The sequence below is a fragment of the Sycon ciliatum genome, chromosome 8 (genome assembly GCF_964019385.1).
Source record: "Sycon ciliatum chromosome 8, ocSycCili1.1, whole genome shotgun sequence".
In the NCBI taxonomy this organism is placed as follows: domain Eukaryota; kingdom Metazoa; phylum Porifera; class Calcarea; order Leucosolenida; family Sycettidae; genus Sycon; species Sycon ciliatum.
Genome location: NC_088650.1, coordinates 8,120,132 through 8,246,090, shown reverse-complemented (window position 1 = coordinate 8,246,090; position 125,959 = coordinate 8,120,132). Strand labels below are relative to the sequence as shown.

The window sequence follows — 125,959 nt, the reverse complement described above, 5'->3', positions numbered from 1 at the left end:
TCTCTTTTCATTGTCATTTCTTTAGTTCATTATGCAATGATGAGGATGACCTGCTGAAACAGGCACTGAAATGTGCCGGCACACATTCATGACTGGTCTGTGCGCTACTCTTCTTCCGGTGTGTATGATATTATTTGTATTGCCTCACTGTGCACATGTCTTGAATTTGTATTTTTACAGTGATATGTATTGTTCCAACTCCAGTCAACCTTTCCATCTATGGGTCACATGATGTCGGCCATGTTGGTTCCACTGTCCGCATGCCATGATCACTTTCTGCACTAATTTAGTCACATGACAAACTGATCTCGAGCCACTCTATTGTTCAATGTTCAATGTTGTCTGATCTTATGCACACGGTGTAGGGTGGACCAGGTCAGCAAGGATCACAGGGAAAGCAAGGAATCGCAGGCCATACCGTAAGCATGTTGTGCTCTTTGGATGTTAATTGATGTATCCCCGGGCATTGTCCTATTGAATGATGTCACGTATTGACGTAGGGTGGTGTTTTGTATTTACTGTGTCTTTACACTCTGAAAACTCTTCGGTCAAGCGTGAAACCTAACGTTTTCCCACCATGTATTCTCCTGAAAACGTTGATGCACGTCAAGCCTGCATTCCTTCGCTGCATGGCAACTTGTACATTGCTGGTAAAGCGACGTTTATTGAGGAGTCGTCTATCATTTGTTCACACACAGTTTGTTCTGTCTGTGTTTGCTCATTGTTTCTGCAGGGAATACCAGGAAACATTGGTGACAAGGGACCTCAGGGCGTGAAGGGAGACCGAGTAAGTGCAAGAAGTAATGCTGGTCCTCTTCGTAGACTGTGCACTCTGGGAGCAAGCTGGCAGTCTTAGTGGCGAAACTACGGACTCGGGTGTTGCCGAGAAGTGCTTGAAGCATGTAATGTAATGTGTCATACGTGTGTGTGTGTGTGTGTGTCATTCTGTTTGCTTGGTTGGATTCTGATTTGTATGTTACACTCCAGTAGTCCCTGTTCTACGGTTGCTTCTCCGACATGACTGCCTCATGTGCTGATTAATGCAGGAGAAAATGAAATCTGATATGAACCGTTTGTAGTGCTCATCACCTATTGTGGAGTTTGTTCCATGGCAACATTTCCACCGATGATGTGGCATTGACCCTCACTCATGACATCTGTTACTGGGATCTAAGTTGTGCATTCTGCAGTCTTGGGCTCCTGCTTGCGCCGGCTAGTGTCGGCCATAACGACCAGCACACGTCTGTTGCAGTTCTGATCAACTGCTTTGTGTTTCTGTGTGTGCGTGTGTGTACGTGTGTACATGTGTACGTGTGTGTGTGTACATGTGTACGTGTGTGTGTGTACGTGTGTTCATGTGTATAGGGAGTGCCCGGTGCACCTGGAATAAGAGGACCAACAGGCCCCACTGGCCCCAACGTAAGTGCTCCTACTGTACCTCTTCTGTGCCCGCTTCTCCGGAGTGTTGAGCTGATACTGATGCACCTGTTGTAACTGACTTTCTTCACCTGCTCCCAGCCCCGTGTCATCTCCACACTTATACAATGGACAACAAGATAACTACATTCCAAAGGCTATATTTGTGACAAGACGACGGAAACACAACTAGACATGACGAACTCAGGACGAAAACTGCTTTTCACACCACAGCAACACTTGCAAACACAGCATGTTTCTTCTGAACTACTCAATGTTCTGCAAGGTATATGTATAGTGCTGTTGCCGTCTCCAGTGTCGATCAAGAGCAGCTACTCAGCTGTAGTTTTGTTGGTGGGTTGTACCACTCCTTGCTGGCTGCCCATCAATCTGATTCCTGCATGTGTATTGTTTGCAACGACAGTGTGTTAGAAACAATGCTGTTATTTTCGCCACCGGGTATACTGCACAGCGCTGGGTTGTCACCATGCATGTCACTATGCCAGGATTGTCACCATGGTGTGGATGTATGTGTATTCTCTGTACAGGGTGCTGATGGCCGTGTGGGCACCAAGGGTGAGCTCGGCGAACCCGGAGACATGGTTAGTTAACACTAGTAATGACATTGGTATTTCAATGTGCCCAGAAGTTTTATTAACCTTTTGAGCACACATGACGTTCTGACACGTCATGACCACTGCCACTGTGACACGCGTGACGTTCTAGAACGTCACGAGTCAGTGCGGAACTACATCGATACCGCGTTTTTTCCGTGGCGTGGCGTCGAGCTGTGCCGCTGCACAGAGGACTCCTAGGATGTACGAGTACAGTAACAAAAAAATGCGAGTCGCTCTGTACGTTTGAACTGGAATTACATGCGCGTGCATACATTTCAAAATACCAATTTCGCGTAAAACTACCTTTATGAAAACGGTCATACCTTTTGTAATCTTTGTTGTATTTCCAAAACAAAAACAGTCCTGTGCTCAGGATACATGAAAGAATCGTTGGAAATCAAGTTTGCTCACATAGAGTGAATTTAAATTTTTTACTGCGTTGCAGAGGTTTTCAATGGGCCCGGGCTCAAAAGGTTAAAAAGGTTATGTGTGAGTGTTAGGGTGTGTGTGTTTTTAAGTATTACTCAAAGACAAGTATGTGTTTTTTGTGCTTTGAGTTGTTACACAGGAATTGTTATTGTCTCATGCATGTAGTTGCCTTCAAACACCTGGTTGACATTGCACCAACGATGTACATGATGTCTCAGTTGACGTTGTTAAGTCGGGTGAAGTTCAACTTTGCAACCATCCTGCACGTGCACCGCTGAGATTTCCTTTCAGTCCACTCTGTACTGAATGGCGTTGGGCCCTTTGTGTGGCTCAGCGACCTGCAGGCTTGTCTGTGTGGTGTTTTGTACATGCCGGTGTTGCTGGCAAACTTGACTCACTACATGGTGTGCCACTGTTCTGTGACTGTGTTGGTGCTCAGGGTGGACAAGGAACACCTGGCCAACCTGGATCACCTGGAGATCTCGGACCACCCGTAAGTGCCCGGCTGACACAGCCGGCTTGACTATGGTGCATCTATATCTGTATCTCAAGACCCATTTGAGTACAAATTTGAAGTCACTGCTGTTTAGCTCAACCCCTTCATTCACCAGCTGTTTCTCCTCTCTTGAGTTCCCGTCATCTTATGGCAAGACTTGCCAGGAGTAACTACTTGCTGTCCTCTCTTGCACCTGACACTAGAATAGGTGATGCACATGTCTTCAGAGGTGTGTGCCAAATGGTTCATTTCGTTTACCGGTACCCGGCGTTCAAAGATAGCCGGGAACTGCTTTAAATGCACCTCGGGCTATGTCGTCGTGTCAAGTTATATCTTGATGTCTCAGTGCAGCACGAATGATGCTCTCTTGATGCTTTGTCTTATCATTCCAGGGACTTGAAGGCCCTGCTGGAGATACCGGTGCACAAGGCAGACGTGGCATCCGTGTAAGTTAGGCTGCTCTGTAACCTCTCAATGCAGCATGCACCAGGGACTCCAGCTGCCAAGCATGCTATTCTCAGCAGTATTACTTGTTTGCACATGTGTACTCATGTACTTGTGTATTCATGTACTTGTGCTGTAGTACGGGTATTTGGTGTGTGCGTGCCACATGCAGTCCTGTATGTATGCAACAAGAATTGGTATGGTACATTGAGCTAGGGACTGTAAGGGGTAAAAAGAAGCTTCAGTCCTGCTCTCGTGTATGAGTTTGCATGTGTTCTGTCTTGTTGTGTGTCTGGCTGGCAGGGTGAAACTGGACCTCCTGGTGAAGACGGCGCTCCTGGCACTGTTGGACAACAGGTACGTATTGTAACAGTGTGCATGATGGCATTTGACTGCAGTAGCCTTTAAGCCGGCATGGTTTAGTATGGAAGATGGCATGCTCTGGGACTGTCCTGCCACCCAATCCTTCATGGCATTTCTGGGCTTCATTCCATCGCTTACATTGTGAACTTGATCAACATGCTGTCTAGTGTGTTTGATCACATTGTGAACTTGCTGTGGGTGTGGTGTGCCGATTGCAGGGAGAACGCGGACCAATCGGTGATACTGGCGATGTTGGAGACCAAGGCCAGAAGGTAAGCTGTTGAAGAAGGGAAGATGTTGACGAAGGGAGCATGTTGAAGCAAGAAAGATATTGAAGCAGGGAGTATGTTGAAGCAGGGAGCATTTTGAAGCAGGGAAGATGTCTGACTGCTAATACAGTCAACCTCTTAAACAACGACCTCAGGTACCAATGTTTTGAATGCCACATGTCTGCCAGTGAATGGCGTAGCTCAGAGCGGCTGCAAGGAATGGCCAATATTACAAACAACTGATTGGTGGGTGTGTTGCTATGCATGCTCTGTTGCAGGGTCTTCAAGGACCAGGTGGCGCTGATGGAATGCCCGGCACTGGTGGAAGTGCGGTAAGTAAAAAACCCACTACATTGCATTCTGCCAAACACACACACGCACACGCACACACACACACACACACACACACACACACACACACACACACACACACACACACACACATACACATGGGTGCACTCCTTGATACCTCACGCTGTGCAGAATCAGCACCATGGTTGCATGGAATTAGGAGCACGCTTCAAATATCTCTAGCAATATCGGTTAACACATTCTTGAAGTTCTTGTCCATGTTCCCTCTTGCAGTGTGATGCTGTGACGATGGGTTTGTTGACAGACTCAGTGCTTGGCATTCACACTGTGACTCTTCTACGTTGATTGGCTATTTCCTAGCACGGAATGAACAAGAAACATAGAAGCACTCTCCTGCGCCCTGTACAATGGTGTTGTGCTGGCTTTAATCTCTGACCGAATGCGTTCTCGGGTCTCTCTCCTCGTTTCTGTTGTCACGGGCATTAAACTGTGTTGGTGCATGGTGTTTCGTTCCGTTCTTAGGGACAACCCGGTCAAGTTGGAGACCCAGGACCGAAGGGTGTTGCTGGAGAGCCCGTAAGTGATTCTGTAGAGCGTTTGGCGTTGTCTCCGCTGTCGATATCTACCCTACTGTTACTCTTTACTCTTTACTCTTGGCAGTCTTTACTCATGCAGTAGTGTAGTGTTCACGTCTACGTACGCGCTGTGGCATTCCTTGGCCACCCCAGGCATTCATGATGGTAATACGTTGTGTTATGTTATGCATCTAACATGTGCCGTTTCACGTGTGCGCGTGAAACAGACTTAGCGGCTTTTAGTTGCTGTGCATTAGTTGAGTCTGGACACTTACTGTGTTTTGGACTGGAGAAATAGAGAATATTACAAGTAGCTGTAGAGGAGCTGGATCTGTACCTTGATACTTAGTAAAGGGGTGGTGGTGTTCCTACGCATGTGGAAAACCCAGTCTGACTGGGTCTCACCCGAAGCGTGTGAAATTTAAATTTGTTACCTTTAGTCATGTCCTTCCCACGGTGCTTTGGCATCATCATTGAAGTACAGATATTATGCATCAACCGTACAACCCGGTGGCAAGAGACACACTACTCAATTGGTAACGAATCCTCTGTGTGTGTTTCCAACTTTCCATCTGTGTGTGTGTGTGTGTGTGTGTGTGTGTGTGTGTGTGTGTGTGTGTCTGTGTGTGTGTGTTTCCTCGGTGTGTGCATGTGTGTTTCTCTGTATAAGGGTGTAAATGGCGCTACTGGTGACACTGGAGCCTCAGGCCCACGCGGACAAGTTGTAAGAACTACTTACATACTCGCAGTGTACTATTATGTTCTGGCGTGGCACTACTATGTGTTTTAGTGTGCCTTGTGTATACAGTTGGGCGTGTGTGCAGGCATTATATATCTTTAGAATACAACATTACACAATTGCACACGTCTTGTTAATTACATCTTTGATACTTTACTTTGTTTTCTTTTTTGCAGGGTTCTCGTGGTGCTGACGGTCCTCCTGGCCCAGTTGGAGCTGCAGGAGAAAAGGTAGAGATGTCTTGCAAAGGCATGTGTTAACTCTCTCTCTTTTTCTGTCTGTCCGTCTCTTTCCTCCTCCTCCTCCTCCTTCTCCTACTCCTCCATCTCTCCTGTTTCTCTCTGTGTGTCTCTGTGTTTGTGTGTGTTTCCCTATCTATCTATGGCCCATCTATGTCTATCACTCTTTCTCAGCAGCTTTTCTTTTTGCTATTACTCGCTACTGCACACTCTGGGGAAGTCACCAAAAACCCAGCGATTCCACCCGCTCTGTATCTGCAGACTGTGTCCTGCAATGCTGGATGGAACAATTGTGCGGGTTTTGACCACTAATGTATATTTGTCTTCTGTTTGGTGTATTTGTATGCAGGGCTTCCTCGGAAAGCGTGGTCCAGAGGGTCCCGCAGGTCCCAAGGGTCAACTGGTAAGTCGGCAGTTCTACTGGACTTTGTTATTTTAGGCAAAGTCTTGCCTTTTTAATTTTGTGCCAATATGATGTTTTCGCATCCAGCACATACAGCACAATAATACAGGTGTGTAAATTTGTGTTTGAAATCAGATGTTGTAACACAGTTTTCTCTTTGCAATCCATTGTCTCTGCTGTTGCACTTTCAAGCCACTTTTTATGTCTTGAATATTGTGCACTGAATGACGATTCTGTCTGTCTGTTGCCCTCTCTCTCTCTCTCTTTCTCTTTCTCTCTCTCTCTCTCTCTCTCTCTCTCTCTCTCTCTCTCTCTCTCTCTCTCTCTCTCTCTCTCTCTCTCTCTCTTTCTCTCCCCCTCTCTCTCTCTCCTTCTCTCCCCTCGCACAAATTCTCTCTTTCTCTGTGTGTGCCGTGTGCCAACAGGGTGAAGAAGGATTCCAGGTAAGAGACAGCAGCCTTGGTGTTGGTTGGTTGGTATAATTATGTCAGTTTTACTTCACCAGAATGAGCAGGCATTGCTGCCTTCTTGCATGGACAATTGGATTCATTTCAGGTTCCCAATGAAAACTTCGCTTCAACACCTGTGCTTTGCCGTGCTATATTGACTGCCTGTTTGGAAGTTTGTCCTTCTGTTTGCCTTTCAATGTGCGCATGACCTGCCATTCTCTCCTGCTTGCCTGGATCACTTTACGCTATGTTTGTCTCACCCCACTTTTTTTAGTTGCAAATGGCATTGTTGATTCTGTCCTGCTGTTGTTTCTTGCCTTTGCCTGCCGTGTGTCTGATTGCAGGGAGCTAAAGGCGCTGCTGTAAGTATAGCCATTGGTCTGTGTAACAATTTGCAATCCTTGGGATGACTTACATCTATATGAATGTTGGGGGGGGGGGTGCGGGGTGTAGCGGCAATCCTTGCACATTGCACGACTACTGGCTGTGTTGGGGTGCACTGTTTATCAAGCAGACAGACATGCTGGAACCATCATGCAATCCCATTCTGTGGCATGTCACATGCCTCTTCTGCGTACAGTTGCCATGGTTTTAGGCTTATGTAAGCGGCTCAGAGTGGCCAGGCCTTTCACAACACCCCAAGCGCAAAACACACCAGTATTGATAACACTCTAGGAGGTGTTTCGAGTTGATAACGATACATGACTTGAGACCAGATTGGATATTTCTCAAGGACGACTTAAGGTGGATGGTGGTCAGGCTAATGTCTTTCAAGCCTGGCCCTGCCTGACCCAGCCCTAACCAACCTGACCCAGCCCTAATCGACCTGACCCAGCCCTAACCAACCTGACCCAGCCCTAATCGACCTGACCCAGCCCTAACCGACCTGGCCCAGCCCTAACCGACCTGATCCTGCCCTAATCGACCTGACCCAGCCCTAACCTAGCCCTAACCGGACTGACCCAGCCCTGACCCAGCCCTAACCGGACTGATCCTGCCCTAATTGACCTGACCCAGCCCTAACCTAGCCCTAACCGGACTGATCCAGCCCTGACCCAGCCCTGACCCAGCCCTAACCGGACTGACCCAGCCATGGGTAGCCTAGTCCACACCACGATGACATGTTGGTTGACCTAGCCCGGCCTCTTGCTGATTGGCCTGTGTGTGATTGTTTTTGATCTACTTCAGGGTCCACCCGGCCTTCAAGGTGAAATGGGACCCAAGGGTCCTGTTGGTCCCAAGGTAAATTTCTTACTCATACTCACTCACACCTCAGTAGCAATGTCGTACATGACAGAATCTCCCTACTAGATATCTTTCAGCTGCCCGACTCGAGAATGAGCCCCTACACTTTTCCGGCAGTTGTTATTTTAACCTTTCACGATTTGGACAGCATTTTGTTAGTTGTAACTGATTGATGTACATCCGTGTGTGAATGCATGCGTGCACTTAGGTCATCTTCCTATTGGGCAGATAGTCATGTGTCAAGCTGGTCCCTCTCAGGCCTATTCTCCCCCTCCCAAACTCTGGGGCAAGTGGTTGTCCTGCATATGTGTGATTGTGACGCTTGGCATCGAACAGTAGCTATGTGCCAAGAAATCTGCCTATGCAAGTGATGTACGTTTGTATTCAATGGGAGCTGCAACTGTTAGTTTCAGCTCTTTCATCAAGTCTCTTTTATTGTCTTGCAATATGGCTGTCCGCAGCCAACCCTGCACTCGTTATGGCTGATGTGAGGTGTGAGAAAGAAATGTACGCTTCTCGTTGGCTGAATATTTCAAATAAACAAGAAGTTGAATTTAGGACTATTCTCTGACGGCGATCTTGACTACTATTATGTGTTTGTGTTGCTCTTCTTGTCGCTATAGGGACCACCAGGAGCAGCAGGCGTAAGTGTTTCTCATTATGCTGTACTCTGCATAGTGCTACTGCTGTCTCCGTATCACCACTGTATTGTCCCTGGCTGATGTGTAGTTGGCACTTGTCTACTTCCTTCTGCTGTATGATAGGACTGTTCGATATTCACGTGGGCTTGCCGCACCAGTCTTTCTCAACCCTTTCCCAATGGTCAATTACAGCCTGCAGCAGCAGCCTGTTGCCCACAAGTTGTGCCAGTAGCCCATGTTTGGAATCTGGTTGGGCTGCAATCTTCAGTCGTTCCACACATTGTGTAACTTGAAGTTGCCACTCACTGCCTGCCGATGCTTTTTGAAGTGTGGACTGTATGACTGAGAGAGAGAGAGAGAGAGAGAGAGAGAGAGAGAGAGAGAGAGAGAGAGAGAGAGAGAGAGAGAGAGAGAGAGAGAGAGAGAGAGAGAGTGAGAGAGAGAGAGAGAGTGAGAGTGAGAGTGAGTGAGAGAAAGAGAGATATATCGAGAGAGGTTTTGATGATGCTAACCCCCTGTGCCTTGTCCATGTGTTCTGCAGAAAACCACCCCTGACTTCCGTCGTCGCCGCAGATCTGCCTGTGAGTAAAGCATTCCATCTGCTGTTATTGATAGTTCTACTATCTGACGATCACTTTTGTGTGAAACTCCAAGTTGCAACCAAACCTCATTCTGCCTCTAGAGTTCCTCAGTTATGCCTCCCGAGTATTGAGCACTCCGTGAACAGAGGAAGATCTCTGCTGTGTGTTAGCTTGCTTGAAGTGTTCACTGCATGCTACAAGAAATTCAATTGCCTGAGTTTGTGAAAGTTGACGTCACAGAGTTACTTATGTCTTCCTTTCCCTGCAACATGGGGTTTCTCGGCACTTATGCCAGTGATTGTGAGACTTATCCCCTCACCCCCACCGTTAGGCGCTGCATCTGCCGCTAGGGTTTACCGGGTGTTAGTGGCCACCATGAGTTCCCTTTGGGAACCGACACGATGATTTACTTTTTTTCCTGTGACATGTGCTGTCTGATTTCTTAGCTGAGGAAAGCGAGACATCGGATGACTTCCTCTCCAACGTCGCAGAACAGCTCCATGACAGCGTGAAGATGATCCGCGAGCCGCTTGGCACCACCGATTTCCCCGCACGCACATGCCAGGACCTGGCCCTCACCAGCCACAAGTTCAAGAACGGTAAGGCATTCATAGCATTCTTGTGGGGCCTGGGCCTGGGAAAGTGCATGGTGTTCCAAGCTGCCATCACAACTCTGCCAAGACAGCAGCATGTGCAGTGCTGTAGAATCGAATACCACGTATAGCAGCCAAACGTCACCACCCACGCTTGCATGGCTTATGCAGCACCTAACACTGACCACAGGTAACTGTTGTTGTCGGCTGAATTGCACTGTTCGACAATGCGGCTGCACATATATTTGTGCGAGTACCCGTGTTGAAGAGCAGCGTTCTTGTGGACAGGGCAGGTCGATTAGTGAAGTGAAATCTAGAAGCAAGTACATCTGGAGATGTTGTGATCCTACATGAACAATAATCCCCTGTTGGTTTTTGGAATGGACGTCTGATAGGTAGGTATGTTTACAGCTTCCCCTGTTGCTTGAGGTACCTTGCTGTCCAACGGTATGAATCCAGGTACAGTGAAACCTGTCTAAGCCGGCAGCTCAAGGGACCTTCAACATGTAGTCACCGTGTACAGGTGGTCTTCTTATCCAGTGTCATTTGACTGGAAATAGCATCCCTTGGTCCTGGTTGTAGGGGTCTTCTGGAGCAGGTGGTCGCCTTATCCGAGTGGTCGCCTTGACAGATTTTACTGTATGTTCTTTGTGTGTTCTTGTTGACTACAGGCTATTACTGGATCGATCCCAACCAGGGTGGCTCCCATGATGCCATGTCGGCATTCTGCAACTTTGACGGCGTGGAGGCGCAGACCTGTGTCAACACCAAATCAGTAAGCATATCGGAAGTATAGTGTACATAAGTAGTGCTACCCGCTGATTAGGGGTTTTCCCTGCGCTTGTTGTGCTACCCGGTGATTCGGGGTTTTCTCTGCGCTTGTTCCATGTGCCTTGCATTAGCGCATGAACAGCACACAGCTTGCACGTGCAATGACTGCTGGCTAGACTGTATGACCCTTATTATAGTGCTCAGATTGCATCCTGTTGCTCTATGCACATGTGTGGGACTGAACGGCGCTGCACTTTTGCACATGTGTGGGACTGGACGGCGCTGCACTTTTGCACATGTGTGGGACTGGACGGCGCTGCACTTTTGCACATGTGTGGGACTGGACGATGTTGCTTTCTTGTATGTCATGGGGCCAATGAAATGGGGTGTGCTTTCGTGTTCGGGTTACACTATAAGGGTGGTACGATCTTGTAGGGCTGCATGAATATAAAAATTATGCTCCCACATGGGAACGTTGTGAGGGCAAAGGTTAACCGTTATCCTCCCGACGAGTTGGATCAGGTTTCACAAACGCCGCCATATTTTTTGTTTGTGCTTACTCACAGCTGTCGGCTGGCTCATCTCAGCTGAGATTCCTCTCCCTGCTGCACACCTCATCCAAGCAGCAGCTGACGTTCACATGCCCACCCAACGTGGAGTGCGACTGTGGCTCCACACGCCTGCACACGTCCGACCAGGACAAGCTGGACTTGCAGAGCGACGAGGTCTACTCACTGAACAACGGCTGCAAGGTCAGTGACAAGGGGGTAGTGAAGTGAAGCGCTCAGTGTTATTGTAAACACTGAGTGCCTGCCCATTGAACGCCTTTCTCTTTGCACCGGTTGCAAAGCTGATCTCTGAATATTCCTACACGCGCTTCCTCACTGAATCCTCAGACATGTGGTGTCCCCGAGTCATGTGATGTCCCTGAATCATGTGACCTTCCCTCAATCGTGTGACCTTCCCTGAGTCATGTGACCTTCCCCAGTCATGTGACCTTCCCCAATCACGTGACATTTATACATTAAATACAGAATACAATACCGAATAACTACTGTGCTCTGGTTGTTGATCTGCCTGGTCTGCTTTCTTTAATTCATTGATTCAGGAGAACAAGTCCAGCACCGTGGAGGTGCAGACAGCGTGGATGAACCGTCTGCCCATCACAAAGGTGTCGGACGCCAAGGACAACCAGTTCTCCGTGAAATCAACAGACGTCTGCTTCTATTGAGTCGAGTAAACTGGTCGTCTTCTATCACTCTCTCTCTCATCCCAGTCTCCCAGTGAGGAGGCTGGAGCGTGAAACAACCTGGACCGCCCAGTGACCAGCAATTTCCCTTATTGGATACAGTGCGGACATCGAAAGCACATCCGGTGTTTTCGGATTCACACAACTAGCAAACAGTCCACACACACGCACACACACCACCACCACTGCCGCCATGCGCGGTTTTCACTAACAACCGAGCATGCACATGCACACACGCACGCACACACATGCGCACACTCGCACGCCAAACTCATTCACTACTAGTTCGGGGCAGACTACGTGGCCGTTCAGCCTCCGTCTTCTGCTCGGCATCTTTTCACGCCTAGCTGCTGGGTCAGCATCGCACTCAGCTCTCTCTCTCTCTCTGTCTTCCCGCTGTTGCCCTTTGTAAATCTCCAACCCTATTTGCATGCTGTTCAGTCTCAGCTTTGGCTTGCTAACGATTTATTTTTTCATGAGTTGACCACCTAAATTGTCTTTCAATCTTACAGCCACAAACACCATACGATACTCGACTCTGAACTGCAGTTATCATTATCACTATGCCTGCAGACTAAAACTCGTAATGGCCGTCTTTCTGACTTGCGCTACAAGCTTATCAGTGTTTATAACGTTCTCTGCTATGATTGCCTGGACCGCCGCCGTGTTGTCCGGCGCTTGTTGGTCTTGTCGTTTTTTGATCAGCTGCTACCAGCTCGTTCCACATGTTGCAATGTCTACAGTTTCTGCAATGTGAAGTAGACCTGATGAATGGTATGGAGCCATGGCAACTGAGCGGATGGTTAGCTTAGGGGCAAGATGGTGGTCGTGGTAGTGCCGGGTGGGTACATTGGTCACCGCCGACCCAGTGGAAGTACTCCGCCGGATTTCTAGGCCCTATTGAACCTTCCTGGCGGCAGGAGTCGAAGAACAAACAGGCAGTGTTGCCTTATTACATGAGATCGACTGCAGGCACGTCAGCGCACCGTTACTTATCACGCGAAGTTGAGCAGCGGACCCCAGCTGATGTATGTGCTTTGGAGGGCCGGGGCCGGGGGGGGGGGGGGGTAGGGCACTGAGCAAACACTGGGAATGGAGCTCACGTGTCACGATCCACACCGTAGTGGCTGGTCTACTCGTTGCGCCCAGGTCAGATCATACTGACTGTACAGGCCGCATTCAATGCGGCACCGTGATCGGTCCCGGTCCGGCGGTGCAACACTGGTACACTGCAGCCCCTCCCCACCCCCCACCCTTCCCCCTGGGTTGTGTGTCCCATACTACCCTTAGCATTAGCAAGAGTACGTAAGCTCCCTGTGATCTTTAGCTCCTTGCCCTTGGACTTAAGTTAGGATCGGGAGGACTCCGCTCAAGTTCTTCTTTGAAATCGGCTTGTCACGGTTTTTGCTATCAAGGACTCAGTGCCGGAGCTTTTACTAGACCATGGAGTAGTAATTTACCGGTACTTTACTACCCCCTAACCTCCAAGATCAAAGAGGACGCGCCGCAGCCAGGGCCGCACCCCCGCGGCCCGTTTTGCACAGCTGCTTGTGAACTTTTTGAAATGAATTTATTTTGTACACGTATTGTTGTAAAGAGTTCGTAACTCATTCACCGAGCGTAATTATTGGTTCCAGTCCACCCTTCAATGCACCTTCTTGGATGATGATCTACAACTGTTGAAAGGCAAGTGATTTGTGGCATCAGCGAACGGAGCATGGTAAGTGGAGAATCAGTCTGGGTGAACTTGGAGATTTTTTTGCGATTCAACGCTTCTTGCTGGTCGATCGTCTTCTGCAGGCTTTACTCGGCTTTCATCTTACTGCGTCCGTAATTGCAACTCTGTTCCTGCATAGGGTGTTAGTGTATATGCCCGTTGTGAACTGGCTGCTGTCAGGGTAAGGACTTAGGACGTAGAAGAAATGTGCAGACACGTTTGTAGTTGCTAGTTTGGAACTTGTAAACATCTCGTAGAGAAGACAGTACTGTTATGATTTGCTGCATGTATAAATTATATGCAAGACATATTTATTAATCCTTCAGGAGCAAATGGATGCCTGTCTAGGATGTTTCAACTTTCAAACGAAATGAACTGCAGTGGACTGAATGCAGAGGGATAGATAGGACAGTAAAGAGAACTAGACTCATACCTCGTTTCTCCGGGCGGTCTGGGACCGGACACTGCCCGTAACTTTGAAATGTCCGTAACTCCGAATCACACACCTTGTGATGGGGAAATGCCATAGATATGGCATATGACGTCACTATTTCCACAGAAAATGCCAAAAGAGTAGTAATATTTCCACTGTAACTCACCCAAAGGGTGCCCGGTAGACCGAAGTGCCCGTAACTTCACACACACACACACACACACGCACACGCACACACACACACACACACACACACACACACACGCGCAGGTAGAGGGAGAGGGAATCAATTGGTATTCAGATAAGGACGGCAAACAGACCGACATCTGAAACGGCAGTGTGCATCGCGAATGGTAACAAGCAGGTCGGGGGGCTAACTGCGTGAAGCAGTTGAGAATTGAAAGTCAGTACCTACTGCATTATTGCTACTAGCACTGGCTATCACCGCTTTGAAACCATCACAATCTACAGTGTACTGTGATCAAATGATCTAGGCAGCCAGCCAGTCTACACTGTTCACACATGAATCTGCTTCAGACTACAGTGTGTAGTGTGATCATAAAGGGCATACACAGTGCTATACTATAGCCACATACTGTGTACTACATACTGCACCATTATGTTGTATTCTTTGTTTAACGTCTACACCAGATTTCAGTGCCAGTCGCGGCATAGTGGTGTACACTAGCGTGACTTGCTGCTCTGTATGGCTGGCTGTATATAGCTGCTCATTTGCCTAGCTTGCACATTGGACGATGGCAAAATTGCCAAGTGTTGTTAAAGGGGAAGTACATGTATACCCTAAAGTCAAATTTTCACCAGTTGTAGTCTTCGGGGTGCTGAGTCGAATGGTCTTGGTCCGAGGACGCTGAGACGCTCCCTTCCTCCTTTATTCCCAATCGAACTCGCGCACTTCCACCGAAACTGGGTGACTGCGCCCTACTAGATAGGGATTTGTATGGGGAAAGTCACAAAAAACGCCGTTTCGTTCTTATAAAAGCGCGGATGACTGCGATTGGTCCATATGTTGTAGTCTTTTCGCCGCTGAGTCGACTGGTTTTGGTCCGAAAAGGCTGCGATGCAGCATTCGGCCCTTATTTCCAATCGAACACGGTTGAGTAAGGGGTCACGTGCTCATTTACAGCCTGTTTGGGCCCGTTTATGTCACTCGAGTTGAACCTTTGAACCAGGGAGTCATAAAAGCCTCTTACGACTCCCTGCTTTGAACCTTTGAGTTGAATCTTGATGTGAAAATTGTACTCTGCAGGCACGGTGACCAGCGACTGGTGTACGCATGAGCACGTGACCGCTCACTCAACCGTGTTCGATTGGGAATAAGGGCCGAACGCTGCATCGCAGCCTTTTCGGACCAAAACCAGTCGACTCAGCGGCCACAAGACTACAACATATGGACCAATCGCGGTCATCCGTGCTTTTATAAGAACGAAACGGCGTTTTTAGAGACTTTTTCCATACAAATCCCTATCTAGTAGGGCGCAGTCACCCAGTTTCGGTGGAAGTGCGCGAGTTCGATTGGGAATAAAGGAGGAAGGGAACGTCTCAGCGTCCTCGGACCAAGACCATTCGACTCGGCACCCCGAAGACTACAACTGGTGAAAAATTGATTTTTAGGGTACAGTCAACTTCGCCAATAACGACATTCGGCGGGGCATCAGAAAAGTGTCCTTATTCGCGAAGTGTCCTTATAACCGAAGTCCCATTTGAATGTATGTGAACCCATATTTTGTATAGTATGACATGCATATCAAAATCAAACTCTTTTCTTGCTTTATGTCAATGTGTACTTTATTTTCATATTGCAGTTGAAAGGAACTAAAAATTCAATATGCAAGGGAAATCAATTGAAAAATATGCCTTTTTGAGGCATCTACAGGGCGAGAGACATGTACATGTACATGTACATGTATGATGATTACTGTACAATCATGTACAACTACATGTACATTGTATACATAATAGGTGTGCTGGTAAATCCAACAATTTTGAAGCCTGGCAATATGGCGGTAAACACACGCCTGCCCACACACGCTCTCTAGGCTGCAAAGTTCTGGCACAGAGCTCTCCTTCTCACCACCACCACCATCAGTTCGCGCCTGGCGCCTGGTCGATGCATGGCTGGCGGTATCCGGCATAGCAGGCTGGTACATCAAGTAGCGCATGGCACATAGATGATGACACAGCAACTACATAGCTCGATTGCGACGTACGTTTCGTCCCCGCTGGACTCATCAGGCTATCTTCTTCTTGGATGTCTTCATACGAGCTTGACTCGGGAGAATGAAGTCGAAGACACCACTGCAGCTGTACTTATGGTTGATAAATATGGTGGTAAAGACGGTGGTAAAGACACATTGCCAGGTGTGTCTTTACCACCATATTTATCAACCATAAGTACAGCTGCAGTGGTGTCTTCGACTTTATTCTCCCGAATTTTGAAGCCAACATAAAAAGGAAGAAAAAGCCCCCCCCCCCCCCCCCGGCCCCTTGGCTGCATTTTCTTGCATGTGTGCCTTTATAATAATATCCATCACCATAGGTTCTCGTACTTCTGCATGATAGGTACCTGTACTTGACTGACAGGTACTTGAAATAGCTGTCAAAAGCCCAGAAAGTCGTTATTCAAGCAGTGAATATGACCTCGGGGCACTAAAAGCATGTCGCTATACGCGAATTGTCGTTATTCAGATAGTCGTTATACCCGAAGTAAAATGTATACAGTTAGATGGGACTTTGCTCTGGGCATGGAAATTCGGTCGTTATTCACGAATTGTCGTTATATCCGCAGTCGTTATTAGCCAAGTTGACTGTATACTTCCCCTTTAAAATTGATATGAAGCCGCCAGTGTTTTGCAGAGTGATGGGAATCAGCTTGAATCCGGAATACCTTCCTATTAGAAGTACAGTAAAACCTGCAACTAAAGACCACCGTGACTAGCGACCAGCCTGGTACTACAGACCACTTCGCCAGGCACGGACGCTCTCACATTCATATACGGTTGTGTGGTGCAAACCTCTAACTAAGGACCACCTGCCACTAAACTAAAGACCACTTTCTCTGGCCCCAGGGGGTGGTCGTTAGTCACGGGTTTTCCTGTAGATGTAATCTATCACAACTAAGCTGTCTGTGCGATTCGTCGGAACAAGAGAACACATTGTATCCTGGGAAAAATGGGCTAGATTGAGGATTTTTGTAGATCTCTTGGCTTCCGTCTCGCAGGGAGAGAGCTGTATTTCCTTTCTTGACCTGTGCTTTGTAGTTTACTAGTTTGGACGGTGCCTGGCAAGGCATACCTCAGTGAATATGTGCAACTTGCTGAGAAGACATCTAACGGTACTGGGGCCAAGTCCAAATCGCTGCGCAAGAATGCGGCTGAGAAGCGGTAAGGAGGCCTGCTGCTGCTGTCGCTGTGACCTTTGTTGTTTGTTTGTTGCTGCTGCTGCTGCTGCTGCTGCTGCTGTGTTGTTGTTGTTGTTGTTGTTGTTGTTGTTGTTGTTGTTGTTGTTGTTGTTGTTGTTGTTGTTGGTGGTGGTGGTGGTGGTGGTGGTGGTGGTGGTGGTGGTGGTGGTGTTGTTGTTGTTGTTGTCGTCGTTGTTGCTGCTGCTGCTGCTGCTGCTGCTGCTGCTGTTGTTGTTGTTGTTGTTGTTGTTGTTGTTGTTGTTATTGTCTTTGAGTATCCTTTAGACCGGTGACAAGTAGGCATGGTGTGTCGTTTGTGGTCCGTGGCTGCTCTGCGGACTTTTGCTATTGTTGCGACTTGACGTTCATCTGCCGCTTCTACAATTTGCTGGCCGAGTGTTTGAGCTCGGCACATTGTTATGTTGTGCTTTGAAGCTACCCATGTAGCTACAGTGCTTGGATTGTTTTGTCTGATATAAAATTGAAAGCAGACAGATTAAAAGTTCGTGCACGCTCTTGTGCAGTTTGCCCTGTGTTGTGTGTTTAGTGGTGATCCATGCTTGACAGACGCTGGTATTCTTTATCACACTGTCCTGAGTGCTGTAATGTGTGAGGTGTAGCTATGGCTCCACCTCCTCTTGCATGTTACTAGCACATGAGCTTGTTCACCAGGCATGGCGTCTCTTTTGTTTGAGCTTCCTTTGTTTTTCCTTTCGTGTGCTGCGTACCTTTTCATCTCAGCAAGAACCAGCAGCCTTCATCCGCGGCGGAGAAGGACATCGACTTGCCGAAGGATCTTCCTCTGCCACTGCTGCCTGTGAAGGTATAGCCACCTTGGCCATCGCTTTTCACTTATAGAGAGTAAATTTTGAACACCAAAACCATCACTGCGTTGTTGTCTTGGCCGGCCAACAGGTCTTGTAACTTTCACACTGCCAGCTCATAGCAAGGACACACTTTTGTTGACGATACCGGTTAGTTATTCCAGCCTCCAAACCGGTTTAGTGCTCCTCAGTTGATGTTAATGAGGTGTTGAATGAATGAAGCACCGCACAAATGCTGCTTTGTAGGCTTTCTCGGCTCCATTGTCCGCTTGATGCATACAAATGTGGCTAGAGAAATGTGACGTGCAGGGGCTTGCGAAAGTGATAACAGCAGCTTCCTTGTGCCTCTTTGGTGTGTTCTTTTGCAGCTGAAATCTCAAGATTCAGGTGTCTTGCTTTACTATGATGAGCTCTTCACCATTCTCAACATGGCGTTGGTTGCAGGTCTTGTGTTCCTAGCGTCCGAAGTGTTCCAGTCGCTCTATCCGGCCAAGTGGCTGGCTGACGTGAACCTGACTGTCGTCTGGCTGTGCCTGGTGCTCGTGTACTGCCTGTATCCACCTGCCATGCCGTGCGTGCGTATATGTGTGCAGGTATGCACAGCACTGCTCAATGAAATCCAGTCGCGTCGCTCAAGTACACGCCGGGTGCTGTGCAGCCCTAGACCTGCGAACACCGGGCTGCGGAATCATCGGATGCAAGGCCCAAACTTGAGTGACGCGACTGGATTTCATTGAGCAGCACTGTATGCATGCATCATGTGTGATTGAGAGAGTATGGCCTAGTGCGGAGCTCACCTGCTTCAAAAAAAGAAGTAGTACGTACTCTGATAAGACATACTCGTGCTTAGTGCGGACAGTGTTCGGAGCACGGGTGTATTGGTAGGATACGACGCAACTCAGATACTAAGAACACATGCCTGTTGCCCACGGGGGTACATCTTTTCAGAGTTGCACTGTATGTGAATAGTTCAGTTCTGCATGCCTCTACTGCTACTAAGTGTATCGAGTTTCCTCGCTCGATATTGGCCATGTTACTGTAGCGGGTATTGGATGTGCAGCAATAGACATAGAGTAGTTTTCACTGTGTGCCGTGTTGCAGCTAAATTGCAGTGTCCCCCCCCCCCCCTCTCTCTCTCTCTCCCTCTCCTCTCTCTCCTCTCTCTATCTGTCACGGGGATATGGTGTTCATGCGGAATGCATGCCATGACTTCTTTAACATGATAGTACGTCCTTGACTGTTAACACACCATTCCGCAGGAAAATGCTGACTCAGCTCACATGGCTGGTTGTGAAGGCTAACCGCCTTCAGTCGGGCGAGCGTACCCTTATCCTCCTGACGGGTGTCTGCTTCTTCCTTCTGGCCATACTAACGATGGTCTTGGATGGCAGCTGGCTGGACCTGAAGCTGGATCGTGGTATGTCAACTTGTTTTGTATTCACAGTGGTTTGAATAGCGCTACAAGCCGTACACTTGCAGGAGGTATGAAAGGCAAAGCCTGAACATTCGACTACATTGAGTTGAGAGACGCAGGTTTTATGGCACAAATCCACAGCATTGCTAGCTTCGTTACAGTGAAGCTAGACTTTCTGGAAGCTAGATGTAGCTGTTCAATGTTCATCCACACCTTTCTTGTCTGTGCTTTGAAGTACAAGAATTGTGCAGCGTGGACTGGAGTGTGTCTGCGGTAGAATAGAAATGTCTTCCTGGTGCTGATTTCTCCAAATGCGAAGACTCCACTATGCCCATACATCTTCACGGCACTCTCCAAACGGTCTCTGGCCTATACTAATCGCTAAAAGAAAAAAGAGATAATCATTCCTAGTGCTGTGCAGAGTAAATCCCTGCTTTCTCTCTCTCTCTTCTCTCTCTCTCTCTCTCTCTCTCTCTCTCTCTTTCTGTGTTCTGCTTTGCAGGCCTAGCCCAGCTAGTCAGCGTTGTGAAGAATGATGGGAAAGTGCAGCAGAAGAGAGTGTAAGTGGGTCTTTCCACTCTACATCCTCACCTTTTTTTCCTGGATGAACCGATGTTGCGAATATAAATCCATTTAGCCCCCAATGAAATTAGTGAGATTTTGCCTTCCGAATTTCAGTTTTGACGTTCTTCGATCATTTGTCGAACATCAAATGTCGAATTTTCGCACCAACGTTTGTTTTTGCAAGTTGAACATGATGTGTTTTCATTTCGTGAGCTCCAGCATCAGCAACGTCCTGTCCCGTGCTCCTTTTCTTGCTGATTCCAACGAACTTTGATCGCCGAAAGAGTCGAGGCCGAAACCTGCCTCCTCAGTCGCCTCAGAAAAACCAACTCCATGGCCAAGTCAAATTTTATGCGTATCGCCATAGTCCTTTCAGCCACACAGATGACGGTGAGGACACTCCAGGTGAAAGGGAGTAGACAGGCAGTGGAGAGGAGCAATCGGAGGTAGCTGACGATGCTGATTTTGCCGAAGACGCCTGCGAAGCCATGCCGAGATAAGAAACCTCTTTGAATAAATCACGCGCTAGCACTCTTCTACAAGAAAATTCATCTTAAAAATATTTTTGGCAAAGGAGCTTTTTCCGAAGAAACATGCCGAATCTTCGTGTGCATTTTCGACCTCGCTCCTGCGTGCCGAATTTTTTGCCGAATTTCGGAATGCAAAACCTCACTAATGATGATGGTGATGTCATGCTCATTTGTGCATGGTCTCGGTGCTTTCTGATAAGCTCATGCACACACCCACACACACCCATGCGCACGCACACGCACACACACACACACACACACACATATGCCCACATATGCACACGCACACACACATATGCACACACACACACACACACACACACACACACACACACACACACACACACACACACACACACACACACACACACATACACATATGCACACATATGCACACGCACACACACATATGCACACACACACACACACACACACACACACACACACACAGATGCATGTAAGGTCACTTCCTTCTTGGTATTTGCTTTATTCTACAGCTCCAATTTATTCTACTTGTTGAAAGCGCTGGTGGCGATCTCTGCTGCACTGTTCGCCTCAACTCTCGCCTTTCCTGCTCTGCGACTGGCACGTTCATACTTGGGAGCGCTGAAGAGAAGCAGCCTGCTCGGCCGGTCAGTCCGAACTCAGGTTGTGTGTGTGTGCGTGTGTGTGTTCGTGTGTGTGTATGTGTGCGCGTGAGTGTGTGTGTATGTATGTACACAGCATGTACGTATGTGGACATGTGCTGGATGTGTGGGTGGGTAGCCATGTGTGTGACGGTGACAGTGAGTGGAACGTCTGTGCTATTGTCTGTACGAGAGTACTAGTACGGGCCATCCAGAGTGCAGAAGCACTGTGATAGATTTGATCAGACATTACAGTTTGTTGGTTGAGTTGGCATTGGTTACAACTTACCACCAAAAAAAGCACTGCGTCGTGTTGAACCTTGATTGCAAGAACACTGTACGGACTCTCGCATCCACGACGCTGCAGTAATGTTTTATTCGTCTCTCTATATCAGTGGTAATTGTATGGTATGACACACTGATAAGGATTCATGTTCTGAGTTCTGACGAACTGACTTGCTACTGCCCTACTTACCCGGACAGGATTTGACTTGAGCTTGTGTGCATTTTCTGTGTGTGTTCAGGCTTCTCTGCCAGGCGGTGTTTGTCAGTCCTCTGCTGCTGCTGTTGCTGTGGGTGCCGCCTCTGACAACCGGTGTCCTGTTTCCCGACGGTCATGATCCGCTGATTCCCGGGTACGCGATCTAATGTACTATCCCAATCCCGATGAACTGGCGTGGAGCGAATTTCATGATGAAGCGAACCATTGTCCATGTCCCTTTTTGAATCCATACCAAATTCACCCTTTGTAGCAAACAATTTTCGTTTATAATGAACCTTATACCTCACTCCATATACACCCACAGTCTTAGGCATGCCCTCCCTTAGTAGTGTATACATGTGTATCTCCATATACACCACTAAGGGAAATTAGCAGTAGTTGTCGGCGAGGAACAAGCCATTAGGAGGCCACACACGGTGAATATGGAGAGGTATAAATATATTATAACAAAGGGACCTCGTGTATATCGAGATGTACACTCGGTCCCTTATTGTAATCTACAGGGTTCGCAGCGAAGTTTGGAAGTCTGGAAAAAGTTTGGATTTTATAATTCAATTTTCCAGGTCTGGAAAAAGTTTTGAAAAGGCGCCCCTTTTGGAATAGTTTGGAAAAAGTTTTGAATTTCGAGTTTTTGGCCGTGGATGTGCTGCACTCCTGCAAGTGGCCGTTTTGACTACCGCGATAGAAGACGCGCTGGCGATGTGTGGTGTTCACTGATGTACGAGTCTCGTACAGTCATTTCAGTGCAGCTCAAGCGCGGCCGGTGATGACTAATATGGCCGTTTTTCGTTACTGGCGCTCGCGCTCGACTTTGATTCTTTGAAGTCGGGACAGCAGGATGGCGAGGTCCTTTCGCACTCAGATGAGTTTGCTGGCGAGGATGAAGCCGTCTTTTGCGCTGAGACGAACACCAGCTATGTAAATGTTTCATTGGAACCCCTTCTGGAGGCGGATTTGAACTTACGGAGGGGAACTCTCGTCGTATGAATTCCCTTGCTATTTTCGGGGGCTCTAGCTGCTGAAGGCGATGCCATTGCAATGTACCTTGGTGAATTTGTTGATGGTAGTGGTACCAGGGAGGATTTTACTACTCCCTGGTTGTACTCGTAGTGGAGAAGACAGTTATGCAGAAAAGATTCATATTATTTATTTTTCCCGCACGAGTGGGTTTGGAAATTCTTGAAATTGGTTTGGAAAAAGTTTGGAATTTTGTGTGCTTGGTTGGCTGCGAACCCTGAATCTATACATATCGTGAACATGTGGGCGAGCATGTACATGTAAACCAAGTGCACTCATACAGTCATGCGCCACATACCAGTCATGACATGTTGGTTGCATGGTGTGAATGTGTTTCTGTTACAAAGAACTTTGGCTATAAAGGACCAATTCTCCTGCACAACGGTGTTTGTTGTATCAGGAGTTGACTGTATAGTGTGAAGAGCTCTGCTTTCCTAATAGGGTTGAGGCACCCTGCAGCTTCATAACTCAAAGAGAAGCGGCGAGCACACATGCGTTTTCCCTGGGCACTGTACGCGTATTAGTTCACAACTCAGTTCACTGTATCATCATGGGTGTTTCAGCTAATTGCATGCATCAGGATGCATCTGCTTTGTTGAGTTACTATAGTCATGCCATTGTTGTCCTGTTGCTGCTGCTGGTGCTGCTGTGTTGTTGTTGTTGTTGTTGTTGTTGTTGTTGTTGTTGTTGTTGTTGTTGTTGTTGTTTGAAATCTTTTATTCTCACGATGGCCTGTGGCCAATAAGAGAATGTTGTTGTTGTTGTTGTTGTTGTTGTTGTTGTTGTTGTTGTTGTTGTTGTTGTTGTTGTCGCACTGCAGCCTGACACTGGCACAGTACGAGCACTTGCGTCTGTTGCTGGTTCTGCACTACTGTGCGATGCGCCTGCTGATGTCACGCTGGCACTTGCAGATGTACCTAGACGGCGCGCATCGGCACGTGGAGGCGCGCCGCCAGGCCACGACGCGCTTCACCGCGTCCAAGTTCGACACTGCGGTGAGTGGTGGCGTGTGCTGGCATGATGCAAGCAATGCCATGACCCTCATAAAGGCTTCATATCAATACAAGTTAGACACAGTGGAACGAGGCTAAAATGTGTTGCTGTTGCTGTTGTTGTTGTTGTTGTTGTTGTTGTTGTTGTTGTTGTTGTTGTTGTTGTTGTTGTTGTTGTTGTTGTTGTTGTTGTTGTTGTTGTTGTTGTTGTTGTTCAATAAAGCCAATCATCAGACAACAATGATTAACTTGATTTCAAGAATGATCTGAGCCCAATTCATGCTTCGCGTGCTGGAAACGTGGCGTAATGCCTGTTGCTGCAAAAACGTGACCTCGAGCTCAACCTGTTTGTGTGGGTGTACCTGTGGGCGTGTCCGTGTTTGTGAATGTGTGGATATGTATGGGTGTGCGAATGCGTGTGTGTGTGTGTGTGTGTGTGTGTGTGTGTGTGTGTGTGTGTGTGCAACTTGGTTACGTTGCCCCGCTTCTGTGCATGCGCTGTGTGTGTGTCCTGTACAGATGCGCACGATGAACAGCAGTCTGGCTGTCGTGGCCCTGCAGATTGTCTGCCCCGTCATTGTCTTGCTAACATGCGTCGCCATCTTGCACAGTGCTGGTAAGAAAGACACCATGTACATGTGTGTTACTGCATACACCAGCTGCCCTTTCAGTACACAGTCGAATGGCGCTAATCCCTTAGATGTCCCTGTTCCAACCAATTCAAGATGGGGGCTGGTTGGGCCACTGAATTCGATGAATAACTGGTACCATTTCTAACAGAGTAGTTGGAACGGTTGGTTGTGAGTCTGGGTCTTCACGCTGAGCGATCATCAGGCAACACTTGCTGGTGGTACACCATATGTAAAAGTATAGTGCTGGCAGCTGAAATCCGACCCCTGAGCTCACATCGCAAAGACCCAACACGGGATTGTGAAACTACGACATAGAGACCGCTAGAATGTGCACCACACCGCTCAGGGGGTCGGATTTCTGTTGCCAGTACTGTAGCTTTACTGGCCGCTGTACATCAAGTGGGTAACAGTGGTGATGCTTTCTGCAGTAGAGTCTACTCTCGATAAATCTTGGAGGCGAAAATGCTTGACTCATCACGAGTGCGCGACTTACATATTATACTGTGTGTGCACATCTTTATGAAGCCTGATGATGTCATAGCATGAAACTCAGAGTGGCAGCAAACTAGCCTTGTGCCTTGTTCCGTCTTCATGTACACATACAAAGGCAATATACCCTGTGACTGTACTGGCCCTGGTATGATTGCCTAATATCACATATCAGACCATCGGTTCCGCCCGGGTGGCTTTGACATTGCCATGCTGACAGGATCAATGGGCGCGTTCGATTACACACATTTTGGTCGGTTCTAGAATTAGTTATGGTGGATGCACCGTTCAGTTACACAAAATTCCGTCGTCAGAATCGACGGAATCCAATTCCGTCTATTCTGAAGAGAGGGCGGGGCGGGAATTGCTAATTCTCTCGCCAGATTTGACGCACTCGACGTACACGCCATGCTAGGTCCACGGGCGTGTACGGGATCCCACGTGATCCCCTCTCACGATTTTTACGTGTAGTCGTTCGTTTACATGGCCACAATCTGTTTATTCTGTTCATTCGTGAATTATAAAACCTGCTTCCAGAATGTGTAATCGAAAGCGCCCAATGTTTCTCAACTGGTAGTGATCCATCCTCGGCCCGGAAGTGAAATTTTCGTGTTCTGGCAGATTGGTGTGGCTAGTGGAGCAGCGGCTAGTTGTGTTCGAGACGTGTCCAACTCAAAATAGCTGTCATAGAGCTGCTGGAGAGAAGACATGTTAACTTGAGCGGAGGGAGTTATTTTAGTACCCTGGTTTGTCGGTCTCAGGCGTGCTAGGCTAACTGGCAACCGGGAAAGTGACATTAAACAGTGTACGTTTGCTTTGCCATCACCATGGATCCCCCCACCTGCATTGCATATTCGGTAGTTGTGTTGTTGGTCCTCACAGTCACTCCTTTTTGCGAGTTGGGCATGTAAATCTGCCAGAAAATAAACTGAGATTTGCTTGATGGTCATGCCGACTTGTCCACTATGCCATCTCTCCTCATCATCTTACACCTGTTTACCTATGCTGATCTCCTTGCTTCTGTCCAGGGAACTTCTCCTGGACTGGTGAATATCACGTTGCCCCGCCAGCAGCACCAATCAATCACACAGAGAGCACGGGCAACAGCTTCCGACTGGTGTCGAGATTGCCGTCACTGATCCAGCTGCTGGTACCGATGGACTTCTTCGCTGCCGTTGTCTCATTCTACACGGTGTGGACACTGATAGCTATCTCTGTCACCACCTTTCTCGGGTTTCTCTACGCCAACTTTGTAGAGAAGGACATAAGTAGCAGCACACTGGTCAGGACTGGGGCGTGATGTCGTCGCAGTGGCTGGCAGCCAGGACTGGGGCGTGATGCCGTCGCAGTGCCTGGCAGCCAGGACTGGGGCGTGATGCCGTCGCAGTGCCTGGCATCAGCCTCAGCACGCTGTGAAGGTGTATTACTCCTCTGCTGGACTACATGCCTACTGTTGCCAGCTTGGCTGGTGTGGTGCGTATACAAGCTTGCGATTCCCTGTGCTGCAGTGCCATGAAGATGTTCTATTGTGGGACGCTATTGAGCCAAATTTGATACTGGATGGCCGTGCCGGTGCAGGTGGATGCCAATGCGTGCAGTGCACCTCAACACACTGTCCATCTCCTACTTCAACGACCAGCGCTTCAAAACGAGCGTGTTTTGCCACCCAAGGTATGACCGAGTGACCGGGTTGCTACGTATTGGCTGGCACACGTAATGGATCCACCACGTATACTGTCACTGCCTCGAGCAAACTGGTGGTCATCGAGGGTACATTGTAATTGTGTCAATGTCAGTGTTTCGGCAGGTCGTATGCTAGGCCTCATACTTTGGCTTGATTTGACTTGATGGTGTCCGGTGCTGGAAGTCGCCGCCGCTCTCGCTTTTGCCGCATCTTGTCAGGTAGGACGATGCCCTGTGCTGACAGTCGCATGTCTTGAGAGTGCTCGTGTGTGTGTGTGTGTGTGTGTGTGTGTGTTTGTGTGTGCGCATGTGCACGTGTGTGCGTGCATTTCAGTATGCTTGCTGCCAAACGAAACACTCGCGGTTTTTTTCTTTCTTTTTAAATTATTCAGCCCGGAATTACTTTATAGTGGTTAGTTTTTGTGCAAGTCTCGAAGTGATGCCGCTAGCGTGTCTTGTCTACTTTCCCTTTACCACAGTCTTGGATACGTTCAGCTGCTCTTGCTCTGTGGGTGTGATGGATTTTTTCCCCCGGTATGCTATCTGTTATCAGCCTAAGCTCTAAGAATCTTGCTGCCACTGCGGCAGGTGGAAAAGAGTGTTTTAAAACAGCATACCGGTATGCCAATAACATCGTGCAGTGTCGAGTGGAGTCTGTTGTACTTTTAGTGTAGCGGTTACCGAAGGGTTTCACATCTTTGTTATGTGACTACATGTGTGTAGAAAGGGATCATGGCATGTAGACACTGGAACCAACATGGTCAACATCATACAACCAAGAGTATTATAAGCCCCCAAGAGCGTGCAACTTCTGATATAACACCCTTTCTATGGGGTTCCTTCCTTTGTACGTACAAAAAGAAACGTACCCGAGACATTCTGGCATTATAGTGACTGGACATCAGTGTCTTAGTGGTCAATGCACCCTGGTATAAATGTCTGGCCTCGTGGCCTAATGGATAAGGCGCCAGCCTCCGGAGCTGGAGATTGTGGGTTCGAGTCCCATCGAGGTCGATAATTTTTTTCTTTTTTCTTTGCTGCATCTGCAATTCTGCACACATTCAGTGTACGACAAGGAGTTTTTCTTGTCTACAGTCCATTTCAAAACTATAGACGCGCGTACCTACAGTCCATTTCAAAACTATAGACGCGTACCTAGGCAAAAACCGTTATGCCAGCATCTATACCACATAAAATCTGTGATCACTTTGTGCATAAAATTTTCCAAATTGGGCGTCTGTTATCCAATCCTTTAGAAACTATATGAGAGTAATTGTGGAGCGATCCTGAGCAATATTCCGAAAACTATTCTCAAAAAGTTCCAGCCAAATTTGAAATATTTCTAAAACCCTACGCGTCTATAGTTTTGAAATGCACTGTAGGCAAAAACCGTTACGCCAGCATCTATACCACATAAAATCTGTGATCACTTTGTGCATAAATTTTTCCAAATTGGGCGTCTGTTATCCAATCCTTTAGAAACTATATGAGAGTAATTGTGGAGCGATCCTGAGCAATATTCCGAAAACTATTCTCAAAAAGTTCCAGCCAAATTTGAAATATTTCTAAAACCCTACGCGTCTATAGTTTTGAAATGGACTGTAGGTCGTAGTGACTCCCTTTGCTGCTTTTCGAACCGGCTCACATTACCATTTTACCGTATCACTGAGGTAATTTCTCTTGTGCATTGCTGCTTGCCGTACAGCAGGTGAAAATGCACATAAGTTTCCTGTTATCACCACCTTACGGCACGGTGATTTAGCACTGAACCTATGGTATGACCGGTTTTCTATGATTCATGATGACCTAAACAAAAAAACTTCGCCGTACATAGTACAGTAACAGCCTTTTTTACGGGCAAAATAAACACGAAGAATATTTTTTCCCAAGTGCTAGCATGCTCCACATAATTATGTAACTTCAACTCAAAGTTCTAGAAAAAAACACGAAAAACACACACACACGTACATGCTGCAGTGGTGTCAACTGAAATTCGCTCCCTGGCCGAATGTTTACGTTCGAATGCTGCAGAGTTTCAACGAATCCTAGCGAGAAGCGTGCATGCCCTTGGCGTACTAGCAACGTGCGTTTGGCATTCATGCCGCACTCTCTGCTATTGCATTTGTGTGTGTGCACTACTGCATACACTTGTACCGTTCTGTAACCCTCCCCATCTTGATGTTCATGATCATGTGTTAGGGGCCATCTGTAATTATCGATCTTTTTCACCAAGAGAAAAAGTTCCGTTCATGGGTGGGTGGGTTGAGGAGAGTTTCGTTATGAAAAATATTGATAGCTGAAACATCAGTCCATTCTATATGATCTAGCTGTCAAGTCGATATATTTTTCGTTCATGGGGGAGGGTCGTAACTAAACTTAATCGATAATTCCTGATGGCCCCTTATGGTGTGACTGTGAAATACAGCAAGCGTTAACTACGTAGCCGCCTGGTAGTACCAGGCGCGTAGCCTGCATGGGGCACGGGGGGGGGGGGGGGGTTCTTGGCATCTCTGTTTTACATTCTCTTACTTGTGCGTGTGTGTGTGTTTGCTTGAGTATTTCTGCTTTTCATCTATTGTGTTTCATGTCAACTCTTCATAATACAATCATAGTGGGTAAAATTTGTGGTAACGACTTCGATGATGATAGTGATAAGAAAGTTGGTTGCTCGAAGTTAACGTTTGAGCTCGCTCTTTCCCACCAAGAGCGTGCAGGGAGCCGATTGAGCCTTTGACTGGGCAACCTGCAATCAAGCACATGTTCAGCTCTATACACAATGTTTCGGGGAAGTTTAATGTTACCTGCATAACTTGTGTTGATCACTGCAAGTTACGGAGCACAGGATCAATGCGCCCACTTCTGGCCGATTTAGGGTCTGTGTTTTTGCCAGCTTTGCCTATGAGTATAGGTAGCAACTTAGCAAAGCATACCACTGCAATAGCCAATGTGCTTTTCCTCTATCATTAGTATGCAGCGATAATGTGACACGTTGGTGGAGAACGATCTCAAGGTGTGTCCATATAGCAAAACATGCACTGTGTACAGACGTGTGAACATCAAGTGGGAAAGAGTTTGCTAAAACAAAAGAGGAGAGAGCCTCATCACTCCGTGTGTTTGTAGATAGGGGAGGGGGGGGGGGGGGAGCAAATATGAATATACAACATCACACCATGTAAAGGATCATGGAGGGTGAAGGGGGGGGGGAGGGGGGGAGGTAATCAAGCCAGGATATTGGGAAAAACTCAACCAGATATATTGCTTGTGTAAGATTAGTGTGGCCAATACAACCAGCAAATACCAAACTGCACTGGTCAATCTATAAACTTGGTCACATACGGTGTAATGTAGTGCAGAATATAGAGAGCCGGTCCACGGCTGTGGAGAAGCGCACTCAAACGGGGAGAAACGAAACGCGGGTGTTGACCAACAGAGGAACATGCTCAACGGTTCGAAATGCACACGTCTCTCTCTCACTCACTCTCTCTCTCACACACACACGCATGCATGCATGCACGCACACACACCACACACACCACACACACACACACACACACACACACACACACACACACACACACACACCTGGTATTGTGAGGCAGGTCCTTGTTCAGTCGTGACTCAGCAAGTGATGGGTTATCTGTGTCCTTTGCTGAACTTCATACCTCTGGATAGGTAAGTAGCACACACTGGCACTTAAATTTCACCATCTACACTATACGCATGTTGATCAAATTCAGAATTTCTTTTTACATGGCATTTTCACACAGTTAGCAGCTTGGTCTGGAAGTGAGCGAACGCGTTCTTGCCGCTCAGTCGGCGACTGCTCTGGCGTTTCAAGCGTGCCTGGTGCTTGCTTAGCTGGCTCCATCGCACGGCGAGCAGCACGACGATGGTGACGGACACGACGATGAGACAGACCGAGAGGGCCATGACCAGCACCATGGCCGGGTTCTTCCACCAGGCGGCAAAGCCGTGCTCCACAACGGTGACGGCGGCAGCGGAACTGGTGGGCTGCCCGGACGGTCCGTCACCGCGGCACAGGATGATACCGCTGTCGATCAAACACCTGACGTCGGTCACGTGACATCGCTGCCCGTGCCGCTGAGCAAAGTCCTCGTCGTCCATGATGGCGTCTCCAGCCACTCCATCACCGCTGGCGCCCGATGCCGAGAAGTCGTCAAGGAGGTCCACGCACAGTGGTAGATCATCGGTACGCGTGTTTTCCACAGCCACTGCCACAGCCAGAAAGACAAGATCAGAGAGAAACACAGCAAACACCCTGCTTCAGTGGAACAGTGCAGTAAAGTGATCATGCTCCTAGGCTGAGGGGCGGTAACAGGCTGCACTTTTCAGCCAAGACACTGTATTACCGAGCCGGTCGAATTATAGAGAACCCTCCGGAATAGAACTCCATATCCCATAGTACGTTATGGCTACAGTACAGACAATACAGAGATGGCTACGGTACTGTACAGTCAGTGTCCCTGCTGTTCTTTGCCAATACGCTAATGGTTTCTGTTCCTTCTGCTGTTGCTGTTGTTGTTGTTGCTGTTGTTGCTGTTGTTGTTGTTGTTGTTGTTGTTGTTGTTGTTGTTGTTGTTGTTGTTGTTGTTGTTGTTGTTGTTGTTGTTTGAAATCGTTGATTCTCACGATGGCCTGTGGCCAATAAGCGAAGTTGTTGTTGTTGTTGTTTGTTGTTTGTTGTTGTTGTTGTTGTTGTTTATTCTCACGATGGCCTGTGGCCAATAAGCAAAGTTGTTGTTGTTGTTGTTGTTTGTTTGTTGTTGTTGTTGTTGTTGTTGTTGTTGTTGATTTTATTTTAATTCGCAGTGACCTAAAAGTATGGTCCGAGACGGACAATGAAAGAACTTTCTAGGAGACAGGAAGCTTATCAAGGAAAAAACACTACAAATGTCAAGCTCTTCATTACATTGTACCACCAGCAAGGACTCAGGCATTCATGAACCAGTTTTCGGGCATTCTCTTCAAGTGAAATACAAGCAACTAGGACCAGGGAAAGGTATGGTCCGTGATGGATAAAATACTAATAGCATCAGAACTTGACAAAAGGGTGGTAACCATTTTTTAAACTAAATGATCAATTTAGCTAAGAATAGCATTGTACATGTACGAGGAGAGACGTAAAGGAAAGAGAAAAAAGAGGTGAGAAGTGAGAAACCTACAACACAATGTGCAAAGACAAACACCCTGGCCTAGGACAATACTATCACACTAGCCCTTCATTATGACTGAGTCAGTGACAGGGCCACGTATAGTGTGACTGTGAAACTGTCACCAGAGGAACAGACAGATCCGCATTGAAGTGGCATGGCAGCAGGGGAGCAGTTTCTGACGAACATTTTTGTGGTGTGACTGACACAGACTGACAGGTTGCGCGCAGCTGATTGTTCTTGTCCAGTCACAGCCACCCTTCTCCGCCTCGATCTTCACAAGGCGTCAAGGGGCAAGCAACCAGTGAACCATTATTTACATGGTCCATGGTGGTTGCATTACAATCATGTAGCCATGCCAGGGACTCGACTGTCAGAGTAGCCAAACGCATGATACTATGACTCTGAGTATGAGTATTGATAGGACCGGCCAGTCAAATGGTCGGTCAATCTGCACTGAGTAGATCTACCGACCGTCTACCATCTCATGAGACACTTGACGACGGGAATGTACTTGGCTGCTTCACACTTCGTCAGCCAACACAAATATTCCAGGGTTGGGCCAGCTACTAAAGTAAGTAAGTTAGGAGTAGACTCTACGAGCAGTTATCATGGTCATACAGATGCCCTTGACACGTCTCGGATCGCCGACTCCAGTCCAATGCTAGGGCACGCACAGCAGCGACACTCTTTAGTCTTTCTATTTTCCTACTCATCTTCTCTACACCAAGGCACTTGGCCGGATTTCCGTTTCTCAGATTGACAGTTCTTTTGCTTCGCTCCAGCCAGCTGCTTCCACAGGCCTCAGGCACTCCACACAGGCTACAGCTGCTGGCGCTACAGCTCAGAGATGATACACCGCTACGAAACCAAGCTGTCTATTGAGTTACCTTGGGGGAATAAAGTAGAGCCGAGGGGAAACGGAACAAGCACAGTGAGTGATCCATGGTGTTCCGGCGAAACGCTCGCGCAGGGCCCCACGGAGAGTATTTTGAATCAGGCAGTCTGCATCTCTTGCTGGCTTTGGGCTGACTGAAAAAAAGCCTTTAGAGTACTGCTTTGTTCGTGTGAGATCAGGGTCAATATGACGGCAGGCGACGTTACATGTCCGGACGCGGTGCACAGTTCTGCAAGCGGTGTTGATGTAGGGTGTGGTGTGGCTGGGAGGAGGTCTCATTGTCACTAGCACGCGATATGATCCGTCACCTTTGCTTGGCTTGAGGCTGTGGTGTCGCAAACTGTAAACACTACAAACACTGCGAGTTGGAGTACAGTGTGCGTTGAGGTTGAACCAACGTCAATGTGTCTCCCTACTACTACTAGTCCCTAGCCACCACATAATCATTGAATACTGAACCCGCGTCATGTAACTACTTATTGTAACGTAATGTTGTCTGCCTATCTTAGTATCCATGGGCAGTCCTCCAGTTTCCACTTGGTGTCGATGTCTAGCTGGTGAATGACATTATTTTTGTAACCCACCTTGAATGTAATCCATCTTACTATTTTATCGGAAAGAACCATTGGAAAGAAGAACCATTCGGCCTCCATTCTATGTACGCACCACTGCCATCGATGTTATTTCCTTGGCTTTAATAGTGACTAGAAGTAGAACTGTTGTGTATTACAGCGTAGTGGCATCATCTGAAAGCCTGGAACAGAGCCGGCCCAGGCGTTACAGATAGTTCACCTTTACACACCAACAAGTATTTGACCATAATAAGTATTACTTTAAAATCTTGTAGGACGCATCACGCAGCTTCATAAGTAAAAATTTGGTTTGTGAGCAACACTGGCTCACACTCAGTCACTGCTTTTCACCAGAAAAATATTTTAATTCAACGTTTCGCTTTAATATGAAATAACCATCATCAGGAATGAAGTATTACTTATTACTACTGAAGTAGTAGATCTACCACAAGGCATCTCTCACCATGTACACACACTGCACGACTGTGAAGTGTGGATGATTTAGCGAGGAATAACTACTGTATACATACAGCATTCATACATGCAAGTCTAAATCGTATCTACAATCCATGGACCGGTGTTGCCTGATGATTGCCAGAGCATGAAACTTGAAGTAGCAGCAAACACGCCTTGATTGTCCTTGTTGTTTTGTTTGGAGTTGATATAGAATGATACATCACATGGACTTGGCACATATCCTACTCTGACTGAGTGTGAAGCTATTCGAAATCATTGCCTCAGAAATAGACGCCATCTGAGCACGTCAATTGGCAACATCCAGATTTCCCGTTCAGGCGGTAACTACTATTTGAACCTAATGGTTTGTTTGTATAACGACACAGTGGTCATACATGTACTTGTATGCACTGCTTATTACGGTTATTGTGTGCTCTCATACTCATAGGTCGAAATGCGACATTTATGAACAACTAGTATAAATATTGGAGACCAGTCAGTTCATGTCATCAGTGATTGTGCTACACAACTTCACAAGTACAATTATGTAGCGTTAGTGCCAATCCCGGGAAGTCACCCTGGGCAGGAAAGCAGGGTCTTTATCTGTTTATATTGGAGTGATGTACCTAGTCCTTACTTCACTGTTCCACTGCTTGAGCTCTTGGTGCGGACTGCCATCTCTGAACCTACTCCCTGCTCCTAACCGTGCCGCGAACACAACAATAGGGACTTCCACTTCCCCTAGACCAAGAGAAAGTGAATGGTTTCTGACTCGTCCTAGATCCTGTAGCGTAGAGTCAGTGAACATATCGACGTACACATGTCCCAATGTCTTACATACACCGATACAGGGACTGCAGTACAGTACAGTCATGTACTGACTGGGCATCCGGTACAAGACGAAAACAAAATGGCGTCGACAGTTTCAATGGCGGACGCATTCCATTGCGGAAGACCGACTCGCTACAGGCGCTCGCCAGAAACTGACCGTTGGGACTGAGAGGTTATTGCTTAGTTTGAGTCCTTCAGTCAGCGTGGCACTAATATGTCGAGACTGCTCAATCCCAGGGCACAGGTTGTGAAGAATCGCGCTGCATTGTCCGGTGGGAGATTCGCCATGCACAAGCACTCCATTGCCCCATTTCACGATGATCTTCGTGCCCCACACAGGAAGTCGAAGATCAGTAGACCGCGACAATCCGGCTCCATCTGGAGAAGGCAATGGTCGTCGAATCAAGATCACATGGAGCGGTTTGTTTACGACCACCAGCAAGGAGCTACAGCTACAGATAGGATAATGTAGCTGCTCTCTTCCTTCAAGTGTTTTCAGTAGAGTTCTACTTGGCTTCCATGCCACCTGCAGGCGTGCCCAGTGCATGCAACAGGTGTTTATGACCTGAACAAATGGGCTGAAACTGACCAACAACAGTGCACGCCAGCAAACACTCACCTGGAGAAGATTGAACAGGTCTCGTCCCTCCCATAACTAACAGCAGAAGCAGGGCATAATGACCCGCAATCAACATCGCCGTGCCCATCCCTCTCCGACTGGACGCCAAGGAAGAGCCCATCTCCGCGCGGACAGCGATCCAGAGGATGTGGCCCGCACAGCCTTGCAGTTACCAGCAAGCAGTTGACGACAGAGTCGGCACAGCCGGATGCCAAGCAATGGCGAGTACTCCTCCACGACAGTGCCAGCTAGTCCTTGGCCAAGCCACAGTAGCTGCCCTGAGAGTGCGTGCTCCAATCCTGTGTTGCAAAGCAAGCGAACGGCAAGCTTCATACTCGTAGTTCATACCTTCACCTCTGCCTCTGTATGAATGTAGTGTTCGGTTGACCGGATGGCGTGCTCTTTGTTCCCACATACATGTACACGTAGTCCATCATGGCTCTCAACTGATCGTCCCCATCAGGTCTGTGCAGACTGTGGATCTAGATTCTAAATGCCTAGAACTGACCCAAACTCCTGACCGCTACCGCACACCGGCGTTCCTATCTGCCGCATGCCTACACCGACCCCGAGGGCGAGTACTCACGCAAAGCAAGGCGAAACTCGTTACCGCGTTTTGCATACTCATCCCAACGACGTGGTTTTCTGTGACTTGTGTGTACGTGTACATCCGATGCAATATGCCTGTGTAAACACCACTGCCACTGGTACATGGTGCATGTTGCTGATATCTAGTACTACAGACTACAGACTACAGTACAATCATGTACATCCTTGGCCATTGGCATTGGGCGTAGTACATGATGTGCTTGCTTGCTGCACTGCCGGAGTTTCTCCTGAAATCGGATCGCCACCCGACACCGTCCAGCACGCGCGCCAGGCTTTTCACGACCGATCACGCGCCACGTCGATGTCGTCTTGCATGCGTGCGCCGTACCTAGCACCTGTGGTCCTTTTGACCTAATGCTGCTGTGTACGTGTATGACTATGTGTGTTCCCCCTCCCCCTCCAGCTAGCTCCCCTCAACTGGCTCCATCGATCCATGGCAGTCAATGCACTCATGTCGACCATGCTTTGTTCGAAGCCGGAGACTCTCGAAGTCTCGTGTACGGACAAGCGACATTGCAGTCCGGGTTCGAGGGTGATGTCGCTTGCTGGGCTCATTACTCCGATATTGACATACATGGTACTAGTAGTAGTAGTACACTAGACTACTGTCTGACTGACTGGCATAGCAGTCTTCACTTGAACAGTATACTGAGTACTGTATTTACAATAGTACAAGTCATGTAGCTACTAATACTGAGTACTAAGTAAGTTGAAGCTCACAGCATGTACTGTACATGACATTGTGCAAACTGCAAAGTCAATGACTTTGTACAATGTACAATGACTAAATGTAGTTGTAGTCAAGAAGGAGGTGAGCAAGCCGCCAAAGCATTGTTCTCGCGTCCACATTCCACACCTAGAAAACCGCACAACTACAAACAATTCATTTGTAGCGTTTCTACCAGGGCTGTGTGCGCAGGTACTAGGTCTGACAGTACATGTACTGACGAATTACTGATAGACATGCGCATATGCCAGGCAGCGCAGGTACATACATGTACATACAATGTACAATGTCAATGTACGTTTCTACAAAGAGTGAAAGACGTCGTTCGTTCCCGGTCCCTTCCTTGACTTTGATCAGCCACAAGCTGTAGCCTGCTGCAGTACTACTGTAAAACAATCCGGCCAATGCTGCACATGGACATGGTACTACTAGTACTAGTGCTAGGCAGGATGTTTTTGGCGAACATGGTTTGTCATGCTGGTTCGAATCGAATCCCTGATTGGTCGTACGTCGGATGTAGATCTACATGACATTCTGTACATACCTGTTTTTACTACCTCACCTGAATTCAGAATCAGCTCAGGTGTGCCGCAAGGGAGCATATGGGGCTCCAATTATGTTTTCCTCCTAAATAATGATTGTCAATGACATGGAGGACCACCTCCCAGTCACAACCCAGCTCGCCATATATGCAGATGACACTAGTACGCTATATCAGTGCATCCCGTCCCTGACCGCTCTCCCGGTTGGCCTAGCGAAGCTCCAGACTGCTGTGGATGCCCTAGCAGAATGGGGTCAGAGCTGGAAGATCACATTCTAGCCCACAAAGTCCCAAGTCTTGACGATTTCCCATCACCGTCAACCCTGGCCGATTCCTCCAGCCACTTGCAATGAGGCGGGCATAGAGGAAGTGGACGAGCTGAAGTTGCTTGGAGTGCTCTTAGATCGGAGCCTCTCCTTCCGCTCCCACATTCGACAAGTAAGTTACATGTAGTTGCAGTCCGTGGTCTTGGCTTCATGAGGAAGGCTCTGACAATTCTCGACAACAAAGCCAAGTATGCCGTGTACCGCGGCTTCGTCCACCCCGTACTTGAATACTGCCCACTGTCATGGTTGGGAGCGTCCCAGTCTACCCTGAACCAGCTGGACCAGGTACAGCACGGAGCCCTAAAGCTCATCGGCCCGGGGTCGTATCTCCCAAGCCTCACTGTTCGGCGTCAAGTCGCAGCACTCACATGCCTGTACAAGCTGCACTGGATTGATGGTCCCCCAATCTTGACCACCCTGATACATGTACCCCCGAAGGCAGTTGCTAATCAGCACCGGCGCTCCGCTCGCCACCAGAAAGAGGAGCGGCACCAGCACCGACTAGCACCGACACTGCCCGCCGGAGCCCGTGATAGTGCTCTCCGATCGTTCCCCCACGCCACGATCCAAGACTGGAATCGTCTCCCATCTGCCCTGCTACGCAACCTTCCCACGAAGAAGGGAATGCCGGCGGCATTCAAAGAAGGCGGCTACAAGTCTCTCCGCAGTCGAGACTGCCACTCAGCCACAGGTGCCCTCTGAACCCAATTCTGAACACCCTCTCCGCTTGCACCCTCTCGGCTTGCACCCTGACTCCCCCCCCCCCCTAATACTACAGTCGTCCCTCTCTAATCCGGCACTTTATAAACCAGCACCCTCTATAAACCAGCACAATTTTCAGTAGCCAAATGTCCTCTTCATGTACATTGCAGCAGTAGATCAGATTTGTTAATCCAGCACCCTCCCTAATCCAGCAGATTTCCCGTGGCACAAATAGTGCCGGATTATAGAGGGACCACTGTAGTACATATATCATCTTTCCGTTTTTCACCCTCTATACAATAGAGAGGTTAAGATGCACGTTATTTCCGACGTGACGCGCAATTTCACGTCAAATTTGGCGTAAAACTCCAAATTTCGACGTGAGCAGCAGGTCACTCGCGTTGATTTTTCGACGTGCGAGCAAATAACGCGAGCTGAACTTTCGCGTCACGTCAGAAATAACGTGCATCTTAACATCTCTATTGTACTCCCCCCCCCCCCACCCGCCCCCTGTGTCTACTCTTCCCCATTTTCCCGACCCCTGTGTCTACTCCTCCCCACTGTTCGGTGCACTAAAGTGTCGCTGAAGCCGAGACCTCAGGTCGTCGGAGATGCTCCAGTTTCACCACCACAGCTGTGGCTGTAGCCACCTCTATCACGCAGTATTCTATTCTCGAGTTTCGTAGTTTCTCATTTAACCCTTTGAGGTGCCACTGAACGCGTGAAAATAAAAAGAATACTCCTACAGTCCTAGCTACCATCCCCTCCTTATCTCACTATCGTCTACAGGCTTGTGTAGATTTCTACCGGCGCAGGAAGTTATCCCAGGTGTCCAGGGTAACAGAGACTACCCAGATGTCCAGGGTAACAGAGACTACCCAGATGTCCAGGGTAACAGAGACTACCCAGATGTCCAGGGTAACAGAGACTACCCAGATGTCCAGGGTACCGGAGACTACCCAGATGTCCAGGGTAACGGAGACTACCCAGATGTCCAGGGTAACAGAGACTACCCAGATGTCCAGGGTAACAGAGACTACCCAGATGTCCAGGGTAACGGAGACTACCCAGATGTCCAGGGTAACGGAGACTACCCAGATGTCCAGGGTAACAGAGACTACCCAGATGTCCAGGGTAAAAGAGACTACCCAGATGTCCAGGGTAACAGAGACTACCCAGATGTCCAGGGTAACAGAGACTACCCAGATGCTTCCAATGGAGCAACGCCCTAGCAGTACCGGGCTACCACGGTTCAATACATGTATGTACATGACTGTACATGTACATGTAGTTGCAGTCAGGAGCCGCCAGCAGACAAGCCCTCAATACGATGTACCAGTAGTCACACCACCACTCCGCAATGCGCTAAGTTACTGCCTGAGGCTCTCGGCCGACCAATTCCGCATGCACATCACGACCATAGCGAGGACAAATTCCATCGAGACTAGTAAAAGATGACAGCTACACAAGGCATAGCTCATTGGTTAGAGCATCCCTGGCCTCGAGCGAAGGTCCCTGGTTCGATTCCTGGTGATGAGAGTCAATTTTTTCTTTGGACCTTTCCCTTTTCCTCACCAACTATTCCATCAACTAGTGAAGGGATAATACTGATAATTGATATTGCAGACCCGATTCTGACCCGTTTCCAGACAGGTGTTTCCGACTTTCGCTCCAACACTGCTACAGAGCCCATCAGTGGATATCGAACGATTGGGGTGAATGATAAGAATGATGTCGGCAAAAAGGGCACCCTTTCTTCTACATGACGTACATGTACATGTTACTAGTTACTTTGTAAGTGAGTTTGGCATGCCCACAAACAACGGATTGCTGGTGAATGTAGAGCAAGGCGTGCGACAGCCCAGCTTTCCCTACATGTACATGTACATGTACATGACTGTACTAGTCAGGCACCAAGCACGAACAGATGGTGGGGCCGGGGCCCGGGGGCGAGAGAAGGAGTGATCTTTGCCAGAACTTTGCACCTTATTAGAGAGAGCGTTGTGCATGCTGGCGTGTTTTTTATTTTATTTATTTACGTACTTCGTAGTCAAGTGGTTTGCTTCACTATCCGAAGAGTGCTCAGTACCCATGTAGGGCAGAGTCTTGTACACAGGAGAGAGATTGGAAGCTTTGTTACAACTCTGAGTTTCACGTATTACTACGATCATCAGGCAAGGCAGGTTGAATCTCTCTCTCTCTCTTGTGTATTTATTTATTTCTTTATTATTGGGAACACAGCCCTACAAGTACAAAGAGACATGTAGAGACAAACACAAAACAAAACACAGGGGATGTAGGGACGACGTGCCGATGTACAGGGAGCAACTCGACCGACCAGGGGTCTCGGCGTTAGCGTTGCAACCTGGCATCGAAAAAAGGGGGGGGGGTTGCATGGTCAAGTTGCAAAAATAATACTTTGGTGCGAGAAAGGGGCGCTAGTATTGCACCAAATAATATACATGTAAATGCGTGTAATAACTAAACCGGAAGGGAAAAAGAAAAAAAAAGAAAACAATAATCATAACAAGCAAAGTACTAGTAGAAAGGTAAATGGGTCTCCATATCATCATCACAGGTACTGGGTGGACCACAGCCATCTCTTTCGGATTAGATCCTTACATACATGTACGTTGACCTTGAAGGTTTGGAAGCACCTTGAATGAGGTTCGTGAAGCAGGAGGTCCGCAGGCAGGTTGTTCCAGGGTGTGATGGCGAAGAAGGGGAAGGATCGCAGGAGGTAGTCAGGGGCTGTGCGAGGGGGTGTCCACTTCAGCTGGAAGCCATGGTGCGTCTGACGTTTTGCCGTGTGCACATGCTAGCGACGGCAGGGCCCTTGGTTGGTGGCAGCATGGCCTTTACCTGGGGAGGCCCTGGAATGTAGTGCAGCTTGTACAAGTACATGTATGACAGGACTGCCACCATCCGGCGGAGCTGAAGACTTTGGAGGATGGTTCCAGATCCCATGAAATGTAGGGCACGTTGCTGTACCTTATCCAGCTGGGCCATGTTAGTTGTGGCTGCGCTCGACCAGGCCAGTGGGGCATATTCAAATAGGGGTCGCACGAATCCCTTGTAGACTGCCACTCGACCATGGTCGTCCAGGATGGGTGCTGCCTTTCGTAGAAAACCCAGCCTTTGGGAGGCGCGCAGTGCCACACTGCGAGTGTGCGCTCTGTAGGAGAGAGTAGGGTCGAGCATGCCTCCCTCTCTCTTTGCATTGGCCGGTGTTCTCACTGTGCTATGAGATGCTGTAATAAATAAATAAATAAATGACTCCCAGCAGCTTCAGGGTATCTGTCTCCTGGAGCGCTTCACTTCCAAAGGTGACTGGTGGAGTGCAAGGGGGAACGTGCTTGCGATGTAGAGTCATGAGCTGCGTCTTGGCTGGCTCAAAGCAGATACACCACTTGCGGTCCCACTCCTCAAGACTGTTGAGGAACCCTTGGAGGGAGGCAGTGGACTGTTGGAGATCGTCAGTTGGCTGTACTAAGCTGTAGAGTGTGGTGTCGTCTGCAAAGCTGCTCAACTGCGTTCCTGGAGTTAAACATTGCTCAATGTCACAGGTGTCTAGAAGGAAGAGGCTGGGTCCTAGGATGCTGCCTTGGGGGACACCAGCCTGGATAGGTTGAGCATCTGACGTCTGGCCTCCAACCACAACGCGGAATCGGGATGTTTCGGTTGGTGAGGTAGGCCTGTAGCCATACAAGCAGGCGTCCGTCGACGCCGGCCTGCTTCGCTTTGTACAGCACTCCTGTGTGCGATACCCGGTCAAACGCACCGGCAACATCCACAGGCGTGCAGTCACATCTACCGTCATTTCACCACATGTGTTTCTACGACCATTTCTCTAGGTTCCTTCAGCTATCACTTCAGGATATACACACGAGATGTCCCTTTGGTTTCTTCACCTGTGCCAAGTGTACAATTTGCAGATGACATAGCCCTGTACCCAAGTATCAGTATAGTTTAGTTTAAATATCTCTTATTATTATTTTTTCTCACCCCACACCCCTCTACTCTGTTATCGGCCCTCTTAAGAGTTGTGTTCATCACTGTTGAGTAGGCACCGGTGGATTATGCTCGCGAAATCGAGGAATTATGCTTTCATGGATTCTCGCATTATGCTCGTAAAATCCTCATACAGTCGTCCCTCTCTAATCCGGCACCTTTTGCTACGGCATTTTCTGCTGGATTAACGAGGGTGCTAGATTAGGAAATCCTGCCCTCTGACTAGGCCTTGACGGATTATGCTAGCATAATATTTCGCATAATTCCTTCCAAAATCGAATAATCGCATAATTCGAGGCAAATTGCATACGAATCGCATAAAATTGGAATAATCCGCCTGTTCGCATCAAATTCCATACAGTTGTACATGTTCTACAAGTACAAGTACAAGTAGATGCACTAGGAAGTTATAGGTTTACGACTCCCTTGATAACATGTCCTGTCCACTACAATCAGTGATGGTCGTAGCTAGGTCGGACGGTGCGTTGACCCCGTTGAACTTTTGCTACTACAGTACAACGCCCTCTACAAAAAAATTCCCCTGTTATTTTGCACAGAACCATTATGCATTAGCAGCATATGTGAGCATAATGCAGCATAATGATAACTTTTAGCATAAAAAATAGCATAATTCTGCAATTTTTTCAGCAATGCGAAAAGCATAATTTCACGAAAATATTAGCATAATCCGTCAAGGCCTACCTCTGACCCGGCCCTACCCAATTGCATGCATGTAGCATACGTCAAAACGCAGGGTTTTTCCGTGTCGACCCCAGTATTTGGTGCACGGCTTTATATTCTCAACTTTTCTCCCGGAATATACACAGTGATAAAGTAAAACAGAGAACATGTTCACCTGTATACGTACTCTTGCACACACACGCACAGTCGATTTACGACTGCCGGATTAGGAAATCAAACTACATGTACGTGCAGTTTGAGCGATTCGTTTCAAAAAGTCACTGCCGGAGGCGGAATTCAAGTGCCGGATTAAGATGTAGGAATTGAACGAAAAAATCGGTTTCGTCAGAAAGTGCGCCGGTTGGCAAGGGTTCCGGATAAACAAGTGCAGGATTAGAGAGGGACGACTGTATTATCCTTTGGCACCCGGGGATATATATTCACTTTGTTGTACTTATGGAGCCTCAAAGTTAGGGAAATTGTGCCTTTTTCCGTACTTGCAAGTTGCAAGTGGCCATAAGTACAAGAAAATACATGTACATGAGTATCCCCATACCAAGGTGTCCATGCATGTAAGAGGTCAACATGGAAAAGAGAAAACAATACTTCTTCTATTCATTACTTGATTTCTTTTGTACTTCAGTAAAAATATTATTTCATTGCCAAATTAGTTTGAGTTACCTTTGACAATTATCATGTTCAACTGTCTTCGTAATCATCATACTCGTCCATCCGATGTCACCCTGGGCCTCACCCTGCGAATAATCAGCTCATCTCTCCCTAGCTCCACGTCTCCTTCCATCATGACCGAACATCAACTATACATCAATTTAGAGCAATATCCGTAGCCTGCAGTCAAATCATGGCTGCTAAAATCCAGACTGGTCATGACTTCGTAACATTCATAATGTACATGTACATGTACATGTAAACGGAGTTTTGCGGACTACCCGCCACTACATGTATCTCGTCCGCCCCGGGATACCTGATGAAGGCTGATTCACTCGCATCTTCTGCTACATCATGTAGACTACTGCGTCAGTGTGAGGAAGAACTTTGAAGAAGACGAGTTCGAGCATACAATAATGTATTGCCATGATTTCTACCCTGCTTTTCATTGAAAACACTATCTGCATGACCTCCAAACCCTTTGCCATGCAGACCACCAGCACTGATCAGGTGCAGTGTACACAATTGTATAGCCTACATACTAGAACTGTGGTATAATCGTGTAGTTATGCTCCTACCTCCGAGAGGATGCCAAATTATGCACCAAATTTTCAACCATCAAATTATGCCAATAATTATGCAGGCATAATCCGCCGATGCCTACTGTTGAGGCTTCCGATGGAAAATACAAGAATACTACTACTACTACTACGACTCCCAGGCCTCAGCGGCGGAAGCGTCCAGAACCCTCATCACAGTGGCAACTGCTCTGGCCGGTTGGCTGAAGTCCCGAGGCCTCATCTTGAACGCCACCAAGAGCCAGGTTCTGACTATCTTTCCCCAGCAGCATGTACAGGAAGTAACAGTCAAAAGCGGCGACTGTCTCCTCCCCTCAGCGTCTTCTGCGCGCTACCTCGGCGTTCACCTTGACAATCGCCTAGATTGGGACACCCATGTAAACTATGTGGTCACCAAGGTTGCCAAGAAAATTGGCGCCTTGTGGCGGGCACGCCGAAGCCTATCAAGACGCTCTCGTCAGGTGTATGTGAAGGCGGTCATAATGCCCGACCTGCTTTTTTAAATTATGGCTCCTGCTGCTTTTCAGCCGCAATGCGAGAGGGTCAACTGAAACGACTGCAAACCGCGCAAAACAGAGCCATCCGCTGTATCGATCGCAACCCGCCCCGGACAGCCATGCAGCCGCTGCTCACTGCTCACTCCCTGTACCGTGTCAGCGAGCTCTACAGGCAGAACATATTGATCACCATCTGGCGGTGCATCCACGCGCGCCCGCACCAGCCCTGTGCTCGCCCAGCTTCTGACCCCGGCACAAGGCACCCCTACCCGCCATCAGCAGTCAAAATGGCCTACTAAGCCAGGCAAACCGTAGCCGCCGCGGTCAGCGGAGATTTTCTGTTGCTGGTGCTCTGCTGTGGAACGCTCTCCCTGGTGAGGTCCGCACAATTACCCGGCTACCTGAGTTTAAGCATGCATGCATGTGTACCATACGCCTGTAGGGAGTAGTTCGAGTTGCTGCTGATCGCTCTGCTCTCCCTCCCCGTGCAGTTCAGTAATCCTCACGTAGTATCACAGATACATCGTATTCTCTCTCTCCCCCCGTTTACTCGCAGTTATTAGTATCCTATTCTCTTACTATGTGCTTCCATAGCTTTTACTATGTTCTTCCATAGCCACTTCTAGGCTAAGCCTTCGCCGTCATTTTATTGGGTCGTCATCCCGTTTGAATGTGCGAAGTGAAATAAAAAACCAACCAACCAACCAACTCATGTCAATCAATACTTATCATTCTAATCTTTCATTTGGCTCCAGTCCTCCACTGCCCGATAGGGTCCGGCGGATTCTGCCGGCAGAACATTTGGCAGAATTCGGTACTTTTTCTGGTAAGGTTCATGCATGTTTGGTATGTGGATAAAGAAGTGGAGCAGAATTCGAGGAATTGCCCGCCATAAAGTTTGTACATGTATGGTTCTGCCAATTTCACTGCTTTTCGAGCAGAATCCGCCGGTCCCTACTGCCCGATGTCAACAACGAGCTCTGTGGGACCGAAACTAAACAGCTGTCTGGAAGAGTGGAAGGTACAGCTTATCAAAATCTCAAAGGATTTCTTCTCGTGTTGACGTACAAGACCCCTTGCTGAGAGCGCATGGCGGAGTGGAGTGGTAGTGCCATTAGCGAACAGACTGATATCTTGGTCATGGTCCCCATACCCCCGACCATAGATACTGGTAATGGTATGTGCAACATGCGTCATCATTATTCAGAATACAGCTGATGGAGATGATGGCGGCTACGGAAGTAATGGAACTCCCATGGAAGAGGAACGGCCGCCAGTAACGGCTAAGACCGCCGCGTCTCGCAGACGTCCAGCCCTGCAAAAACAAACGCGCCCAACAATCCCTGGGCCTTGCTTCCAGCTGTATATCCTTTCATGTTGTACAAAGACGGCGATTTCTCACCACTCGAAGACCGTTTATGGTCGCGATTATTATCTGATACACGCATGCTCTCATCATGCGACGTCGTTCAGCAGATACCAGACAAGTACGTGGTTACAGTACATATCCCTCCTACGGAGACGTGAATCAGCATCCGCACACGCAAAGACAAACAAGGAAGAAAAAACCGTCTGCAAGCCTGCGGAAAGCTGGGGTCGAATGACAGTTCCGCTCGCGTCATGTCACGTCAAGCTAGCTTCGAAGAGACGGACCAGACGGTAGACCGGTGTAAAAGTCTCAAGTCGTAGCTCTACGAGTAAAAAAGTCGTTCATGAAAACCAGCACTGACTCAGTGACTGTGCACGGCCGGCCACAGTTACAGGTAGGTCTACAGCCAGGTGCTGCTATGGTCCGGATCATAATCAGAGTGCTGGGTGGAGTAACTGTTGCGTGATCATGCAGCGCATCATGTCGTGTGTTGCTGTACTGCATGCACTGCACTGCAGGATCGATAGCGGGAGTCCGCGGGACATAATAATAATGATTGTAGATATGATCTACCAGACAGCAGACGCGGGGTGCAACCGGTGTCACGCATGTCACATGTGGTGGTGTGAACTGTGACGACCTCTCTGTCGAGTCCTGACGCTTGTTCCGACGGAATGGATATCGTCGCATATCGCTTGTCACACAAAACTGACCTGCAACTCACTCACTCACTGCCAGTGCTAGCGAAAAAGTGCTTGGCGAGTTTTGCTGCATACCGCTGATATGGAAACGGAAGAAAGCGGAGCGAGAAGGACGCTCAGGAAAGAGGCCAGGTGCAGTGTTTGTAGTTGAGCTGCTGCTATCTGATCTCCATCACCGGCCAAATGGTCAACGCATAGTCTGTGGAATGCTTCCGTCTAGCTTGAACTGATAGCAGTATCTGACATATTCACCGTGCCTGATTTTGTCACTGCAGCGCACATTTCCCGCGAAGGACTACGTTTTTGACGTATACCCTGACTGCCCGCTAGTGGCTTGTGCTTTGAGTTTGTGAGCCGCAAACCTCTCGGGACGGCTGAACACTTCGCGCGCCACTGGGCGGTTGGCGCAGCGACATGGCCACGGTCACTCGCCGAGTGGTGGAGAGCGACGGGCACCGAAAGGTTGAAGAGGTGCCGGCTGATAACCTTGTGAGCCGCATGGCGAAAAGCTGGCCACCCAAGTCTCCGTCAGGACAGCGTAAGAACGCAGTGATGCCCAAAGCCAAGCCTTTGGTGGCCGTGAAGTCCGAGCTCGTGAAGAAGATGTCGGTAAGGCAACGGTTATTTTAGTCGGGGTTGTCGGACACACGCGGAGACTCGGGGAATAATCTTGCGTCCGTGTCTAGGTATTTCAGTTCCACTGTGTAAGTGTGTTTAGCTTTGCTTCTCACGCGGCAGTTGCTGCACTGCATTGTGTGTTCACATGTTTGCGGATTTTCCTGCCTGCATACATGTACGGAAGGGTGCATGTCGCCGCTACATCAGTAGTGACTGCAAGAAGCAGAAAAATCCTTGAAAAAGCAAGTACTAGTCCACATGTAGCTGCAAAATGTCCGTAGTGAAAATAGCCCTATGCATATTATTGCGTGCACATTTCAGCAGGCATGATGTCACACCGTGGAAAATTGGAAATGTAAACATATCTAGTGACAGGGTAAACCTCTCTGCACTCTGCACTCTGCACTCTTGATTCTTGACTCATTGGCATTAGTAAAGAAGTAAGTTAGTTCGCTTTCCTTTCCAAAGCTGCTCCGGGCGTGGTGCAATAGCATAGATAAATATAACAGTCAATTAGAAGTTGAACAAAATACGCGAGGCAGTGAGGACAGGGATGTACAGATTGAAACATCAACGCCTTGTTTCGGAGAGGTTTCATTCCATTCGGAAGTCTGAGCCTATAAACGTCGCTTGTGCTCAACTTGTGAGGGCAACTTTAGTGTCAAGTTGCCGGCCACATGGCTAGCTTGCTTCAGAGCAGAGAGCATTGAACCATGGATACACCTGTAATATGCATATGCCCCTGTGTTTGACAGCTACGGTCTTGGGCACTGGAACGTCTGACCTTGCTCACCAGTGATATGGTGTATTGCAGTGCAGTAGTATTGCGATACAAATTGCCGGTACGCTAAAATTCCTTGAAACTGTCCCCGTAGAGTAGGAGCAAAGAGAATAACAACCTCACCCAACCGTCCCGCACCATACAGGAGGAATGTCCTTACTGTAATTCACACAAATTTTTGGCCCATTCAAATTTCGGCCTCTCGGGGCTAAAACCCATTTCGGCCGCATCAAATTTTCGGCATGTACTGCTACCGCCTGTATACACTGTCACACTGAGCCTTGCAAAACCAAAATCTCGACCGCAACACATTTTCTGCCAAACATAACCAGGCCGAAAATAAATGTGCACCGAATATTTGTTGACTTACGGTATTATAATGATCTAAATTTGTTAGAGGCACAGAAATGTGTTTCACTTTCACCTCGCCGTGAGCTTCGCCGAAAACGGGGGACCAGAGTTTGGTCACAGGCAATGCTGTTAGATTGTTCTACAATGCTGCGCAATTTTTACGGGAATCATGAGTTTCGAAGTCTGGGAAAGATTTTGAACCGTCACTGTTTGGATGACAGCTACACCATAGCTCAGTGGTTAGAGCTTCGCTGGCCTGTAGCAAAGGTCCCTGATTTGAGTTCAGGTGGTGACAGTTTTCTTTAGACGTTTCCCTTTTCAGTCCCTCAGACTTATGAATACCGGAAAATGAAATCTGACTTCATGAATACGTGATAGGGCAGTGCTCCGGTGTACATGTATAGCCCATTCTAACACTGGAGTTGAGCTCCTCGCTGAACCAACTTCCAAGGCTGGATTTCAGTGAGCAATACTGCACTGTGTGCAGCGGGTCCAGGTGAAATCCAGCCCTTGTGCATGCCATGACCCAGCGCCAGGGGTTGGATTTCAACTTGCACAGGTGAAATCCAACCCCTTGTGAAATCCAACCCCTTGTGCATAGCTCGAACCAGTTGCAGTAGTTGGATTTCACCCGCCGCATGTAGCACATACTATGCGGTGTTACCAGGTGAAATCCAACCCTGTGCATGGCCCCACCCAGGGCCAAGGGTTGGATTTCAACTTGCACGTACTATGCGGTATCTCCAGGTGAAATCCATCCCCTTTGTATGGCCCGACCCAGAGCCAGGTGTTGGATTTCATCGGGAAAGCACCGTGCTGTAGTAATGGGTAAAATTCGCTCCAGCGGCTTGGCACCTGCTCAGTTCCTGAAGTTGGATTTCATCTCGCATCACCGTACATGTATATTCCTTCAAGAAGCAGCTTGCCAGTGGTACTTTACTACTTGCATGTTGATTCAACTTGACTGCACAGTACCTCCTCAGGGATGTAGGAAGTACCTGTGCATGCATGTCCACACACCTGGGACCATTACTTGAACAACAAGGACAATAATTACGCATCTTGCACCACTTTTTGAAATGTGGTGCAGCTCTTTGACCATGCAAGATGGCCAAGATAGCCCCAAGACACTAGATAGCGGCATCATACATGTAGCTGTTTGCTAATGTGGTGTGGTGTCCGTCAGTGTTGGACCTCCTCTGGCCAAACCAGGTGGGGTCAAGACGGCTGTCATTAGTGCAGACACACATTGAGTATCAAGAGCATTCCGTATGTTAGCCCTGGACCGTGGATGTATCATGCACAGGGAGTGCTGGTGGATAAGAGCTGGCTGATTGTTTCTTGAACAAGAGGAATGGTGCAGAACTGAAACTGAAAAATGCATTTAAACAATACAATTCCAGTCAGACCTCGCTCATCCGGTCCTCTTTTAACCGGATCCCTCGCAATCCGGAAGAAAACAGCTGGTTACAGATTTACAACATGCGTAATGCATACAACATAAACGGTGTTCGGTTATCCGGTTCCCTCGCCTATCCGGATATTTGTTGTGGAAAACGGATGTGTGCGGTTAAGCGAAGTCTGACTGTATTGAGTTAGGAGCTGGTGTAGTAAGGAGTGTGTCTTTACCTCTGCACTGTTCTACTTTAAAATGCAGCTACAGTGGAATTGAAATATAACCAGTTGCCTGAATTAACATAGAACTGATCTCAGCCATGCATGCATCTGGAGAAATGCGTGTGTGTGTGTGTGTGTGTGTGTGTTTGTGAGTGTTTGTGGTTTTGTGTATGTGTGTATGTGTGGTGTTAGGGGTGTCGGACATGGTACGGTCACTACGCGTATCCGGTATTGACCACACCAATATTTGCCCCAAGTACCCTGTGAATCGATAAAATGCACTGATTTGGGCTCTAAATCTCTACCCTCCCTCCCCCCCCCCCCCCCCTGAGTAAATTGTACTTCAGATGGCTGACCGTACCACACTAAATTACCTTCCGACACCCCTGGGTGTGTACAGTATGTATGTGAGTGTGTGACGATACTATAGCAATTTACAAAATAGCAACTGGTCAATTTGAAACGGGCATACATGCACAGCAGACATACATGTATGTGTTCTTAACACTGCATAGCCAAGCTAGCGCAAGTGGACAAATACATACACACATCCTATGTATGCGAACAATACTACATTTCCCCAGAACATGTAGATGCCAGAAATTAATAGCGGTAGGCTTTGGAGTGAAATTGGCCCATAAAGCCATCACCAACTGATCTCCAGCTGTCTAGCCACTGCAGGCGACATCATGTATGTGGATGATCTGTGCAATGTCATGTTGTCACAGGGTGAGATTGGGACTCGCAACACTGAACAGCCGCGTGCAAGAGCCAAGACGTCCGTCGAGAAACCATCAAGGATCTCCCACTTAGATAAACCTGCCCGCACCACCCAGCCTGAGATTGAAGAGCCAGCGAGGAAACCCACGTTGCCTAAGAAACCAGCGGCAGCCTCTGAAAGTCCCGACATGCCAGCAAAGCAACCAGACACCAGCAGTCCGCCGCCTCGGCTCACTATCGACCCGGAGCAAGTAGCGCGCGCTGCCCGTGAGCGCATACACCGCCGCTCCACCGAACCAAACGACACACTCGCCAAGAAAGTTTCCGCCCTTGCGGACCCATCCGGTGAACTTGGAGCAAACACCCCGCCGCGCTCTACAGGCAATAGTCCCAGGGCTCCTTTGGGCCACTCTTCGTCAATGATCAGCAGCTCATCAGGGGACAGCAAGTCCAACGCACCATCACCCTTGCCGGGTCACCGTAGCCTGGTCGGTCGCTTTCGCCGCTGTCCCGTTCTGGACGTGGATCTGGGCTCACCGCCAGCGGTTCCAAGACAGTCCAAGCCTAGCCTACCCGATCCACCAGCACAGTAAGTACAAGTTACTGTACTGTTGTGTGTGTGCTATGCATTGTGCACAGCTTCCATTGGTTACCTTCAGTAGTTAGTTGTAGCACCTAGGGAAAAAGCACCATACCATAGGTTAGTACCGGAAACAATGTCTGTTTGGAATCGGTATTTCTAAGCTCTCCGTCATCCGTGGTCTATGCAACATGCAATCTCGACCCGATGTCCCTAACGCAACATGCAATCTTGACCCGATGTCCCCAACGCAACATGCAATCTTGACCCGATGTTCCCAACGCAACATGCAATCTTGACCCGATGTCCCCAACGCAACATGCAATCTTGACCCGATGTTCCCAACGCAACATGCAATCTCGACTCGATGTCCCTAACGCAGCCCAGACCCACTATGCCATACATGTGTGCATGTACAAATTGGCTCTGGCCCAAGCTCTACTGAAACGGGTGGCCCGGGAGTGAAACCCACATTGCGTCACATTCCACTCGCCCATTATGATGTCGTCTTCCAAGATCCTACATCTAGTCTCCCGGATTACCCTCATTACAGTTCATTCTCCACCACCCATTCAGACATGTATTGAGAGAGACCACCTGTATTGAGAGACATCCTGTCTTGTGAGACCAGTCTGTTCAGGTGCCTAATAATGCTGCAGCACACATTTGAACCTACTGTAGCGGACAAGGAAATCCAGTCGATTGACGGGGGCCGGCGCCCTCAGCGCGTACAGAACGCTGTATGCAACTAACTTACTTACTTGTTGATCCGATGCGACCAGCGGGCAGCAGCGCATAAATACATGTGTGTACTGCATGGCCAGGGCTACATGGCCAGCGCCCTGGGGCGGCTAGACGAGCGACCGGATTTTTATGTCTACAACAGTACATGAGAGACCACCACCTGTTTTGAGAGACCAGTCTGTTCAGGTGCCTGATAATACTTCAGCGCACATTTGAACCTACATGAGAGACCACCACCAGTTTTGAGAGACCACCACCTGTCTCGAGAGACCGCTTGAAAGACAGTGCAACTGTATTGCACAAGGCCTGTCCTACTTGGCATACATTCATGCTTAGCACATGGTGGTGTACAATGTCATGTAGGCAAGTAGGCAAGGTGACTGTATAAAATTCACCCTGACCTCCTGTGCATTGGCGATAAGTATAACAGTTCACTGTGTTCTTGGCCTGCCCTGTGCATGTGCAGTCTTCATGTCATTGTGCCTTGCTCAAGCAGTGTTGGTGCCATGTCATTCTGTGTCCTGTGCCTGCGCAGTCTTCATGTGGTTGTGCCTTGCCCAAGCAGCAGTATTGGTGCCATGTCATCGGCCGCAGAGGATGTCGAGATCTACGAGGACCTGGAGGTGGTGACCGCTGGAATGGCTAATCTCCAGAATGACTACGTGTGAGAACTATGGCTGTTGTGCTCTTGCGGGTTATTTTTGGCATATCCGCCCATGCCAATTGTTCGTCAGGGGCGGATCCGGAGGGGGGGGGGGGGGGATCCAGGGGGAATTCCGGGGGTTCCGCGGCATTCCCGAAATTTCGCAAATGTACTACCGGAAACCATACTGCATGTACATGTACCGTATAAAGTCCGCTGCAAACGCCCACCCCATTTTTGCAAGATCTGCTGGCCTGTACACACTGACCCCATGCACTGTCACCTCTACTGTACGAAAGTGCGTCTCATACCGTAGCGGGAAGAGCGCTTGGCTACGGTAAACTATGTCCATTTTCCTGGTTTCAAAATCTCTTTGGGCACTAGCTACGAGCTAGCTCGTAGTGATTTTATGATGATGGTTGCTTTATTTCGCAAATCCAAATGGGGGTTTCTTCCGAATACTGTAACAAGGTAGCGAAGAACAGAGTATTGCAGGAACCAAATACACTTCTGATCATTTCCAAATCACGCATCGCTCAAAGGCAAGGGTTTTTCTCGAGCACTTCAGAGTTTTCAGCAAGTTAGCAGCAACTTTGTAGGTGTAGCTTGTACTAGCTTCTGTGACATGCCCTGTTCGACTTGCAACTGCAATACCGTGAGCGGTCAAGTCGTTGAATGACGCTTCTTCAGAACAATCCCTGTGTAATTCGTATCTCTTGAGTTATCTTCTTTCTTTTGAATTATCTTCTTTCTTATACATGTATGTCTACTACTTTTCTTTTGTTGATTTGGCCGTGGTTGCCTATCACCCCTCTCTCATTCAATATTGGCATTCTGCGGCTTGCCACGAGATGATGATGCAATAAATAAATAAATGATCACAGTTCCGTTCTGCAAGTGCCACATAGTGGCATTGCTGAAATTTCATGAAAACCAGATGGATCCTACGGCATTACCACATGGAGAGCAGCCTACCACAAAGACGACTCATTTATCGAATGAAAGGAAATCTCGACAGAAGTTTTTCTTTGCATCACGTTGATGACAATCGCTTTTGCAGAGCCTCCTGGTAAGACATAGGCAGTTTGTAGGCATTACAGCCGTTTTTGTACGCATTCAACCTTCATGCCAGTTTTCTACAACTATAATTATTGACTTGAAAAAGACGAAAATAGTATGGACTCGCTGGGGTGGGCGTTTGCAGCGAAGTGGGCGTTTGCAGCGGACTTTACGGTACATGTATGAGCTATTCAGTTTTGGCTAAACTGGAACCCCCTGCAGAGATCTCTGGATTCGCCCCTGTTTGTCCTACTGTTTAATTTCAGTAGGACGAAACAATCGGCATGGGCAGATACTAGTGGTGCTCCAGTATGCTATTCACTTGTATTGGGCCTTGCAGTGGAGTTGTATGTGTATGCCGAGTGAATTCGAAGCAAATGGTTGCAGGTTCCAACCTTGTGCAAGCATATTATTGGATGGCATCACACATTCACCGGTGTGCCAGTTGTCACTTCATGCAGAGCTTATACAATGATGCCATTCTAAACTCTCTGTGCAATGCCGCTTCTGTTTGGTTTCTCTTAGCTTCGGCAACTCGGCTGATGCTGAAGACGATGAAGAAGTGTATGATTTACCGGATCAGACTAATGGGCTCACCAGTAGTAGATCAAGGGTAAGGCTGCAACCTGTTAGAGATTACAGTGACCTAAGAGTACCGTATTTAAGCTAGGGAGGAAACCAACCTCAAACTTTGCTGACTGAAGCTTTCTTAACTACTGAATAGAAATCTGACAGGGTGTTTTCTTGACATCTCTTGGCTTGCTTGCATGCTGATCTGACTTGCTTAAAGGAATATGTCTCCCCAAGAAGGACCATACCTAGATTGGGGCTGTGTTTGTTGAACTGCGGCTTGTGTCCACGTGACCAAATCTGACATCCAGGGACGAACAGAACTCTTGACTAGGGAAACACTGATCCAAACACGTTTGTTTGACATTGTGTGTGCGCATGCGCTGATTGTTTAGTAACTGGTGGTGTTAGTGGACAGTATATAGTGTACTGTAAAAGCAGAAATTTTCGGTGGTGTAATATTTTCGGTATTCGCCAAAATCGGCGGTTCGGTAGCGGGAAATTTTCGGTAAAACCCGTTCTCCAGGTATGTGTACTAGTACTACATGTATACAGTATCGGTTGTACCGAAAATTCGGTGCGTTTTATTTTCGGTAAAAATTGTCGGCACCGAAGTTACCGAAAATAAAACACCACCGAAAATGTCTGCTTTTACAGTAACTTGTAGTTCCTTGGTCTTTCTCTTTTGTATAAATTGTGATGTTTGTTCAGGTTTCAAACATCCTAATAACGCGTGTGCATCCTGATAATGTAGTGCATGCATGTACATATTAAGACCCCTGCCATGCACACATCGCCATCGTAATTATACGCTGTTCCATCATATGCAGAATGTTGGCTTTCAGATTTCCAAGAAAATCAAGCAGTTTATAATGTTGTTTACTCAACCTAGCCTGCAGGAACTGTTTTTTCCTTTGAACCATCGATCATGTCGTTTTTTATACGCTTCCATATTCTGCCCTTAGGATGATCTGGGTGGTAATGATAGCGACTTTCTTTCCGACGAGTACGAAGAGCTGGATCGCTACAGGTAGGGGCCTACACAGAGCATGCATCATCACTCCCCGGTGCTGACTGCATGATGTGATCTGATTGGAGGGCATTTCTGAGCCTCTTCACAACACAGTCATAGCGTAGGAGCTGTGGCATCAGATAACATAACATACCGGTCACAGCACGGGGAAGTTCAGCCTGTAGTGGACTGCGGGCAGTGTGGCTCATTTAGTCTGTCATTTCTTGTGGCACGTTACAATACTGCCGGGTGCTGAAGAACGGGGGGGGGTCAGCCTCCTAGCCTAGCCCGTTCCCATTTTCATATACTGCAGTCTATGCACAGCTGCTTCACCATGTGTCATTAGTATGCTGTACTTGGTGAACTCCTAGCCTGTTGGTTCTTTGGCACTCCGTTCTTTGGCACTCCGTTCTTTGGCACTCCGTTCTTTGGCACTCCGTTCTTTAGCACTCCGTTCTTTGGAACCCAACAAAGTGCTGTACTGTGCTACGCGGGGCAACATGAAAGAATACGCGTTAAATTACGTGACGTACTCTTCAAGTAAAGTGGGCTAGCATGGCCTTGGACAATGCGGTAACCCTGCGAAATGCAATCGGCAAACTTGCTAATGGCTACGCCTAGAGGCATAGTGCTCGATCTGTGCACAGCTGAGCTGTTCTCATTCTGTGTGTTACACATGCAATCTGCCTTGTCGATTCAGGATTTCTCACGCCAGCGGCTCCGGTGATGAACTAAACGGCGCGCCTTTCAAGTCTCAAACACTGCCGGTGCCAAACCAGAAGTGCCGCATAGACTCTGTGAACCTGCGACGCCAGCAAGAGGAGGAGAAGAAGAGGAAAAAGGAAGAGGAGAAGAAGCGCAAGAAGGAGGAACGCAAACTCAAAGAGGAAGAGCGCCAGCGTGAGGAGAAGCGTTTGAAGGAAGAAAAGAGGCAGCGGGAAGAGGAGAAGAGGCTAGAGAAGGCCAGAAAGCTAGCCGAAAAGCAGCAGCAGAAAGAGAAAAAGAGGGGCAAATCGACATCCGAATCGTTTTCCATCCCGGCAGCTGAACAGCAGGTACCTTAGCCCACTAGACACACCTTGACCGTGCCCATTGCGTAGCAATGATAGCGACACCCACCCCCCCCCCCCCACACACTTCTGGTGTTGCAGTTGTTTTCCTGTCCTGGCAAGTAGTATTTAGACCAATTGCTATCAATAGAATGAAGCCTGAGGACATCACCACACAACATTCAACTTGTTAGAAATCACGGTACTTCAATTGCTACATAACTAACTTGCATATTAGACATGTTACATTATGCATCTTGTCTCCAGTATTGGGCCAGCTCATCCCGTGGTGGATCTTACCTCCTTGTGATAGCACTATGGCTGGTAGCACTATGAGCCAAAATACGAGTGAGACTGCATGCCTGAGTACATGAGTACGTGCATGAGTACATGCAGAAAATAGTCAATTTAGCGTTTCTGCTCCAAACAGCAACTTGCTTCGACTAGCTACAAAGATTACACCAAAGGATCAAACAACAACCGTTTTCTTCATTTTTTTGACAGGTGGCTTCCTTGTGCTTGGCCCAGCACGCCAAAAATCACAACTCGGAGGAGTACAAAAATTACAACTCCCAGATGTCCTCGATTGCTGGCCATGATTGGGGAATGTTTTGAGCTCTCTGCCTGTGTTCTCGTCTCGTAGGTTTCTACTGAACCGGACAGAGACCCAGAAGACTGTGAGAGTACAGCCACCAGTCTGGACGGGGGAGTCAGAGCGGACACTGCACAGCTCGAAGAAGCAGAAGAAGACGAGATTCTGTATGGCGAGGTGGACGAATTCGAGGATGTTTCAAATCTGGATGATGCACCCCGCACTGTGCATACTGTTGCAGCGGCTGATGTGCAAGGCATCGATGATTACATCCGCATGCACAGCGCTGCCAGTGGTGCAAGGAACGTGGCCACCGCACAGCTCACCAAAACGCTGTCGTCGACATCCGTCAAGATTGGCCTGGGACGCCGAGACACCGAGGAGAGATTGCGATCAGCTACTCTGTCGGCGGCAGTTATGCAAAGTGCCAGAAAACCTCTGATGGTGAGCTAACAGGCTGGTTCTAGTGGGTACTTTGGGTACAGTCAACTTCGCTAATAACGACTGCGGATATAACGACAATTCGCGAATAACGACAGAATTTCCGTGCCCTGAGCAAAATCCGATCTAACTGTAATGAGACTTCGTGTATAAGGACACTTCGCGAATAAGGACACTTTTCTGATGCCCCGCCGAATGTCGTTATACGCAGAGTTGACTGTATTCCAATGAATGACCAAGTTGAGGCACTGAACATTCTCAAAAATGTTGTGCCCTCAAGTTAAGTCAGTACCTCGGATGTACACGTACAGTAGGTATCGGTTATAGCGTGGGTGTTTGAAAAACGACTTTCTATTCTTATTTCCGCTATTTCTTACACACGATAAATCAAGTGTGACATACCAATTACCATGTGCATGTGCGCAGAGGCAGGAAGATCATCGTACATACAAGGTAGTGCTACTGTGCATGCGGCTGGTCACAGTCACATAGGCTTACCATTTGGCTATGCAACATGAGTTACATGACCACAATAGTTGAACCTGCAGCACTACGACCCAACGCGAGTCAGATCAGAACTGCTTTGGACGGATGTTATTACTACAGGCGATATACTTTGTACTGATCTGGCATGTTTCGCTATACAGATTCCATTCTTAGGACCGATATATTCTACTGTACGATAAAATTGCTTGTAAGAATAAATGTGCACATGAAATCCATGTTATGATTATGAAAACATGAAAGTTCATTCTTGTAGGCAGTATATTCTTTTACACGACCACGCTATATCCGATATGCACTGTAGAATGTGGACATCCTGTGATTTTTTTATAATGATGCCCTTCCATCTTTGCTGACGTCCAAACCGTAACACAATAACAGTCCTTAGCTGCAACACTCAAACCGATTTTTTCCAAATTTTCACCCAGGGACATCATCAGGGATGATGCACTTCCTCTGAAAATAACTGTATTTTTCTCTTTACCAGCTGTTTGTATCGAAGTGAACCACCGGACTGCTAAGTCCAGAACTTTGCAGCGGCTTAAGATAACATGGGTGAGAGAAGAGGGGGAAAGGTCAGCCTGACCTTGCAGGTGGCAACCGTGTGAAACAGGACGGTCAGCCTTGCAAATAACCGTCTGACCCTGGATTGTGCATGAGAGAAGTAGCGTCGTTCGCGAGGCTGGAAGTATGCAGTCAACTGGTCACTAGGTCTGAAGATCGTGTTGTTATTCGCGAGTCGTTATACCCGAGGGCGATATGAAAGGTTGACTGCAGTTACTTTCTTACCATCTAGAAGGCCTTGGTAAGTTTTTGAGGTAATGTTGGATAGGGGAAAGGATCTGGGTTGCACATGTCCTTGTATCATTGACGATTTTTATACTCTCAGATACATCCGGTGGAGCCGGAAATAGCTAGAACGTCTGGTCGGATAATTAAAACTTCAGAACATGCACTTGTCTGTGCTCTAACTCAGTTATTCTGCGAGAGTGCATTTTCAAGTCTTCTTAGGGATCGTCCGGGACTACCGAAAACCTTTTGTTGAAATCAAAAGTTTTAGTACAGTCAGACCTCGCATAGCCGCACACATCCGTTTTCCGAAAAAATATCCGGATGGGCGAGGGAACCAGATAATCGAACACACATGCTATCGAACACACATGCTGTATGTATGCATGGCATATGCTGTAAATCGGTAACCAACGATTTTCTTCCAGATGGCGAGGGATTCGGATAAAAGAGGACCGGATAAGCGAGGTCTGACTGTACTTCCAAGAATTTTCGGCACGAAAACATGTCTTTATCTTCAGTGCCATCTGTTTGACGGGCCGGCTGTTTTCTGTTCTAAAACCTTTTTTGAAACTTTCTTCCGCATTCGGCAATAAATTTTGGGAGTGAAAAAAAAGCCATCTAGTACCCCCTCCCTATTGAACCTAGATTTCTTTTAATACTTTGTTGCCCACTCTTTTTGCAGAAACCTCGCAAGTCCAGTCCGACTATGCAAATTGCTGGAGGAATATCCAATACCAGTGTCACACCTACGGGTAATTCAGTTCATGACGCCAGCATTGGAGCCGGTCCCATGGGTCATACAATGACTTCCGACAGCCTGGGAAAACAATACACCTCTACAGCAAGTGAGGACAGCGCTTACGACGAGGATGTGTACGATGTGCCAGAGCTTGACGCGTCGGACAGGCATGCTGAGCAGCCGGGCACAGCTAAGAACAGCGAGCGCATGCGGAAGAACGGCATCCCAGGCGGTGCGGCCAGCCCAGGTAGTGACCCATCCTCAGAATTGTACGACGTGCCGGAATTAGACCACACAGGCGCGGGCGATTGCAGCAAAGCCCGCAGTGACGATCATGACGCGGAGGAATCTGAATACTTGCACATGGCACCTATTGTTCCCGTGCAGGGGGCGTTCTGGGCGGACGAAGCAGCGGAAGAAGGATTCGGATCGCTGTCGCCGCCCCCGCTCTCGCCCCGCCTGGCCAGCTCTGCGGAACTCTCGTCGCCTCTCAGGGGGCACCACTACCACGGAGAGACGCCGCTCAGCCAGGAAGACCTTCATCTAGTGGGCTCTCCGGAGGATGGTGGCGTGACGGCACGGTCGCTCAGTGTAACCACGCATGCTAGCCACGATTCCTGGAATACAAAGTAAGTGAAGATGCATGCTGGCCATGATTCATCCTGATGATGGCTCCTGGCCGAAGATTGATTGAGATCATATTAGTAACTTGAAGAGAACACTGAATAGACCACTTGATTTGAGGATGGTGTGTGTAGGGTTTTTCATGTAATGATTCATGGAATTCAAAGTAGGTGAAGACACTGCAATTTGCATGTAGATTCACTATAAATTCTTTTTCTGTCTTTTCGCAGTGTCCACCTCACTAATGTTATCCGTAGCTGTAATAGAACTATTGTCTCCGGGCCCATACACTATAACTGGTGTGTTCCAGTAGAACTGCATGTAGTGAACGGCTCTAAGCATTACCACTTCCACATCTGGGCATGAGCATTCAGATTCAACTGCTCACATTCAAGCTGCAACGAATTCTGGATTCCGCAGACGCCTCGGAATACAGGCTAGACCTGCCCGGTCCCCAGGGTGTTCATTGCTGAGACTGAGAGGCTCCTCTGCACCAGACCATGTGCTGGTGTGATGCGGGGATGCAACCTGTATCTGCTGCGGTCATGGTGGACCATGGACCATGAGCAGGCCTGCACACAACGCTTGTCCAAGATTAGAATGTGTTACTGCAAGTATGAATGTCAATAACAGTGGTCGCATCGACATTGAGTCATCGCTATCAGTACATACTGTGAACCAGGAAAGTAGGGAGGATTTCCACTTTGTGGTATTCTGGTATTGTTGCTAATCAATGACTATGTCGATACTGTTCTGTATTCTTGCTAGGATAACATCTGCGTACATTGCATGGGCTGGAGAAGAGATGCAGTCGTAAGTACTGTATTTGCATGGACGTGTGTGTTCGAGTGTGTTCGTGTTCGTGTTCGTGTTCGTGTTCGTGTGTGTGTGTGTGTGTGTGTGTGTGTGTGTGTGTGTGTGTGTGTGTGTGTGTGTGTGTGTGTGTGTGTGTGTGTGTGTGACAGGACAGGTGTGTGCATTGTGCATATGTGTGTGCATATGTCTGTGTTTACTCCTGATGTAACAGTCAATTATTTGCTGTACTACCAGTTTAATGAATGAACGCATGTCGCCACCAGAGTGTGTCTTCACATAGTCGTGTACTTGGTCCAGAGCCACTTCGACCATCAATTGATACAATCAATACTATTCTAGGAGCACTTTTTGATCAAACGTTCCTGCCCAGGAATTATGTCAAATTCGTATCAAGGCACCTGCGTGTCTTGAATCAAATGCGAAAGAATACTTGGATGGTGTGTTGATGACAATGTCATGCCATATAGGAATGAAGGTCACCTTCAGCATGATGACATCGCTACGGAAAATCAGATGTCAAGCCCGTCACCCATCCAAGAGGAACGCGTAAGTCCCTTTTAGTAGAGAAGCATTCTAGTGAGCTCATTTGAGAATAGAGTAGCTGTCTGTTATGACACGAACAGTCATTCCGAAAGTGGTTGCATATTTGTATTGCTCATAAATTGAACGTCACTCCTATCCTGGCCAGCAGTGATTCAGTTGCTGTTCAAGAAATTGATGATACGGCCGCTTCTAGTGTTCTTGTCTGGCCATGGAGATCTCACCCGGCGTGACATGGTTTGAGTGGATGTAGATTGAGAGAATGCAGACACTAGCCCATGGTGTCTGTAGGACTGAGCCTGCACCACAGTACAGCTCAGTGAAGTCCTACATGTACATGTATCTCATGAGCATGTTAGCATCTTGCTCAAACGCACAGCAAAGGGTTAGAGTACCACAGGCTAACCCATGATGTTGGGTCACGGCTTATCTCACATGTACTTTTTACTTAACCATTTGAGACCTAGAAGTGTTTCAGAAAATGTGAAATCACCATCCTTGCACATATTTCCTCAATAATAGGGTGGATAGCTCCATCATTTCTAGGTTAAATTTTGTTTCGAAATGCCCATATGCCTGAAACAGGCCCATGTGGAGTTCAAGTCGGAGCTGGAAAACATCTTCAGTGCCAAGCATCTTGTAGCCAGTGTTCTTCAAATAGTATTCAGGCAGGCGTCTATTCATGTCACTTTTACTGCAATGACCCCATGACGGCGATGAAATCGGCACCAGACACTAAAATCCCTGATGCTTCTTTCATCTCCGTCATGGGTGGGTGCTGGTGGCGTCAAGCAGCCGAATAGGACTAATGTGAGCGGACAAATACGTTGCTTGTTCGCTTCTCTTCTTGCTAAAAAGAAACTCACTGACCATGCCCGGTAGTCAGTGTCAGGCATACTGGGTTCATCAGCCTCCTTTCGCTTTGCTGCAAGCAGGAGTTACGGGTGTAAGCAATGGCTGGCCTGGTCTGTAGAGCCTTGGGGGCCCTTGGCCAAATCCAGGCTGCGTTGGAAGGCTATCTCTTCAATGTGGATGCCACTGGTCCCCTGCACACCAGTCACGATGGTTTTCATTGTTTTGTTTTTGACCGTGTTGTGAGCCACTACTACCAGTAAGCAACTCGACGGCACAGTGCCCTAGTGCTACTAGTATACTTCGAAATAGCACTGTAGGTGAGAAAGATACAATGGCTGCATGCATGCATGCTTGAATGCATGCATGCATGCACACACAGTGACACCTGTGTGAGGCGACCACCGCTCAAGGGACCTTACAAATGTGGTCCCCGTGTAAAGGTGGTCTCCTTATCCAGAGTAATTTGACTGGAAGTAACATCCCCTGCACCTGGCACGTGGTCCGCCCTATTTCTAGTAGTGGTCCTCTGGTGTGCGCGGTCGTCTTATTAGAGTGGTAGACTTGACAGGGTTTGCTGTACAAGCGAAACGTGCATACGCATAAACGTACATGATCGCCCACACGGCAGCCGTACACACATTGCTGTGGTTGCATGAACGTACGCACACGCACCTTGAGCCCTGAACGTGCCCATTGCCGATGGCAATGGTAGCGATGGGACTATCTGCTAGCTTTTGCAGTACGGAACGTGGCGGTTGAGATCCCCCCCCCCCCCCCCGGACGACGACGGACCTTTCCGTATGCACAGTGTAACACATGCACACACATGCACACACCGGCACACACACACACACACACACAAAAACAAAAACAAATACATCCACCCACATGTAAACAGATAGGACACACAGACAACTGTAGCATATTGCCATTATAATTATTTATCTCCGGAATGGCCATAGCAAATCCATATCACACAACTCTATGCTACCATGCAGCTATTTGTGACAGTATAAGGGTTAACTGTTAATCACAGTCTACCTCACCACAACACTGCAGCATTGCAATGTGGTTGTAGAGAACACGTGTGTGACAGCGTGGGCTGCACTCTGTTTAGATTTTGGCAGGCAGCCACATGATGAAGCGCTTAGGCCCCGTCGTCAGGAAGGGGTGACACGTTCTGAGTGGTCACTGAAAGGCGTCTTTCATTGATTGCTACTTTCCACCATAACGTGTGTCCTCAGTAGCCTGCACGTTCCCAAGGCTGCACGTTCCCAAGGCCTCATTATGGCCGTAGGTGTGATGTGCTGCAAGATAGGTTGCAGTTGTCAATGCGTGTGATCCCGCCAGTCATAGGGCATCAGTCCACAGTCATAGGGCATCAGTAATCTAATTAAATCCATCCACAACTCTGACCACCCACTGACATAGAGCTGTGCAACGTGTGCTCTGCCTGTGCCTGTGCCTGTGCCAGGGTGTGACCCTCCCAGAGTGGTCACTGTTGCGCTGCACGTCTTTGCCAGTCCTAGTCCGTGCCTTACTTGCCATTGCTGACAGCTGCACCATTTGGCTGTTGTCCTGACTGCATGCAGCTGAGCGGTATCACGTCCCCACGGGCCATGTACACCCAATTGAAAAATAGGTGTCTATTTCCATAGGGGAGTCCTTTACAGCACTCCAAATAGCAACCCAAATATCTTATACCATGTCATACCTGAAGTGATTCAATCAAATTTTACTCTGAGTTCCTGAAAATGTGTGTATGGTGTACATGTACGTGAGCAGCCCCGCCTTTCATCCAGATACCTTCTTAGTGTTACATGTAGCCTTGTTGTAGGGTATACTTCTGCTCAAGCACATGACACCCCACTGGCTACATGACCGACTAGTAGCATGTTTGCCATTCCAGCAGCAGACTATCACCAAACTCCCAGTGCTCTTGGTCTGGCTACTCAGCTCCTGTGACCAATTATTTACAGTATATGCATGCTTGGCTGGCAGTGAAAATTAAAATAACCTGTCTCAATAACTATACAGTTACTTTGCAGTTAGCGTAGAATAATGTCAATCACTGCTGTTACTTCAACTCCAAATAACCATACATCATGTAGTATGTACAATGCCTTTTTACTAATGCAAAATTAATGATAGTAATGGAGTCAGGGCCAGGGGACATGCACTGATGCAGTGACTGTGGCTCCTCACCTGTCCTGACCACAAACACTGAGTCTGTCACGGTCACACTGCCAAGAGTACTACCGGTAGTACAATGTAGTAGTAGTGCAGTGTGCACCGTGTAAAGTATATGCAGGGCTAGGCTAACTACATCATGTACCCGGTAACTGGTACAGTGGTACTGGTAGGGTAGATCTACAGAACAACTGGAGATCAGCATGCGAGTTTGCTGAGTACAGACTGTACATGTACTGACTGCGCCTGGAGGAAAACAAGACGTCATTACTAGTACATTGTAAGTACATGTACGACGGGGAATAAGCTAAACGAAGGAAGGTGTAAGCTGCATGTGCATGTACTTGCATTGTAGTCTTTTTGTTGAAACGGAAACAAAACTTATTCTCTTATACCAGGGTTCTAGCCAAACGTGGGTAGAACTAGAAGGGCGCAACGCCCCCCTCCCCTGTGCAAATACATTATATCTGTTTTTCAGGACTAATCTTTTCGTGTTCCATAACCTCGTTAGTGGTACTGGTCAGTGGTACTGTCACCACACACAGTGTGAGTCTGCTGTCTTGGCCTTGCTAGACTTCACACCATACGAAACACAGTGACACTAACAATTGTATAACCTAGACCGTGCACTTCTATCTCAGCTTTTCTTCAGGATTTCAGGTATATGCTCCGAGGGGCCGTCCGTAAATACATGGTTTAGAGACGTCTAGCGGGAGTTTCTTTCTTGATCCCCCCAGAAATGCAGATACAGTACCGGTAATGCCACTCCTAATAGTAATACCGGTAACACCATACTATACACACAATCATACCCCGGTATGTCATGTATACAGTATATCGGGACAAGCACAAACATGGCTACTCTGCCGTGACCATGGTGACCAGGCTGGCGCGTCACGGGTACCGGGTGCAGTGCAGTAAGTTACAGTCATATCAAGCCTGGACTGGAGACGCCTTGCACTTGCTCCAAAAATTAATGTCATCGACTACGACGTAGATCTACGTACCGGCAAATCGTTGTGTAAGAAGAATGCAGCTGACCGTCGACAGCACTAGCGGAGAACCTATAAATAGTTGCTAGACTCTCCCATTAGTCTCGACCGCGCGATCGATGTAATTAGGCCTCCGCGGAATATGCTCGTATTTTTACCGATAATTCCTTTGAGCATTGCTCAAAATTACGTCCGATAATTCCCGTGATTCCACCAATAATTCTCACAGTAATGCTTTTTTCTTCCCTTTTTTGCAGATACCGTGCCGCTTTTACGGGGTTTTTTGCCACTTGTACGGGCAAAAAAATCACGGTTCGCGTGAAACTCGCCTGGAAGCTTTTTTTTTCTCTTTTGAAATACCGGGCGATCAACTCATTCAGGATCACAAGCTTTTTGGTACAAATCAGGGTGTTAAAATGGAAAAAAATTGAAAAAAGGGGGCATTGCTCAAATTTTACCGATTATTCCACAAAAATTGCCAATAATTCCCCTTTTAAAAATCACACCGATAATTCCCGAAATTATGCCGGCATATTCCGCGGAGGCCTAGATGTAATGCTGTCAGAGTGCAAACTGCAATCGTGCGCGTGAGTTATCAGGTTAATTACTTATTAGGTTAGTGTAGATTCAGGATGTGGGCTGTCGACGTATCCGAGCGGATTTCACTTGTCAACAGTTTACGATTCTAATGCCTTTTAGTAGGTAGCTTTGATTACCAGATTTCGATTTGATTTTAGTCGTAGATGTACATTGTGCGTGCAGGGGAACGTGGACTTCTGTCGAGTGCTGCTCAATGACCTGTCTCACCGCGGACCGGTATGAATGCCAAACAGTTTATTACTAATTATTACTTGGTGCACGTTTTGCCATGCTTTAGTCAACTCAGCTTCTACTGTAGTTCTACTAGTTCTAGGTAGGGAAAAAAGCCGACCTCACTGTGACTTTCACAACCATAATATCAAGTGTCCATGATCATGGACACGGATACTTCTACTACAATCGTGTAGTACTGCAGTTTAACTTTAAATATAACCTGAATATGGCAGAGAAGAAGTTTGGAGGCTTCCTGCAGTTTTATAGTAGATACAATTGGGTGAACTCACCGATTCCGCAACAATACTCTGCAAATTTCCAACCATTCCATTATATACAACGTTTCGGCCAATGGCCTTCTTCAGGTAGTCAAGGCTGCAAACGGGTGGTTTAAATATGTGCCAATCAAGAGTACTGACTGTGCATTAACCATGCTTTATTACAATTATTATTTGTTTCAATAGTAACAAACATGCGAGAGCAATGAGTGAATGTGAAATGTACATGAGATACATGTAAAAAGAAGAAAGGAAACGCAGTTGTTTATAACCTGCTATCAGTATCACAGTATCAGGTTCGGTCCCATTTTCTCTGTGCTGCGCTGATGAGTCCACAAATAAAAGGACAAATTAGTTCCGTCCGCAGATTGAGTAACTTCCCGATAAATTTGAAGTTACTTAGCTAAATAATCTACGTGGAGATAAAAGTTCAATAATAGCTATGAAAAGTATGAATGCCGCAGACATCACCACGCAACATGACAATTTGTTCAAGGTTTGGTTTTGTGTGTTTCCAAAATCGATTTTCACGCTCCGATCATCAGTGGAAATACGGAACTAAAGAGATCAAGGGAAAAACAAAGGTTAAAAATCCAAACTGGTGGTGAATATGAGTTGGGTGATGATGCGGCGGATGACGAGGATACAGATGACGACGAGGCGGATGACGGCGAGGATACAGATGACGACGAGGTGGGTGATGACGAGGCGGCGGATGACGACGAGGCGGATGACGATGAGACGGCTGGTGGTGATGGTGATAAAACGGACGAGGAGGAGTCAGGTGGCAGGGAAGGTGATGGAGCTGATGAGGGTGAAATTCGTAAGAAGTCAGCTGTGTACTTGCATTTGTTATCTCGTCCCGATTGTTTGAGTGTTTATGATGATTCCCACTTCTCTGTACTGTGTCGTGCCCGTTATGTCCAGCAGTTGAAGGTCCTTGAAGCTGTTTGTATTCGTACGCATAAGCCCGATTTGTGTAAGCAAAAAGAACATGTTTTAGCACTTAGGTTATTTTCGTGAGTTTGCACCCCGAGTTGTTTCTGCACTGTTCATGCCCGTTTGTCACACTTACTCTTTATTTTAGTTCTCACTTTTTGTAATACTTACCACAAGTTACCCGTCATGTGTCACACTTCTTTGGATTTTTAACCTTTGTTTTTCCCTTGATCTCTTTAGTTCCGTATTTCCACTAATGATCGGAGCGTGAAAATCGATTTTGGAAACACACAAAACCAAACCTTGAACAAATTGTCATGTTGCGTGGTGATGTCTGCGGCATTCATACTTTTCATAGCTATTATTACTTACTTAGAAGTTGCGACTTCGGCGGTAATAGTCATGAAGTTGGTTGCTCCAACGAGGAGCACACGCTTCTTGCCGAACTTGACACTTGACTGACTCACGACTGCCATCCGGAGCACACGAGGAGCACGTCGCACCTTCCGCTCGGCAAACCTGTAAGAAAGCACCACTCCCTGCTCAATACACAGTGTTTCGGGGAATTCACCCCTCATCAGTTGAGCTTGAGTAGGTAAGTTTGTATCCCTGGTGATGGTTTGGCCTGGAGAGCAGTATATAAGTGGTGCTTTTCAGGCACAATCTTCCTCAGCCTACTCAAGCTCAACTGATGAGGGGTGAATTCCCCGAAACACTGTGTATTGAGCAGGGAGTGGTGCTTTCTTACAGGTTTGCCGAGCGGAAGGTGCGACGTGCTCCTCGTGTGCTCCGGATGGCAGTCGTGAGTCAGTCAAGTGTCAAGTTCGGCAAGAAGCGTGTGCTCCTCGTTGGAGCAACCAACTTCATGACTATTATTACTTAGCTAAGTAATTAGTTAGTTGTTTGCTCCTACGTGGAGCACACGCTTCCTCCTGAACTAATAACATACTCATTGATGCATGTACATATGTCTGTACATGTAATGAAAAGAGTAAAATGAATGACTCAATGAGCTTGTGTAGATCTCCTCTTTGAGGTTATTGCCAATATTGGTGGATACGGTATGTGGATGTGGAATAGAGAGCTGGTATTTTAAAGCACGACCATTCTTTGCGGTGTGGCAAGACCGCGGGCGAAACTGAAATGATTTATTCCACGCATCCCGTAGCATGCACATGTGTCACACCTCTGCGTGCTCAAGTAAACAAGAGCTCAGAGTTCAGCATGGACCAGTGCACACCGAGTTACGACTACTCTGCCAGAGCAACAGCAAGACGCAACTTGGATATCCTGGTCACAGCACCAAAATTAATGTCATCTCTACGATAGTGGAGCAGTACGCGTACCAGTTTCATTTCCAAGTTGGAATTTTTTGATGGAAATGTCCCGCCTCTGGAGCCACATTTCGTACTCTATGCCCGTACCTGTTACGGTGCAGAACCAGTTTTTGTTGGCTTGGCCAACGAGAGCTAGGCGGTTACCGTCACGACTCGCCGACTTCCAAGTTGGGTAACATCACGGGGACGTGATTCTTGAGAGGCCGGGGAATTGTCATAACCCGGACTCGACTCGTCGTGAAAGCGACCACGCAATGAGATTCAGCAGCCAAAAGCTGGGCTCCGAAATATTCTAGAGTTCTGTAAGAACCATGATTAGTCCTGCGAAGGATTTGGCACTTTCGTTAGTTGAGCAATCATGGCTTACAACTCGTGGCCTCGAGTCACAAGTGTTGTCGTACGGCGGCTACACCTTAATTCAGTACAAGTCGTCAGCATTGTACTCACTACACCATGTACACTGTTGAGCTTGAGGGGACCGGTCCCTGCTGTCCCTGCTTAGTCCTGCAAGGGAGCTGATACCTTAGCTTTGTTAGTCGAGCAAGCATGGCACCTCTTCTCGCGTCGTACGACGTAAAGGGTCCTGCAAGTGCTTCGCGCACTGCGGACTCCGTTATCCCTTTTTGGGAGAGGTCGCGGCTTGACCGTGAAGCGCCCTACGGGGTAATGAGAGGGAAGAGCGCCTAGCTAGCTACGGGGCAGAAGATGAAGGGTGACCCAATCAAGACACCGTACGAAGGCGGCTTTTGTAGCTGCAGCAATATCCGACAGCGTACTCCAGGCTCCGTCGCACGATCGACGTACGAATAACCTCGGAGATCACTCATATTTGTAACACTATCATCATGTAATGTGGGTGAGCGAGCTCCCCGAAGCTATACTAAAATATTTCCTACTAATTATTATAATCACAATTATACTATAACCAAAATCACATAAAAGCCGCCTTCTTCCAACGAATAAAAGTATCTTTGATCGCTCCCCTTCAACCTTCGACTACCTTGTGTGAGCCGGAAAACAGGTGTGAGCTAGCAACTTGGATGGCGACTATATTGGTCGTCTACCTGGGTAGCCACTAGACTGATCTAAGCCAAGTCACAAACCCGCCAAGCGCGGCCATGACACATGTAGTTGTCAATCGAAGGGGGTGGAAGTCAACCGCGTCTGAAGAGAAGAGTGAAGAACCGTTACTATCCCTCCGATACTCTAGACGGAGTGAAGACTAGTGTTTTTTCGCTATGCATTGCGCCTACTGCAGAGCTGGCAAGGAGACTTCAACGATGAAGAGGCACTCGCGCGATCGCCGCATGAACACGGACACAGTCATAATAAAGACTAATAATTGTAATCCGCACAATGAGTCAATGACTACTACTAGTAGTATGACTGTATGTAGATCTGCGTCATCTTTATGTCACCCTCCCGAGTCCGAGCCGATAAGACCTAGCCCCGGCCCCCGAGTCCCCGACCCTGCATTTTTATCGTGAAGGTTGTAAACTAGTTACTTGTACTAGTACAAGTGGGGACGTCCGGACGTAGAGCTACGTGCACGCGTGCTTCCTCAGCTCACAGTCTCAGCGTGATCGTATATCAACCAATCAATCAACGAACCGTCCTACACGAAGGTACGTCTACGGTCTACACTACAGACTCAGTACTAGAAGTCAGTCCGTGCATGTACGTGCGGCCGGGCAGCCTGCATTCCACTGTCAGTCTGTAGATCTACTGGCATACTTGCCATTACATTTTGCGGGTAGGGAGTCGAGTCGGACAGCAAATCCGGTGTACGGTGTAGTGCGGAGAGTGAGAGTGCTGAATGGAAGTGCAACACTTTCGATGAGCCGCCAATTAATTACCCAGCTAGCAGGTACACGTAGGAAAGCGTAAGTGTCCAAATCCGATATCTTGACTTCACGATCGGGCAAACGCTTTACAATAATGACTTGCGACCGAGTAACTCCGACTCTCGTCAGTCTCGAGTCTACTTTTTCGTGGTGACTTGCGGAAACGCCATATATAAGAGAGGTAGATTCTACACCGGAGTCTAGATCTATTCGTTGTCAGCAGTAGTACAGACTACAGACTACAGTACAGTACGGTACCGGATTGTGGAGCGATCAAAAATAGTTTGTGAATCTTTTATCGAAGCGCTCACTGGGCGATATCGCGATGGGGCTATAGCGCTACTTCACCTGTCGATGTCTTGAAGCTACAAACTGTTCACATAAACTTTTGCACTAACATCCGACCATCGCGATATCGCGATCGGAAGAACACATCAGCATTATTTCCTTGTGTCAGTTTTTGGTTTACGTAGCAAGTGCTAGTCGCAGACAGAGCAACGGGAGTTCAGAGGGCGACTTTGAAGGCCGACTTTCGGTCTATTTAGCAGTTTTCCTTGCACAGGAAGTTAGTTGTGCAAAGCACTGGTAGACTGGCAGAATGGCGACAACTCCGGAGGAGCAGAAGGCGCTGATGACCTTGTTTGGCCGCATGGTGAAGGGTAGGTCTGCGGAGTCTGCGGAAGCCGGTGCTCAGCTGAAGACTCGTCCTTCGGATGTTATCATTAGCACGTCTCTGAAGTCGGGCACAACCTGGGTGCAGCAGATCTGCCACCAATTGCGTAGCGGCGGCGACATGGACTTCGTGGATATCAGTGACGTCATACCGTTTCTGGAGATGGCCAAAGACTTGGACATAGAGGTGGATTGCGATCAGAAATTCGAGCCGCGCATGTTCAAGACTCACTTCTGGGAGCCTCACACTCCCAAGGACTGCCGCTACATCATCGTATCGAGGCATCCGTACGACGCAGCGATCTCCTTCTTCCACTTCGTCCAGGGCTGGTATTTCCCGACCGGCGACATCTCGCTGAATACGTTCACGCGCGAGGTGTTCCTGCGGATGGCCGCGCCGCGCAGCGCGTACGATTTCCCGTCGCCCGCCCACCACCAGGCGTCATGGTGGCCCAGACGTCACGACAACAACGTACTCTGGCTGCTCTACGAGGACCTGAAAGAAGACCTGGAGAAGAACGTGCGCAGGATCGCGGCGTTCCTGGACATTACCGATGAGGAGCGCATCCAACTAGCTCTACGGCGATCAACGTTCGACTACATGAAGGAGCATCGGGAGCACTTTGAGGAGCAGACCAACAAGCGGATCATCAACCCCCTCGTTGGGCTGCCCCCGGATGCCGGCAAAGGTGTGGGGAAAGTACGCGTGGGCGGTGGCCAGCGTGCGTTGCTCAACGAGGAGAACAAGGCGGCGCTGGACAAAGTCTGGGCGGAGGCGGCAGAGCCGATTCTCGGTGCCAAGGACTACGACGAGTGGAGAAGCAAGTGGCATGCAGAATGCCAACAGCAGCGTCAGGACGCTGGTTCATCAACTTAATCGGTTAAGCTGTTCAAGCTGGTGTGCAGCTCGAACATAGCTTTAATACTCGGCTCTGAGCATTACAATTGGACGTCCGTGATCCGCATACTCCAGTTGGAGTAAATATGTCTACACATGACGTAGCCCCAGCTGTCTTGAACAGATTTCCTTATATGATTATTGTCAATATGGAGCCATGACACTCTTGCTACACTTCACATTGATCTGTATTCATGGCGTATCCTGGATAATGCGGACTTCCAATGCCTATAAATATTTTTTTTAGAAATTACTTGGAGTTGCATGCAACTCCCTCAAACTAGTGGTATGAGCAGGAAAATTATAATTTTTCTTGCCTTGAGCAACATTGATGTGTTCTGTGGCCAGGTCATGTTGGATAGGGTAGCTGGAATGAGAAGAAAGCAATATCTGTTTTAAAAATACTAGAAAGATGAGTGCTGTTTCAGCTCTGTATCTATCTTGTGCTCAAGGACCTTTCACCAATCTGTCCCCTTGGAAAAATGCGATTTCGCAGCCACACGGAAATCACGGAATCCTCACTTTTGCCCGCGAAATCTGAATTTTTGCGGGTATTTAAAATTAGTAAAGTTTCTACTCAGAAACCAGCAGAAAAGCTGCTTTGCGATCTGTTTGAGCACATTGCTCTTGCCAGTGTAGGTGAGTGCAGATCTCTCCAAGAAAGGCAAGATTCTTCACTTCCATTGAGTTTGTGACGGCAAAAAACGTTATCGTGTGCGCGCATTGATACAGCTAAGCACCACAGCGAGGCCCTGATCACACATGAGTACTAGGTACTTGAACTTGAAGCACACTTGTGCCATGGTCTAGCTGGAGAACCAGTGGTCCTGCAGAGGGTTTCTAGATTCTACTGGACTGGATTGTTGACCTCTGCGTTCAAGTCAAGACAAGGTGTACTGTTTGCATGGAGTTAGCATGTGAAAGGAACGGAAGGACTGCTGAGCATGCTGTGTACTCTCACCGTGTCTACCATCTTACAGTAGAGCGGCGGACCACAATACATGGTCCACAATACATGGTCCCCAACTTGGACCACCCAGCCTGAAATACTAAGAATGCCCCGACCTAGAGTTCACATTGTTGCAAGTTTCGCACGGTGACGTGATTTGACCAGTGGCACTCCAAAAGGTTAAGAATGGTGGCAGTGGTTTTCTTTTTTTTTTGGAATACGGCTTTTGTTATACACATGTACATTGTAATCCAGTGCGCCTTGCTTCTAAGAACTTGGCATAAGAACGTAGTTATGTTGCTGAAAGGATTTGATCGTTCCAGAATGACCCCTTGGAAACGACGTTTTTAAACTGTACGCTGAAGAACGGCCGTCCTTCCTTCTCCAGTCCTTGTTGGCATGCATCGATGATGCTAAGGGTGCCTTTTGTACATGTAGCGAACTGAAATACCAACATATAGTATACATACGTACTTCAAGTAGATCAGGGGCGTAGCAGCCTGTCCGGCCAAAGCCCGACCACTATTTTTTTAACACAATACCAAAAATGCCCGGAATGCAGGATTTTGCACCCTAATTTCAAATTTTTCCCGGGGGAGGGGAGACCCCGCACCCCCACCCCGCACCCCCACCCCGCACCCCCACCCCGCACCCCCACCCCGCACCCCCACCCCGCACCCCACCCCCGCCCAACCAGCTCCAACGGCGGTGCTATGCGCCTGTATATTCACTGTCAATGTCATGCATTGCTAGCTACTCTCATGCATTGCTAGCTACTCTCATGCATTGCTAGCTACTCTCATGCATTGTTAGCTACTCTCATGCATTGCTAGCTACTCTCATGCATTGCTAGCTACTCTCATGCATTGCTAGCTACTCTCATGCATTGCTAGCTACTCTCATGCATTGCTAGCTACTCTCATGCATTGTTAGCTACTCTCATGCATGCACATTTCTCTTTATCTCCGTGGGGAATGATGATTATCGCCATGAGTAGTTTAACGTTGTCATGTGTGTTTTCCACCCTGTGCAGGCCAACCAGCACCACAAGGCGTCCACACTCAGTGCAGTGTCGGCAGCGCACTGTGCGGGCGCGCAGGATGACGGCACGCCATTGCAGCACCCAGCCATTGCAGCCACGCAGGCCGATAGCGGCCAAGACCTGCCCCTGCTGGCCTCTCCTAAGTCCAGGAAGGACAGTGGCAAGTTCAAAAAGGCGGCACTCAAGATGGCCAAAGAAGAGGCCAAGCGCCGACAAAAGGAAGAAGAGAAACGCTTGAAGGAAGAGGAAAAGCGGCTGAAGGAGGAAGAGAAACGCATGAAGGAAGACGAAAGGCGAATGAAGGAGGATGAAAAACGTCAGAGAGAGGAAGACGACAGGCGAATGAAGGAGGATGAAAAACGTCAGAGAGAGGAAGCCAAGAAGCACGAGGAGGAGAGGAAGAGAGAGGAGAGGGAACGACGTAAGGCTGAAGAGAAGGAAGCAAAGGAGCGGGAGCGACAAGAGAAGTTACGCCTTGCTGAGGAGAAGAAGCAAAAGAAGGTGAGTTAAGTTAGGAAAGCTAAAACTTACAAGCTCTGCTTGAACCTCTTGGAAATCATGAAGTCGAATGTCAAGTTAGTCTTGTTTCGAGCAACAATTGCTCAGCCATCACTTGAATTAGCCAGATACTGTACTGCATTTTTTGGATGAAGCATGCATGGGTAAAGATAGAATATACTGTACCTGCCCCTGTGATAGTGACTGCATACCGTAGCCATGGCAGCCTATTCCTTGAGCCACGATCAGATCCGAGGAGTCTTAGTTGTATCACCCAAGCCGAATTCTGCACCCTGATCTTCGGCCTTCTTTATCATGGGTTTTAAGTTCGTTATCATGGGTTTTAAGTTCTTTATCATGGGTTTTAAGTTCTTTATCATGGGTTTTAAGTTCTTTATCATGGGTTTTAAGTTCTTTATCATGGGTTTTAAGTTCTTGATCATGGGTTTTAAGTTCTTTATCATGGGTTTTAAGTTCTTTATCATGGGTTTTAAGTTCTTTATCATGGGTTTTAAGTTCTTTATCATGGGTTTTAAGTTCTTTATCAGCCGATTTGAGTTTAGCATGTACATGCTCAGTATGTATAGCCTTGCTTGCTGTGTGCTCTTGTTGTGAGGAACACATCTTACCTTTTTGCTAGGCTGGCATTTGGTTGTCGCAGAATGTAAAATTCCATTTTCGAAAGTATTGAGCAATTGCTGCTTGGATTACAGCTACACCATAGTGGTGATTAGAGCATGGCTGACCTATAGCGAAGGTGCCGGTACTCGGTCCATGGCCTGGTGGTGACTGTCAACTTTTTCTTCAGACTATTTCCCTTTTCCATCCCTCAAACTTATGAACATTTTATCATCACCTTTGATATCGTAACATTATAAACAAGCGTCCAGGTGACAGCTGCATCTGCAATATTGTTACAAACGGATATCAACTCAGAGTTTCCTGTTCAAAAGCAATGATCAGGAGACTGGAGCTATGCTTTTGTTCCACCGGATTTTTGTTTGTGTTGAGACTCCGGCTGCACGTCGTAGTGCATCGAGCACTTTGAACTGTAGTCAAAGTTGATCTGTCAGCGATATTGCTTAATGTTACTTAGTCCGCGTCATCAATATTGTCGCTTATCTTTCAGCGTCGTCGTCGTCGTCGTTCAAAATAAAATCTTGCAAAGAACGGCGACTGATTTGAACCACTCAGCTAGTTGTGCTGCCCACGCAAAGTCCTATAGAGAAGGCATCCATCACGATCGACTTCCCTTTAGAAAAAGCCAGGCAGCGGAGAGGAAGCTAGATGATCTCGCAAAAGCGAGAGAGTCGATCCCAAGGACAAATATTTGTCACCAGTGCCGAGAGCAGCGACGAGGAGGACCAAAAAAAGTATGAACACTTCCTTGGATGATACATTCCTCACGGCTAGTTGTCATTCTATGCCTTACCTTCCATCATACCAAGTTTATCACCTCAAGTGCACGCGTTGGTGTCCTAAGTCTAAGTTCAAATTGTCGAAAGATAAATGACAATATTGATGACGCGGACCAAGTAGTAATATCTGGTCCTGGTCTTAACTTGCATTGTTGACAGATTCAGAAGAAGAAACCCCCCAGTGCTATGACAAAGAAGGCAAGCTCAGGCTCCACTGCCACGCTCAATTCCATCGAGTCTGACCAGGACAGAGCGCAGCGAGTGATGACGTCGCCAATGTCAGGTATGTGCTATTACACACTGATACATGTATGCACAGCATGCAACCTTGATGACGTCAATGTACATGTGCCCATGATGTCATTGCTGGGGACAACAGGGGACAAGACCCAAAAACAGCGGGTCACGTTTAGTGTGTACTCATTCTCCCTATCGGAATGGCCTGGAGGGTGCCAGGAAACCGATTGATCACCCTCCGGCGTTCTCCGTCTCTGAAGATCTGTCACTTAGTGATGCAATGTACATCTGATCGAGTCATTGTTAAGTGGGATCACTAATTGTAGCAATCCAATAGTTTGCATGTCGCCCAGTAATGAACTACTTGGGTTTCACGCATCTGCCGGAAGAACAGATAGAATTGATTTAATACACCATGCATAGAATTCGTATGAAAAATCAAAAAGGGGCACTGCATCTGTCGACAGCGTCTAGTCACAGTCTCCCTCTTCCGGGCGGTCCGGAACCCAGGGCATTGCCCATAACTGGGAAGTGTTAATAACTCTTTTAAAATCACTTACGTTTGAATGGGAAAGGGCCACAGACCTGCCTTATGTCATCACCGCTTCCACAAAATTGTCAAACGAGTGGTAATATTTCCACTAAAACTCGCCCGCAGGGTGCACGGTAGACCGAGGTTGTGACAATACAATGTGTGTAACGACAACCATTACGATAATTATGTATTTGTTGTGGTGACATCTGCCATCAGTTCGGCATGTCTCTTACCTCCTAGTAGCTGCATCCCTAGTCTGCTTCCATTGTCCTTGTTGTGTATTCTGTTCTCCTTCTTCTAGGGCCAGCATAGTCTTTCACCTGTTCTCATTATTCTCTGAAGTAGTTGTTTGAGATATGGGTGTACCGGCTTTGCTGTAGACCCTCGGTAGCATCGCACACATGGTGCTGGGCAGAGGCGAGGTAGAAGACACCCGTTGGCGGGCATCCACCAGCCCGGGCCGCTGCAAAAACCTACAGATACCTTACCATAGCGTAGAAATAAATGAAGAAGTGAGTCGCAGCTGTGCACTTTGTGTACGGGGTACTGTTCCACCACTGAGTTGTCAGAGGACATGTGCCTGGTCAGGAGGCTATGAGAGCTGTGCCGCTTAGGTTTGTCAGTTGTCACCATGCTATTTGCCTTGGTCTGGAGTTGAACATGAGGCTGCGAGATGTGCGTTGTTTAGGTTTGTCAGTTGTCGACATGTTGTAAACCTTAGACGCCGTTGTATTTAAACAAACGGCGAGGAGACAATAATTTGATAACCGCAATCAATAAGACAAGCTGAATCGACATTTGTGTATACTTTATTCATGCAATGTAAAACGGTGGAGACAATGTGCAATAAAACGTATTGATTGGCTTTTCCGTAGGTGGATCAATAGAGTCACTGAAGAACTCCAGCGTCACATCGCAGGGATCTGATGATCTTAGTCATTCGCGTCCGTCGCCTGCATCCGCACATGCCCGCAGTCCCGACGGGTGGCAGGTCGAGCCACGGTCCTCGTCGTCACACGAGGTCAATATCGACGAGGCGGTGTACGACTGTGCCGAAGCCGGACATCCACGCGATGAACAGTACATGAACACGACGGCCGCAGACAAGGATGAAGATGCCGAGAGCCTAATCTATGAAGCAACGGAGGGGTGCGATGGAGACGCAGCCAAACCAACCCAGTAAGCTGTATTTTACACTCATGCCCAAGTGCGGTTTTGCAAATCAGTACACATGTACTCGTACTGTCGTGGACATGGAAATCCGGTCAAGTGACGCGGGGCCGGCGCCCCTCAGTGCATACAGAACGGTGCATGCAGGGCACATGTTGATCGTATGCGTACTCACGGCTGCATGGCCAGTGCTCTGTATGCATACTCACGGCTGCATGGCCAGCGCTCTGGGCCGCTTGAGCTTCGACCGGATTTTCATGTCCACGACAGTATATGCCTTTGGACCTATTGATAGTAATGACTGGGCTGTTTGACCCGCTGACAGGGTTATTGCACTCCCTTGTATGGAGTCTGGGCCCAGTGGCAGTGACCAATGTCCCATTAATGGCACATTCCCGCCCTGGCCCGGTTCCCATTTTGCATTGCTTTGTTGGTAATCGTGTACAGAAGGTGTACACGTCTTGCACACACATACAAGCACAGCTTTCTGTATACCTAGTACTCAAGTAATGGCTACTTCTGTAGAATTTGTTTCCCTCTGTCAACATGGGAGATTGTCTTTGCTCTTCATCTGCATGCTATGTAATAGGATTTTTCCAGCAGAAGAGCCGCCGACATCTGCGCTGAACACTCCCGGGCGTGGGAACGGCACCAACTTAGCAATCTTCCCAGACTCACCGGAGCGGCAACGGCAGCATACACAGGAAGAGGAGACAGGTGCCCCCTCGGTTGTACACAAGCCACCGCCACCAGCAGTCAAGCCGCGGGTGAAGCGTGCCGTTGCTCCAGCAGTGCCTCCACATCCTAAACAACAAGTGAGAAAGTTAGGGAGAACAATGCAGCGCCACAGTCGTCCATTCACAAATGATAGGCTCCTGTTTGTTGAACTGATCCAATTCGGTAGCATGCACAATGAACGAGCTAGTTTAGTTTCATACTGAAGATGGGCGTTACCGGAGATTTGGTGAAGGTAGAGAGGCTTTCGTAGCAAAGAGACTCGCGGCATGAATTTAGTGTGAGTGTTGAGACTGGATAATGTGCAACTGGTTCCGGTGGAGTGTGTGGATTCGTAGAAAGATGATACTTTGGAGAGATGCAGTGTGGTCTTTCAGCCATTGTTCTGATGATCTGGGATTTCAATTCCTGCACTTTATTCCACCCTGCTATCTATTGCACAAGATGGAGACGCTGCAAAGAAAATATGCATTGTACTGGAGTCGACTCCTTGACGATGAGTCTCACACTTTTAACTCGAGTACTCGCGAAAGTCTCGCTTTTGCTGCACGGATCAGGTGTGCGTCTTATCAGTAGTAGATTGTACTGCTACACTGTATGATATGGGTTGTGACAATGGAGGATCATAGACGGATGAGAATCAGTACTAAATGGCATACAATTGCTAGCCCTCTCTTTTGTTTCTCTCGTTATTATTTAGTTCGCCGTGGTTGGCTACCACCCGACTTCTCATAAATATTGGCAGTCTTACGACGAGCCAGGAGATGTTGAATAAATAAATAAATAAATAATATTTATTTTTATAGAAAAGAAAAGGACATATGGATACGAGTTAAGAGTAACTCTCCATCACTGTAACTGGATACTATATACAGTCAGAAAGTGCAATAACTAGGCACAAAACTGACAGAGTACTGAGACATTCGACGTCCTGACACCTAGCTTCAACACATCTCCGTAGCGCTAACCGACAGCCTTCCAACTTGGAAGGTTCAAGGTTATGAAAAGACCAAAGAGGGGAAGGCAAGCGCAACGAAAACGAGCAAAAGCTACAGTCCCAACGGAACAAAGAATGTCGATTGTTACTGGACGATGACGAGACCAGTACAATATTTGACAAAGCGGTCTAACTACAATTCGAAGCAGCAAAGCAGCACACCACCCAACTTGGGTGGGTCATAAATATCAAAGATAAGTAAAGAAAGGGGAAGCTTTGCGAAAACGAATTGTACAAGCCGAAAGCCAAACTCCTACAGTACTCCTCATGCATGACATTGTGATGGACTAGTTGACTACAAAACAAGTTGTTGGGACTGTAGCTTTTGCTCGTTTTCGTTGCGCTTGCCTTCCCCTCTTTGGTCTTTTCATAACCTTGAACCTTCCAAGTTGGAAGGCTGTCGGTTAGCGCTACGGAGATGTGTTGAAGCTAGGTGTCAGGACGTCGAATGTCTCAGTACTCTGTCAGTTTTGTGCCTAGTTATTGCACTTTCTGACTGTATATAGTATCCAGTTACAGTGATGGAGAGTTACTCTTAACTCGTATCCATATGTCCTTTTCTTTTCTACATTTATCTATGGCTCAACATCCGAGTTTCAAATTTATTTTTATATTTTTATTTTCAAGAAAGGGTTTGCTCCCCACACCGGAGCTCGCGCTATTCCGCCGACTTTACTTGACACTTGACTGACTCATGACTGCCATCCAGAGTACACGAGAAGTCCATCGAACCTTCGACTCGGCAAACCTGCAAGAAAGCACCACTCCTTGCTCAATACACAGTGTTTCGGGGAATTCACCCCTCATCAGTTGAGCTTGAGTAGGCTTAGGAAGATTGTGCCTGAAGAGCACCACTTATATCGTGCTCTCCAGGCACAAACATCACCAGGGATACAAACTCACAGAGACGCTCCGTTTCCAGCGCGACAAGCACCTCGTGAACACCAGATAGCAGCGTGAGTCAGTGTCGCTCCTGGACGGTGAGACAGACGTCGAGGACCCTCGGTCATTCGCAACGCTGTCACCTCCAAACCAACTAGTCGCAAGCCCGCGCTGGGCACAACAGTACGAAGTAGTGGTTGCGACTTCGGCGATGACTTGTAAGAAAGGGTTTGCTCCCCACACCGGAGCTCGCGCTATTCCGCCGACTTTTTTGAGTCAGTGTCGCTCCTGGACGGTGAGACAGACGTCGAGGACCCTCGGTCATTCGCAACGCTCACCGTCCAGGAGTGACACTGACTCACGCTGCTATCTGGTGTTCACGAGGTGTTTGTCGCGCTGGAAACGGAGCGTCTCTGTAAGTTTGTATCCCTGGTGATGTTTGTGCCTGGAGAGCACGATATAAGTGGTGCTCTTCAGGCACAATCTTCCTCAGCCTAGAGAGCACGATATAAGTGGTGCTCTTCAGGCACAATCTTCCTCAGCCTACTCAAGCTCAACTGATGAGGGGTGAATTCCCCGAAACACTGTGTATTGAGCAGGGAGTGGTGCTTTCTTGCAGGTTTGCCGAGTCGAAGGTCCGATGGACTTCTCGTGTGCTCTGGATGGCAGTCGTGAGTCAGTCAAGTGTCAAGTAAAGTCGGCGGAATAGCGCGAGCTCCGGTGTGGGGAGCAAACCCTTTCTTACAAGTCATCGCCGAAGTCGCAACCACTACTTCATTTTTATTTTCATTATATTATAATAAAAAGCGCAGTGTAGAACACCTGTTTGTATCACATCTGCCTGTTGCCCACAGGACCGTGATCGTAGTGCATCGGTGCAGCTCAAGAGCGACCTCTTCTCCATGATGAGCGCCCTGGATGCCGTAGCGGACATGGACCCTCGGCAATTCCGCTTCTCCGCATCGCTGAGCGTCGACCTCGACGGCCAGCTGGCGATGGACCTGGCCCAGCAGGGTGCTAACTCTGGACCGACGGGTTCTGCTGGAGATGCTCCGCTGCCACTGCATGAGGACAGTGAGGGTGCTGGTGAGGTGAGTTGACTGTAGTACAACTGCATTATCGTCAAACCCTTGTGCTGTGTGCCTTTGTGCTGTGTGCCTTTGTGCTGTGTGTCACACCCTTGTGCTTAACAGCCACACTACTGCGTGCAAGGAGAAGTGGTCTTAGCGGACAGGTGGTCATTCATTCAGCATAGGTGGTCGTTCAGCACAGGTTCTGTGTATTGCTGGGCATGGCTTGATGCCTGATATGACCAGTCTCGGAAGACAGGTGGTCTCTGTAAAAAGGTTGGCTCTGATTGCAGTGGTTGCTAAATACAGGTTTTACAATGCGAGTACAGTAGAACCTGTCAAGGCGATCACCTGTCCCAGAAGACCACTGCAATTAGGACCAAGACAGCCACCTTTACACAGATATCATTGTACTTCAAAAAGGTGATGCTTGCATCTTGGACCAATACACCTACCGTATTTTACCGGTTGTAAGTCGACCCCCCTATCTGGAGGTCTCAATTCTGCGTTTTAAAGTTTTCACCCAAAGAAGCACTACTAACCACCTCCTGCTACTAACACATCAACAAATCATGTAAACATTCCTTATTGGAGGATATAACGTCCCAATCCTTGAAAAAGGCCAATAAACTGGCAAAATGTGTAAACATGGTGCACTCGTGCATGCAGTGCAGGTCATTTTTTTTGTAAGATACTGATAGTTCCCGGTTATAAGTCGAATCCCGGTTGTAAGTCGACCCCCACCCTTTCTCCTTCTATTTTAAGTCGTAAAAGGTCAACTTACAACCGGAAAAATACGGTACGTATAGCCAGTTATGTGGCAATATATTGCCTCAGCTTGTCACTGTGTCTTTGCTACAGTATCCGGCGGTCAATAGTCTCCGCATTGGTGCTTTTAGTGCCTCCATTCACTCAGATCCCCTAGTTTCATATTTTACATGTACTAGTACATGTGTACTTGTATACATATACAAAGTACTTCTGCATCTGACCCTAACCTTCCCTACAGCCAGCATACAGAGGTACATGTACAGTCAAATCTGTCGTAAGCGACCGCCCCTTGGTGCAAGAAAAAGCGGTCGCTTACGGCAGATGGTCTCTTACGGCAGATGTATGGTAAATCCGGCATACCAGGTATATGCTTCCATGTACTCAAATCGACGAGAATAATGTGATTTTTAATAATATTAAAAATCACATTATTTTATTGGATATTCAACGACGACCATACCCGTATAGTACGCGTATGCGACACGGCAGTAGATCGACACTGCCTGGACTTGAGACTGAGAGCTACAGCACAGCCTCAGTACAGGCCAGGCGCCAGTCGATCGCACTTGCAAGACAGCGCATTTTCACACTTTGCAGTTGACAGCGCACTGGCAAGTACAGTTTCGCACCTTACTGAACCTGGGTCGCGGTCGCTTACAGCAGATTCGAATGCAGCCACCGTGCATGAAATCGCGGTCGCTGGTCGCGCACAGCAGATGGTCGCTCTGGACAGATCAGTTTGTATGTGAAACCGTCGGTGCACGGGAAATCGGTCGCTAACGGTAGATGGTCGCCTACAGCAGAGGTCGCTAACGGCAGATTTGACTGTACTAGAGTTCTGTGCACTTGTGTCTGTGTGTCGGACAGGAGGATGACCAGCCGCCGCCCGTGCCCGTGAGCAAATTCCGCGACAGCGTTGTCTACGATGTACCGGAGGGGCTGGATGGCCGTGGAGAGCAAGGTGTTGGGTTTATGCCGACATCCGACTCCGGAGGCGACCACAGCCTGGACGACATTAGCGACAGAGCAACTCCCAGGTTTTCACCCAGGTACGATGGGTTATCATTTGCTGCAGTATCTGTTCTGTGCCTTTGCTAAGAACGAGTGGGGGGCATGAGCTATTGTTTTGATGTAGCACAAACCAGCAAAATAACTAGCTCTTCGTCATAGTCCAGCACTTAGTGATTTAACGATGAGCAATTGAAATCTATCCATTTGTATTCTAAGCAGTTTCCTCTGAGACAAAAATGCAATAATACTCATAAAAAGGACACACTTCAGGCTCATTACAAACATCTTGAAAGTTTTTGTCTTCACAAGTATACTTTCAAGCCTTCTCATCAGGTGAAATACAGGCAAGGGAAAAGGAACAGGAACAGTGGATTAAATACAGTAAGAAGGTGGTAAAACAGCGCAAAAAGAAAGAAAGAAAGAAAGAAGATAGCTAAAGTAAACAGCGAAAATTGCAATAATGACACAAAGGTGCAAATGCGAGAAAACTCAATAAGCGCGACATGTAGTGCGACAACAAGAGACAACCACTGGACATACATGTAACTAACGAGGTTTTGACGACCTACCTAACAGCCTAAGTGTGAATTTGATTTGTTTCTGCTTGCAAAGGTTGGGTTTCCTTGTGTGGATGTATACAGCTTCCAAAACATTCAGCAATCTAGCACTGCGTACACGTGACACAATCGAAAAACATGATGATTGTTTTTCGATTGTGTCACGTGTACGCAGTGCTAGATTGCTGAATGTTTTGGAAGCTGTATACATCCACACAAGGAAACCCAACCTTTGCAAGCAGAAACAAATCAAATTCACACTTAGGCTGTTAGGTAGGTCGTCAAAACCTCGTTAGTTACATGTATGTCCAGTGGTTGTCTCTTGTTGTCGCACTACATGTCGCGCTTATTGAGTTTTCTCGCATTTGCACCTTTGTGTCATTATTGCAATTTTCGCTGTTTACTTTAGCTATCTTCTTTCTTTCTTTCTTTCTTTTTGCGCTGTTTTACCACCTTCTTACTGTATTTAATCCACTGTTCCTGTTCCTTTTCCCTTGCCTGTATTTCACCTGATGAGAAGGCTTGAAAGTATACTTGTGAAGACAAAAACTTTCAAGATGTTTGTAATGAGCCTGAAGTGTGTCCTTTTTATGAGTATTATTGTATTCTAAGGCTTCTATTTGTCACCCTTTGTGACTGTATCCATTTTGATACGAAAGGACTGGATGCAAGTTCGTCATCTACTGTATATTGAATCTTCCCACAAAAGCTGTCATCTCGGAGTTATACCTCCCTACAACTAGCTTGTGTTTTCTTTTAACAACTGGTATGTCCTGATTCTTTGTAGGGTGTCTCCCATCGCCGATGATGAGAATCTCTACGATGAGGTGGCACGGAGTCGGTCACCCTCTCCAGTTCACAGCAATCATCCAGGGGATCTACCAAGCAAGGTACGGACGGACGCCGCTGTGAGCCTTAGCTGCAGCTAAGATTCTTGGACCTAGCCTCACTCAATGAATGATTGGCTGTTTGATCATCAGCGTGAGAGCCATGCTCCTCGAAAACAACCAGGAAAAGATCATATACGTCCTAGTAGAATGGGGAGGGCACTGGAATGTCCCCGAAACAATGTGTTTGGACTGCAGCCAACGGTTTGTCGCCATGCACACAGCTGGCTTGATCTGGTGTGCGACCCATTTTTTGATCAGCGCAAGCGGTTGGGTGCAGTTAGCAACCACTGTATTATACCCATTGACTTTGGTATGAACCCGGTATGAATGGGGAAATATTTCAAACTAATGATAACCTCTTACTGCTTCCCGTAGGATACACCTGCTACCAGCACGCCAGCAGGAAACGGATTGCTCTCGTGAGTAACTGATGTCAGATGTCCTCTGGAGATGTATACATGCATGCATTTGAATAGACCGGTGGTGTGCTGTTCCAGAGTCACTCTGTCACCAGTATGTACTTGCCATGGTGAATGCTGTGACATATTTATAGTAATGCTGTGACGTGCTGATTTGGTTGATCCCCCCCCCCCCCCCTCTCTCTCTCTCTCTCTCTCTCTCTCTCCCTCTCTCTCTCTCTCACACACTCTCTCTCTCCCTCACTCTCTCTCTCTCTCTCTCTCTCTCTCTCTCTCTCTCTCTCTTTCTGTCTCTTTCTCTCTCTTTCTCTCTCTCTCTCTCTCTCTCTGTCTCTCTCCCTCTCTCTCCCTCTCTCTCCCTCTCTCTCCCTCTCTCTCTCTCTCTCTCTCTCTCTCTCTCTCTCTCTCTCTCTCTCTCTCTCTCTCTCTCTCTCTCTCTCTCTCTCTCTCTCTCTCTCTCTCTCTCCCCTCCCTCCCTCCCTCACTCACTCTCTCTCTCTCTCCCTCTCTCTCTCTCTCTCTCTCTCTCTCTCTCTCTCTCTCTCTCTCTCTCTCTCTCTCTCTCTCTCTCTCTCTCCCTCCCTCACTCACTCTCTCTCCTCCCTCTCTCTCTCTCTTTCGCTCCCCTTTACACCCACCACAACCACCACCACATGTGCAACAGCGCATGCATGTCACAGTGCTGATCAAGAACATTTGACAACATTATGTGTGCTTTTAGCAAGCTGAAATAAATATTACAAGAACCAGCAGAATATATTGTAAAAGGAAAGAAATATTTTCTGTTCAGTTGCTCCAGTAACATCATGCGCTACACAGCTTTTCCAGCACTTTAGCAGCACAGAGTGTTGGAAAGATTAGAAAATCAGAACCGTGACCAGCTTGCATTGTACATGAGTGACTGTGGGCCATATATGTTTTTTTTTCTTTTTTTTCCGCCTTGCTAAGGCCTGCACCAGCGGCAACACTTGCACCAGCAGCAGTAGGGCCTCATGGCCGACCACTCTCAACAATAGCGGAAGAAGCGGCGATCGAAGCAGCGCAGATGCAAGCCGCAGCCGAACTGGAAAAGCTACAGAAGCGGCAAGCTCCTTCGGCACATGCAGGAAAGGAACCGAAAGACGCGAATGCAGCAAGTAAGAAGGAGAGACGGATCAGCTTCTTCCGCCGTCACCGCAGCAAGGAATCAGCCGAAGTGAAGAAACCACCTCCTAAGCCAGTTGACGCACTGAAAGCGAAAAAGAAGAACAAAGAGGACAAGGGGGCACACCGTCTTGCAAAGAAATTGGCTGATGAACGGTCCAAGCTGATTGCCATGCAGAAGAAAATGTTCGGGGTAAGCTATTTGCATCGCGTTCCATGCACTTGAAGTATCAACAGATCTATGCAATGTACATGGATTTGCTGCTTTGCGTGAGATAAATAACTTTCACTTTGCCCTCATGAATAGCCAGCAAAGCCAGCAAACGAAGAGAATTTGAGTGTGATCCTTTTTGAGGAACAAAAGTTCTAGTATGAAGATCCCTGGTCGTGTGTACAGCTGAGGATAGTCCGTGGGGTCGTTATCATGTGTGTGTGGGGGGGGGGGGGGGGGCTGGGGGATAAGGAGTTGACCACACCTGGCAGTCCTTCAATATTAGAACTGTGAGAGTTGCCTGCATCATGCTTCAACGGTCGTCAAACAGAGCTCTATTGCTGATGGAGCGTTGACGGGCCCTATAGCAATCATTCAGACTTTTAGATTGTTGATTCCCATTATGGAGACTTGTGCACAGTTCCGAGGAGTTTTGAGCATTAATGTGCGGCCATCGTGGAAGCCCGTATAGGGCATTCACGATTCACGATGCCTTTGTTTGTGTTTCTCTCACTACAGCTTAGTGGTAATGAGGAAGTGCTGGTAGTGGCCACAGCTGAACACACATGCATGGTCGGTCCGGAGCACTTCCTAATCTACGAATCCGGAGAGCAGTTTGACGTGCTCTTTATTGACAGCACACGGGAGCGAGAGCTACCCGAGGAGTCCTGGCTCGTGCGAAGGAAAGTCGATGGAACCTGTAAGTCAGCGGGAAATTCTAAATAAATCCGTTAACCCTTTGTGACCCCATCGATCGCTATCAATCGATTGTTATACAGTGGCATTAAACAAATTATATCTCTGGTGTTCCTTCACCGATTTTCATAAACAAAGCATCTACGTTTCGAGAGGATTCTTGGCTATCATGTCGACGTTATTTGAAGTCTCTAGGAGGTACGATGGCGCGCCGTGGGGGGGGGGGGGTGCAACTCACAGCATATGCTACTTTGATTGAGTGTTTACTAAACTGAGTATGGCTATTTCTATAACTGGGTTTCTGTTTCTGCTTTTCTTTGTCTGTACATACTTCGTCCCGCCAGATGGCTATGTGGAGGAGATCAATATGGTTGTGGTATGTGATGAGCAGCTAGCCTAGCCGCATGCAGTCGTGAATCTTACACACAATAGCTAGACGCCTGTTTCATACAGAGCTGCCTTAGAGCATGCAGCTGTCAAATCCTTGCCATGGGCGTATGCCAGCCTGTAACTTACTGCTGGCTTGTACTGTACTACAGTTCTGGCTAAAGAAATCCAACCTCATGGTTAAAGTGACCCCTTGTGTGTGCGTGTGCGTGTGCGTTCGTGCGTGCATGTGTATGTTTGTGTGTGTTTGGGCATACTGCAGCCGGTCATGGCATTTGACGAGCACAGCGAAGACGAGGGGTGAGTGATGCTGTGTTTACTGGTGTCAGCAAGCATTGTGTTATCCTTGGGCATTGGGCAGCTGTGATTTGAATCCCCAGCCCCTTGTAGCCCTTACCCACCACATGCACAAAGTACAGGCATACCTGCAGTCCTCTCTGGTGTTAAGGAAAGCAGCGCTGAAGAATGAACAAGACTAGGATTTCACAAAGCACAGCATACCGATATGTACATGGTGACTCGACTGTGTGTAGACAATAGTACATGAAAAAAGAGTGACAGAGGATATGATACCGATAATTGCTCTTCAGCGCTCAGCAGTACATGTGCTGTGTGTACTGAAATTGTTGGCAAGAGATGTTTTGCAGTCCGCCCCTAGTTGTGACGATGCCGTTCACGTTCCATCTGCTCACGTCGCTGGCCGTGCAATTGTGTGCACCTGCAGATTCACGGAGGTCGGGATTGACATCGGTGGCCTCGAGCCGACCAAAGTGAAAACGGTGGAGCTGGTCGAGAGCGACGGCGACGGTGACAAGCGCAAGCGTGGTCATGTGTACGACGAGGTGCGCCGCAGCATGCTCCTCGCCGACCGCGGTGATGACAATGGCAGTCCAACACAGCCCTGGCACCAGCCGCAGGTGAATCCAAACGCGATCCCGCCGCCCGATGTTCGTCCGCCCATCATTCCCGCCAAGAACTTCTAGTGCTGCCTACGTAGTCACAAATCCATCACAACATGTTGATAAGGGTAATAATAATAATGTAATATATTATCCCCTGCATGCCACACACACACACACACACACGCGCGCGCGCACGCGTGCGCACACACACACACACACGTGCTCATTCTTGCTTCTTACTTGTCACATAGGACTAGACAGAGCCATCGCAAAACAAATTATTTAGGAGTTTATGAGCTATATAGGAATATATCTAGGAAGACGTACAGTGCCAGGAAACGCCATAGGAAATAAGCTATTGTAGGAATAGCGAGCTTCTTTTCAGGCAATAGAACCGCCTGAGACACAGTGCACCAGGAAGGCAAGTTATGAGCTTTTTTTTCTTTTTTAAGAATAGCAGCATGCGTGGTCTTGAGATATCTTTCGTCGGTCGTCCCATCTTCTGCAGACGGTCTTCTTTTAATGACAACTAGCACATGAAAATGATACATCCCATCTCCCCTTCCCAACAGTACTGCCCATGCTCATGAAACGCATGATCTTTGTATAGAACGCACACGCCGCATTGCTCTCCTTTCTCAACTGCTCTGCAGTCCTTATTGCCTATGAATCCACGGTACATCCCTGTGACTCAGTGTGCTACTAACATTACCTGAATTAGTGTTAAGAACACCTCACATGATGCATCTTGTATCTCTGTATAAATGCTGCGCAAACTCCGAGTCACTTCCCAAAGCTACTCGCAGTGGTGTACAGTACCATATGAATGGATTTGACGGTAGAACTGCAGCAAGTTCCCGGTACATCATATGACCGGCCGAATACGGTGTAGATCTACAGTTAACAAGTAGAGTAGATGATAAGCAGGAAGTACAGTCGTCCCTCTCTAATCCGGCACCTTTTGCAACGGCATTTTCTGCCGGATAAACAAGGGTGCTGGATTATCAAATCCTGCCCTCCAACCCGGCTCACCTAGTAACGTACATGTTTGTGTCGTACGTCAAAATGTAGGGATTTTCTGTGTCAATCCAAGTACTTTGTCGCAAGTTTGTGGAATGCATGTCTGTAACATGCCATGTCTATAAATAACATACACTTGGGAATATCCTATGTACTGGCATAGGATATTGGCACCGGTACGGTATGCGATGTACAACTGCTGGATTAGAAAATCAAATTATGTACAGTTTGAGTGATTTGTTGCAGAAAATCGCTGCCGGAGGCGGAATTCAAGTGCCGGATTAAAGCGTAGAAAATGGACTGAAAAAATCCGTTTTGCCAGAAAGTGTGCTGGTTTGCAAGGGTGCTGGATAAACAAGTGCCGGATTAGAGAGGGACGACTGTAACTAGTTCACAACTGTGTCAGTGTTGAGCAGCGTTGTACAAAGCCTGATCGATCATGATTATGTCACTGATCTGGATAAGTCGACTACTGTACTAGCACTCTTCGGTACTTGCACACAAGTTTGCAATGCCAATGGACTGTGACTGCAAAGGGGGGGGGGGGGGTAATCTAGAGTTTTTCATGCCTATTACTGTTTAGGCCAATCATCAATGTCTTACGGACTACAGTGGTCCTTTTATAATTTGTATACTCCGGCACCATTTGTGCTACAGAAATTCTGCTGGATTAGGGAGGGTGGTGCTGCATGCCTTTACTGCTGCGGTGCATGAAGACTACTGAGGACTTTGGGCTACTGCATGATTCTTGTGCTGGTTCGTACTTTTTCTTTCTTTCTTTTTTTGTACTACAGGCACGAGCAAGAGTACATAAACTCTTGGTACGAGTCGAATGAAAAAATATGCCAAAGTTGGTGCATTCTTCAAAATGCCAGTGTATACAATTTTTTTAAACCAGAAAAATAATAATTATTATGTAGCGCAAAATAAAGCGAAGGAAAATAATAACCGGTCAAGCGCTAAATACAAACAGAAGCTGGTTCATACGCATGTAAATTATAATCATTGACAGCTACGGGGACGACTCCCCACTGTCCCCAGCAGCAGGGAGTACGAGCGCTCGTCACTGAGTACAATATTACTCTGAAGTATTTTAAAACATTATCATTCACGGTCTGACTCGGAGATCGAGAAGGGGTTTGTTCACAAAGCCAATTGCGGGCAAGTCCATAAACAGTTTATGCACTCAAGAGTCTTTTGGTCACGGAAACCATAATACACGTCATGTGCATGTACACCCTTCAAAGCGGTGAACCCCGGCCTTGATAGGCCACAAGCCTCTGGGTCATCCTAATAAAGATATTATTGTTATTATTATTATTATTATTATTACAGTCAGTATCGCCTATAAGCCGGTTGGCGGCTATAGTAATATGTGACCGACTACAGTGATCAATTTCTCAAATTCATTTTCATCTGCCATAACTGTACACACAGTTATCGCGTATAGTAATAATCGTCTTTATCACTCCCTTAGTATTGACTTCCATAGATTTTTGCCATACCTAAGCAGTCAAGTATTCCTGCATATTTCACTCCTTTAGGGCTATATTGACCGCTTATATTAATTTTGACTCCTTTTTAGCGATTGAACACAGGCTTTGGCTAGTCGTGATAAATCTAATATTGACTTCGTACTTGGTCAGTATAGGAAATAAAAGACTACGGCTTCGCCTCGGTCTTTTACTCGGCTTTTATTTCCTATATTGACCTCGTACTCGGTCAATATTAGATACATATCGCCTAGCTCATGATAGTGATCAAATTCATAATTATTTCGAAAGACCTTTATTACATTGATTATTTTTGCATCAGTTATAGTGATTGATGTAAAATCAAGTGGTGTCAGAGGAGAACAGGGTGTTTCCCACTGTTACTTCTTCGTGAAGAACTTACTTGTCCAGTGTTGTTTGGTGAGTTCTGCTTGTATAAGTTGCCAAATACCGGTATGCCTCCCGGATGATCGTGAGGAATTGCTGATCACGGTTGTGTGTCAGGAGCTGTAGCCAGCTATGCCGAGTGCGTATGTGCACGGCCCCCCTGGCCTGAGTCATTTTGCATTTGACACCCCACTGCACTCGCATACATAATCATTGCATGCAGAATAGACCGGTTTTTAATTAGGAGCATTTTGCCAGTTCACGTTACAGCCTGCAACACCAAAATGTGAAGGTGCACGTGCACGTGTTCTCATTTTTTGAAAAACAAGTCCTGCCGAAATCCCTGATTCAAACACTGCTACAAACATTTAATTGTAGAGACTCGATCGACTGGCACAAGTTGTTGTGCAAGCGGATTTTTCTCTGTTCTTCAGTAGGAGGATGCAAAAGGCCAACTGAAGCAAATCGTGGTGTCACTAACCTGTAAAAGAGAGCTCGATCCTTCAAAGTGAGATCGTTTCCAGTACTGCTACAGGATATTCTGTAAATCTTTGCTTCTGTCACATTTCTAAACAAATTGTACTAGATTCTCCGATTTCTACGACGGCAGAAATGGATCCAGCCCAAGTAGAAAAGGAGCTGGCAGCCTTTGCGGCGTTTCAAGACCGAAACTCACGCTGCAACTCCGATAATGGTCTGGAAGCAGCTGTGAAGATGAAGGTGGAGGGAAGCGATGTTTTCATTTCCACCACTGCCAAGGCAGGCACAACATGGATGCAGCAGATCTGCCATCAGCTTAGGAGCGGCGGTGATATGGATTTCGAGGAGATTTGTGACGTAGTACCGTTTCTGGAGACTGCTATGGACACAGGAATTAGTCTGGATGGCGAGCAGAGATTCCAGCCCCGTGTGTTCAAAACGCACTTTTGGGAACCCCTCACGCCGAAGGGCGCACGCTACATCGTCGTCGTTCGCCATCCGTACGATGTTGCCGTTTCCTTCTTCAAATTCCTGGAAGGCTGGATATTCGAGGCTGGAGAAATCTCTCTGGAGACATTCTCAAACGAGCTGTTCCTGAAGAGAGGAGCACCTGAAGGAATAGGAAATGCCGGATCTTTTCATCACATGGCATCGTGGTGGCCTCGCCATGCCGATCCCGATGTTCTGTGGGTGTTCTTTGAGGACATGAAAGAAGACTTGCAGGCGCAAGTGGAGCGCGTGGCTGCCTTCATGGACATCACCGACCCAGCCGTCATTGCGCAGGCCGTTCACAAGTCAACGTTTGCGTTCATGAAAGAGCACCAGGGACACTACGATGAGAATCGCTTGAAGCGCTCGCGCAATCTGGAGATGGGACTGAAGCCAGAAGCCGGTGCTGGTCAGGGCAAAGTGCGTGTTGGTGGGGGGCAACAGCATTTGCTGAGCGACCGCACCAAAGCAGCTATTGACGAAAAGTGGCGAGACATCTGCCAGCCTGTCATGGGCGCTGCTTCTTATACCGAGTGGAGAGCTGCATGGAAATCAGAACAAGGTTCAAAATAGATATTGTTTTAGGACCGAGAGATCAACTTATTTTGAATATTATTTGAAGAACATTCTATTTTTGTACCACAAGGTGCGAAATATCTGCTTCTTGTTTCTTAATTTTTTGTATAGGATTTTGTCATTTTGACCATAGCACTGCTGTTTACGCATTTAACTTATCCTTTTGTAGTCACCTGCTGAGCCGGTATTTAGGTTTTTAATTTCGTTTTACATGCTTTGTCTGTAGAAGTTCGCCTGGCTCGTGACAATGGTGCTTGTCTGTGTAGTATGTGTCAGCTTTACTTTGGATGTTTGGTCTTCCCATATGTGCTTCTTGCTTTTGAAGGTTTCTCCGAATAGTTATGCCCCCTTTCTAGGATGTCTTGTTTCATATTGTGTAGTTGTCTTTGATAAGGGGCCGTCCGTAATTATCGATCTTTTTCACGAAGAGAAAAATTTCCGTTTATGGGTATAATGTGGGTTGAAAGTTTCGTTTTGAAAAATATCGATAGCTGAAACATCATAAATCTAGTCTAGCTGTCAAGTCAATATATTTTTCGTTCAAGGGGGTGGATGTGGGGAGGGTCATAAGTAAACTTTTTCGTTCCGTGAAAATTATCGTTATTGCCGGATGGCCCCTTATTCATTGCAAATTTGCATTACATATACCGCGGAAAGAAGAGAAACTTTCATATGCCGTTAACGGCTCACGTGGACAAGGTGTACATACATTGCAATGTGCTTCAGCAAATGCGGAAAGACAAAACTCCTATTGCAGTGTGTAAGACATTTTGTTTGTGATCATCATCATCATGGCTTTGTGTACCAAGTGTGCGGATCACTTTCAAGCTGTGTGAACTACTATTAGTAGTTTTTTTCCTCTTTTTTTTTACGAGTACAAATTTATGTGAACTACTAGTACAGTCATGTACACGTATGGCCCTATGCATGGGGGTAGCCACCAGCTTATGCGTAAACGTGGGAAGCTGCATGAAGAACCAGCACAGAAGGAACCGTCATGAATTATAACACTGCTACCATGGCTACAGTGCATTTCAAAACTATAGACGCGTAGGGTTTTTGAAATATTTCAAATTTGGCTGGAACTTTTTGAGAATAGTTTTCGGAATATTGCTCAGGATCGCTCCACAATTACTCTCATTATAGTTTCTAAAGGATTGGATAACAGACGCCCAATTTGGAAAAATTTATGCACAAAGTGATCACAGATTTTATGTGGTATAGATGCTGGCATAACGGTTTTTGCCTAGGTACGCGTCTATGGGGCTGTTAAGTGATGACGTCACAGTTCCTTCGATACGCATAGCAACGATCCCACTGGGGACAAACAAAAGTAGCGTCGTCGCCACGGTGCACCGTCAGTGGCAACATAGGAATCGTGTACATTTCTTCGTTTCTTCTTTGCTGTTTTCAGTGAATGTTTTCAGTTCTCTTTCTCCTTGATCTCGACGGTGTTGTCCTGCTCATTACCTTACTGAGACGTCTCTTGTGACTGTAGCCAGTGTCACGGAGGATGTTATTGGCGTGACGAGGTAGATCGCCGAGATCGAGCGTGAAAAACGCTCTGCGTTCCTGTAGAATGTCTTCTGGGATGGCGTATCCATGGTCAACAAAGCCAAGGTGCAAGACAGCATAAGAGATCGTGTAAACGATGTGAACTCCAAAGGGTAAGCTCCTGAACAAGTGGAAAGATATGTGTATTTACAAACTCTCTCTTCATCCATCGATTGCCGCTATGCATTGCATTTTGTCTTCACAGATAATCTGGACCAATAAATTATATTGTGACTGGAGAGTGCAATCGTGCTTGGGACACATCCCAATGTCATCACATGGCTGTGGTGACTAGTGTATACCTGGGAGAGTTTTTCCTCAACTGAGACGGAGTGTAGGTGGATGGATTATGAGAAATGCGAAGATGTGGAGTAAGTTGTGTCGAAGAAATGTTTAATAAAGTATAATTTACTTTACACTCAAACATACACTGTACATGTACATGTAACATCATGATAATGATTCCATCTTCATATCTCCTCAACAGGTACGCCATACGCACCGAATACATGGTGTGTGTGCACGCGCGCGCGCGCGCGTACATGCACACACTCTCATGTGTGGCCGAGTTGGCCGGATGAACAGACCACGCATTTGCACGAGGTGTCCGTCATGTCATTGGAATGCTGTACTTTATGACTTTATTCCAAAATAGTATGTCTTGCCCCTGTCAAATGGAGTTTGTGTCTATGCTCAGCGGGTATCGGGTCACGACGCCACACTGCAGTCAGCGCTGGAATTAAAATAGCACTTCATGGATTACCGTATATTCTCTATTATAAGCACAGGTTTCCATTACTAGCACAGTCTCTAATACTAGCACACTGTGAGCACCTTTTGAAATATTATAAGCACAGTCTCTATTATTAGCACGGTCTTGGTGGAAATCAATGCTGCATGCATCTAGCATGTATTTCTTCTTGCTCTGTATGGATGTATTGGTTGAAAAAATATAAGCACGGTCTCCAATATAAGCACGGGGTAGAGGGGTGTTGAAAAATATAAGCACGGCGCTTATAATAGAGAATATACGGTATTTTAACTAATTTCCTTTGCGTTTACATGTACTTTGTTGAGCCCGTGGTTTCATTTCTGTGTTCTGCTATGATTGGCCTCTGGAAATAATCGGAGTGGATGTCATTTTTGTCATAATGTGTGTGCCTTGTGCAACAGGTTCAAGGCTAGATGCACTTCACATTCGGCGTGCGATCTCGGCGTCTGGGACCTGATAACGTCTTGGTTGGATGGGTAATCAAGGATGATACTACTCGGCACACCAATGTACATGTCAATGTATTTTTTACTTTTTCAGAGCTGCACTATTTACGGACGAATGTGTCTGTTAGAGAGGAAATAAATAGTATTCACAAACAAGTCCCACTTATTGTTTCTGTTCGTAAAAGGAAATTGCAATTTTTTGGTCATATTGTTCGTTCCGGCTGTTTGTCATTGACTGTTCTTCAGGGTTGTGTTGCTGGAGGTCGTGGCCGAGGCAGGCCCAGAATATCATGGCTTGATAATATTATTTCATGGACTGCACTTGTCGTGCAGTTCCTGCTCGCTGCTGCACACGATCGATTTTTATGGCGCTCGCTTGTTCATACTTGCTCTGTGACGCCCCGACGGCCTTAGGGCTTGTGATGATGACTGTTTTAGTATTTAGTATTTACGTCTTGATGCTTACTTCGGTGCTAGCGTGTTTCCCCCCGGATTATTTCTATCATCATGCGTGTTCTTGGGCTGAGCGAGCATATGCACGAGTGTGCAGCTATAACCCCGTGTATCTTTGGTTACACTTTGTTCTGCAATGCATGTACCTTGTAACAATATGTGCTTGCACTGCTTTGTGTGGCCTGCGTATTTCAGGACTATTCAGTGCATTAGACCCAGGTTGGTTTGGTTGATCTCTTGTTGCGTCGCTCTGTGTTTTGTATTCATCAATTTCTGGGCTTGAGAATTGAGCTGGTGTGTGGTTCCCAATATCAAAACATCATGCTGGTGCTCTGTGTTTCGATTATCGACTGTCCGAGCAGTCACGATTCATTACCAGAACGGTCAATACTGTAGTCTCTCGACGTGTTTGTCTTTTTGTGTTTTCGCCGGGGGAATTAGCAGTGACGTTGCACATAGAACGGCAGTGTTGCATCACTGGACGACCCTGCCTCTGCATCTGATTTCATGTCCCCAGGATCTGGTGCAGATACACCAGACAGTCACTTCCTGTAAACACACAAACAGCAAAAGAAGAGATCCTGCAAATCAGGAAAACCATTGTGGAAAATATCGAGTAGATCATACACCATTCAATAATCTGGAGTAATTACAGTGAGACAAACACTTCAGTGCTCTCTCTCTCTCTCTCTCCATCCTTCCAAAATACCCTGTAACAATTCCCTAGAATTATTTTATTTTATATTCTCAGGACATCATTCTGAACATAATAACTTCTTCCATGGGTCTTCAATCACCACGGAGGGCGAGAATATAATCTAAGTCATGCAGTTTACGGGAGGTGCGAGCTGTCATGGATATAGAGGCTGATATTATTGTGCCAGCGTGAGGGCAGAGACAGAAAGAAGACAGTGATTTCTTGAACAACTCACCTACATATAATCGAATCCACAGGGAGCGCTCGTACTTTGATCCATCAGGACGCGAAGAATCTTCAAAGCACTCTCAAACACGGAGTTTTACAGTGGGCAGCCAATTTCACAGCCATTACGAAGGCCCTCGACGACTACAGGAGATTTGTAGAGGAAAGAACAAGGAGTAAAGAGTGACAACAATCGCTTGAAGAAAAAGCAAAGAAAAACTGCTCACCTACATAATATGTAGGTGTATTATAATCGAATCCACAGGGAGCGCTCGTACTTTGATCCATCAGGACGCGAAGAATCTTCAAAGCACTCTCAAACACGGAGTTTTACAGTGGGCAGCCAATTTCACAGCCATTATGAAGGCCCTCGACGACTACAGGAGATTTGTAGAGGAAAGAACAAGGAGTAAAGAGTGACAACAATCGCTTGAAGAAAAAGCAAAGAAAAACTGCTCTCTCTCTCTCTCCAGTCATTTAGATGCTGTTGCCTTTGACAACTGGTTCCATCCAGACAAGAGTACATGGTTTTCATGTACTCTTGTCAGTCTTGATCCAGAGGACGCGACTTTTGTTTGTCCCCATGGCCCAGTGCTCTCCGTTGCTATGCGTATCGAAGGGGCCGTGACGTCACACTTAATAGCAAAAATGGACTGTAGAGACTCGATCGACTGGCACGTACTACAAGTTCAACAACTACAAGCACCGTAAACATGTTTTTCGATTTTGACAGCATGCATGTTACAAGGCGAGGACGCGTAGTGCAGTGCTCCTGACTACAACCATAACCGGTTGGCAGAGTCCCGGTCGCCTTGTATTGTAACATGCTGTCAACATGCTGTCAAAATCGAAAAACAAGCAAGGCTTCTGTATACTATAAGCACCGTAAAGTACCGCCAGAGCGGCCCCGCGCCGCGGCCCGTCTCGCGAGCGCCCCACCTTGATTTTACAGCCAGGGAAAGGAAAATCGTATGGCAGAGTGTAACGAAGTGTGTACGATGTGAGAACCTTAGTAAGGGCACACTTGGCAGGTTTTTTGTGTGGAACTAACTAATTACTTACTTGTGTCCGCTCGAAGGTACGGATTGACTGCAAAATGTGGAATATGTGTACACGGTTCGCGTCGTATGACCTACAGACAGCAGACCACCTCCACAATACGACCACGAAAGGACGAGATCGGGTGCCAATGGTGGGGCGCTCTGGCGGTACTTTACGCGTAATAGTTGTTGTGCAAGCGGATTTTTTCTCTGTTCTTCAGTAGGAGGATGCAAAAGGCCAACTGAAGCAAATCGTGGTGTCACTAACCTGTAAAAGAGAGCTCGATCGTTCAAAGTGAGATCGTCTCCAGTACTGCTACAGGATATTCTGTAAAGCTTTGCTCCTGTCACTATTTCTATATAGATTCTCCGATTTCTACGACAGCCGCTGAGAAATGGATCCAGCCCAAGTAGAAAAGGAGCTGGCAGCCTTTGCGGCGTTTCAAGACCGAAACTCACGCTGCAACTCCGATAATGGTCTGGAAGCAGCTGTGAAGATGAAGGTGGAGGGAAGCGATGTTTTCATTTCCACCACTGCCAAGGCAGGCACAACATGGATGCAGCAGATCTGCCATCAGCTTAGGAGCGGCGGTGATATGGATTTCGAGGAGATTTGTGACGTAGTACCGTTTCTGGAGACTGCTATGGACACAGGAATTAGTCTGGATGGCGAGCAGAGATTCCAGCCCCGTGTGTTCAAAACGCACTTTTGGGAACCCCTCACGCCGAAGGGCGCACGCTACATCGTCGTCGTTCGCCATCCGTACGATGTTGCCGTTTCCTACTTCAAATTCCTGGAAGGCTGGATATTCGAGGCTGGAGAAATCTCTCTGGAGACATTCTCAAACGAGCTGTTCCTGAAGAGAGGAGCACCTGAAGGAATAGGAAATGCCGGATCTTTTCATCACATGGCATCGTGGTGGCCTCGCCATGCCGATCCCGATGTTCTGTGGGTGTTCTTTGAGGACATGAAAGAAGACTTGCAGGCGCAAGTGGAGCGCGTGGCTGCCTTCATGGACATCACCGACCCAGCCGTCATTGCGCAGGCCGTTCACAAGTCAACGTTTGCGTTCATGAAAGAGCACCAGGGGCGCTACGATTCGAATCGCTTGAAGCGCTTGCGCAATCTGGAGATGGGACTGAAACCAGAAGCCGGTGCTGGTCAGGGCAAAGTGCGTGTTGGTGGGGGGCAAGAGCATTTGCTGAGCGACCGCACCAAAGCAGCTATTGACGAAAAGTGGCGAGACATCTGCCAGCCAGTCATGGGCGCTGCTTCTTATACGGAGTGGAGAGCTGCATGGAAATCAGAACAAGGTTCAAAATAAATATTGTTTTAGGACCGAGAGATCAACTTATTTTGAATATTATTTGAAGAACATTCTATTTTGCGTACCACAAGGTGCGAAATATCTGCTTCTTGTTTCTTCATTTTTTTGTATAGGATTTTGTCATTTTGACCATAGCACTGCTGACTTGGAGGTTTTGAGTCAGCCCCTTTCCACACAACAATTGGCACTCCACGGGAGACTCACTTTCCCCTGTGTTATTTGTAGTCTATCTAGACGCAGCACTGCGCGATGTCCTCGCCGCAGCCCCACCTCGCTGTCCTGCAGATAGCACTCTACCAGTCGACATCATCTACGCGGACGACACCGATTTTGTCAGTACCTCATCTGCTTGGCTAGCACAGCTTGAACCTCTTACCGCAACAGTTCTCAAGCAATGGAATCTCCATGTCAACGCAGAGAAGACCAAACACACAAAACTCACCCGGCAGCAGGATCGAGTCTCGGAAGAATGGAGAATGACGCAAAAGTTAGGTTCCCTGATTGGTGACGACGAAGACATCACCAGGCGAAAGCAGCTCGCTACAGCATCCTACAGAGCAATGTACAGTCTTTGGAAACGGAGGACATTAGTGCGTGAAGAATTGAGACTGAGGCTGTACAACGCATTCGTGATTCCAATCTTACTGTACAACAGCGGCACCTGGGCACCCACTTCAGTGGCCGAGGCCCAACTGGATTCGTTTCACCGCAGGCAGTTGCGTAGTCTCATCGGTATTAGGTGGCCACAAACAATAAGCAATGCTGCTCTCTACAAGAGGTGCAAAGCACAACCAATAACTAACTTTGTTCGCCTAGCCAGATGGAGACTCTTTGGCCATATACTGCGCATGCCTGACGGATGTCCTGCTGTGGCGGCTATGATTAACTACTACCAGGTGAAGGAAAAAGTGTGGAGAGGACGGCCAAGAACGACTCTGCCTATCGTGCTATCCCGTGACCTGCAGAGAGTGGGGCGGAGGGGACTCAAGACGTTGTCTGGTCTCCTCTCCCTCCGGGCGATTGCACAGGGCAGAGGGGAGTGGAAGGACCTCAGTTTGCAAGGACGTCTGCAAGTCCAATAGTGGCGTCTACGACTAAAACCAAATAATATTGCTCCAAAATATCACAATATGTACTGCTTTTCATAACTGCTGTGGTAATAATAATTAACATCTTTTTTGGTATTAAAATACCAACACAATTCCTCTCTTTAAAACGTAGTGCGTGGATTTGCATCCATCTGCCACCATTTTACTGGATTATTCTCAAAACGGAGTCGACAATGCCCTATATTCTGTGTCTGCATCCTCTGTTCAATCTGAGCAATGCTGTCATGTGCCCCTTAGCAGGTACGTCTAGTTATTGTATTTCTATTTCTGTTGTCGTTGCTCTTTTATTTCCATGCCGCGCCGAATGCTCGGTGCTCATTTCCCAAGTCCATTTAGCACGTGCGAATTTGTGGGGGGTTTACCACCGCTGACATTGACGCGTAAGTGCATAATAATAATAATACTGCTGTTTACGCATTTAACTTATCCTTTTCTAGTCACCTGCTGAGCCGGTATTTAGGTTTTTAATTTCGCTTTATAGTACAGTCAACTTCGCCAATAACGACTGCGGATATAACGACAATTCGCAAATAACGACAGAATTTCCATGCCCAGAGCAAAGTCCCATCCCACTGTAATACATAAAATGAGACTTTGGGTATAACGACACTTCGTGAATGAGGACACCTTTTTTGATGCCCCGCCGAGTGTCGTTATAAGCGAAGTTGACTGTACATCTTTGTCTGTAGAAGTTCGCCTGGCTCGCGACAATGGTGCTTGTCTGTGGAGTATGTGGCAATTTTACTTTGGATGTTTGGGCTTCCCATATGTGTTTCTTGCTTTTGAAGGTTTCTCCGAACAGTTATGCCCCCTTTCTAGGATGTCTTGTTTCATATTGCGTTTTGAAAAATATCGATAGCTGAAACATCCAATAAATCTACAAGTAGTCTAGCTGTCAAGTCAATATATTTTTCGTTTGAGGGGGTGGTTGGGTGTGGGGAGGGTCATATCTAAACTTGTTCGTGCCGTGAAAATCATCGATATTGCCGGATGGCCCCGTATTCATTGCAAATTTGCATTACATGTACTGCGGAAAGAAGAGAACTTTCATATGCCGTTAACGGCTCACGTGGACAAGGTGTACATACATGTACATTGCAATGTGCTTTAGCAAATGCGGAAAGACAGAACTATTGCAGTGTGTAAGAGATTTTGTATGTGATCATCATCATCATGGCTTTGTGTACCAAGTGTGTGTTTCAAGCTGTGTGAACTACTAGTACAGTCATGGTATATACAGAAGCCTTGCTTGGTAGTTTAACATGTTTTTCGATTTTGACAGCATGTTACAAGGCGAGGACGCGTAGTGCTCCTGACAGTCATGTACACGTATGGGGGTAGCCACCAGCTTATGAGTAGACGTGGGAATCTGCATGCATTGTTAGATTTCAAAACTGATTGCGGGTGACAGTGGTTCATTTCCACTTTGAAGTACCGAGTTTAGGTATTTTGGGGACATCAAAGCGGGCATCCGTTCGCTGCTCTAACTTTACCCATACTAGTTTTCGAACACTGAACATCAATGCGATGCTCAACGACATTCCTGCGCATTGTGTTAGTAGACAGGAGAGAGAGAGACAGAAAGACAGACAGAGACAGAAGTGTGTGTGTGCGTGTGCGTGTGTGTGTGTGTGGCGAGAGAGACAGAGACAAAGAAACACAGAGAGAGAGACAGAACGTGAGAGAGAGCAACCCAGTGGCCAGCAGGACCGCTCATTACTGATTCTCCAGACATTGAGCTCTTTCAACCGCCGTGCTAGGTATCTTGTCCATAGCTCAGAGTTACTGGTATATGCACTGGCTGATACGATCCGAATGAAGGCCGGTGAATAACAGCACTTTAAAAAATCAGTTCAAAGCGAAATAAATAAATAATGTTACATCATCAAGATACAGCAGCTACCAGCGCCATTCTCTGTTCTTGAAGCATCACTAGTGGTCGAGTTGCACTTAACATAAAAGCGAAAGGGATAAAAACAATACCAAATTCAAGGTTCGTTGCCACGGCCACCAAGTGAACTTTGAATCTGTACAAACTTCACACTGTCCCGGATTTACGCCGCAACAGAAGCTCTTAAAAAAAAGTAGAAGCTGTCAGAGGGGAAAACATCAGCCATGAACCATGAATGGCGGGCCAGTCCAAGAAGAAGCCTCAAACTCAAAGAGCACTTCAGCTCGTGCCAGTATTAGCCGCAGTATTATTCTGATATTCACGTAGCTTCAATGATAAAGTGAACGCTCCAATAACGAAGAAAACTAGGACTATGAAGATTGAAAGACAAACAGGCCACCTGCACCATAAAAAAATTTAAAAATTAAATAAAACAATCTAAGTTTGCATTCAGATATCGAACACATGAGTTTGAAGACCAGAGCAACGGACCCAGTGTGGACCAGCACACTGATGCCAGTGCAGGGGCTCAGAACTCCTCAGGGAAGGCCAAGCAACACTAGCTCTAGACTCAGTCCATCCAACAATGGTTACAACTTACAAGTTATATTTTGTGGAATGGAGGGGCAGCACACTGTCAAGTTAGTTGTTGTAAAGAGTTTTCCATCCGCCCACTACAGCAAGCATCTAAGGCGAAAAGGGGCTCTCCAAGCACAACATTGGGGAGTGTATTCGGTTGTAAGGTTGCAAGGCTTACTTGGCAGCGTGTTCCGCTTTCCATGCTGCCCTCCATTCAACATAGCTGGCAGCGCCCAGAACCGGCTGGCAGATATCTCGCCACTTCTCGTCGATCGCTGCTTTTGTAGCATGGCTCAGCAAGTGCTGCTCTCCACCACCTACGCGAACTCGACCTCGCCCGGCGCCTGCCTCAGGCTTTAGACCCATTGCTTCGTTGCGCAGTCGCTTTGTGCGCCGTGCACTGTACTGCAACTCGTGCTCTTTCATGAACGCAAACGTCGACTTGTGAACGGCCTGCGCAATGACGGCCGGGTCGGTGATGTCCATGAAGGCAGCCACGCGCTCCACTTGCGCCTGCAAGTCTTCTTTCATGTCCTCAAAGAACACCCACAGGACATTGGGGTCAGCATGGCGTGGCCACCAGGATGCCATGTGGTGAAAGGCACTGCAGTTAGTCGGGCGCTCCTGGTCCGGCCTACCCTGCTTCAGAAACTCCTCATTCGTGAACGTGTCCAGGGAAATCTCGCCGGCCTCGAAAAACCAGCCCTCCATAAACTTGAAGAAGGACACGGCAACATCGTACGGATGGCGGACAACGACAATGTAACGGCCGCCCTTCGGTACGAGCGGCTCCCAGATATGCGTGTTGAACACACGCGGCTGGCACGGTTGCTCACCGGCATCCAGATCAAAGCCAATGTCCTGGGCAGTCTCGAGAAATGGCGATACATCGCTAATGTCCTCAAAGTCCATATCACCCCCGCTCCGCAGCTGATGGCAGATCTGCTGCATCCACGTCGTGCCTGCCTTGGCAGTTGTACACACGAAAATATCACTATCCTTCGCTTTCATATTTAGTGCAGCGCCCAGGCCAGCGGAGGTCGTGAAGAGCTTACCCCGTTCTCTGAAAACTTCAAGGGCTGCTAGCTCCTTGTCCTGTAGTTCAGCATCCATAGCATGAGATTTTGAGATTGGATCGAGTAAAGACGAATTTTCGCAGGCTTTGGGCAGCTAGTATAGCTGCAGGCTGGTTATTCGGATAATTGTACGGTAAACTGATGTACCGAATACTGCGGACAACGCTGTGGCGTGGAGCATATAGTAGATCTACGCGTGAATATAACAATTATTTGCAATGGCTATGTCGAGTAGAAATAAAAAGGAAGCCGACAAGATCAAAGCAGGGAGTCGTCAAATACCATTATACGACTCCCTGGATCAAAGATCGCGCTTTCCGCTATACGCGTGTATACGGGAGTCGTAAAAATATTTAGGGAGGTTCTGCTCTACGTTTCGGGAACGCGACGCAAAGAATCACGCGAGCTCTCTCCGCGTTCCCGTAGAGAAGTCACGTGGAATGTGTACTGGGAATTTCCCCTTCCATATTTGGCAGTTTTCTGCATGCAGTTGATCGATACCCAGCAAATCCGTACGCATTTTCTCTGCGTGTGCCACAACGTAGAGAACTTCATAATCATCATGATCATCTCCGCGTAGAAATCTGGAGCCAAAACACGCGAAGCCGTAGACTATAATTATACTAAGGGAAACTGAACGCCAAAAATAAGTATGGCTTATCCGAAGGAGAATTGGGCACTGATTAGGCCTTGACGGATTATGCTAGCATAATTTTTCGCATAATTCCTACCAAAATCGAATAATCGCATAATTCGAGGCAAATTGCATACGAATTGCATAAAATTGTAATAATCCGCCTGTTCGCATCAAATTCCATACAGTTGTACATGTTCTATAAGTACAAGTACAAGTAGATGCACTAGGAAGTTGTAGGTTTACGACTCCCTTGATAACATGTCCAGTCCACTACAATCAGTGATGGTCGTAGCTACATGTACAATGTATGTCGGACGGTGCGTTGTTTCCGTTGAACTTTTGCTACTAGAGAACGCCCTCTACAAAAAAATTCCCCTTTTATTTTGCACAGAACCATTATGCATTAGCAGCATATGTGAGCATAATGCGGCATAATATGATAACTTTTAGCATAAAAATAGCATAATTCTGCAATTTTTTCAGCAATGCGAAAAGCATAATTTCACGAAAATATTAGCATAATCCGTCAAGGCCTAGCACTGATTCCGATGAGCTATGTCTCGAGCCGATCAGAGAAGAGGAACCGTGTCAAATTTCATAAATAACACCTTCCATATTTGGAAAATGGGCTTGATGACGTGCGTACTGCTTAGCTGTCACCATGCTGTGCATGCTCAGCAGTGTAATTGAATGGAAGAAAACAATTACTTTGGTGTTTTGCAGCTCTATTTCGTTCCCTGACGGTACCCAAATCTAGATGTAGGAATCTGTTGAGCAGGAGAGTGACACATGTCTTCCCGAAGGCTGTCCAGCCTGCAGTGCTGATGAAGAAGACACGAATAACACCCCAAGATCGATTGTAGCGAATTGAAAAACTCATGGTGAATTTGCTTCCACTCCAAGGCAATGTCGAGGTATGAAGGGTGCTTGTACTGCCTTCCAAAGTGAAGCGGAGATGAACATGGCTTTGCATAGCTGTTGTTCTACGCCAACTTACCTACTCTTGCTGGTACCGTAGTGGTATATTGCAAATTTCGTGGACGAACAATTTGAGTCACTAGTGGCTAGTGAGCAACACTAACAGGTGAGATTTTTCAATTTGACAAAAATTGTTTTTGTTTGAGAACAGACGGTGGCAGTCATTAGACTCAGTAGGTGTCTCTCTGCGGCTTCTTTCCCTTCATCGATAGGGTTGTGCTTGAAGTCGAAATAAATAGAACATGTGGAACAAAAATCTGATCATGTAATTCGAATTTCAATTTCAAAGTATGTGTACATCAAATCACAAAAATTTCAATATGGTGCTGTCCACTGAAAAAGACTGGGGGCTGGCAGCAATGGAAAGGGTAGAAACGAAACCAGTAAAGTAGAGTATTCATAAGGTAGAGGGAGTTGAAAACGGGAGACGAGTAGTGAGCATTTCAGTTCGAAGTAGTGTCAATAGACAGCATTGTGTTGCATATGTTCTGAATATTGTGCGAATCTAATAATTGGCAGAGGGTAGTGATTAAGCAGAGTATTGTTACAATACGAGGTACTTTGTGAGCAGATAGCAATCAATATCACGACATGGTTTAGACAGGAACTCATAAATGTCAAGAAATTGATAATCCAAAATTATAATTATTATCCCCTGAGTAGTAAAATTATTATGGTGTTCTCCTGTGTTTACATGCAGAGCCTTGACGTTGCTGGACGAGCGACAATATAAATTACATAAACGTGTAGCTCATAATGTGGGATGACTGCCGTATTGCATTGCCAACGCAAACCCATCCTGTGTCAGTGCAGCCATCCAGCAACGTACTCCCCGGACCAGATGCCGCTGCAGCTGAACACCATGCCGATGGAAAGCCAGGAGTTGATGGCGAAGCATTCTGGTCTGCACAGTACAAGGCAAAGAACAATAATATTATGAATTATAACGCATTGTAATCCTTCCCACACATCTTTGTAAAAACAAACAAACAGTGCCATTATCACAACACTTGATCAAGCATCTTGATGGAGGTATTTTCCATTGTGCTGGCCCAGCATCTGCACCAGGAAGACCATGTACACTTACAAGTATCTTGTGTGTGTGTGTGTGTGTGTGTTTGTGTATCCGTCTGTGCACACGTGTGTGTGTGGGGGGGGGGGGGGCTGGGGGTAGACGCATATGTGTATGGGTAGGAGTGTGTGTGTGGGGGGGGGGGGGGCTGGGGGTAGACGCATATGTGTATGGGTAGGAGTGTGTGTGGGGGGGGGTTCACACACATGTGTATGGATGTGTGCGTTGCATGCGTGTGTCTGTGGGATGGGGTGGGGGTGCACGCACATGTGTACATGTGTGCGCGCAATATAGAATGTGTGTATTGTGTTCGTTGAACACAGGGAGTCCTCCTGATTCCATAAACTTTGTGATCATTGTGATTTTATGTGCTTTGAAGTTGAAATTCGCAATACATGTACTGATGCTTGATTAGATTTATGTTCCACATGTTCTATTTATTTTATTTTACTTCAAGCACTTGTACTATCAAGCACAACCCTACCAATGAAGGGAAAGAAGCAGCAGAGACACCTACTGAGTCAAATGACTGCCACCGTCAGTTCTCAAACAAAAACAATTTTTATCAAATTGAAAAATCTCACCTGTTAGTGGTGCTCACTAGCCACTAGTGACTCGAATTGTTCGTCCACGAAATTTGCAATATACCACTACGGAACCAGCAAGAGTAGGTAAGTTGGCGTAGAGCAACAGCTATGCAAAGCCATGTTCATCTCCTCTTCACTTTGGAAGGCAGTACAAGCACCCTTCATACCTCGACATTGCCTTGGAGTGGAAGCAAATTCACCATGAGTTTTCCAATTCGCTACAATCGATCTTGGGGTGATATTCGTGTCTTCTTCATCACCACTGCAGGCTGGACAGCCTTCGGGAAGACATGTGTCACTCTCCTGCTCAACAGACTCCTACATCTAGATTTGGGTACCGTCAGGGAACGAAATAGAGCTGCAAAACACCAAAGTAATTGTTTTCTTCCATTCAATTACACTGCAGAGCATGCACAGCATGGTGACAGCTAAGCAGTACGCACGTCATCAAGCCCATTTTCCAAATATGGAAGGTGTTATTTATGAAATTTGACACGGTTCCTCTTCTCTGATCGGCTCGAGACATAGCTCATCGGAATCAGTGCCCAATTCTCCTTCGGATAAGCCATACTTATTTTTGGCGTTCAGTTTCCCTTTACCCAGACACCTGCTCTCTACGTGATTTCTCTACGTTTCACCAAGAGTACATAACCAAGGTTATGTACTCTTGGTTTCACGCAGAACCTCTCTACTGTGACCAGGTAGCACGTAGGTGACGACTCCCTGCGCTAGTAACCATGGTAACCATGCCATGCATGACCAAGATGGCAAGACTGCCAAGCTGGCAAGACCTTATTAGTACCCAAGACGAGACTGGCAAGAGTAGATCTACCTGTCGTGGACAAACTACGTGGACAAACTATGCCTATGCCTATGGTCTAGATAAGATAACAATCATGTTCAGGCCAAATAATTGTTATACTGAACACGAGGCTCTTGTCCGCACACACTTTCAGTTTGCTATCCGTTATGAGCCCTCTTACTCTGGTTTCATTCCACGTAGAGTTCATAGAGCAATGTGTTATACTTATAGTACTACCACCCCGCATCATTCTATTTCCTATTTTTATTTTCCTCCTCAGCTTCTTCTTCTTCATAAGCTGTTGACGGAGACTCCCTCGATTTAGGCTAAGGCCTGTGGAGAATCCATAAATACAAAATACAAATACAAACAACCTTCCAACTAAATACTACATGTACTACTAGTAGTCATGTATAAGTAGTAGTTGTCTAACTAGTTACTAGTAGTAGTACTTGGAAGGTTCAAGGTTGGGTAGGACCAAAGAGGGGCCGGGGGAAGCTGAGCGCAGCGGAAATGTACTACTCCACCGCTGCTCCGGGACCGGTGTCCTCGGAGAGCCATAGTCATCTAAATAATTCTAATCAATACCATACTAGTGATGTAGCTTATTAATTTTACTGACCGTATACATGTAGTACTATTAGTCTGAGGAATAAAAGCCAGCGATAAAACATTAATTGCGGATGAATGGAAAATTATTTTTGCCAAATAAATCGAATTGCGATAAAAAATAATGATCAGCTGTACATGATGCATCGATGTAGCGCATAGCAGCTAGCACCAGGGAGTCGTAAAACTATTTTTTTACGACTCCCTGTGTAGCACCTACTGGTACTCCACTTTTACCGGTATGTTTACAATGGTTTATGTATCTATGTCATTCGGATCTTCCCAGTTAGTTGTACATTGTACTGTTGAGATACCGAATTCAAATAAATCAATACCAGCCCCGCTTAGTGTTGTGCCGCGCGCACTGCAGAGTGCACTGGCACGGTGCAGTGGTTTTGTCTTTGAGTCAAAGTAACAGTTGCGATTGCTGTGTACTGCTGTATCTACTGCCTACTGATCAGATTGAAGTCAGGCTGACTCACGGTGGTGTGCGTTCAACCGTGTTGATTAGCCATGTCCAGACCAGAGTGTGGGTCCTGTAGAAGTAGTGGTAAGCATGGCAAGCTGCTGAAGTGTCTGCACGCATTGTGTGTCGAGTGTTTGGAAAAGCACATCAGTAGCAAGGGCTCTGTGGGTTGTCCTGAATGTGGAACAACCACTCCACCACCACACAGAGGTGTGCCCTTGCTGCAGTACCTGCCGGACAGTGATGTGTCTAGTGATGGGCTTGGTGATGAGGTAGCTGCTGCAAGTGCGGGCCGTAAGAAGTTGTGTGATGAATGTGTTGAGGATACTGCAGCAGTGGCTGTTTGTATGGACTGTGGTGATAATCTCTGCACTGACCACGCCAAAGGACACCCAACCTCACGCAGATCATACAAACACAAGGTTGCGGCACTCGGTGAGACTGCGGGATATACAGGTGGTAGAACACCAGCCAGCCATCACAAATGCTCATTCCACCCCTCGTTTGTACAGGGTTCGTATTGCTTGAGTTGTGAGCAGCTAGTGTGCAAGCAATGTCTAAGCGGTGGTGATCATGCTGCTCACAATGTGCAGACTATCATTGATGCATCTTCTAGCATTCGTCAGTCCTTGAAAGCCAAGCTGACTAGCACGTCACATGGAGGTGGCTGTGTTTTTGAAGAGTCGATCCAGAAGTCTGAAGCTGCACTGAGTGGACTCCGTGATGAGACTGAAGGCGTATCCTCCCGGATCAATGACGTTTTTGGTGGCCTGAAGAAAGCCATTGAAAAACGTCAACAGGAGCTTCTGGATGAGGTGGATCGACTGCAGTTGTCACATCTTCTTCCCCTTGAAGACCAAAAGCAGCAGGTACTTGCTGGTGACTCGTATCGCAAGAAAGTTCAACACCTGGCAGAGAACTGCAATGAGGATGTGAACTTTTTGAAGATGAGTAGATGGCTGGAGGAAGCAGCAAAGAATGCTGTGAGTGCGTCCCAGAGAGATGTGACGGTGTTTGCACCAGAAACTCTATTGTTTTCACCATACCACGTCGAGGAGCTGACTGCAGCCATTGCCAGAACTGGTTTCGTGAGTGACAATGGTATGCTGTCATCGGAGAAGAGTACCATGACTACTGCAGCCAGTGTTGAGGAGGGAGACGACCTTACCGTGATCATTGAGCCAAAGAATGGCCACGGTGATAGTCTGGCTGTGACGGAGGCACATTTGTCTGGTGTTCACGTTGAAGTAACGTCAGTGGACAACACCACCGACACCATTCAGCCTGTGCTGATGCCAGACAGCAGTCGTAATGAAGGCACTAGCATGATTGCAACGTTCAAGACGACCGGAAAGAAGGGTTCAGTGCAGGTATCATCCATGATCGGAGATCACCATGTATCTGGAAGTCCTGCCACGGTTACCATCATGGAACCGGTTCAGTTCGATCCCAGCCAATGTCATGCTGATCTTGTACTGTCAAACAACAACCAAACGGTTACTCGTGGAGCTGCTCATAACATGGAGTGGAGGTCAGTCTGTGGCCTGAGGAAATGGTGTAGCGGCAGACACGAGATATCCATCCGCCTTGATCGCATCAATGCTGGTAGTGTTGAACACATGTTTTTCTTGTGTAATGCTCACCTTCCAAAACTAGACACATTTCGAATGGGAAAGACTGCCTTATTTGGATGGTACAGCCACAACATCCATGGCGGTGACTGGACAGGCAGTGCACTGAGTCAGCCATGGCAAGCCGGTGACGTAATCCATATGTCATTGGATTGTGACAATCACACGTTAGTTGGTCGTCATGAGCGCACCGGAGCAACCCAGGCACTGACTAACGTGACAGGTGAACTCTACCTCTACATCAGCCTGTACCACAGTGGAGACCAAGTTACTATTATTTGAAGCTTCAATCCTCTCGATTTTCAAGAGCACGGTGATGTCACTGATGTGTGTGCAGGCGCGCCGGAACCGGTCCGGTTGGTCAGGTCGTAACCAGAACAACCTTTTGGTCACCAACACATGTGTACTGCTGAGGAGGTTATCTGTGCCCGGCATATCTTACACGAAGTAAGAAAGGCTACCATGTAGCCGGACCAATCAAAAACTGCTTCCGCTGGTCCTACTTATACAGGGTACCTTGCTATCCTGTGCCTAGCATGCCCTGGTTTGAAAACCACAAAGCTCGCGATCGGTGAAGGCATGCGTCTCTCTCTCTCTCTTTCTCTCTCTCTCTCTCAGGCTCTCTCTCTCTCTCTCTCTCTCTCTCTCTCTCTCTATTCTATTTGACGATTTGTAGATGACACGATCGCCTTGCTTTCCAGTGCCAGTGGTTTGAAAACCATGAATCTTCTGATCAAAGGCATACGTCATTTCTCTCTACTTTCAAGTTCTTGCATCTGCCTGGTTCTGCCGGTACATATGGCCTATGACAGTATGAGTTAAAGAACTTTCAAAGAAAAATGTAATATCTCTCAAGTTGTTTACTTACACCCCTGATCCCACTAGTTAATGTAGTGTCCATTTGGTGTTTGTCTTTACACAGTGTGTGTTTTAGTTCCTCTTGTCTCACTTCTCACCTTCTCTTTCCCTTCTTATTATCTCCCCTTGTGCATAAATCCTTCATTAAATGTATCACCTAGTTGTAATGGTTGCCACCCTTGTGATGCTACTTATCCTCAGTTTCATTGGTTCTGGTTGCTTGGATTTCATTTGAAGAGAATGCCCGAAACCTGGTTCATGAATTTCAGAATCCTTATTGCTGATGACGGTGAAGAATAGCTTGAGATTTGTAGTTTTTCTTTCCCTGCCAGTATGAGCATGATAATACTATGATTATCATGTCATGACTGTCACTGTCCCCATGACATGTGCAGTCTGCACACGGTCGTAGTCGCACTCAAAGAACGTAGGACATCCTTGCTAGGCCTTGACGGATTATGCTAGCATAATTTTTCGCATAATTCCTACCAAAATCGAATCATCGCATAATTCGAGGCAAATTGCATACGAATCGCGTAAAATTGTAATAATCCGCCTGTTCGCATCAAATTCCATACAGTTGTACATGTTCTACAAGTACAAGTACAAATAGATGCACCAGGAAGTCGTAGGTTTACGACTCCCTTGATAACATGTCCAGTCCACTACAATCAGTGATGGTCGTAGCTAGGTCGGACAGTGCGTTGACCCCGTTGAACTTTTGCTACTACAGTACAACGCCCTCTACAAAAAAATTCCCCTGTTATTTTGCACAGAACCATTATGCATTAGCAGCATATGTGAGCATAATGCGGCACAATATGATAACTTTTAGCATAAAAATAGCATAATTCTGCAATTTTTTCAGCAATGCGAAAAGCATAATTTCACGAAAATATTAGCATAATCCGTCAAGGCCTAATCCTTGCCATGCTTCATACTCATGCTCATAGATGTCGACCACATGCCCTAGAAGTTATTACTGGATCCTGTGCACACGCACGTGATTGCCAGCAGTGCACAACTACCCTACATGTAGAATGATAACAAGTAGGAATCATTTAGGAGAGATAAATAGCGCACTGAATCGGCAGAGCAAGCACAATGAGAAAAGAGTCGTGAAGCACTTGGCTGGGTTACCATGGTGACAGCTTACGCGATATATGGACCATGTGGACAAGTGCGCAAAAACAGGCACTACTCGTAAAGTCGGGAAATGGCAGTATAATAAAGTCACGAACAAAGACGTTTGTCGGCGTTCTTAGCATTCTTCCTTGCATTTCTTTTGAAAACGTAGCCAAAAACAAACCCATGCGGTGGAATCCTCCCATCGTAATTTCAAGGCCATTCAAACTCAATAGCAGCTAGCAGAAATTCATTAGAACTCCTATCCCAGCTCCACAAGTCACACTTTGTTCAATTTGGATGCCTGTTCTGCTTTCCATGCTTCTCTCCACTCCGCATAGCTAGCAGCTCCCATGACTGGCTGGCAGACATCTCGCCACCTCTGGTCAATGGCGGCTTTAGTCATGTCGCTCAGCAAATGTTGTTGCCCCCCACCAACCCGCACTTTGCCCTGACCAGCACCGGCTTCAGGCTCCAGTCCCATCACTTCATTCCGCATTCGCTTCGTTGGCCTTTCGTTGAAGTGCACCTGGTGTTCCTTCATGAACGCAAACGTTGACTTGTGAACGGCCTGCGCAATGACGGCCGGGTCGGTGATGTCCATGAAGGCAGCCACGCGCTCCACTTGCGCCTGCAAGTCTTCTTTCATGTCCTCAAAGAACACCCACAGGACATCGGGATCAGCATGGCGTGGCCACCAGGATGCCATGTGGTGGAATGCACTACAGATACCTCCTTTTTGCTGATCTGGCTCTCCCAGCTTCAGGAAGAAGAAGTTTGTCATTGTATCCGGGGAAATGTCGCCTACTTTGAACGTCCAACCTTCCATGAACTTGAAGAATGATACCGCAAGATCATAAGGGTGTCGAACCACAATGATGTAGCGACCACCCTTCGCCACGAGTGGTTCCCAAACATGTGTTTTGAACACGCTTGGCTTGAAGCGCTGCTCGTCGTCCAGGTTGATTCCCAAATCGTGCGCCATCTCCACGAACGGAATCACCATGCTGATGTCCTCGAAGTCCATGTCACCACCACCGCTCCGGAGCTGATGGCAAATCTGCTGCATCCATGTGGTGCCTGCCTTGGGGGCTGTGGATATGAAGATATCGCTCGGCTCCGCTGCTCCTTTGCTCATAAATTTCGCACCTACTTCGCGACTTTCAGGAGAATTTACTTTGCGAACTTTGTCTCCGAACTTGGCAAATTCAGCCAGCTCCTTCTGCAGTTGTGGATCCATGGTGGACACAATACGTTGAAGTGATCAATGACTGCGACAAGCAACGAAGGCTACAGGTCTGTTGGTCGTACTCGATACAGCTAAGCAACTGATCCCCTCACGTGCAATCCGAATCGCCCTCCGGCTCACTAGCACACTGGATGCTCCGGCTCAACGTTCTCTTTCCCTTTTTTCTATGCAATGCTCTGTTCACACAGATCTGCCCAAAGCCTTGCCAAAGCTTCGAACTACAGAGTACAGTACAACAGTTACTGCGTGTGCTCAGCGCCAAGCGTAGATCTACGCCCACATGCGACAGCCCCAATATGCCAATGCAATAATGCCAATGGATCTGTCAATCAGAGCTGTCATCTACACGCTGTAGGTTCGAGATAGAGATCAACAGCCGCATGCGATGTATAAAAGCTGTGTGCCCCCCCCCCCCCCTCTCTCTCTGTCTGTCTGTCTGTCTTCCTCTCCTAGGCGTCCCTCTATCTATCTACATGACATTGTACACCTTAGACAAGAACAAGACTTCTTAGTGCTTGTTGCGATGTCCATGAAACTATTACCTGAAACCGCACAGCATCTGCACAGCCATGTCATCCTGTGTACCCTCCCCCCCCCCCCCCACCACCACCATTTGTATTTTCATGGATTCTAGACAGATATCTACTAGCCTATATGTATACCAAAGAAGTCTGGCTTTGTTGTCTCTGCTCACTCCTGCTTCATATTCTTCACAATTCATTTGAAAGGACTCGGAAAGAGAGCGAAGGATAAATTTATAGAAAACAAAAAGGACCAAGGAACTACAAGCAGCGCTATGATGTCCACTACCACCACAATTTACTAAACAATCAGCCCATACGATAACATTGCACGACACTGACCCACGGTACTGACGTCCTACAACTAACTGGCTAGCAGAGCAGCTCTAGTGCATCTTGGATGCGCATTCCAAAAGCCTTTCAACTTTAGCAGTAACTCAAAACCTTCCAAGTAACTTAGTTATATGATAAGTTTGACACAAGGGAATGGTCTCAAACTGCGGAGAGTGCTCAATGCAAGCGAGGCAGAGCTTCATCACACACAAGCGGAAAAACCGTCAGAGATCGAATTCCATTACACAGTGTTTCACCGGTCAAGCAACGGATCATCAGATGGATGATCAAACAAAGTATGATACACTGGTTATATACTCAGAAGGTGTGAACTCCGTCATTATGGAGTGTGAAAATTATCATTATGTCGGGTCCCGGATGTGACAAGTCCATTTTTCATGATGCATTGTACTGAGTGCCTAGGTGCTAGATGAGGGTAATGATATTGCGGGGTGTGACCAGCCCATTTTTCATGATGCATTGCACAGAGTGCCTATAGTCCGTGAGCCAAAACTCAAAATCACAAGTGCCGTTGCACTCTCGGATGGACAAATCGCCGCTTACAGTGTTGGTCAAGGACATCACAAAGGATACGTTTTCGCTTGTTGGACGTTCCAGAACCGATCCAGAGACCTTCGCGAGGGCTTCTTTTCTCGACCAAATTCCACCGTGAGAACGAATATTTTTACGCGAGTGGTGAGGTGTGCGTCGTATGAGCAAGCGCAAAACACGAGTTCGCGTAGAGTGAGGAAAAATAATTTATTTTTAGAAGATGACGACGTTGACGACAATATCGACTTGGGATATTGTGATCACTTTATTGAAGTTTATTCCTTTCGTGTACATTGATGTTGTTTTGACAACAATGGAAGAAGAGGAAGACGTTTCTAGTGGCAGCGAGGTGCTGGATGAGGCAGCTGACGGCAACGAAGTGGCAAATGACAGCCCAGCGGAGTAATATTGCTAGAATTTTGTGTCTGTGTCACAGCGCCCAATTTAGTAAAAACGAGAAGCCTGCAGTGAGTAATATCGAGACTACAAGTTGGTGTCGCATCGTCAGCGCTGCTCGAGAGAAGGACGACCATATCTGGGCTTTTCTCTGCCAGCACAAGAGATCAGGGAGGAGTAAATGGTGTGGCTGGTATCATGAAAAGTGCTACACCAATTGCACCCATGTGATAGCAATTGCAAACCTGGAGAAGACCAGTGCCTCTGATTTTGCTTTGTCTATACTTGCTGACAGTGATGTGCATGTAGTAGTGAACCCAGAGCCACATCCTAAGGCCAGTAAGGGGCCACCTACCAGGAGCTTAGTGGTTGATACGAACAACGAATGCCATACCGGTGAAAGCAGAGCACGGTGTAAACACAACACGGAGAACTGGTCCACCCAGAGTTTCCGGAAGGGAATGTTTTGTTGCAGGCAGCAATGGAGAGGGCAAGACGACAAGTAGCGAGGGCGAAACCAGCGCTGCTGGAGGTCCAAGCCAGAGCACCTGGCTGCTTTGCGGGCAACATACTACTGTATACCATTAGCTGTGTATGTGTGTGTGCGCGCGCGTGTTTGTGTGTGTGGGCGCGTGCATGTGTGTGTGTGCGCGTGCGTGTGCATGCGCGTGCATGTGTGTGTGCGCGAGCATGCATATGTGTGTGCGAGTGTGCATGTGTGTGCGAGCGTGCATGTGTGCGCGCGCGCACGTGCATGTGCGTGCTAGGCGTTTTCCTTTGTTGGTGACACCACCCCAGGCTACTACTGGTGTTGGGGCACGGTGTTGCCACAGCCACTGCGGCCAGTGCGATCCGTGTTTCAGGTCGTTGGTGGGTTTTAGATTCCGCAATTGTCGACAAGGTGTGCGCCGTGTGTGTGTGTGTGTGTGTGTGTGTGTGAAACCCGACAGCATTGGTGTGATGTTGTCCGAAGGGACATCCATCACTTACATCTTGAAGGATATTGGTTCGACACTGCACAGCAGCGAGGAGAGTGGCGCACAGCATTCAGAATTGCTTCACCACCACAGCCGGCCTCCCGTGATCGGATTCAGTGTAGTATTTGTAACATTTCCTTTTCGAAGAGCGGCCTGCCATGCCACAAGTGTACTCAAGAGCGTCGCAAACCTGTAGCAGACCAGTCTGGCAGCAGCCAATGCACTGTATGTCTTCGCTGGTTTCACAGTCATGGCAGACTGACATAGTCGGATTCGGCAGCTGGTTCATGTGTGTGTGTGCGCACGCACGCGCGTGCCCGGGAGACTGCATAGTCGCATTCGGCAGCAGGTTCATGTGTGTGTGCGGGCACACACGCGTGCGCATAAGCGTGTTTGTGCGCACGTGCCTGGGAGACTGCATAGTCGGATTCGGCAGCTGGTTCATGTGTGTGTGTGCGCACGCGCGCGCGTGTTTGTGTGGATTCGGCAGCTGGTTCATGTGTGTGTGTGCGAGCGTGCATGCCTGGGAGACTGTATAGTTGGATTCGGCAGCTGGTTCGTGTGTGTGCGCGTGCCTGGGAGACTGCATAGTCGGATTATTCAGCTGCTTCAAGTGTGTGTGTGTGTGTGTGTGTGTGTGTGTGCGCACGCGTGTGGGTGCGCCGCAGCATGCATGCATGTATGTATGTGACATCATGTTATATTGGTAGTTATCTGTGGATTACTATGTTCTGCGGTGGACTGCGACAGCACACATTATGTGCCAAGATGTGCACCTGGTGATTTGCAACTGTGTTATGTTGAGTTGAAAATGAGCAATGACAGATAGCTTTTGGTGCTGTATGAGTGTGTTAGGAAATCAATAGCCAATTCCAACCTCTTGCATTGGCCGTCAGGTTGGATAGGATCAGCGCGTGCATTTACAACAGTGTGGTGACGTACTTCCTATTGTACTACTGTAATGTCACATTAGCTTCAGTGTTCATATAATAATAATACTGGAGTATTCTACGTATTCACTACTATTCAGTAATCGAGTGGTTATTACTTTTGAAATATACTTCACTCACCAATTCATTGCTATTATCTACAAGTTCCAGTCCAGTATGATGAAGTAAAGAGGCGATTTATCCAGCCAAGTAGAGGAACTTGGGATACGAAATCCAAGAGAAATCATGAGGGTTTTCTCAGTTCGGCCATTCACGAATGTAATTGTTATTCTTCAACGCAAACTGAGTAATATTTGACCTTGAACAGGATGAAAAGAAGTTCATGCTCGGGGCAGTCGTCATTTGCTCCAGAAGGTTACTCACTACAGTCTACGCCTATTGGCCTAGGAAGTCGTGAACAAATATGTCGAGAGATATTTAGGACACTCTTGGAAGTCAGTTCTGAACGATTGCATTGTAACTACAAACAGTAGTGACTTTGCTGCATGCAGTTTGCATCCCGATTCATAATTCTCAGCGGCAAAAAAATTCGAATCTAGTTTTGTGCACTGGTTTCCGCGTTATGTGCACTCGTGGTATCTGCTCATGGCTTCAAAAAATGAGAATCCGTGAACAAGCGCAAAAATATCAAGCGAAGAAGGCGAAAATGGCCGCTGCTGTCAGTGAGCAAAGTTGGATGTTTGGCGTCTTCTGTGACCTCCCTGGATCAGTTTCGAACTGTCCAACAAGTGGAAATCGCTTCAGGATACCATCGTGAAGCGGTGTGCCGAAGGACGATTTGTCCCTCTCTGGGTGCAACGGTCGATGCTAAAACAGCCGATTCTGAGATTTGGCTCACGAACTACTAGGGAAAGGTGATGGCGCAGAGTGGTGCACTGCCAGGTAACAGATATACAGTGGTGGCCAAAAGTTTTGACCCACCCCATGGAATCGTCAGTACAGCTCAGCCTGGCTCCTAAACACGCCGTTTTTTACTTCTTTGAGGCCAAAGCCGATTGAAACTTGGCAAGGACACTAAAATTTGCAAGAATCCGTTGTCAACTGAGATTTGTGATGGATCACCATACATTTGGGTGGGTCAAAACTTATGGCCACGTGACCAAATTTTGCTCTACCGTACCGTACGGTTTCAAAAAAGTTGTCAGGCTGATGCACGTGCCGGGAAAGTTGAAAATCAACACTTGACTTCTCACTTTGAGAGTTTGCGATATCAAACTTGATTATTTTGACGACGGAGATGGTATTTTCAGCCAGGATAGTGAACCGAGGTCAGATTAGCAAGGATGTGAGGGAAATGGTCGTGAAGCTGAGTGTTGACGGTCTCTTTTGGCGTGGTATCGCTCCTCTGTTGGATTTGAGTAATCCTACGATACGTAGAATTGTCAGGAAACAAAAATTGACTACATTTTCACCTCGATCAGACCGACCAAGAGAGATCAGTGCAAGACAAGATCGCCACCATATCATGAAGTCAATGGAGAATCGCCTCAAATCCGTCACTGCCTGCGAGCTGAGATGGTGAGCGACGGTGATAACGCGATTTCTGTGCGTTCTGTGAGACGCAAGTTGCAGAGAGCAGGCCTACGTGGCTGTATGGCCATCAAATGGCCCTTCATCCGTGCTGTGAATAAGGCAAAACGCCTTAAATTTGTATAGACGCACAAGGACTGGAGCAGTGATGACTGGTGGTAATTTCTGTGGACTGATGAGTCTAAAATCAACCTCAAGGGCTCTGGTGATGCAGTTTACGTCAGGAGGTGGACAGGATAGGCTCTGGCTGGCACATGCACCCGCAAAACTGTGAAGCGCCGCGACGGCAATATCAATGTATGGGAGCCATGGCCAGCAACGGCGTAGCGCGCATTTGCCGGGTGATGGATACGATGAATGCGGACCAGTTCCTCGCATAATCCGAAAACATGATGTTGCTGAGCATGATGCAGCTTGTGGGTGGTGTGGGTGGTGTCTTATGGCCGCTAACGCTCCGCAAACAGAACGGAGGCGCGGCGGACGGTGAACGGCATCACCGTCCTGACATGGCCCCTGCAGCCACCTGACCTCAATCCAACTGAGAATCTGTGCAAAATTGCTGGGCTGAAGCAGCACGATGTTGAAATCACCCCCAGAAACCAGTATGAGCTGTGGCGAGTGTGCCGGGAGGCATAGAAGTTGATTTCTCCTCACGAGCGCAAGAAGATCGCCGATTCAATGCGGCAGTGTATGCAAGCGATCATCAAGGCCAAGGGAGGGGTTACAAAGTGGTGGATGTATCTGGAATAGGCCGGGACTGACTTCTAGACTTTAGCTTAGTTGAATACTTTTTAGAAATCACACTATTCCGTGTATCCTGTTGGCGGTTTATGATAGTGCGGGCGCTGGCCATAAGTTTTGACCCACCTTTTACATATACTTGACCACAGTAGTCCCCAGATGACTCCGTCTTTCAGCATTTTTCATTTCTACTTCACTATTCAGCCTGATTCAGAGGTCCTCGACCAAAAATTTAGTAGCTTACAGCCCAAACCTTCAGAATTCGAGAAATATGCATGGTGGGTCAAAACTTTTGACCACCACTGTACAGTAGAGGCGCTACCAAGGCCATAGAATAATCACTGTCCTTATGTGATGGGCACAAAATTTGATAGGACATACTTGCTTTCGTGCCTGCATTTTGACACAATCTCATTTCGCTTGTTCAGCCTAGTGCGGGCGTCGGTTTCGAGGATGTGATACTTCTCGGTAGTGCAGAGGCCACATCTCTTGGACGTGTTATCGAACGAGGTGGCCCTGTCGCGGATCTTCCAGTCAATGACGTACTGCATGTTGTCCCGCTTCATCGACCAAACATGCTTTGACAACTCGGTGGAATTCTCATAGCGGTCATGCCTGAGCGTAGTCAAATGTAGGTGTTGGCGGATACTGCTCGGTAATATGGGATATAATGCTCTCAGTAATGCTCCACAAAAGGCCATACGAGAGAGCTTGGAAGCTCAGGGCCCTGCGCTATGCTTTGTTGCCTAGCTCATCGTGCATGTTGGTAGAACTGATGGAAATGCTTTTTCCTTTGATTAGCTTCATCATTGTATTGCAAAAACGTTTCAATGAGATACTGAAGTAACGTCTTCTGCATAGCTATGGAACCGGCGCTGACTCTGCCGATCACGGGTGTTCTGGAGTCGACGGGATGTCTGTCCTGACGTTTCCTGGGACCGGCGCTGACTCTGCCGATCACGGGCGTTCTTCTTCTTATCATTATTATACTGACGTTAACTAACATCCATTCTGATTGCATTTACTCGTCTCCCTACTTCGCATTTCTTTCCAGAAAATCTCTCCATACAGCAGGGAGTCCTTCACATAATATGACTCCCTGATATAGATCTACATGACTGTATAAACGTTATAATTATGATGCTATCGGCCTACAGGCAATTCCCGGGCTGGTCGACAAACGGCCCAGCCAGCCTGTTAGTGGGATCTCGGCCTCGCACACAAATCCACACAAAATGTTACTGCACTGAATGCATTCCCCCATACACTTCGCATATATATACTCATTCTCTTGATGGTACCGTACTCTTGATGGTACGGGACAGGTACGGGATAGCGCCAGGCATGTCGATGGCACGAACAAACAAAAATATTGTGGCCAGCTGTCTTTGCTGGTACGGTACAGTACGGGACAGATACGGGATAGCGCCAGGCGTGACACAAACAAACAAACAAACAAACACCAAATTAAAGCTGTGTGGACCCTGGCTAGCGCCAGACGTTACTAAAGTAACGTCTTCTGCATAGCTACGGGAATAATGCTCCAAAAAATGCTGATAATGCTCCGCCGGATGGAATATAAACACCTTAACCTTGCGGTATTGGGCTAAGAAAAACGCTATAATATTGCACCCATGCTATGATAAACACATAATACAATATCAGGTAAACATGTACGCTAGGTACAAACACATACAGTTATATTGAGGCGGCACAAAGAGGATACGCCAAGAAGGACTCCTTGACCAGCTTCTGCCTCTGAGTTTCCCTCTCCAAACGGGACTTTCCTTGTTTGTGTCTTGCGGTAGCAATATGGAACATGATTATACTCTTCTTCCCTGACAATGTTGTATGGCATGCCAGGCACACTAACTTGCCAGTCTCTTTTGAGCGGCTCATCTGGGAACTCCCGCACCCGTGTTTCGGCACTGATGGCCACTTCAGTGCTCTGTCCATGAGCTACTCGCGTCCTTTTGGAAAGATTTTCAGACTTGGTAATAGCTGTTTTGAAGTGTTTTCTGAAAAGACCGCTTCCTCGCTATCGCGGCAGGATCTGCAGTTTCCAACTCGACGATGTCACTATCATCAGAGGACTCCGCCAAAAGCTCATCTGGAGAAAGCCCAGCTTCCTCCCAATCCCAAGAACGGCATCGCGGCGAGTCAGCCATCAGCGTTGGCTGCTAGTTAGCTGGTCTTACACAATGGTCAATGTCCGGTGAAAGTCCAGCGTTACTCTTCGACAAAGACATGGACTCTTGCTTCGATGAAGAATGTTTTTTTGTAACAATACGGAGGATTAGCAAGACGAAATTCCCGTTCGCGTTCGCACTCCAAGGAAAGTCGAACTCGGTGACGGAATTCGCGTTATGAGAAGGATTAGCAAACAGAATTCGCACATGCATGACGTTGACACGATGTGCAGGTACTAGGTACAGCGTGGTAAATTTATGACTGCTCTGACACGAATCCGCGATTCGTGTTCCGACTACTTTTCCGAACGAAAACTGCGAAAGTTCGCAATCCAGTTCGCGACCTGAAAAATGTTTGCGAACGCGAACACGAATTTCGTCTTGCTAATCCTCCGTAATACATTAATTTGTGGACTGTAACCGGGTAAGGTCTGGAATTATGTGTGCGTGTGCGCACCTCCACCGTTCCATGCTGGCTCACATAAATTTTGTTTCGTTGGTTCGGCGTTGTTATCTGGATCTTCAAAAAGTTGCTGGCCGAAGATAGACTTTCGGGACCGGAAGTAAGTTTCTCCGAGAGTTTCCACACTGTGCTGGACCACAGCTAGCTAGCACTACTGCGCCTGGCACTGCGTGCCACGATCTGTTTGGTACCATGCATGATGTGTACGGACCGGTCGGTGGTCTATCGCTTGTAAGTTGTAGTAATACATCGCGTAATAAATGTTGCCAATCAAAGACCAACGCTATAGCCGATACGAATCTGTACACGATGTGTGTAGATCTACTATGCCGTCATGTAGAAAGTCGTATAATGCCATTTTTGGCCTCGTAATGCTTTATGAATATGATGCTCGTAATGCTCCGGGTGGTGTATAATGCTCGATATAATGCCGGCATTATCCGCCAACACCTAGTCAAATGGTTGCAGTAGCGAGCTTTGAAAGGCGGCGCAGACATGCCGATTCGATCTCTGACGGTTTTTCCGCTTGTGTATGATAAGTTTGATAACATAGAAGGGGAAGGTGAGCGCAATCAAGTAACTATTACTTGTAGTTGCTTGGGGGGGGGGGGGGGGGGAATAAAAAATACTACTTCTTCTCAAAATAAAATAAAAATTGAAAAAATAGAATAATGTTCCATGGGAGATTCATCCATCGTCTGCAGAGGGCTCAATTTACTGTGGGTAAGGAGAGGAATAAAGTTCAAAAACCATAATGAAAAGTAAGTAAAAAAAGTAAATAGAGTAAATTTTCATCTCCGTCCACAAGGGAACCCACGACGGCCGCTAAGGCGCTAACACCCAGTATATCCAGCGGCAGATGCAGCGCCTAACGGTGGGGGTGAGGTATTAAGAACTCAAATGGTGAGCCAAGGAACAAATTTCCATGTTACAAATAATCGCTTTTAAAAGTAAAAAGAAAAGAGCAGGTGGTACAGCAGACTTCCTATTCTGAATTCCCTGAACGAAGCAGAGACATTAGCTGGGTACATGTCACTATTACACAGTAGCAAGAGAGCTACCTCGGTCGACATCAGTGGACGTGGACTACGAGTGGATGCGACATACGAGTGGATGCGACAGCAACAGTGACTGGAATAATGGGTGATACGTTTCATGGAGCGAGCGTATGTACATATGTGGGATGACTGACATCTTGAACACACTGCGTTGGGGCCGGGGGATGGTGCGGGTGTCGCTGGGTAGTGCGTTCCACAGCTTGGGAGCGGCAACAGAGAACCTAGCCTGACCAGCGCGGCTTGCGGCGGGTGGTATGTGCGCTCCGATGTCCTTCTGCAAGCGGGTACGCCGATCTGGTGACCTTGAAACCAGTCCACAGAGCCGGTTCCCCGCAATGCCGTGGATGCATCGCCAGGTGAGCAAAAGCGCCTTTTGCTTGTGCAGCTCTGAGATTCGGTAGAGTTCCACCCGTTGGAGCAGAGGTTGAGCAGAGTCGTATGGCCGAGCGCCAAAAACTGCGCGAACCGCTTTGTTCTCCAGCGTCTGGAGATCCGTTGCTTGCTGGGCAGTTAGACAGAACACGAAACAACTACTTGATGCGTAGGTCAGATCCGGCATCACCACGGACTTCAAGTAGGTGACTCGGGCCGCCAGGCTCAAGCATCTCCGAGTCCGCCAGAGGGCACCTACTTTGCGGGACACCTTTGCTGTAATGGCTTTCAGGTGTTGCTGAAAGTTCAGCCCCTCGTCAATGATGACGCCAAGGTACTTCGCGCTGGTGACTGTCGGCAGAGCTTGGCTGCGACAGAGAACTGTGACCCGGGGTCCAGCGTCTCTACCAGGAAAGACTGTGAGAACTTGACTCTTCTTCTCATTCAGAATCAGTCCTCGCTCTTCCAGCCATGCAGCCAAGGAGGAGACTGCGGTGGAGAGCGTACTGGCAACAGCCTGAGTCGTGTCAGCGCTACAATATACTGCGACGTCATCGGCGAACTGGATCGTGGCTGCGGATTGGGCTACTTGAGGAACATCTCTTGTGTACACGTTAAAGAGCAACGGGCCGAGCACCGATCCCTGGGGCACACCGCAGCTGCAAGAGGTGATTGTGCTGCTGCTGGCCCCGAAACAAACTCGCTGTGTCCGCTCACTGAGGTAGCTGATGAGCCAGCGAAGGGGTCTGCCTGTCACTCCTAAAGCAAACAGGTCCTGAATGAGACGCTCATGACTGACTTTGTCAAATGCCTTGGAGAGATCGAGAAAGCACACTCCCGATACCTGGCGTCGATCGCGGGCCTCCAGGAGCGTGTCCGTCAGGACAACCAATGCATCTTCTGTTGAGTAGCCATGCCGGTACGCAAACTGCGTGTCAGGCAGCGCATGAACACGGGAAAGCTGACCTTGTAACTGGTTTTGTACAATCCGCTCGAGGATTTTCGAAATAATGGGTAGTAGAGATACTGGTCTATAATTCCCAGGGGAAGCAGGATCTCCTGATTTGAAGAGGGGGCGAACCTCTGCTAGCTTGAAGGCCCGAGGAACGATACCCGATTTCAGGGACATGTTGAAAAGTTGGGTGAGGCTTGGTGCGATGATGTCGGCAGTGGCGAGCAGCAACGATCCTGGGACCCCGTCACTACCGGTTGCTTTTCTGGCGTCGACTTCACGGAGCAGTTCGTAAACGGAACCTGCATCAGTCCCTCGAAAATCCGAAAGAACTTCCCCTCTCAATGGCCCCTGAGGTTCTGCCAATATGGGAGGTCTATTGGCGTCGGTCACAACTTGATGGAACGTATTGCCGACCTCTTCAACATCGCATGTAGGATCCGGTTGTGCTCGGGTACGGCTTGTAAGGCTGTTGATGGGCTGCCGGAGCTTACAAGGGTTTGCAGATGCAGATTGACATGTCTGATGAAAATACG

General features: G+C 47.5%; 10 protein-coding genes, 3 long non-coding RNA genes and 1 other non-coding gene across 14 annotated transcripts in view; 10 read left to right on the top strand and 4 right to left on the bottom strand.

Moving 5' to 3' along the window:
• Window positions 1-12,608, top strand: part of LOC135823192 (collagen alpha-1(I) chain-like) — a gene marked incomplete at its 5' end in the record, with an annotated part of 39,639 nt that extends 27,031 nt beyond the window's left edge. Inside the window, 22 exon segments of the mRNA XM_065336036.1 lie at window positions 366-419; window positions 734-787; window positions 1,366-1,419; window positions 1,965-2,018; window positions 2,902-2,955; window positions 3,351-3,404; window positions 3,706-3,759; window positions 3,984-4,037; window positions 4,313-4,366; window positions 4,869-4,922; window positions 5,592-5,645; window positions 5,837-5,890; window positions 6,249-6,302; window positions 6,728-6,745; window positions 7,096-7,113; window positions 7,940-7,993; window positions 8,620-8,640; window positions 9,179-9,218; window positions 9,665-9,817; window positions 10,483-10,586; window positions 11,149-11,334; window positions 11,691-12,608. Of these exon segments, the coding sequence (XP_065192108.1) occupies window positions 366-419; window positions 734-787; window positions 1,366-1,419; window positions 1,965-2,018; window positions 2,902-2,955; window positions 3,351-3,404; window positions 3,706-3,759; window positions 3,984-4,037; window positions 4,313-4,366; window positions 4,869-4,922; window positions 5,592-5,645; window positions 5,837-5,890; window positions 6,249-6,302; window positions 6,728-6,745; window positions 7,096-7,113; window positions 7,940-7,993; window positions 8,620-8,640; window positions 9,179-9,218; window positions 9,665-9,817; window positions 10,483-10,586; window positions 11,149-11,334; window positions 11,691-11,813 (1,419 nt within the window). The 3' untranslated portion in view covers window positions 11,814-12,608.
• Window positions 12,609-13,416: 808 nt separating this feature from the next.
• On the top strand, window positions 13,417-27,324 carry LOC135823193 (transmembrane protein 161B-like). Its single transcript, XM_065336037.1, has 12 exons — window positions 13,417-13,551; window positions 13,632-13,729; window positions 17,260-17,382; window positions 18,141-18,222; window positions 18,592-18,776; window positions 19,483-19,640; window positions 20,140-20,197; window positions 21,229-21,363; window positions 21,882-21,992; window positions 23,697-23,871; window positions 24,388-24,484; window positions 26,018-27,324. Exons 1-12 carry the CDS (start codon window positions 13,549-13,551, stop codon window positions 26,287-26,289), a joined length of 1,497 nt encoding a protein of 498 aa, XP_065192109.1. The 5' UTR covers window positions 13,417-13,548; the 3' UTR covers window positions 26,290-27,324.
• A 289-nt stretch (window positions 27,325-27,613) lies between these two features.
• Trnar-ccg (transfer RNA arginine (anticodon CCG)) lies at window positions 27,614-27,686 on the top strand. Its single transcript has one exon. It is a non-coding gene; the product is annotated as a tRNA-Arg (tRNA).
• A 1,963-nt stretch (window positions 27,687-29,649) lies between these two features.
• On the bottom strand, window positions 29,650-35,595 carry LOC135823189 (uncharacterized). The gene is made up of 2 exons (XM_065336034.1): window positions 35,220-35,595; window positions 29,650-30,904 (listed from the first exon to the last, which is right to left on the bottom strand). Exons 1-2 carry the CDS (start codon window positions 35,338-35,340, stop codon window positions 30,432-30,434), a joined length of 594 nt encoding a protein of 197 aa, XP_065192106.1. The 5' UTR covers window positions 35,341-35,595; the 3' UTR covers window positions 29,650-30,431.
• A 10,984-nt stretch (window positions 35,596-46,579) lies between these two features.
• LOC135823186 (zinc finger CCCH domain-containing protein 13-like) lies at window positions 46,580-89,852 on the top strand. The gene is made up of 24 exons (XM_065336030.1): window positions 46,580-46,762; window positions 46,906-47,239; window positions 50,726-51,306; window positions 52,577-52,705; window positions 54,269-54,356; window positions 55,279-55,343; window positions 56,026-56,380; window positions 57,018-57,410; window positions 59,386-60,071; window positions 60,835-60,879; window positions 61,350-61,428; window positions 74,223-74,732; window positions 76,307-76,430; window positions 77,795-78,098; window positions 78,679-78,904; window positions 81,558-81,794; window positions 83,412-83,593; window positions 84,900-85,002; window positions 85,378-85,421; window positions 86,370-86,757; window positions 87,295-87,475; window positions 87,816-87,847; window positions 88,121-88,158; window positions 88,583-89,852. Exons 2-24 carry the CDS (start codon window positions 47,045-47,047, stop codon window positions 88,839-88,841), a joined length of 5,244 nt encoding a protein of 1,747 aa, XP_065192102.1. The 5' UTR covers window positions 46,580-46,762; window positions 46,906-47,044; the 3' UTR covers window positions 88,842-89,852.
• LOC135823187 (sulfotransferase 1E1-like) lies at window positions 70,764-72,562 on the top strand. The gene has a single exon (XM_065336031.1). It carries the CDS (start codon window positions 71,269-71,271, stop codon window positions 72,217-72,219), a length of 951 nt encoding a protein of 316 aa, XP_065192103.1. The 5' UTR covers window positions 70,764-71,268; the 3' UTR covers window positions 72,220-72,562.
• A 2,420-nt stretch (window positions 89,853-92,272) lies between the features above and the next one.
• On the top strand, window positions 92,273-93,202 carry LOC135823527 (amine sulfotransferase-like). The gene has a single exon (XM_065336370.1). The coding sequence runs from the start codon at window positions 92,273-92,275 to the stop codon at window positions 93,200-93,202; it is 930 nt and encodes a 309-aa protein (XP_065192442.1).
• Window positions 93,203-94,646: 1,444 nt separating this feature from the next.
• On the top strand, window positions 94,647-96,793 carry LOC135823324 (uncharacterized). The gene is made up of 3 exons (XR_010554666.1): window positions 94,647-94,872; window positions 94,965-95,130; window positions 95,933-96,793. It is a non-coding gene; the product is annotated as an uncharacterized LOC135823324 (long non-coding RNA).
• Window positions 96,794-98,787: 1,994 nt separating this feature from the next.
• On the top strand, window positions 98,788-99,717 carry LOC135823526 (amine sulfotransferase-like). The gene has a single exon (XM_065336369.1). The coding sequence runs from the start codon at window positions 98,788-98,790 to the stop codon at window positions 99,715-99,717; it is 930 nt and encodes a 309-aa protein (XP_065192441.1).
• A 2,922-nt stretch (window positions 99,718-102,639) lies between these two features.
• On the bottom strand, window positions 102,640-104,679 carry LOC135823182 (sulfotransferase 1 family member D1-like). Its single transcript, XM_065336029.1, has one exon. It carries the CDS (start codon window positions 104,410-104,412, stop codon window positions 103,474-103,476), a length of 939 nt encoding a protein of 312 aa, XP_065192101.1. The 5' UTR covers window positions 104,413-104,679; the 3' UTR covers window positions 102,640-103,473.
• An 884-nt stretch (window positions 104,680-105,563) lies between these two features.
• LOC135823208 (uncharacterized) lies at window positions 105,564-106,857 on the top strand. Its single transcript, XR_010554626.1, has 2 exons — window positions 105,564-106,096; window positions 106,691-106,857. It is a non-coding gene; the product is annotated as an uncharacterized LOC135823208 (long non-coding RNA).
• On the bottom strand, window positions 106,239-107,809 carry LOC135823209 (uncharacterized). The gene is made up of 2 exons (XR_010554627.1): window positions 107,647-107,809; window positions 106,239-106,894 (listed from the first exon to the last, which is right to left on the bottom strand). It is a non-coding gene; the product is annotated as an uncharacterized LOC135823209 (long non-coding RNA).
• A 1,560-nt stretch (window positions 107,810-109,369) lies between these two features.
• Window positions 109,370-112,324, top strand: LOC135823180 (E3 ubiquitin-protein ligase TRIM45-like). Its single transcript, XM_065336027.1, has one exon. It carries the CDS (start codon window positions 109,574-109,576, stop codon window positions 111,437-111,439), a length of 1,866 nt encoding a protein of 621 aa, XP_065192099.1. The 5' UTR covers window positions 109,370-109,573; the 3' UTR covers window positions 111,440-112,324.
• Window positions 112,325-112,760: 436 nt separating this feature from the next.
• LOC135823181 (sulfotransferase 1B1-like) lies at window positions 112,761-114,580 on the bottom strand. Its single transcript, XM_065336028.1, has one exon. It carries the CDS (start codon window positions 114,378-114,380, stop codon window positions 113,421-113,423), a length of 960 nt encoding a protein of 319 aa, XP_065192100.1. The 5' UTR covers window positions 114,381-114,580; the 3' UTR covers window positions 112,761-113,420.
• Between the last annotated feature and the right edge of the window lie 11,379 nt (window positions 114,581-125,959).

What these genes read in the sequence shown, in the direction of transcription:
- LOC135823180 (XM_065336027.1), top strand. Translation starts at nt 109,574, where the DNA reads ATGTCCAGACCAGAGTGTGGGTCCTGTAGAAGTAGTGGTAAGCATGGC.
- LOC135823181 (XM_065336028.1), bottom strand. Translation starts at nt 114,380, where the DNA reads ATGGATCCACAACTGCAGAAGGAGCTGGCTGAATTTGCCAAGTTCGGA.
- LOC135823527 (XM_065336370.1), top strand. Translation starts at nt 92,273, where the DNA reads ATGGATCCAGCCCAAGTAGAAAAGGAGCTGGCAGCCTTTGCGGCGTTT.
- LOC135823186 (XM_065336030.1), top strand. Translation starts at nt 47,045, where the DNA reads ATGGCCACGGTCACTCGCCGAGTGGTGGAGAGCGACGGGCACCGAAAG. An exon ending in CTCCACATCCTAAACAACAA is followed by an intron (nt 78,905 to 81,557) that starts GTGAGAAAGTTA and finishes TGTTGCCCACAG; the next exon opens with GACCGTGATCGTAGTGCATC. An exon ending in AAGGAAAGTCGATGGAACCT is followed by an intron (nt 87,476 to 87,815) that starts GTAAGTCAGCGG and finishes TCGTCCCGCCAG; the next exon opens with ATGGCTATGTGGAGGAGATC.
- LOC135823526 (XM_065336369.1), top strand. Translation starts at nt 98,788, where the DNA reads ATGGATCCAGCCCAAGTAGAAAAGGAGCTGGCAGCCTTTGCGGCGTTT.
- LOC135823182 (XM_065336029.1), bottom strand. Translation starts at nt 104,412, where the DNA reads ATGGATGCTGAACTACAGGACAAGGAGCTAGCAGCCCTTGAAGTTTTC.
- LOC135823187 (XM_065336031.1), top strand. Translation starts at nt 71,269, where the DNA reads ATGGCGACAACTCCGGAGGAGCAGAAGGCGCTGATGACCTTGTTTGGC.
- LOC135823193 (XM_065336037.1), top strand. An exon ending in TGCCACTGCTGCCTGTGAAG is followed by an intron (nt 18,223 to 18,591) that starts GTATAGCCACCT and finishes GTTCTTTTGCAG; the next exon opens with CTGAAATCTCAAGATTCAGG. An exon ending in CGTCCAAGTTCGACACTGCG is followed by an intron (nt 23,872 to 24,387) that starts GTGAGTGGTGGC and finishes TGTCCTGTACAG; the next exon opens with ATGCGCACGATGAACAGCAG.
- LOC135823189 (XM_065336034.1), bottom strand. Translation starts at nt 35,340, where the DNA reads ATGGGCTCTTCCTTGGCGTCCAGTCGGAGAGGGATGGGCACGGCGATG. An exon ending in ACCTGTTCAATCTTCTCCAG is followed by an intron (nt 30,905 to 35,219) that starts GTGAGTGTTTGC and finishes TGGCTGTGGCAG; the next exon opens with TGGCTGTGGAAAACACGCGT.